The sequence below is a fragment of the Chlorocebus sabaeus genome, chromosome 22, assembly GCF_047675955.1.
Source record: "Chlorocebus sabaeus isolate Y175 chromosome 22, mChlSab1.0.hap1, whole genome shotgun sequence".
In the NCBI taxonomy this organism is placed as follows: domain Eukaryota; kingdom Metazoa; phylum Chordata; class Mammalia; order Primates; family Cercopithecidae; genus Chlorocebus; species Chlorocebus sabaeus.
In genome coordinates this window covers 29,811,264-29,955,442 of record NC_132925.1, presented here as the reverse complement: position 1 = coordinate 29,955,442, position 144,179 = coordinate 29,811,264, and positions in this window count along the sequence as shown.

The window sequence follows — 144,179 nt, the reverse complement described above, 5'->3', positions numbered from 1 at the left end:
TTTGCAGCACTTGCATATTTTTTCATTGTGTTTAGGACAATATCACAAACCTTGAATGACACCACAGGGTGCAAATGAAATGCCACTAGTGATGCTGCCAGTGTTCTCAAAGGGCAAAGTTATGACATGACAAGAAAAAAAAAAGTTGAATTGCTTGATATGTAACACAGATTGAGGTCTGCAGCTGCAGTTGCCCACTTCAAGATAAACGAATCCAGTGTAAGGACTATTGTACAAATAGAAAAGGAAATTTATAAAGTCATCATTGTAGCTACAACAGCAGGCACAAAAAGTGTACTTTTTGCAAAATATCTTTTTATTAAATGCAGCTTTTATATAGGTGCAGAATTGCTCTGATAAAGACATACCAATAGACTCTATAGGTCTCTATTATTTAATAAAAAGTGGTTGTATCATAACTTAAAGCAAAAGAAATGGTGAACGATGTAAAGCTGGATAATTTCATGCCAGCAAAGGATGGTTTGATAATTTTAGAAGTAGGTATGGCTTAAGAATTGCTGAGATAACATAAGAAACAACTTCTGCCAACCAAGAGGATGCCATTAGAAAAATTGTTGACAAATTACATCTGCCTGAACAGATTTTTGAATGCAGACAAATGTGTCCTATTTTGTTAAATAAAAAATAAAACAGGGACATTTATTAGTAAGAAAGAGGAGTACCAGAAATTAAGACAGCATGGGCTACGGTAACACTACCATTTTGTGCAAATGCAGTCAGGTTTATAATTAAGACTACCATTATCTATAAAGCTGCTAACCACTGACTCTTGAAGAAAAAAGATAAAAACTAACTGTCAGTCTTCTGCTTGAATAAGAAGGCCTGGACAATAATAACCTTTCTTCTAGATTGGTCCCATCAATGCTTTGTTCCTGAAGTCAAGAAGTATCTTATCAGTACTGGTCTGCCCTTTAAAATTTGTTTCACACTAGACATACCCCTGGAAACCCAGAACCCCATGAGTTGTACAACGAAGGCATCAAAGTGGTCTACTTGTCCCCAAGCACAATGTCTCTAATTCAGCCTCAAGATTAGGAGAGTATAAGGACCTTTAAGGATCATTATGAACGAAGATATTTCTCTGACCCCTTTGCAGACTCACAAAGTGGGTGACTCATTTACTCACCTGGCAGCTCTCAACTTTTTGCAGGAGGGAATGAGCAAGCAAACAAGGCAGGAACTGGAGTCCACGGCACTGAAACTAGCTGGCCATTTTGGCAGGGGTGAACTCCACTCACTTGGACCCACTGTGCTCCACCCCTCACAGGAGGGAACGTGCACGTGACCAGGTGCAGGAACCACAGCAAGCACTTTTGGGTGCCAGGAGGAGTGAACACTGTGCAAGTCCTACCACACCATCTTGTGGGTGGGTTGCGGGGGGTGCCCACGATGCCTGAAGCTCCAGAGGGACTGTTACAGTGCTCTTTTAGCTCTGTCGTTCACTGACAACATAAGTGTTAACAGTTCAGCGGACCCCACGAACCCTGAAAATTTGAGACGGTTCTCAGTTACCTTAAAAATTTTATTTTGCCAAGGTTGAGGATGCACACGCATGACACAGCCTCAGAAGGGTCTGACAACATGAGTCCAAGGTGGTCAGAGCACAGTCCAGTTTTGTACATTCTAGGGAGACATGAGACATCATCAACACATCAAAGATGAACATCGGTTTGGTCTGAAAAGGTGGGACAACTAGAAGCAAAAGCAGGAAGACTGCAAGCGAGGAGGGAGCTTACAGGTCATAGGTAGATGAGAGACGAATGGTTGCATTCTTTTGAGTTTCTTATTAGCCTTTCCAAAGTAGGCAAATATATATGCATTTATCTCAGTGAGCAGAGTGGTGACTTTGAATAGAATGGGAGGCAGGTTGGCCCTAAGCAGTTACCACTTGACTTTTCCCTTTAGTTTAGTGATTTGGGGGCCCCAAGATTTATTTTCTTTTCACAACCCTCTGCCTTTTTGTGTGAAGCTGCCTTCCACCAGTGGGGGCAAAGGGTCAATGCGACAGCCTTTTGCATCTGCACTCATGGTTCCTGAGTTCTTGTCTGGCATCCAGGAGAAATGAAGTTGCAAAAATAAATTGAAGGATGATAAATGTGGGTGTTTTATTGCTGATGGAGGTTGCTCTTAGCAGGAAGGGGGGCTGAACAAGGGATGGATTGGGAAGGTAATCTATCCCTGCAGTCTGGCCATCTCCAGCCAGATTTTTCTCTGAAGTTACACCATAGCTGTCCTTCTGAAGTCAAGCTGCTTTTCTCTGATGTGCAGCCATAGTCTCTGATGTCCAGCTGCTTCTCCTCTCTCTGCTAGCTGAGTATGGGGTTTTTGTAGGCACAGGATGAGGAAAGGCAAGGCCATGGGTGGCTTTGAAAAAGGCAACATTTGAGTGGGAAAACAGGGATGTAAGTTCTCACTTTGGGTCACTGTCTCAGGTCTTTTGGCTTGAGTTTCTGCCTAGAATTTCTCTGTCTCCTATCACTATCAATTACACACTGTACTCTATGGAAAGGATTGTCAATGCTAAGGAAGAAAACACTGACAGAGAAAACAACATGAAAATGTGAAAATATTACACCATTGACCATGCTATCATTGTTCTGGAAGAAGCCATGGAAGCTATCAAGCCTGAAACAATAAATTCCAACTGGAGAAAACTGTGTCCAGATGTTGTACATGACTTCACAGGATTTACAATACCAATCAACGAAATTATGAAAGAGATTGTAGATACCGCAAAAATTGGGGAGTGAAGGGTTTCATTATATGGATCTCAGATAAATTCAAGATCTAATAGACATTACACCGGAGAAATTAACAGAAGATGACTTGATGGAGATGAGTGCTTCCAAACCAGTGCCAGAGGATGAGGAAGAAGACAGAAGAAGCAGTGCCAGAAAACAAATTGACATTAAACAATCTGGCAGAAGGGTCCCAGTGATTCAAGACTGCTTTTATCTTCTTTTATAACATGGGTCCTTCTATTATATGGACACTGAAATGAAGTAAATGGTGGAAGATTAATTAGTACTATATAGAAATATCTTTAGAGAAATTAAAAAGCAAAAAGTTAATTATTTTCATAAAGTTACATTGAGTGTTCCTGCCCCTCCTACCTCCCCTTTCACCTCCTTCACTTCTGCCTCTGCCAGTCCAAAACAACATTAGTCTCTTTGTATGTCTGTATTAGAGCTACTGAGTTACCAAATTCATTGTCAATGAGCAGTAATATTTTGAGTGGAATTTTATTTTTCTGAACAGTAGGTCCCAGCAGTGGGCTTAAAATATTCAGCAAACCATGCTGTAAACAGATGTACTGTCATCTGGACTTTGTGATTCCATCTATAAAGAGGAGGCAGGATATACATAGCCTAATTCTTAAGGGCCCTAGAAGTTTCAGAATGGCAAATGAGCATTGACCTCAACGCAAAGTCACTAACTGCATTAACTCCTAACAAGAGAGCCTACCCTTTGAAACATTGAAGCCAGGCATTGATTTCTCCTCTCTAGCTATAAAAATCCTAGTGGCATCTTTTTCCAATATAAGCCTGTTTCCAATATAAGCACTGAAAATCTGTTGTTTTGTGTAGCCACCTTCATCATTTATATTAAAAAGATCTTCTGGATAACTTGTTACAACTTCTCCATCACAAGTGCTTCCCCCTTGCACTTTATGTTATGGAGACATCTTCTTTACTTAAACCTCACGAATCAACCTCTGCTAGCTTCAAATTCTTCTTCAGTTTCCTCTCCTCTCTCAGCCTTCACAGAACTGAAGAGAGTGAGGGTCTTGCTCTGGATTAGATTCTGGCTTAAAGGAACACTGTGGCTGGTTTGATCTTCTAACCAGATCAGTAAAAGTTTCTCGATATGGCTGTTTCACTTTCTTGTTATTTTTACAGACTCTCATCACGCCTTTCTCACTAAGCTTAATCATTTTTAGCCTTGATTTAAAGTGAGAGACACATTACTCTTCCTTTCACTTGAACACTTACAGGACACTGTAGGGTTATTTGTTGCTTTAATTTCAGTATTGTTTTCTCTTAGGGAATAGGGAAGTCTGAGCAGAGGGTGAGAGACAGGGAAATGGCTGGCGGGTGGAGCTTTCAGAACACATACCACATTTATCTATTAAGTTTGACATCTTATATGAGCACAATTTATGGCACCCCAAAACAATTACAGTAGTAACATAAAAAAATTACTGATCATAGATCACCATAATAAGTATAATAATAATAAAAAAGTTTGAAATTTTGTGAGAATTACCAAATTCCTATATTAAAAAAACAAAATTCTCAAATCAGTGACTTAATATGCTGCAAAAAATAAAAACAAGAAGAGCAAATTAAAACCCAAAGCCAGCAGAAAGAATTATTAAATAAGAGCAGAAACAGATTATATTTAAATTAGAAAAACAAATAAGTGAAATCAGAAAAGGATCAATGAAATTGATAAACTTCTAGTCATACTGTTCTTTTACAAAAGAAGAAAACACAAATTACCAATATTAAGAATGAAAGAGGTGTTACCAAAAAAGATCCAACAGATACTAAAACCATAAGGGACTATTATAAATAAAAATGCCAATAAATTTGATAACATAGATTAAATAAATAAAACAAATTTCTTGTAAGGACCAACTGATAAAATTCACAAGAGAAGAAATAAATACTCTAGCATTTCCATATCTTTTAAAGAAATTGAGTTCGAAGTTTATAACCATATACAAAGCTTAAAATCCAGTCCCAGATCACATTTATCATGAATTCTACAAAGTATTTAAGGAAGAAAAAATACACTTTGTACACTAATGTTACAAGAAAAGAGAAGAAAGGAAAATATTTTTCAACTAATATTTTGAATCCAGCATTACCTTGAAACAAAAGTCAGCAAGACATTTCAAAAAAGAAGAAGAGGAAGATGAAAAATTATAGACGAGTATTGCTTGCAACCTTACATGCAAAGGCCCTTAATTCAATATTAACAACTACTCCATATTGTACTGGTGGTGCAGGCCCATGAAATGAGTAAAAAAAAAAAAAACTAATCAAAAGCATGAAAATTGGAAAGTAAAAGATAAAAATATTTTTGATAGATAATAGAATAATCTATATAGAAAATCTCAAGGAATCTACTTCATATTTTCAAGATGGGTAAAAAGCTATAGAACCAACTTTTATTAAAATTAATTATAATATAGCAATCAGTTTCACACTCAACTGATATTTGATATATCTTCTGTTACATAAATTTATAATGAAATTAGTTTTCCCATAAATTGGTGGTGAAAATAACCTATATTGGTCAAATCACTTAATTTCCAGATGGTACACAATAGATTACATGAAATACATATTCATTTGCACTTGACAGTCCTCTTATAGGAACGTTCCTCCTCTAGATAACCCGTAAAGCTTTCTGCCTCACTTGCTCAAGTCTCATAGCAAATCTCACCTTTTCAAAGAAGCCTTTTTTCAAAACAATGAGAACCTAAGTCACAGACTGGTAGAAAATATTTGCAAAAACCACATCCAATAAGGGATTGTTATTCAAAGTATGCAAAAACTCTTAAAACTCAAAAATAAGAAAACAAATTTAAAAATGGGCCAAAGACCTTAACAAACTCCTCATGAAAGAAGATTTACAGATGGAAAATAGGATATGAAAAGATGATCTACATCATATGTCATCAGAAAAATGCAAATTAAAACACAATGAGATGAACACTACACACTTATTAGAATGGTCAAAATCCAAAATCCAACAATACCAAATGCTGACAAGGATGTGGAGCAACAAGAACTTTCATTCATTACTGATGGAAATGTAAAATGATATAGCCACTTTGGAAGATAGTTTGTCTTCTGACAAAACTAAATATACTTTTGCCATACAAACCAGGAATCATCCTCCATGGTGTCTACTCAAAGGAGTTGAAAACTATTGTCCACAAAAAAGCCTACACACAGATGTTTACAGCAGCTTTATTTATAATTTCAAAACTTGGAAGCAACCAAGATGTCCTTCAGTAGTTGAATGGATAATAAAATGTAGTGTATCAATGCAATGGAATATTATTTTGTGCTAAAAATAAATGAATTGTCAAGCCACAAAAAAAGGAAGAATCTTAGATGCATAATACTAACTAAAAGAAGCCAATCTGAAAAGATTATATATTGTATGATTCTGACTATATGACATTCTGGAAAAGGTAAAACTGTGGAGACAGTAAAAATATCAGTAGTTCCCAGGGGTTGGGTGGTGGGAATGGTTAACTAGGTGGAACCCAGACAATTTTTAGGGCAGTGAAACTCTTCTGTATGATACTGTAATGTTGCATGCATATTATTATTCATTTGTCCAAACCCATAGAATGTAGAACACTAAGAGTGAACCCTAATGTGAACTATGGGCTTTGGGTGATAATGATGTGTCAATGTAGGATGATCAATTGTAGTAAATGTGCTGCTCTGGTGGAGGATGTTGATTAGGAAGGCTGTGCATGTGTGGTGACAGGGAGAATATGAAAAACATCGTGGTAGCTTCCCCTCAATTTTGCTGTGAATCTAAAACTGCTTTAAAAAATAAAGTCCTTGATGGTTACCAGAGACTGAGAAGGGTATTGGGGAGTGGGAAAAGGAATGATTAATAGGTACAAAATATAATTAGATAGAATTAGTAAGATCTAGTATTTGATAGCACAACAGGATGACTACAGTCAACAATAATTTATTTTCAGTTGAAAAAAATTTTAAAAAGTGTAATTGGATTGTTGGCAACACAAAGAAAGAATACCTGCTTGAGGTGATGGATATTCTATTTACCCTGAGATTATTATGCATTGTAAGCTTATATCAAGATATCTCATGTACCACATAAATACATACTCCTAGCATGTACCCACACAAATAAAAAAGACTTGAATAAAAGAAATAATATAGAAAGGTTAATTTTTTATAAGGAAAGTCTTCCTTATAAAAGCAACCCTTTCTTGCCCTTTTTAGTCTAATACGATCTCCTATTTTAATTTTAAAGTATTCATTATTATCTGAATTGTGCACACACATACAAACACAACTATAATATTTACTGTCTGACTGTTCCAACACATATAACTTTCTTGAGAGCAAAGTTGCACTTCTTTTGTTCACAGATATATACTATTATCTAGAATATAGTGCACATTTGAAGCTCAACAAACCTTTAAGTTAGCCTATTAATAGTTTATCATATCTGGTATTTCTTTGTTCAATTATTCCTTTGTGTACTATTTATTTCCTTTCTAGAATGTAAACTTTTAAGAATAGTTGTCTTACTTACTGCTCTATCCCCAGATTTTACAACAGTTCACAGCACATAGGAGACCTTAATTATTGTTCTAAAATCATAGAAGGTATCTATGAATCCACATTTAAAATTAGGTAATGAATTTAGAATGTTTTTTTTCTGAAACTTCTATCTTAAATAGAAAATTATTTCTTGAGAGCGTTATTTCTCTACTGAGATTCATAATTTTGGAAAGAAGCATTCATGGGTCTGTTAATCAGATTTTATGGACAGGAAAGGAGAAGTGTCACTTAGAACATAGAACTCCTGTCTAGAACTGGTGGAAGATAATGAAGTTCTACTATTGTGATAAGTAGCCCAATCAATATCTTACTACTTTTCAAAGAATAAACGTTTCATTATTAGAAAATGTGCTTTGAGAAGTTTGGTAAAGTTTCTGAAGCCAATTCATGTTGAACATTATCAGCTTCAGTGAAGCATTTTCATAGTAGCTCTGAGTGAGTTTGTGTTTCTTCCTTCCTAATGTTATTCTAGTCTTTTTCAGGCTTTAGAAAAAGTGTTAAATTACTATGAGGATGGTGCATTATGCAATTCTGTTTCCTTAGAAAATATCAACGATAGTCATGTCCACAGGGTGCCTTGAGAAAAACAGATTTTTATGTACTTTCCATTATCACTACAAGCCTGTTTTACTCTATGCCTGAGGTCCACGGCTTTTAAAATTGACAGTTCCTTTAAAAAATGAACTGGTTAAGACAGTCAACCTCTGTTCTTGTATTTACAAAATAAATCTTTCTATGAAAGCCAGGTACATTCATATCTGTCATATTTATCTCCCTGCACCTCCATGAGAAAAGTCTTGTGCTCCTCATGACTCCTTTAGTAGGAATTTTCACTTAATGTCATCTTATTTGCTTACACTTTTCCACCTCATTTTTTTTCTTTTCAGGAAGTTTATTTTTCACACTGTACTACCATAATTTCTAATAACTAAAATACCATTACCATTTTATTTTCTTCTTCCCTGTTGATTAAGGGATAAGGACAAATAAATACAGTTGATCCTCCATCAGCATTTTAAGGATGCAAATTTTAAAATACATTGTCTTGACTCCCTTTTACAAGTTAGAGTACAAAATTGTTAAAAAGATAAGCAATTAAGACTTTGATCATTTCATTGTAACCATGTCATTCTTTATTAGTGTGCTTTGTAGATAATGGCTCAATTAAAAAACCTAGATTATTAAAACCGCTTGCCCCAAAAATACTATATTTAGTCATCTCTTTAAGAAATAATCTACAGATAACCCTTGACTTAAGATGGTTCAGTGTAATGATTAACTTTACAATGATACGAAAGTGATACACATTCAGTAGAAGCCACACTTCAATACAATATTCAATAAATTGCATGAGATATTTGGCATTCTATTATAAAATCAGCTTTGTGTTAGCTGGTTTTACCCAACTGAAGGCTAATATAAGTGTTCTGGGCACATGTGAGGTATAGTAAGCTGTGTTATAGTGTTTGGTGGGTTAGATGTACTAAGCATATTACTGACATATGATAAGTTCAGTTTAGGATGGATTTATGAAGATGTAACCCCATCATAAGTTGAGGAGAATCTGTACAGAGTTTACTCATTAATAATATTTCAACAAACTTTCCTGCAAGTATCTGCTCCTTATTTTTGTAGCTATTTTTCTTCGTTTGCCAATACAACTAAATCAACCCATCATTTGGTGCTAGATAAAACCTTGAATTAGTGGCAATGATTTCTAAAAAGACTATTTCTGCTAAGGCTTTACTCTCACACAGTTTAGAAATAATTGTCCTTTGTGATAAACATCAAGGATAGTCATTGCTTTTGAGGTTAAGGCTATAATAATCCTGAATGGCAACAACTCAAAACTTGGCTTTAAATCTCTGGAAATTCCTTATCTCTTCATGTTGTCCCCCTGTAGACTCTTTAGGGTCAGTGTGCAAAGTTAATCCATGATGTGTATGTGCATGTGTGTGTGTGTGTGCAAGTGTGTGTTTGTGTCAGACATATGGAGCCAAGGTTTCTGTGATTGAGTAAACATCTTCTGGCTTCAAGAAGCTAACTCTATAGCCACTCTGCAGAGTACTAAAAGATAGCATTTTAGCAATTGAAGTTATAATGCTTAAATCAAGGGAGAAATGCTAATAGGATAGGGATATTTACTGATAAGCTATGGAAATAGATTGTCTATAAGATCAATTTTCTAAGATATTAATAAATACTTCATGTGGTTTGCTTTAGACACTTTTTAATTTCTCTTTCCATTTTTCCCTGCCCATTTCAACTAATATATTTGTGAATGCATATGTGTATACTTGCATGACTTTTTTTTTTTGAGGTTAAATATTAGGTCAATTTCCAGTGTTCAAATGTCATCCAATTTTCTGAATCCTTCTGTCACAGGTTCTCTTTTATTAAGGTTGATTATTGATCCAATAGACTTGTCTCTTCTTATAATTACATCCCTATAGTTCCTTAGCTCTTTAATGACTTCCCTTCTTCATAACTGACAAAATAAGATTCCTCCTCTGTTTTCTTTTTTAAGAAGCTAATGTATCATTATTCCTGTAGGCTGAACTGATCAATTTCTCTGCTTGAAGATGTGTTTGGATACTCTCATTTTCCATACTAGTTTCAATCCTTCTTCTATTTATTGCTTGACGCCTGAGGAAAAGAAAGTTCTACATAAAATAACATTTAAGGAAGATAAGTTTCTCATTCAATAATTTTTAGTAGCTAAAATATTTCTTCCAGATTTTAACTTTTTCCTTAGTCTCTGACTCTGCCTTAAGGAGCAAAATGCTGTAACACTTCCACAGCAACTTCAAGAACCGTCAATGAAAATCAGAGGATAGGTGTTTAGAACATTTCCCTCATGCAAAAGTCAATTGATATGTGCCAATTGGAAATATAATAATGGTGCTAATAGCAGGCTGGCTGATGAACGACAAGAGCAGAATTAGGTAGCAATTGGAATCCAAAAGCCCGTGTGACTCCTATGTGAAATTCAGTGATATAATCAACAAATAAGTATTGAGTAGTATTTGAAGAACAGTAGGCTGCTCATTTAAACATAGGAAGTGGGAAAAAATTTGAATTTTTTTAGAAGTTTCACATTTGCAAGAGAATAGGAACTTAAAAGTAAAATTTAGCACTTTCAAATCCTACCTAGTTTGCAAAGCCTTCTGAATTCTGCAGAAGGCTGAACTAAAATTGAAACCAATACCCACTGCTTGCCCCCAACCTCCCAGTTATGCTAAAAAATAAATTATCAGATGAATTTCCTGAATTCTTCTATCAATACTACCCCAAATGCCACCACAACTAAAACAATAAAAATATGGACATTTAAGCTTTTGCAAAGTTCCATGAGTTTGAAAAAGACACCGCTTGGCTAGTGGGTGAATTTCTAAAACAACTTTTTTTTGGTGCATCTTCAGTTTTCTTTTTTCTTCTAGGTTCCATTTGGCTACCTATTTCCTCTGTTTTTCTCACACTTTATACCTTTGCACTTGTTTCTTGGTTGGATCATATTTTTAAGTCTCTAATTGAAGAGGCCACCTGTGGATGGTGCCTACTGCCTGGTAACATTGCCATTGAAAATTCCCTGTTTCTCTTGCATTAGGGTTTTATGCAATTTCCCCAGCCTCAATTTTTAAATTTCACACTGGCAAAATATAGACTTCCATGAGAATGGAAAGTATAGAAATTACTCAGGTTAATAGTGTGCAGCAATATGTTGTTTAAGAAAAAGAAATCATAATCTATTTTGATTGTAGACAGACATTAATCCATCCTTATTTTCAGTGCAGTCATGGCCTGCCTTATTTATTGTGACTTTATGATTGCCACCACATTCAATTAGCCTTCTAAAGGTCAGTCTAAGCCATCTCAGCCAGTGCACTATTTCTTCTTGCTATTTTTTCTTTCTTCTCTTTTTTTTTTTTTTTTTTCCCTTTGCCTCAGGATCCTCCAGAACTCCAACCATCAGTTCTTAAACTTCCCTCACCAATGTTCATGGACAATCTAGGAAGACTCTAATGGCAGAATTTATAAAGAAACTGTGAACAAAGGAAAGGTTACCTCCCTCAGTGCTTCTTTCTTCTACTAACAGAGAGCAGAGATGGTTCCACAATGTTATTACCACCCTCTCCGACCATTCCTCCTTTGTTCTTTACTTCAACATATGAGTCATTTGCATATTTATTTTTTATTCTTTGTAACAACTACATGATAGGCACAATACTATGTTTTAGGGATACACCAGTGAGCAAAAAATATGAGAAATTCCTTGCTTTTTTTAGGCATGCAGGTTGGCATGGGAAGATAGACATCAATAAAAGAATCACATGAATTAATATAAAATCACTCTGCGATAAATGCTGCAAAAAGTAGATGATGCTACAACAGAGTAAACAGGGGAAACAAACCTGGTCATGGAAAACTACTGGGAACTGACAGTTGACCTGAATCTGAAGAAAGACAGAGAGTTAGCTAGGCCAGAAGAGAGAAAGCGACATGCATTGGGTTGAATAGCATCTCCCTAATTTATGTCTACAGGAAACCTTATTATGTGACATTTTTTTAAAACAGCGTCTTTGGAAATGTAATCCATTTAAGATGAGGTCATAGTGTATGAGAATGGGCCCTAATCCAAAAATCAGTGTCCTTATCATAAGAGGGAAATTTGAACACAAATATGCGAAGAGAGAAGATGATGCAAAGACATATAGAGAGAAGGCCACATGAAGACTGAGGCCAAGATTGGATTCTTAGTCTCCAAGCCCAGGCATGCCAAGGACTGCTGGCAACAACCGGAGTCTAAGAGAAAGTCATGAGGTGGTTTCTCCCCCAGAGTCAGAAACTGGCCCAGGTGACAGATCATTATCCTCCAGAACTTTGAGAGAATAAATTTCTGTTGTTTTAAGCACTCAGTACTTAAACTCTGTAACTTTGTTAGGGCAGATCTAAAAAACTGATATTAGGTAGAAAGAGTTGGGGAAAAAAAAAAAACTAGAGGGAATATAAAAAGGCTCTATAGCTGCAGAGACTGTGGTGTCTGGAGTGGCGCATAATAGTGAAGAGCATAATCGACTGATCTCAGCTGCTCCTATATATAGTCTCTCCTTCATTCACTCTGAGATTACAGTTCTTACAGAGCACTCTTAGTCAATGAGAGATCATGACTAAAAATACAAAATTAGCCAGGCATGGTGGCGCAGGCCTGTAATCCCAGCTACTCGGGAGGCTGAGGCAGGAGAATTGCTTGAACCCAGGAGGCGCAGGTTGCAGTGAGCTGAGAGCACACCATTGCACTCCAGCCTGGGCGACGAGAGTGAAACTCCCGCTCAAAAAATAAAATAAAATAAAAAATAAAAAAAGAAGAAAGAAAAGAAAGAAAGTAGTTAGATGTCTGTTTGCTAGAAATTTATTTTAAATGTTGAAAAATTAATTGGTGTAATAGGTGATGATAATGTCACATTAAACTAACAGGATGGTCTGAGTGGGGACTAATTGAATAAGTAGTGGTTTAATTAGTGAATATTTGTATATTATGACTATGTTTGTATGCATTTCAGTTGTAGATTTGTGGAAAGGAGAATCAAGGTTACATAAAGTAAAAAGGAGGTGGTTAAATAGATGTTTTCCAGACTGAAGTTTTACTTAATATTTTTAAAATTACTAATATTTTTCCATTTGTTACAGTTTGAAAATGATTATTTTAAAATGTAAAAACATTTTCTTCCTATTTTGGAGTTGGCCAAAGACTCATAGAAATGACATTCTTTCAGATAACTGGATTTTAAACACCATGATCATAATCACTGTTGAAAAACAATATAGAAATTTTTTTAATGAAATCATATATAGATTTTTGAGGGTCTCAGAGAAATGTTTTAAAGAATATTTTATTATGTAATTTCGGCATTAGGCAGAACTTTGAAGAATTTTTTCCCGTTTCTCCTAGGATATAGACTAAAGTCCTTACTGTATTGTAAAATGACATGCTGGCCTCTCCATTCTCATCTCACGCTTTTCTAGTCTTTGCTTTCTGCTCTTCAGAACAGCAGTCTTTTTAAAATTTTCTCTTGTAGACCATGCTGTTTCTTGCAACAGGTTATTTGCACTGGCTAGTCCCTCCTCCCAGATTACATTTTCTCCACCCTTACCTTTACCTATTAATTTTTATTCATTCTCAAAATCTCAGTTTCAGTTTTATGTTCCTGGGAAGTCTTTTCTGACCATCAGTTTTTCAGTGCTTTCAGAGAACTAGATTTCTTTGCTTCATGGCAATGCTTATTTATTAGTGTAGTTATTTTATGAATGTCTTTTACACTCCACAGATTATAAGCATCATAAAACCAGAAAGCATAAGTTTATTGTTTCTGGCCATAACTCAATGCCTGGCAGGGTTCTGGCCTCATAGTAGGTATTCAATATACGTTATCACATAGATACAGAGAGATATTATGTGCAAAATAAAGTTAGTGGATGGGCTTCATTGAGTCAATGAGCTCATTAAATTTTATGCAGTTTTGTGAGGGTATATCAATAGTTTTTAGTAAATTCATGCTAGTGCCTTTACCCTAGCATTGAGGAAAATTAAAATGTAAGATTCTTCTCAAAGTTATTAAGCCAATAATAAGAAAAGCTAGAGTTTAAATCTGGTCTTTCTGCTTTCAATTCCAGGATTTAATTTACTGCATCATATTACATATTTTAACATTTATTCAAACAGCAACATTTTAAAAACACGTGGTATATACTACATACTATACTAAGTGCTGAAGATTCAGAGAAAAAAAAACAGACAATTTCTAGATGCTCTTCACAGAATGATGTTTACAGTGAAAAATGCATTCATTGCATACAAAATGATACCAAAATTATAAATAATTGAATATTTGCAGCTCAGAATTTAGCAGTCCCAGAAAAAAACATACATACATACACATGTAAAATCATATATTATTTTCACAGAGCATCTTCGAATACTTTTATATTTTTCTACAACAACCCTGTGAGTTGTTTATATAATGTAATTCCCCTCATTTTTAAAGTAAGGAACCTAAGATATTAGTAAGTTATTCAAAATTAAATATCTATTTAGGAGATATAAGAGTTTTAGTCAAGACTAGAAACTAGAACTCTTGGAGCTAAGTGTCCTAAAGTGGGCTTTTCTAAAAAGATTGACGCCATTAAAGAAATAGTCTCTTAGGGTAATAGAAAAATTCAAGCTCCCGGGCTGCTAAATGAAGGATAATTTTCTCATTATAATACAAAATGATGGTAATGATTATGATCTTTTCATGTATTTTGTAATTATTCAGAATGACCTTTTGAATGTCATAATATAGAAAGTCTATTGTTAGTAGTGTATTTTTAATCACAATATTGCTGATCAATTGTGGATATGTTGATGTTTTGTCAACTGCAGTGTATTGAGTGTGAAGAGAAATTTGTACATATGCTGAAGAACTCTTTTTCTTCTTGTAAATACCTAGGTAATATGGGTACTTTATTACTTTTTGAGGTAAAAAAAAATCCAGTCTTAGACTGAGATAAAAGGGACAACTATGACACCTGGTTCAATTCATATTATTTCACAGTCAAGCTTACTTCTGAGGTGCATCAGCAACCGCCCACTTCTTCCTTCATTATTCAAATTCCACTTGCTTTCAACGCATAAACTCATTCTTTTTTGAATGAGTATTCAATGAAGTATGCCAGCTCATACCAATCTGATCTCTTCCGTCTCAAATTTTTTTGGGTTTATGCCAATGACCCTCAGTCTATTTTTACCTAAGAAATAACAGACATTTGCATTCATAATTTACTCTCCAGGCATACCCATATTATGATAATTCAAAAAAAATTTGCAGCAATATAAATATAAAGCAAATGGTTGCACAATATTTTCCAACGTCACATGCATAAGTATTTACAAGATGAATAAATATTAATAGCCTTTCATGTTAAACATGAAAACCTTTAACATACTGTCTAACACTTAGATAGTACTTTCCATATGCCAGGAACTCTAAGTTGTTTACTCCTCACAACATCTTGATAAGGCAGGAATATTACTGTCTCCATTTTACAGATAAGAGGATAAAAATCCAAAGAGGTTAAATGAATTGCTCAAGAAAGCACAACTAGTAAATTGCAAAGCTAAAATTTGAATTCGTGTACCCTAATGCAAAAAACTCTAAACCAATAATTGATGTTTAAGTTGTGTGCACAATTTCTAGATCTTACAAGCTGCAACTGCAATTGTTTTTTTCCAATCAGAAAACATACCAGATTGCAATTGAATGAAATATTGCTTTTTTAAGAAAAAGAGAAAAATATTCAAAACTTTAGAGAATTGAAACTTTTAGGAAAAGCAGATTTTTTAGGTATAGCTTGTAACTGATATATTAATAAATGTAAGTTCAACCAAAGCCACACTTTGTCAATTGATCATAAAGTATTTTACACTTTTCCTTAACAAATAGTTAAGGCCTAACAGGGTTACTTGCTAAATTAGATTGTAGAAATTATTTTTTTATACATCTCAGAATTCAACTGCAACAAATTGGTAAGAAACGTGATGGTACAGCCTAGCATCTATGCTGCTCTTACTTGCCAGTAATACTAAGGCAATTGCTGAGTAGACAGTAGGTGTTTAAGTGGTGAAAATTTTCTGACTTACCTTGTTAACTCTACCTAAGAAGGTAGTTTTTTAAACTTGCCTGCACATTACAATCAACAAGAAGGCTATTTAAAACACAAATATCAAGTGTCACCCTCCCTGAGATTCTGATTTAATTTGCCTTAAGTAGGTGTGTGCTCCGCAGCTGATTCCATTGTGCTGTGAGGGCTAAGAACCATGCAAGTGATTACTTTGAGAGTAACCAACACTGTAGGAGACATTAACTCTGGATGGAAGAAAGGAGTGGCACTAGAAAAGAGTAAGGAGAAGAAGAAAGTTAAAGAAAAAAGTCGTTCATTTATACCTTCATCCTTAAAGAACTCTTAAAATGAATTACGTTTTCTCCCTACAAAGGCTTTTTGCAATCATTTGCACTTGAGATTTTCATGTAGAGTGTATGCAGTTTCCACCTCCAGAATAGTCCTCCCAAACAGTAATTTTATATTTGAGATAATATTGGGAGAGGGTTTTACTTAGAATTAAAATCAAATTATCTTAGACCACATTTTCAGGAAAATTACATTCACTTGTTGGGTGTATGAAAGTATACGTCAATGAATAAAATTTGGTGGAATTATGGTCCTCAGTCTTCAACTTTCTTTCTGTTGAAGCTGGGTTCTGATTACCATCCAACTCAGCCCTTTTAGAACAGGACCATTAGCCTTCAAAGTGATCCATTTGAAAAGATCAGTGTGAATATACACTGATCCAGATCTGAATTTGCTTCTACCAGCCCTATTCTCATATTCTCATATTACTAGAATATGTAACTTATTTGCTGGGGTCAAATTTCTAATTTCAATTCACTCCCTAACTCTACCACTGATAAATAAATTTCCTTATCAATTAACCTACCATGTTTTACCTTTGTTATTTCTTTGTTAGTGCTAAATATTACAAAGACTCTAAAAGTACTTTCACTTCTGGAAGCCACAAGTTATCACAGTTTCTTCTTACTCTGTATTGATGAAAAGGCTTTTTCTTTACCAATGTATGTTGAGTTCATTTAGAGACAAAATCTAATCCATAATCTATTCTGGAAATTTTGATAAATTTACAAAAGAAAACCTATGAGTTATCCAGAAACCTATTTCCTTGTCTGTAACTTAGCAAAGTCTTACTGGTACGATGGCTTTGAGGCATAAAAGAAAGTTAAGTTTGTGCTTAGAGAAAATAAACTGAGCGACAAAATCAGAAAATCTATTCAATATATTTCATTTTCTGTTGAATATTTCTTTATTGGTAAACAATTCATTTTTTGACAGTTTTGATTTCATTTTTGAGCACATATGCTATTTGTTATTGTTACCCATGATTCTTTTTTTCCTGACATGTAAAAAATAAATTAAATTGTATAAACTAGAAAGAATTGATCTATTAAGCTATGAAGCAATCATTTCACTCTCATTGTTTATTTCTCTCTTTTTTAAAAAATAGGTTTGTAATAAAGTGTGAAGATGCTATCCCTTAAAATTACAGTAATATGCAAAACTTCCATCAAAATAATGTTAGGTTGAAAACACCATCTTCGGCGTTCTTATTTATAGATATTAAGTTTTTCCTCTTATGAACTTGATTTTTAATGAAATTTTCTTTAAATCTCAAGACTTGAGTTTTACAATACCATTTTTATCTTTTCCCTATTTAAGTGAAAGGGAATAATCAAAAAGAAGAGGTCCAATTTCAACAATAAAAATCTTGACAAATTCAATTTTGTCTTTTATTATCATAATTTATGTATTTCAAATGTTTTGCGGGAAAAGTGTTATACAATTTTATTTATTTTTGTTGTTTTTGTTCATTGTAACAATCTATGCATAAGTATGTAAGTATGAAAGCTGATTATAAATTGATTTCACTGTCAGCTGCCACAACACTTTGTGATCATTCCCAGCCTGTCTCAAATGTAATACGAGATATTTTTCAAAACAGCAAAACAACGAAGTTCTTGCTTATTATTTCAAAGTTAAGAATTATTGTTGACATAGTCATATTGGTGAGAACAAAATATCATGAAAATATTAAGCAAATTTCTATTTGTGCTGTCATTTAATTAACATCATATGTCAATTATACTCATAAAGGATACCCTTCCATCCTTCTCCAATTTTCTCCAATTTTTGTGCCAAAAAATGAAGAAAAGAAAACAAAACATAAACAATAAGAGGTTAGGAGAGGAAAAGGAATGAATAAGCAGAGCACAAAGGATTTTTAGGGCAATGAAACTACTCTGTATGATACTATAATGTTGGGTACATGTCATGATGCGTTTGTCCAAACCCACAAAATGTACAACACTAAGAGTCAACCCTAATGAAACTATAAACTTTGGATGATAATGACAAGTCAGTGTAGGTTCAGCAATTGTACGAAATGTACCACTCTGGTGGGGGATGTTGATAATGGAGGGAGCTATGTATGTATGTATAGGAGTAAGAAGTATATGGGAAATAATTGTACTTTTTGTTGTGAACCTAAAGCTTCTCTAAAAATGAAGTATATTAAAAGTATCAAACTTCTGGGTTCTCTATTCTGTTCCATCGGCCTATATGTATGTTTTCATACCAGTTCTGTGCTATTTTGATTATGGTTGCTTTATAGTTTGAAGTTTGAAGTCAGGTAATACGATGCCTCTAGCTTTGCCCCTTTTGCTTATAATTTATTTGGCTACTTGGGCTCTCTGGATCCATATGAGTTTCAGAATAGTATTTTCTAATTCTGTGAAAAGTAATGTTGGTAGTTTGATAAGAATAGCATTGAATCTGCACATCTACAACCATCTAATCTTCTATAAATGAGACAAAAATAAAAAATGGGGAAAGGACTCCCTATTCAATAAGTGGTGCTGGGGTAACTGACTGTCCATATGCGGAGGAATGAAACTAAACCCCAACATTTTACCATATACATAAACTAACTCAAGATGGATTAAAGACTTAAATGTAAGACCCCAAACTATAAAAACTAGAAGAAAATGTAGGAAAAACCCTTTCAACATCAGCCTTGGCAAAGAATTTAGGGCTATGTCCTCAAAAGCAATTGCAACAAAACCAAAAGTTGACAAGTGAGAGCCCGTTAAACTGAAGAGCATCTGCACAGCAAAAGAACTTATCAACAGAATAAATAGACAACCTGTAGAATGAGAGAAAATATTTGCAAACTATGCATCTGACAAAGGTCTAATATCTAAAATCTATAAGAAACAAACAAATCAACAACAGAAAAACAACCTCATTAAGAAGATATACAAGCAGCCAACAAACATGTAAGAAAATATTCATCATCACTAATCATCAGAGAAAGGCAAATCAAAACTACAATAAGATACTAATACCAGTCAGAATAGCTGTTATTAAAAAGCCAATAATAACAGATGAGACTGCAGAGAACGGGGAATGCTTAAACACTATTGGCGGGAATGTGAATTAGTTCACCTACTGTGGAAAGCACTCTGGAGATTTCTCAGAGAACTTAAAACAGAATTACTATTCAACCCGGCAATCCCGTTACTGTGTATATACCCAAAGGAAAATAAATTGTCCTACCAAAAAGACACATTCACCCATAAGTTCATCGCAGCACTAGTAACCATAGCAAAGGCATGGAATCAACGCAGGTTCTCATCAATGGTGAACTGGATTTTAAAATGTGGTACATACACACCATGGAAAACTACACACCAAAAAACAGAACGAAATCATGTCCTTCGCAGCAACATGGATGCAGCTGGAGGCCATTATCCTAAGCAAATTAATGCAGAAATAGAAAACCAAACACTGCATATTCTCACTTATAAGTGGGAGCTAAACTTTGGGTACACATGGACATAAAGACGGCAACAATAGACACTAGGTACTAGGAGAAGGAGGAAAGGGGCAAGGATTGAACAACTGCCTATTGAATACTATACTTACTACCTGGGTGACTGGTTCCATCATACCCCAGTCCTCAGCATCACACAATATACCCTTGTAACAAACCTCCACATGTATCCCCTGAATCTAAAATAAAAATGGAAAATAATATATATCCAACTTCATTAAGAGAATGGAATGACACCCCACAGACTGGAAAGAAATCATTGTAAAATACATGTTGGTTAAAGGGCTGGTATCAAATTATAAAAATAACCCAAATTCAACAATAAGAAAACAAAGAACCCAAAACCCAATTTAAAACTAGGAGCAAGATTTAAAAAGATCTCACTTCACCAAGAACATATACAGACATAAAATAAGCATATAAAAAGATGTTCAATGTCATATGTCATTAAAGAGTTACAAATGAAAACAATAGTGAAATACCACTACACATCTTTTACAGTATTCTTGCTACAACAAAGATAGAACCTGAATGTAATCATGCGAAAACATCACATAAACCCGAATTGAGAAATATTCTACAAGATAACCTACCAGGAGGGCGGAGCAAGATGGCCGAATAGGAACAGCTCCAGTCTCCAACTCCCAGCGCGAGCGACACAGAAGACCGGCGATTTCTGCATTTTCAACTGAGCCTCTGCTGCTAATACCCAGGCAAACAGGGTCTGGAGTGGACCTCAAGCAATCTCCTACAGCTACAACCTACAGCTGAGGATCCTGACTGTTAGAAGGAAAGCTATCAAACAGGAAGGACACCTACACCAAAACCCCATCAGTACATCACCATCATCAAAGACCAGAGGCAGATAAAACCACAAAGATGGGGAAAAAGCAGGGCAGAAAAGCTGGAAATTCAAAAAATAAGAGCGCATCTCCCCCGGCAAAGGAGCGCAGCTCATCGCCAGCAACGGATCAAAGCTGGACGGAGAATGACTTCGACAAGATGAGAGAAGAAGGCTTCAGTCCATCAAATTTCTCAGAGCTAAAGGAGGAATTACGTACCCAGCGCAAAGAAACTAAAAATCTTGAAAAAAAAGTGGAAGAATTGATGGCTAGAGTAATTAATGCAGAGAAGCTCACAAACGAAATGAAAGAGACAAAAACCATGGCACGAGAAATACGTGACAAATGCACAAGCTTCAGTAACCGTCTCGATCAACTGGAAGAAAGAATGTCAGCGATGGAGGATCAAATGAATGAAATGAAGCGAGAAGAGAAACCAAAAGAAAAAAGAAGAAAAAGAAATGAACAAAGCCTGCAAGAAGTATGGGATTATGTAAAAAGACCAAATCTATGTCTGATTGGGGTGCCTGAAAGTGAGGGGGTAAATGGAACCAAGTTGGAAAACACTCTTCAGGATATCATCCAGGAGAACTTCCCCAACCTAGTAGGGCAGGCCAACATTCAAATCCAGGAAATACAGAGAACGCCACAAAGATACTCCTCGAGAAGAGCAACTCCAAGACACATAATTGCCAGATTCACCAAAGTTGAAATGAAGGAAAAAATCTTAAGGGCAGCCAGAGAGAAAGGTCGGGTTACCCACAAAGGGAAGCCCATCAGACTAACAGCAGATCTCTTGGCAGAAACTCTTCAAGCCAGAAGAGAGTGGGGGCCAATATTCAACATTCTTAAAGAAAAGAATTTTAAACCCAGAATTTTATATCCAGCCAAACTAAGTTTCATAAGTGAAAGAGAAATAAAATCCTTTACAGATAAGCAAATGCTTAGAGATTTTGTCACCACTAGGCCTGCCTTACAAGAGACCCTGAAGGAAGCACTAAACATGGAAAGGAACAACCGGTACCAGCCATTGCAAAAACATGCCAAAATGTAAAGACCATCAAGGCTAGGAAGAAACTGCATCAACTAACGAGCAAAATAACCAGTTAATATCATAATGGCAGGATAAAGTTCACACATAACAATCTTAACCTTAAATGTAAATGGACTAAATGCTCCAATTAAAAGACACAGACTGGCAAACTGGATAAAGAGTCAAGATCCATCAGTCTGCTGTATTCAGGAGACCCATCTCACACGCAGAGACATACATAGGCTCAAAATAAAGGGATGGAGGAAGATTTACCAAGCAAATGGAGAACAAAAAAAAGCGGGGGTTGCAATACTAGTCTCTGATAAAACAGACTTTAAACCATCAAAGATCAAAAGAGACAAAGAAGGCCATTACATAATGGTAAAGGGATCAATTCAACAGGAAGAGCTAACTATCCTAAATATATATGCACCCAATACAGGAGCACCCAGATTCATAAAGCAAGTCCTTAGAGACTTACAAAGAGACTTAGACTCCCATACAATAATAATGGGAGACTTCAACACTCCACTGTCAACATTAGACAGATCAACGAGACAGAAAGTTAACAAGGATATCCAGGAATTGAACTCATCTCTGCAGCAAGCAGACCTAATAGACATCTATAGAACTCTCCACCCCAAATCAACAGAATATACATTCTTCTCAGCACCACATCGTACTTACTCCAAAATTGACCACGTAATTGGAAGTAAAGCACTCCTCAGCAAATGTACAAGAACAGAAATTATAACAAACTGTCTCTCAGACCACAGTGCAATCAAATTAGAACTCAGGACTAAGAAACTCAATCAAAACCGCTCAACTACATGGAAACTGAACAACCTGCTCCTGAATGACTACTGGGTACATAACGAAATGAAGGCAGAAATAAAGATGTTCTTTGAAACCAATGAGAACAAAGATACAACATACCAGAATCTCTGGGACACATTTAAAGCAGTGTGTAGAGGGAAATTTATAGCACTAAATGCCCACAAGAGAAAGCAGGAAAGATCTAAAATTGACACTCTAACATCGCAATTAAAAGAACTAGAGAAGCAAGAGCAAACACATTTGAAAGCCAGCAGAAGGCAAGAAATAACTAAGATCAGAGCAGAACTGAAGGAGATAGAGACACAAAAAACCCTCCAAACAATCAATGAATCCAGGAGTTGGTTTTTTGAAAAGATCAACAAAATTGACAGACCACTAGCAAGACTAATAAAGAAGAAAAGAGAGAAGAATCAAATCGACGCAATTAAAAATGATAAAGGGGATATCACCACCGACCCCACAGAAATACAAACTACCATCAGAGAATACTATAAACACCTCTACGCAAATAAACTGGAAAATCTAGAAGAAATGGATAATTTCCTGGACACTTACACTCTTCCAAGACTAAACCAGGAAGAAGTTGAATCCCTGAATAGACCAATAGTAGGCTCTGAAATTGAGGCAATAATTAATAGCCTACCAACCAAAAAAAGTCCAGGACCAGATGGATTCACAGCTGAATTCTACCAGAGGTACAAGGAGGAGCTGGTACCATTCCTTCTGAAACTATTCCAATCAATAGAAAAAGAGGGAATCCTCCCTAACTCATTTTATGAGGCCAACATCATCCTGATACCAAAGCCTGGCAGAGACACAACAAAAAAAGAGAATTTTAGACCAATATCCCTGATGAACATCGATGCAAAAATCCTCAATAAAATACTGGCAAACCGGATTCAGCAGCACATCAAAAAGCTTATCCACCATGATCAAGTGGGCTTCATCCCTGGGATGCAAGGCTGGTTCAACATTCGCAAATCAATCAACATAATCCAGCATATAAACAGAACCAAAGACAAGAACCACATCATTATCTCAATAGATGCAGAAAAGGCTTTTGACAAAATTCAACAGCCCTTCATGCTAAAAACGCTCAATAAATTCGGTATTGATGGAACGTACCTCAAAATCATAAGAGCTATTTATGACAAACCCACAGCCAATATCATACTGAATGGGCAAAAACTGGAAAAATTCCCTTTGAAAACGGGCACAAGACAGGGATGCCCTCTCTCACCACTCCTATTCAACATAGTGTTGGAAGTTCTGGCTAGGGCAATCAGGCAAGAGAAAGAAATCAAGGGGATTCAGTTAGGAAAAGAAGAAGTCAAATTGTCCCTGTTTGCAGACGACATGATTGTATATTTAGAAAACCCCATTGTCTCAGCCCAAAATCTCCTTAAGCTGATCAGCAACTTCAGCAAAGTCTCAGGATACAAAATTAATGTGCAAAAATCACAAGCATTCTTATACACCAGTGACAGTCAAACAGAGAGCCAAATCAGGAATGAACTTCCATTCACAATTGCTTCAAAGAGAATAAAATACCTAGGAATCCAACTTACAAGGGATGTAAAGGACCTCTTCAAGGAGAACTACAAACCACTGCTCAGTGAAATCAAAGAGGACACAAACAAATGGAAGAACATACCATGCTCATGGATAGGAAGAATCAATATCGTGAAAATGGCCATACTGCCCAAGGTAATTTATAGATTCAATGCCATCCCCATCAAGCTACCAATGAGCTTCTTCACAGAATTGGAAAAAACTGCTTTAAAGTTCATATGGAACCAAAAAAGAGCCCGCATCTCCAAGACAATCCTAAGTCAAAAGAACAAAGCTGGAGGCATCACGCTACCTGACTTCAAACTATACTACAAGGCTACAGTAACCAAAACAGCATGGTACTGGTACCAAAACAGAGATATAGACCAATGGAACAGAACAGAGTCCTCAGAAATAATACCACACATCTACAGCCATCTGATCTTTGACAAACCTGAGAGAAACAAGAAATGGGGAAAGGATTCCCTATTTAATAAATGGTGCTGGGAAAACTGGCTAGCCATAAGTAGAAAGCTGAAACTGGATCCTTTCCTTACTCCTTATACGAAAATTAATTCAAGATGGATTAGAGACTTAAATGTTAGACCTAATACCATAAAAATCCTAGAGGAAAACCTAGGTAGTACCATTCAGGACATAGGCATGGGCAAAGACTTCATGTCTAAAACACCAAAAGCAACGGCAGCAAAAGCCAAAATTGACAAATGGGATCTCATCAAACTAAAGAGCTTCTGCACAGCAAAAGAAACTATCATCAGAGTGAGCAGGAAACCTACAGAATGGGAGAAAATTTTTGCAATCTACTCATCTGACAAAGGGCTAATATCCAGAACCTACAAAGAACTCAAACAAATTTACAAGAAAAAAACAAACAACCCCATCCAAAAGTGGGCAAAGGATATGAACAGACATTTCTCAAAAGAAGACATTCATACAGCCAACAGTCACATGAAAAAATGCTCATCATCACTGGCCATCAGAGAAATGCAAATCAAAACCACAATGAGATACCATCTCACACCAGTTAGAATGGCGATCATTCAAAAGTCAGGAAACAACAGGTGCTGGAGAGGATGTGGAGAAATAGGAACACTTTTACACTGTTGGTGGGATTGTAAACTAGTTCAACCATTATGGAAAACAGTATGGCGATTCCTCAAGGATCTAGAACTAGATGTACCATATGACCCAGCCATCCCATTACTGGGTATATACCCAAAGGATTATAAATTATGCTGCTATAAGGACACATGCACACGTATGTTTATTGCAGCACTATTCACAATAGCAAAGACTTGGAACCAACCCAAATGTCCATCAGTGACAGATTGGATTAAGAAAATGTGGCACATATACACCATGGAATACTATGCAGCCATAAAAAAGGATGAGTTTGTGTCCTTTGTAGGGACATGGATGCAGCTGGAAACCATCATTCTTAGCAAACTATCACAAGAACAGAAAACCAAACACCGCATGTTCTCACTCGTAGGTGGGAACTGAACAATGAGATCACTTGGACTCGGGAAGGGGAACATCACACACCGGGGCCTATCATGGGGAGGGGGGAGGGGGGAGGGATTGCATTGGGAGTTATACCTGATGTAAATGACGAGTTGATGGGTGCAGCACACCAACATGGCACAAGTATACATATGTAGCAAACCTGCACATTGTGCACATGTACCCTACAACTTGAAGTTTAATAATAATAAATAAATTTAAAAAAATAAAAAAAAAATAAAAAAATAAATTAAAAAAAAAAAAGATAACCTACCAATATTCTTCAAAAATCTCAAGGTTATGAAAGGCAAAGTAAGACAATAGAATTGTTAAGAGATTGGAAGAGGCTGAAAGAACACAAGAAGTAAACGCAATATGGAATTCTAGACCTGATCCTGGTACAGAAAAGGACATCACATTAATAACACAAAATGCTGGTGAAAATGTAGAGCAACAGAAACTGAAGGTGATGTCAACCAGGTTTTATAGTACAAAGTTACTATTGTTTCCTCTACAAGTAATGAGTATCTTGGAAGAGATATTTGGGTATGTAAATATTCTACTTTTCCTCAAACCTTCACCCATTCCTTTTAGCAACCTTCAATATGTCTTGTATGCAACAATCTTTATTGTGTTTTTCTAGTGGTGATTTCATCTGTCACTTGTTTCTTCTACGTTTATTAATTAGAATTCTTTTGTAAGGAAACATTCTCCTTCTTCTCTACTTATTTATTAAATTGTTTATTTACATCATGAATATATACTTTATTCTAGAGGTTATGATCCAATACTATTATTTCTTTTATTGCTCAATTGTTCCATCTTTGCAATTAAGATCTCTTTTTCATTGGTTCCTTTCTCCTTTCTGTGAGCCTCCAGCTTTTTTGAGTACTTACTCAGTTTCCAGCACTATAAGGTGCTCTGGATTCATCTTGCATTTTTCTTGCTCCAGTCTTGAAATAAACCATGTCTACAAGGAGCCCTGGTTCCTTTAATTGGAGAATGATCAATAGAAACTGAGATCAGAGTGGGCGGTGTGTCCATTATTGGGATGTCAATGGTTTTAGGCCCTCTAAAGACAGTACTAGAAGATTACATACACATACACACACGCACACCCACACACTTCACGCACCCACATACATCTACATTGATCTATTTTCCTATCTATCAACTGTCTGTCTGAATATGTATTTTGCAAACTACAATTCACATTGATACTACTGATATAATCTCATACCACAAAGTTTATTCTCGCCTTTATCCTTTCACTATGTGTAACTTCCTTTTCTCATAAAAAGAACTTGGCTTATGCACTTATATATTCTACCTTACTATACAAATAAAGTTGTTTTTGAATGGCCATTCATGACTGAACTTGAGTAGACATAGTGAATTTCTCATAGCAGTATCCTTTTCTATCAATTCCCATTTGTATGTCTTCCTTTTGATAGGGATGTCATTGAATTAATCATGCCCATAGTTTAGTTTCAGTATTCAACTCAAAGTATTCAGAACTTATATTTAAACTAAAATCACCAAAGTGATGGTTCTCCGAGGTTGTGTCAGTAAAAGGAAATCTCTGAGGAGGTACCTCATGTATTCACTTGTATAAGTAGTTGGGGTAATAAAATATGATTTGAAAGAAAGGCCTATGAAATAAGACAAAATATATAATTTTAACTTTGTGTAACTGTTTTGTATTACAGTCAATTACTCTATCACTTTCCTAAATAGTTCCTTTACATCTCCTCTCCTTAAAGATTAAAAACCCACTTCACCATCTGTACTTTTGGTTGATGACCTTGCATGAGATTCTCTGAGAAAATAGATGTAATTTTTTAAAAAAATTACAAGTGTTCAAAACATCTACCCTCTAGCTGTGTACAGATTGTGGCTTCTCTCCTATTATCATTAGATGGATAGATGGATGGATAGATAGATAGATAGATAGATAGATAGATAGATAGATAGATAGATAGATAAATGAGAGAGAGACCAACAAAGCTCAACAACTTCCTCCATGACACTGATCCAGCAATTGTCCTCCTTGCAAACATAGTAACAATTTTCTCTCTTTACTATGTAACCATTATCTCAATACAAACCTGTTAATGCTTTTATGTAACGTTATATATATTTTTTGAAATATTTTATATATTTAAAAAAACTGACCACAGCCTGACAAAACTATGTAGACAATAAAAAGATCAGTTGCTGCCAGGGATTGGGGGAAAGGGAATGATAAATAAGTGGAGCACGGAGGATTTTACAGCAATGAGATTACTCTGAATTGTATTGTAATGTTGGATACATGCCATTATACATTTGTTCAAACCTGTACATTACAACCATAATGTAAACTAAGAACTCTGGAAAATAGCGATGTTCCAATGCAGATTCATCAATTGTAACAAATTACCATTCTTTCTTTTTTTTTTTTTTTTTTTTTTTTTGAGAGGGAGTCTCGTTCTGTCACCCAGGCTGGAGTGCAGCGGCTGGATTTCGGCTCGCTGCAAGCTCCGCCTCCTGGGTTCACGCCATTCTCCTGCCTCAGCCTCCCAAGTAGCTGGGACTCCTGGTGCCCACAACCACGCCCCGGCTATTTTGTATTTTTAGTAGAGACGGGGTTTCACCGTGTAAGCCAGGATGGTCTTGATCTCCTGACCTCATGATCGGCCCGCCTCGGCCTCCCAAAGTGCTAGGATTACAGGCGTGAGCCACTGAGCCCAGCCACAAATTACCATTCTAATAGGGAAAGTTGATAAACAAGGAGGATATGTACATGTGTGAGGGGGTTGAGATGTGTATGAAAAATCTCTGTACTTTCCAGCTCTATTTCCTGTGAACTGAAAACTGCTCTAAATATAGTCTATTAAATAAATTAAAATCTGTCAATGTAAGAGTTCTCTCCAACTCCTTTTCTCCTCATAGTTCCACTGAAACTGTTCTTAACAAGGTCACAATCTCTACCCACACTGTTAAATATGACAAACAATTCTAGTTCTCATCTTATTCTTTTTTTTTTTTTTTTTTTTTTTTTTTATAGCTTTGATGCTGGTTTTTATTACTCCCTTTTCCTAGAAACACTGCCTTCACTTGGCTGTCTGGACAGTAAACTCTTCCTAACTCATTCTCAGTTTCATTTCATGGTTCTTCCTCATTCTCCTAACTTAAATAAACCTTGGAATGCCCGAGGATTCAGTTCTTGGAAAACTTTTTTTTCTTCTCATACTTGCTTTCTTGGTGGCCTCATTTAATCGTGTGCTTTCAATACCATCTGTATGTTTATAGATTGGAAATGTAAATCTACAACCTAAACTTTTCCCTGAATTTCAGACTTATAGCTACAATTGCCTACTTAACATATGACTCGGATGTCTAATGAGCGTATCAAATTTAACATGCCAGACTGAATCAATCTTCTCCAAAACTCCTTGCACTTCTACAGTCTTATCCAGCTCAGCAATTGGCTACCTTATCCTTTAATTGTTTAGTCCAAAAACCTTGAAGATATTCTTGCTTCCTTTTTTTTTCACATCTTCCATCCACTTCTTAAGCAATTACTGCTAGCTTTACTTTGCATCCAGAATTCGATCATTTCCCATCACTTCTACTGTTGTGTCCCTGTACCAAGCTATGATAATCTCTAATTTGAAAGAGGTTTCTATCTTGACACTTTTTTTTCACTGCAGTGTATTCTCAACATAATAGTCAGAGCAAGCCTCTTAAAAGGTAAATCATTCCTCTACTCAAATCCCTCTATTGTTTTCTGATTGTATGCAGAATAAATGCCAATGACATTAGTGACCTACAAGGTACCACACAATCTGACCCCTGCTTCTCTCTTGATCCTCTCTCTGACATTTGTTCCCTCACATAACATGCTCCAGTAACAATAGTATTATTTTCATTTTTCTTTTTTTTTTTCTTTCTTTCTTTTTTTTTTTTTTTTGAGACGGAGTCTTGCTCTGTCGCCCAGGCTGGAGTGCAGTGGCCGGATCTCAGCTCACTGCAAGCTCCGCCTCCCGGGTTTAGGCCATTCTCCTGCCTCAGCCTCCCGAGTAGCTGGGACTACAGGCGCCCGCCACCTCGCCCTGCTAGTTTTTTGTATTTTTTTTAGTAGAGACAGGGTTTCACCGTGTTAGCCAGGATGGTCTCAATCTCCTGACCTCGTGATCCGCCCGTCTCGGCCTCCCAAAGTGCTGGGATTATAGGCTTGAGCCACCGTGCCCGGCCTATTTTCATTTTTTAGACACACTAGGACTGCTCCTGTCTCAGGGCCTTTCACCTACTCTTCCCTTGTCAAGAACTTTAATCCATCCTTGCACTACCATGGTTGGCTCTCTCATCTGCTTTGCATCTTTGTTCAAATGTCACCTTCTAACTGAACCTTTTCTTGACTTTCTCTTGAGGTTTTAAACCCTTGGGATTCCATATCCATATTCTCTAACTTACTTTTCTTTAAAACACACATATATCTTAAATAGCAATATGCATCATTTATTTGAAAATTACCATTTTTTCCTTCATGAAAATGAAGATAATGAAGGTAGGGATATCTGTCACACTATAGGAATTCAATAAATTAATAGGACTTTCATATATATTAAGTAGTGCTAATTTCTCTCTCTGCTTCTGCTGTTACTTTAGTTCAAATCCTCATCTTTTCTGTAGACCTTACCAGTAATTCCCTATGTGATCTTCATGATTTTTACTCAACCAGTTTGGCAGAGTGAATTTTTCTAAATTTGCTACACTCTTCTTAAACCTGCTGTGAGTCTTCACTATTTATTGCAGTGATTTTCAAACTTTGTTCTATTGGGATTTGCAGAAGAAATCTTCCAGTGTAAAGCCACAATATAGTCTATTTTCTGTAAATTAGGTTAGGAGGACATTTGCTTAGTGTAGGGCAAAGAAAGATGTGAGAGTGTGAGATATATGAGAAAATAAATGTTTAAATAACAGCTATGGAGAAAGTATGAGAGAATAGACTACAGAAATTTATAAGTAATATAGATAATTTAAACTTTGTATCAAATTGTTGGATAATACATTAATATTAGCATTAGTTTGAGTAGTTTGTTAATTTTTCTTCAGCCCAATTAAGCTACCTGGGAGAAGACAACTGAAGATGATCAATTGAATAATTCCATAATTGATTTTTTTCTGCCTGGATTTTGCACAGAATGATGGCAGGATAAGTAAGCTGGAAATATTGTCAAAAGAGTAAAACCCAGGATAGACTGGAAATAAATTCAAAAAGAAGAAAGAAAAGAAAAGAAGAAAATCTAGAATAAGAATAATAGATGTGAATAAAATATAAAAGTGAAGAGATAAAAACAATGTGAAACCAAATTGTTTTTCATGGAATTTTTTCAGGAATCATGGATCATGGCACACACTTTTAGTGAAATATAATGGGAAAAAGTGTATTTGATTATAATAAAGTTAGGTATTTTTTAAGGAAAATAATTCATATATACAGTATATATATGTCTGTAGTTATATTTAGGCTTATAATAAAAAATACGATTGATAGTATGGATTATGGTCAAATAAATTTAAAAATACTGGAATAAAGCTCCTTATGAAGTTGTAGACCTGGAAGATAGATGCCACTCAGTGAGAGAAGTGATTCACATCAAATTGTTATTATAGAACACCAAGGTTGGAGTGTGAAAATGTGATAAATAATAGGAATGAAAAGTAGGGTAAACAAAGATATATTAAAAGAAAATCTGGATTAATATTGCCCATCTAAATTAGGAGAATATTATGGATGTCAGGGACTAAGAAAACAAATGAGAAACCACTTCCTTCAGGTTAAAAGCTGTCCCAAACTGATGTGAATAAGTGTGTGTGTGTGTGTGTGTGTCTATTGAGCTAGCAGTAGAGGGGTGGGTTGTGAAGTAGGACATCAGTAGGAATTGTTCCTTGGTCAAAACCCTGCTGATCAAAACAGGATTCCATCCAGAAAGGATAAAGTGAAGAAACCTGCAGGAACCAGCAAATGGCCACCAGGGTAATTCCTGGGTTCCCCTCATTGCTCATTAGCATAAGACACTCCCACCAGAGCCATGACAATTTATAAATGCCATGACAATAACCTGAAAGTAGCCATAGCTTTCCATGGCAATGACCCAGAAGTTATCATCTCTTTCCTACAAAGTTCTAATTAACTCACCCTCAATTTGCATTGACTTGCCCCTCAATTTACACATAACGGTAAGTGGATTTAAGTGAATATAAATACAGTTGCTTATAAGTTAGCCCTGCTCTGCAAGGAGTTCTATTGTTCAATAGAAGATTGCTGTCTAATATCACCAATTTGCCCTTGAATTCTTTCCTGGGTGAAGCCAAGAACCTTCCTGGGCTAAGCCCCAATTTTGGGGCTTGCCTGTCCTACATCAGTTGGAAAAAGCTTTAAAGGTCTCCTAATTTCTCTTGAAAGTTGACTTGGAATTACTATTCCTGGTTTCTATTAGTGAAGATTCTTTGCTTGACTAAACTTTAGTCAGACTACTGAACCTTTTTGTAGTCCCATATATACACTTCTTTGTAAAATCCAGTTTTAGAAAAGAATCCTGCCAAGTCAGTTGAGAAAGAATTCCCCGTCTTATTACCTGATAGCTCTCAATATCTGGTTAAAATTCCTCATAACCCATCCTTGGTATCTTATCCCTTGGCCTGCCTTCAGCAGGAATTTTGTTAGGTTGGTTCAGTCAGAATTCTCCCCAGACATGATGTTTCCCCTTAGTAATTTTCCATACCAACTTCCTTCTCCTTGGCTATAAATCCCACACCTCTCCCTGCGGTATTAGGAATGGTGCCCAGTTCTTTGCTGGGGTCTCATTTCCCCTATTACAATAGCCTTGAATGAAATCTGCATTCACCACTTTAACTTCTGTCTGGCTCTGGTTTTCTTTAACATTATACCACATAAATCCTCAGAAATCAGGATACTAGTATTCAGGGGTAAATTTGGCCTATGCAAAAGCTCTGTTGGCACAAGAAATTGATTAAAGCAACTGTGGGCTGGCTAGCATTGCTCAAAAAAACCTTTCATCCATCGCATCCTTCCAAACACCAAGTCTAGGGACTTCAACCTAGGAAGACTGCTCTGGCCAATGCTGTTTCTCCCTGAAGCAAAATCCAGACCAAAGGAGTTGTCCAGGGAAAAGCCAGCAGAGGACAGTAATTAACATTGTTTTCATAGGCTTCGTCCTCTGCCATCAATATCATCTTCCTCCTTTCAAAATCTTACTGAGGCATGGATTTCAATAAACACTTCTTCCTCAGTATACACTATTATGTCATATAGTTGATGTTTCAGGAGAACATAGGTGGCCAAAAGAAAGTAAACTTAAAACAACTGTAAACTTAAATACCATCTGATGCAAAATTCTGGAACTTCAGAAAACAAGAATATAAGATAAACATTTCAAAATACATTTGAAATATAAAGAAACAGATTGGTAATGAAAACAAAAAAAAACCCTTTAAAATCAAGTGGTTTTATTAGATACAGACATTAATAAAATTAAAGACTGCAATATTTGGAACAAACAGCAGAATAAATGGACAGCTGAAAGAAGAATAGTAAATTGGATATCTGATTGAGGAGCTTATTTGGCATGCAGCAATAAAAGAAAGTGACAAAAAATGTTAAAGCTAAACTGTGGATAATAGAAATAAATGTGTCATCACCTTGAAAACAGGACTGTTCAAAAAGGAAGAGGATAAATGGATAGAAGAAAATATTTGAAGAAATAATAAAGATAGGTTTCAAGAGTTAATGAGGCTGTGCACAATGGCTCATGCCTATAATCCCAGCACTTTAGGAGGCCACAGTGAGAGGGTCGCTTCAGGCCAGGAGTTCAAGAGCAGCCTGGACAATATAAAGAGACTCCCTTTCTACAAAAAAGTTATTTAGAAAAGCTGAGCATCAGCCAGGCGCGGTGGCTCACGCCTGTAATCCCAGTACTTTGGGAGGCCAAGGCGGGTGGATCACAACATCAGGAGATCGAGACCAGCCTGGCTAACAGGGTGAAACCCTGTCTCTACTAAAAATATAAAAAACTAGCCGGGCGTGGTAGCGGGCGCCTGTAGTCCCAGCTATTCTGGAGGCTGAGGCAGGAGAATGGCGTGAATCCGGGAGGTGGAGCTTGCAGTGAGTAGAGATCACGCCACTGCACTCCAGCCTGGGCAACAGAGCGAGACTCCATGTCAAAAAAGAAAAACAAATAAAACAAACAAAAAAAGCTGAGCATCATGGCATGCACCCATAGTCCCAGCTACTTTGGAGGTTAATGCAGGAGGATCACTTGAGTCCAGGAGGTCGAGGCTTTAGTGAGCCATGGTCATGACACCGCACTCCAGCCTGTTTGAAAATAAAGACCTGTTCTAAGGAAGGAGAGAAGTTATATGAATGCAATTTCTTTAAATTAACTAGGGATATCTAGGGAAAACTATGATGAAATTAATAATAATTATATAAGTATAAAGCATAGAGGGGTAAGAACGATAGATTAGACTGTAAATAGCATGTCTTCATCTTCAGTTAATAATGCATAAATAGCCAGTAAACCGTGTTATATACCTATTGCTTATACTTAGTAAAATAATCCACAAAATATATGAAAATAAAAAAGATTAACAACAGTTTTTTTCTGGGTTAAGATACAGGGAGGCTAAAGGAATACGCTGAAGCTGAAAGTTGCTAGCTTTTTATTTTAGCCTTTCTGTAGATTTTGTTTTAGACTTTCTGTCATTTTTATTTTAGCATTTCTATCAATTCTATTTTATTACCATGTGCACATATAAATTTATTACTTTATAATTTGTTCTTTGTTACTCAACAGAGAAATATTCTCAGCTAGCTGTATAAAACCATCCTACTCTAACTTAGCTGATATCTTTTCTACGCATTGTATTGGATTACCCAGGAGTCTTACGAGCTACTCAGCCATGATGGATACCGTAACCACACAGCCAGAGTTGGTGTTCAGAGAAAACAGCCAAAGTAGCAGAGAACTAGTGGTTACTAGAAATCCATGCAGAAAGGAAAAGCCCAGAACCCAAAAAGCAGATGTTCACAACACATGGCTATGAGAGAAAAAAAGTCCCTGACAAGACAAGTCTGAACCTGTGTCCAAAGCTTTTGTCTCAAGTGCTGGTTGTAACCAGAAGAAAGCAGGAATAGCTTGAACCCAGTAATTATTCACACACACACACACACACACACACACACACACACACACGGCTTATTTCTTCAACCTGCCAGTGATCTAGGAACACTGAGAAATATCAGAACTTGCATTTTATTTTGCTCCCATTTTCCCTGCTGATTTTAAAGAAAAAGGGCTATTATTCTCAATGTGATAACAGCAACTTCTTGGATTTATCATGCTGCAATTGACATGAAATTTGAATTATTTTTCCAAGCTGGGCGAGTATCTTGGAGGCATAATAATAATGATGATAGTAGTCATAAAACTATCTTATGCAGTTTCTTTCATATGAAAATTAACATGTACGTTTCACATGACCATCTTATAATTAATGCCATATGTCTTTTTTATTGAAAAGACAGTTTGGTATGATGTACCAGGAGAACATTCTTTCAAGCCTGTTCTAAATTACATTACTTACTAAGAATCTCATTTCCTGCAAGCACTATTAGAACATTACCATTTTTCTTTATAATCTGATTTTATTTCTACACAACATATTTAGTCATTCTTTACATGGAAAAGTATCTATTAGTACAAATAATTCTATCCTTCCTTATCCACTTCTTTTTCCCCTCTTCTTTTTTTTTTTTTTTTTTTTTTGAGATGGAGTCTCACTCTGTCACCCAGGCTGGAGTGCAGTGGCGTGATCTTTGCTCACTGCCGCCTTCACCCACCGGGTTCAAGCAATTCTCCTACCTCAGCCTCCTGAGGTGCTGGGATTACAGGCGTGAGCCACCGCACCTGGCCTTTTTCCCCTCTTGTTTTCATTCTGTATCTGATTTTTCTTTAGTGACTTTTGGTCCTTTGGTAGTCTTTTGAACAATGCTTTTATCGTGTTCTTTTTTTCTAAAATAATGGCTGTTAAGAGGATTCTATAATATTTTAGCTCCATATTCTGATTACTTTTACCATGTGCATTTTGGTCATCATCTTTTCTTAAAGTAACTTTATTGAGGTATGATTTCTATAAATAAAATGCATTTTTTAAAGTATACGATTAAGGAGTTTCAATAAATATATATACCTGTGTAGTTATCATCAAAATTAAGGTAAAAATATTTCTATTACCCCAAAAAATGCCTATTTGCCTCAAATCTTTCCCATCAAAGCCCTTGAAAATTACTAATATACCTTCTGTTACTAAAGATTATTTTGCCATTCTAACATTTTATGGAAATGGATTCATACAGTATAAACTTACTTGCATCTGGCTTTCTATAAGACACTATCCTTTATATTCATCCACGCTATTGCTATAGAAGTAGTTTGTTTACTTTTATTTTTGGCAATACCCTGTTGTACAAATTTATGAAAATTTGTTCGTCAATTCACCTGCTAATAAATATTTAAGTTGTTTTTAGTTCCTGGCTCTTATAAATAAAACTACTATGAATATTCATGTACAAATCTTTTTAATGGACAAATGTTTTCATGTTTCTTGGGTAAATACTTAGAAATGAAATCATTGGTGATACAGTTGGTTTATGTTTACATTTACAGGAAACTGCAAAATAGTTTTCCAAAGCGGCTCTATCCATTTATTTCTCACTTATATTGTCTAAGTATTCAAGTTGCTCTAAATCCTTGTCAGCATTTGTTGTTGTAAATCTTTTCAATCTTAGCCATTCTATTAGATGGGGAATTGTACCTAGTTGTAATTTTAGCTTGGCTCTTCCTGATAACGAATAATGCTGAGCATCTTTCTCATGCTTACTTTCCATTCATATATCCTCTTTTGTGAAATGTCTGTTCAAGTATTTTACCCATTTTCCTATTGATTGATTTGTTTTTCTTGATGGGATTGCATTTATGTTTACATCTATCTATCTCCCTATCTATCTATCTACAAATATGTATATGAGGTACAAATTTACAAATTCTTGTCAGATATACATATTGTGAATATTTTTCTCAGTCTGTGGCTTTTCTTTTTGTCTTAGTCCATTCAGGCTGCTATTACAAAATATCATATGCATGGTAGCTTATGAACAATGGAAATTTGTTTCTCACAATTCTGAAGCCTGGGAAATTCAAGATCATGACACTGGCAGATACAGCATCTGGTAAGGACCTCCTTTCTTCATAGATGGCACTTTCTAGCTGTGTCCTCACATGGTAGAAGAGGCAGGTTAGCTTTTTGGGGTCTTTTTTTTACGTCCCAATCATGATCTAATCACCTGCCAAAGGCCCCACCTCCTAATGTCAACACCTTGGTGGTTAAGAACTCAGTATGTGAATTAACCGGGGACACAAATATTCTGATCTCAGTCATTTTCATTTTCATAATAATTACTTTTGATAAGAAAATGTTTTTCATTTTCCTGGAGTCAAATCTATTATTTTTTTCTATTATAGCAATGTTTTAAGTGTCTCTTGGAAGTTTTTGTCTAGTTATGTTTATATCCAGAAGCTTTACAATCTTAGCTTTTATCTGGCCTACCTTAAATTAATTTTGTAAGATAAGAGTTTGAGGTTCGTATTATTTATGTAAATTTCCATTTGTTCTTGTTCATTGTTCTAATATTAAATTGGTGAAAATATTGTTCTTTTACCCATTGAATTATTTTGACATATTTATCAAAAACTTATTGACCACATATGTGGAGATCTATTTCTAAAATCATCACTGTTTCATTAAACTATATCTTTATCCTTTTGCCAATACCACATTGTCTTGATTACTGTAGCTTTATAGTAAGATTTGAAACCATGGTAGTGCAAGATTTCTAGCTTTGTTCTTATTTTACAAAAATGCTTAATTATTTTAAATTGTTTGCATCTAGATTCAGCTTATCTATTTCTATCAAAATATGTCTGTTGAAATTTTTATTTGGATTTCCTTGAATTATAAATGATTTGGGGGAAATTAACACCTTAAAAACATGGAATCTCCTAATACATAAATTTGTTATATATCACCATTTATTTAGGTCTTCCTTCATTTCTCTCAGCATTATTTTGTAGTTTTCAGTGTACAGGGTTAATACATATTTTGATAAATCGATGTCAGCATTTTGTGTTTTTAATGTATCATTACCTTTTAAATCAACATCTACAATCATTTTATCCCATATATTCAGAAATAATCAAACTTACAGGGCACACTGATATGCAGTTAATTCAAGTATTAGTTATATCTTCTATTGTATTATATTTCCTCATAACTCAGTGACTATTTAGGTGTTCCTTTACCATTTCCAGGGTCAAAAAAACACTGTTATTTTTAAGGCAGACTATTATAGTTTTAATAAGTGGTTCTAAATATTTGGAGTTTTCCTATATTAAAATGAAAACATAGCATTACATTTTACACCTACCTCCTAACCCTGGATATCTTAAAAAAACAAGTCTGGTTGATCTTTACCATAAGAGTCCCTCAAATACGTGAAAACCACTATCAAGTTTGTTAGCTTGCTTTCTGATTGGCCTCTTGTGTAGGGCGAATATCCCTAGTTAGTCCATTAGTTGATTATGCGGCATGATCTGAGGTCTCAGTTTTCCACAGCTCTCATTCATACAAACTGCACCATATGAATATCCTTCTTCAAAGGTGATGTCCAAAACAATATACCATGCTTATGGTGTGGTCTTTATAATACTAAATATATTGGTGATATTATCTCTCACACTCTGACAATTCTGTATTCTCACGATTTATTCCTAAAAGCTCTTAGAATTGGATATTCAACAATTAAATCAATCAGTTTTTTGGTTCCTGGAGCTCTTGATCAATTGCAATTTCTGTCTATTTCTCAAAGTTCTCAGTTTTATGTTGCACTGAATTAGAGTGCTAAAACAATGGCTGTTGCAATAGAGAGCTGTTTGTTGAAAAATCTCTTCTTTACATGCCAGATTTTATGCTAACTACACAAGACATTTATTTCTGTATTTAGACTTTATGTATGCCATATTAGGTAAACATAAAATATGTCTCCAATTGTAATTGGATACAGGCTTAATCAAGAGAAAAGGTCAACAATTAACATAAATGAACAGGAAAACTTTACTCCTGAAGTAAGCCAAATAAAATAAAAATGTTCTGCAATCAAAGAGGAATGTAAATCTATGTATGTAATTAACCCTTTATCCCATTGATAAGTTCAAAGTTGTTAGTTGTACATTTTCAAAGAAGTGAGTAGGTTGCTAAAAAGCCAAAGTGCTTTAAGAAACACCAAATATTTAAAAATTAAGGTTTAAGTCACTTTAATAATATCTAATTTGCAAAAAAATCCATATATCATATAATTAAATGTTTACTTATGCTTAAATGGCTATTAATTTATATTTCTTCATTATAGCTTTGCTTATAATAGGAAACTCTTGAATATATTAACCGGTTATCATTATTAGTGTTTCAGCTTATCAAGTGTTCATCCCGATTAATATATATCAGATTGCTCAAAGAGTATTGATGTGTCCAAAACTCAATGATGACCTTGAACAAATAAATTCTGTTTCCTTAAACATACTATTTTCAAAATCTACTTTTGTAGATATTGAAGACAGGTGAAAGAATACCAAATTAAGAATTATCATTCAGAATTTAAAATGCTTAAATTGGAGGTCAGCTGTAAGAAACCAAATTTGAGCTTGAAGATACTGAAAGTGAATCTGGAATCTACCAAGATCAGTATTACTTGATAGGTAATAGAAAAACATGCAAAAAAAAAAAAAAAAAAAGAGAAAAACTACTACTTGAATGTGTTTTAGTTGATAGAGGGAGGTGGAGTGGTTACTGAAATGAAAGGGTCCCTTGGTATTAAAGATAGTTCCTTTGCTATAATTTTGGAAAACAGTTGCTATGATTACAACACAGCCCAGGCTCCATGTGCAACTCTGAGAGCTATGGATCTTGGAGTTATGGTTTAATCAGTTACTGGATGCCACCTGAGACAATAGAATATGATGTAGAGAAAGAAAGAAAGAAATAACTAAAGTTATTCTGTTTTGGCAAAAAAAAATAATAATAATACAAGCAGTCCTAGGCACTTGGTAAATGTTTTACATATATGATTTTCAAGACTTCAAGAAGGCACAATATTTCCAACTTTATAAATGAGATGGCTTGTGCATAAAGCTGCTAAGTAACTTGTACAAATACTTATAGCCAGCAAGTTTAAAGTTAGGGTTTCAAATAATTAAGTTTCACTTATTTTTAAGACCTTATTTTTAAATTTAACTTATGTATTTACTTGATTGTATCTAGTGTGTAAAACATGTTGTATGAAATATGTATACATTGTGGAATGGCTAAACTAAGCTAATTAACATATGCATTATTTCACATATTTAACATTTTTTTTGTATGGTGAAAACACTTAAAATCTACTCTTAGCAATTTTTAAGAATACAATGCATTATCATTAACTGTAGTAACCATGTTGTACAACAGATTTCTTGAATTTATTCCTCTTATCTTACTGAAATTTTGTAGCCAACATCTCCTCAAACCCGTCTGTCCCAGCCCTTGGTAACAACCATTCTACTCTCTATTTCTACAAGTTTAACCTTTTAATATTCTGTATATAAGTAAGATTGTATGACATTTGTCTTTCTGTGCCTGTCTTATTTCACTTAATAAAATGTCCTCCAGGTTTATTCATGTTGTTGCAAATGACAAGACTCCTTCTTTTTTAAGGGGCAATAGAATTCCATTGTATACATATATATACCACGTTTTCTTCATTCATTCATTCATGGGCACGTAGGTTGTTCCCGTATCTTGGCTATTATAAATAATGCTGCAATGAATACGGGAGTGCAAGTATCTCTTTGATATATAATTCTATATCCTTTGGAAATATATCCAATAGAGGGATTGTTGGATCATATAGGAGTTTTATATTTAATTTTTTGAGGAAACATATAACTTTCTATAATCATTGTAGTCATTTATGTTTTCACCAACAGTGTGCGAGGTATTTTTTTTCCTGTATCCTCTCTAACACATAATCTTTCATCTTTTTGATAATAGTCATTCTAATAAGTGGTACCTAACAGGTGTGAGGTGATATTTCATTGAGGTTTTAATTTGCATTTTTCTGATGATTAGTGATTTTTGAGCAGCTTTTTCAGATACTTGTTGCCCATTTGTATCTCTTCCTTTGAGAAACATCTATTCAGATATGTTGCCTGTGCTTTTTGGTTCCTGTTCAAATAATTATTGCCCAGGAAAATGTTATAGAGCTTTTCCCCTATGTTTTCTTCTAGTAGTTTTACAGTTTCGGGTTTTATGTTTAAGTCTTTAATCCATTTTGTGTTGATTTTTGTAGATGGTATAAGATGAAGATCTAATTTAATTTTTCTGCATGTGGATATCCAGTTGTCCTAAAACCATTTATTGAAGACAGTGTAAGACCTTATGCTTTTTCACTGCAACAAGATACTGTTGTGTACTACCAAATACAGATAGAAGTAAATTGACCACTGTTTCAACCAGGGTTCTCCAGAGCAATAACAATAGGATAAATAGATATATAAGATAACATTTATTATATAATTTAGCTTCTACAACCATGGAGGCTAGCAAGTCCCACAGTATGCCACCTGCAAACTGTAGAACCAGGAAAGTCAGTGGTGTAATTCAGTCTGAGTGTGAAGTCCTGAGGACCAGGGGAAGGATAGTATCAACCCTCAGCCTGAGGCCAAAGATCTGAGAACAGGAAGTGGGGAGAGTCTAAAGCCCCAGGAACCAGAAGGTCTGATGTCCAAAAGTAGGAAAAGATGGATGTCCCAGCTCAAGAAGAAAAGAGAATTTTCTCTTCCTCTGTCTTTTTGTTCTCTTCGGGCCCTAAACAGATTGGATAATACCCACCTACATTGATGAGGGCAGATCTTCTTTACTAAATCTACAGATTTGACTGCTAATGTTTTCTGGAAACCTTCCAGAAACACACCTCAAAATAATGCTTTGCTAGCCATCTGGGCATCCCTTACCCAAGTGAGGTTAAAATTAGATATCACAACCCCTAAAAAAAAATTTGTACATTTTGATGAAATTACCAAATTTCTTAGACATTATTGGTTTGTTTGACAGAAAACCATTGGGAACATTTTATTATTGTGAATGTCATTGTTCTTCTGAAACATACGAGATTCCACTGATAGAATATGAATTACTGTAATATTGTTTATAGTATGCAAAGTCTAACTGTATACACCATGCCATACTGTAACTTTCAAACAAATTTCCAGGAAATATTTGTAAGTTGCCATCATTAAGAAATATTGAACTAAATCTTAAAAACTAAAGTAAAAGATAAATTAGAAAGCAATAAGATACTGTTTTTGTTTAAAATCTATGAAAGTAATTCATAGCCGGGCGCGGTGGCTCAAGCCTGTAATCCCAGCACTTTGGGAGGCCGAGACGGGCGGATCACGAGGTCAGGAGATCGAGACCATCCTGGCGAACACGGCGAAACCCCGTCTCTACTAAAAAATACAAAAAACTAGCCGGGCGAGGTGGCGGGCGCCTGTAGTCCCAGCTACTCGGGAGGCTGAGGCAGGAGAATGGCGTAAACCCGGGAGGCGGAGCTTGCAGTGAGCTGAGATCCGGCCACTGCACTCCAGCCTGGGCGACAGAGCCAGACTCCATCTCAAAAAAAAAAAAAAAAAAAAAAAAGAAAGTAATTCATAAAAACATAAACAAAAATGAAATAATATTAGGAAAAATACACATGATATTAAAAGTAATATAAAATGTGGGTAATTATAAAACTAAAATTCTAAATAGTATAAAATTCTAGCATCATTCTGAGATAATAACAAAATAAGCCATTATAATAGGTTGTATTACAGGCAACATTTAAGATATTCAAAATTTAAATTATACTCCAAGGGTCCTTCTGGATAAGACATTAAAATAACTATATTTCCAACTCAAACACTGTCAATGTGGTTACAAATTATGATTAGCCATTTATACCTTTGATGAACTATTTATTCCACAGTTAGAAGGAACTACTGTGGCATGTAGATGTGCTATAATTATAGAGGTAGGAATAAATAATAATTGGGTAAAATGGTCTGCAGAGCTCATCATTGACCATCAGAATGCTCAGTCTTTGTGGGCATTAATATTCTTAATAGAGCAATTTAAAAAAAATGGTTACATTTATGCCATTTTAGTCTAGGACTAAACAGCAAGAGTAATACATAGACATGTATCATTTTTCTCTCTTATCAGACACTAACATCCTACCCTTTTATGGTTCTCAGTGAACGTTAAAGATGACTCCCTGAGACAAATGCTTGGAAATGTTAGATTGTCTAAGTTGTGTCATCAAATAAAAAATTTTTAAAGTTAAGAAATTATTTATTCATTTATTGTACTATAGTAACTTTGCCTTCATATTAATATTTTTAAGGTTTTTAAAGTTTATTACACAAATATATATTTAATGTTAAAATAGGCCAGACTCTTGACAAGTTACTAGTGAGACGATGGCAAAACATGATATGGATTCTGCTCTGAAGTAGTTTATCTTTATGTAGGAAATACAGATGAGCAGTTTAGATGAAAAGAAATATTAATCGAACCCTAACATAAGTAAGACACTTTTTTCATTTTTAAAAAAATTTACTTTAAAAAAGTAAACTATTTTTCTTAGCAAAATATCTTATGGAGAGATAACCTTCAAATCATGACTAGAATTGGCTCAGATTCAGAGACAATTATAGTAATCTCTATTAAAAAATGAATAATTAGATAACTGAGAGAAGAAGAGAAAGCTACTGGGGTTGAAGGAGGACTTGAGGATATTGGAGGGGATTAGAACTTTTGAAGAGATGAGCAATTTCTCTAGTAGTGTACACAGTGAGGGACTTTAAAATACAAAAATGCCTATTATTAATTCGTAATTTTTGCTGTTTGATGTTAGTTATAATGTAAATCCCCTTAGTTTCTTTGCATTTTCAGTCACACAATCTTGAATTAGTGACATATCAGAAAGATATGGTGGGGAACACAAATATATGTATATATTGTTTTTCCCTCCTGCATTGCATTCCTGGATACCACACAAGTCCTATGCAAGTGGTTATAAATGTGGCCATATATATATATATATACACACACACACACACACACACACTTTATATATATATATTTATATATATACTATATTTATATATATAAAGTGTGTGTGTGTATATAAAGTCTCTTATTTGTCCTATTTCTCCAAATTATAGGAAAAGTACATAGAAATAATGCTATATGTAGAATCAGAAAAAGCTTTCTCAAAGAGTTTATATGTAATCTGAGATTTTGAGGTTTTCAATTGAAAAAACAGTATGTGAAAAGGACAGAAATTTACAGAGAGCACAATTCATGTGGGAGGTAAAAGTTGTTCCATTCATCTGAAATAAACAGGAAAAGTAGTAAAATATGAGGCTAGAAGGGCAGAGTCCTGCAGGCATTCTAAGCCTATTAGGTACTGGAGTGAGAAACTACTAAAGTATTTGTAACAGTTGTGTTACAGGAAGGTGGTAAGATTGGTGTTTATAAATATTTCTCTGGCTGCAGATGAGGGGTGGTATTTAAGAAACTATTAGAATAATCCAAGGAACCATGGTGGTCACTTAGTCTATCACAGGGGTTGTGAAGATGGAGATAAGCAAAAATATCTGAGAGCTGTTAATCAGAATTTTTAAAACTGCCGAGTGATTGGCAATAGGGTGCAATAGGGTAAGGGAACATGATGAAACAGTTACATTTCTCAGGTGTCAGGATTGGACATCTGGGAATATAGGAAGATGAATGGATTGGAGAACTGTAGGGATAAAGGAAGGAAAGGAGAAAGGGATCACGCAAGATTGTATGTGTCAAGTTCTGGATGAATAAGTACCATCCAAGAGAATATGTCTCACGGGCAGTTGGATGTCAGAGCCTGGAGATGAGGAGAGAGATCTAGTTCTAGATCCTAGAGTGATCTAGCAGAATATCTAGGTTGTACATTTTCAAATCAACAGCATATATATGGCAACTGTGTCCATATGAATCGATTAAGTAGCCCAAGAAATGAGAGAGGGTAAGAAGAAAGGGGGACCTAGAAACCATAGGAAATATTAACATTTAAGGGATGAGCAGAAAAAGAACTCGTGAAAAAAATAAGCAATCATTATTGAAGTAGAGCAAAACCAGAAGGGTGTAGTATCTTATTTTCAAGAAAGAAGGCATGGAGGATAGAGGTCACACAGCAAAAGGGACAAATGTCAGTAGATTCAGTAAGTCATACTTGACAAAAATAGTTTCAGTGGAGTGCTGTGGTGCAAAATCTCAACTGTGATGGGTTAATAAGTAATAACGAGTGGCGGGAAAGTGATAAAAGCAAATGTCATTAACTCTTTTAGTGCAGGCTGAGTAAGAGATGTAGTGAAGAAAACTGTGGCATAACGTGCTTTATTTTTTACTATGAGATAAACATAAATATTGATGGAAGAAAATCAGAAAAGAATAGAAGTTTGAAGATGTAAGAAAAATATAGTAAAATATAATAAGCAGTTAAGGGGAAGTACCCTGATGATATTAGAGATCAGAAGTTAGACGAGCAGATCAGAAGAGAATAGAAGTTTGAAGATATAAGAAAAATATAGTAAAATGTAATAAACAGACAAAGGGTAGTACTCTGATTATATTAGAGATCAGAAGTTAGACAAGCAGGGCTTCTGGTATAATTAGAGGTAACATTTTAATAATGGAAGGAGGTACTGTTAATAATTACTCTGGAACAATATGCATAAGCTGAGACCGTCTTGAGCAATCTTTTCTAATGACGGGAAGAAAAAAAAAGGGGGGGCTCAGAAACATGTTGTAGATAAAGTGGCAGAGAGTTGAAGGAATTTATCTGATCATTTCTATAAACTCTGAAAACTAAGATGAAGTCATTTAGTGAGAATAAAAGCGAGGAGACAGGAAGATTAGCACTTAGAGAGTGGGAAAGCATTGAATTCCTGGCAGTGGAAGATGAGGGAGAGCTAACTATGGAAAGAAACATTAATTGGTGGCATTAAGCACTCAGTTCAAATGGAGAACACATATTTATAATAAAAACCAAAATTTGTGGTTCTTAGTCTACCAGGCCCCCACAGCCTGGGTATGGGTACAGAGAAGATGAACAAGTGGTTTGTTTGATTCAGAATTAGGGTTTTTCAGATGGGTTGACTATAAGAGAAACGGGGCACAAAATAAAATGCAATCTCTGACACGGGGTTGATTTATTGTGGTGTTGCAAGAACATTTCAAAATTTGTATTTCTATTTTGTATTGGAGTAACCATTTAATATTTTAATAATTGCTATTTAATATTAATAATATTAACATATTTAATCACTTAATTGTAAATAAATGTTTGTATATAGGGAGAAAGAATAAGAACAACTGTTTAAAATATTTCTCTGATAGCAATATGAAACTCAAGTAAAATATATTTGCAAGAAATATTTATCTTAGCCTATAACATAGTCTAAGTGATGCTGAACTGTGAAAACTGACTTCATGATGGCTTCTACTCCCTTTCCTTACCTTTTTCTCACATTGACTTCCTTATTTACCTGAAACATGTGTAATGAGCATAACTGAGTAAATAATTGAAAGTATAGGAACTTTCATCACTTAGAACTATTTCATCTCAGAGTTCTAAAAGCTAATCTTTCCAACATTTGTTTAAAAATAAAGGGAGCTGCTGTGGGGGTACTAATTCTAGTGTGGTGTAGGCCATGTGCTGGGGAGAAAATAAAAAGGATGTTAAAGAAATTGAGAGATTAGGAGTATGTATAGGTATTTTACGCCAACATTAAATTACCCAGAATTATAACAAAACTGGCTAATAATGAGTACAAGAAGATGACCTAGATGTCCAAGTCTTCAAAAATTGTAATATGGAACCAGGTAATTAAAAAAACATCAGCCACTGTGATGAATCAGGACAGTAAGAGATTATAAAACATGGGATATGGAACCTGGGGTACAGAGGTTTTAAAAAGTTTTGTAAGAAGTGTCACATGAAGACATAAATGAAACAAAGCTAAACATTACTGGATTGACCAGGATTGTGACCCGGATGGTCAGGGCTATTTCTTGTTTGATGGAAAGAGTGTATTAAGAATTGACTACAGCTGGGTGGATTTCAGTTCTGAGAGCTCTGGCAGATGGAGAGCCACTTCCCTTTCTGGAAGAAACTCATTTCTGTCTAAACTGACTATGTGGCTCTAACTTTGAAGCTGTTCATCCACAGGCTCTGAGGTAGTGTTAAGAGACCTGATTTGTGTACATCGAGCTAAGAGGCAAAGGACTCTGATTTTGGAAGCCGTGTTCATTACTGAGAAGTTGCTCCACCTCAGAACTAATGGACTTCAAGGCCCAGAGTTTAGCCAAAGAGTACTGGTACAGGTACAGCGGAGGCAATGGTCCTGGGGAAGACCATGACAATGAGGACATAAAATTAAGAGATTAAGACATCCCACAACCTTTCACAAGATGAATTTCTATATAGGTCACAAGATAATATAGCCAAGACTCATACTTATTAGCAGTTTTGCTTAAGTTATTTAATTTTGGAAGTGAAAATATTCAATCAAAATAAACTTTTGCATGCTAAAGTTCCAGCACTTAACTAGATGCTGGAGAATTATAAAACAGCATTGCCTGCTGCCCTGCATTCCTTCACATTATAGAATTTTCTTTATTTTGAAGAAGGACAAGGAAACGGGGTCAAAGAGTACTGGCTTGCAATGCACGTTCTTCTAAAGGAAAACTGCGTCTTTGAACAATTTAACTTTTCAGATTCTTCACCTAAAAAATTCTTATCATTTAAAATTAAAATATTATTTCAAAAACCATTGAAATACACTTAAAATGCATAGAATGTACTTTTTATTTTGTTCCTTGAAGAAGATATGTCACATTTTAAGTGACTTGTCATATATGACATAATCTTGTATTACATTGTTACTCATAGAGTTGGATTTAGAACCCAGGTCTCTAACTCAGAGCCATACATAATTCTACAAATTTGAATTATAACTGTTAATTGTATTTACCTCTATTTTATAAAATAGAAATTTGCATGTTACAATGAATTAAAAATAAAATTTGACTTAAAAAACAGCTGTTAATAGAGCAAATTCTAGAACAGTAATAATAATTGTTTCATCCCAATATGCAAAAACAAAAAAAAAATGACAGGAATCTTCTAACTCTGTCTTGACAAGGTACCCTTCCCAATAAATTAACTATGACAGTTATTCTACACACAAGGAATAATTCTACATACAAATGGGGAAAGCGTCAATGCAAATGACTATGCAATGACATAGAAGGCTAGAGAGAATGGAGCATTTATAGAGCTGAAAAAAATGGGCATTGTCAAGGTACCATGTGTATCTATGTATGTGTATTTATTCATACAGAGTTGTTTACTGTAGACAAGGGAAAACTAATTTATGGTTGCAAATATTATAATTATAATTGCCTAGGTAGCATTGTGGATTCACTAGAAGGAGGAATGAGGGAACTCTGTGGCATGATAGAAATGTTCAATATCTTTATAGGGATGAAGATTTCCCAGAAGAACACATTGACAAGCTTTCATGAAAATGTATTGTTATATCTGTGTACTCTCCTATAAAAAGTGAACCTAGGCTAGGTATGGTTGCTCTTGCTTGCAATCCTAGCAGTTTTGGAGGCTGAGGCAAGAAGATTGCTTAAAGTCAGGAGTTTGAGACCAGTCTGGGCAACAGAGTGAGACCTAGTCTCTTTTTAAAAAAAAATTTAAAAAGTGAATCTAAACAACAAAAATGTTGCTGTCATTCTAATAGCCTGAGCCTCACTATCTGGTAGGACTATCTGAACATTGTGACAGTCTCAGCAATGGTTGTTGTATTAGGCCATTCTTGGCATTGCTATAAAGAAATACCTGTGACTAGGTAATTTATAAGAAAATAGATTTAGTTGGCTCATTATTTTACAGGTTTTACAGGAAATACAGTGGTATTTACTTCTGGGGCGGCCTCAGGAATCTTCCAATCATGGCAGAAGGCAAAGAGGGAGTAGGTACATCACATGGCAAGAACAGATCAAAAGAGAGACTGGAAGGGAGGATGCCACACACTTATAAATAATCAGATTTCATGAGAACTCAGAGGGAGGGCTCACTTATCTCAAAGGGGATGGGCTAAGTCATTCATGAGAGATACATCCCCATGATCCAAACACCCCCACCAGGCTCCCTTCCAACATTGGAGATTATAATTCAACAACAGATTTGGGTGGAGACATATATTCAAACCATATTGTTCTGCCTCTGTTCCCTCCCAAATCTCATGTCCTTCTTACATGGCAAAATATGATCATACATTCTCAATAGTCCCTGCAAAGTCTTAACTGATTCCAGTATTAACTCAAAAGTTCAAAGTCTCAACTGATGCACGGAAATTTCTGTCTACCTACGACCCTGTAAAATAAAGAACAAGTTAGTTACTTTCAAGATACAATGGGGGTATAGTCTTTGGGTAAACATTCCCATTCCAAAGAGGAAAAATTGGCCAAAAGAAAGGGGCTACAGACCCCATGCAAGTTCAAAATCCAGCAGAGCAGTCACTGAATCTTAAAGCTCCAAAATAATCTTATACCCCATATCTCACATAGAGGCCACACTGCTGCAAGGGGTGGGCTCCCAACAAGCTAGGCAGCTCCATCCCTATGGCTTTGCAGGGTTTAGTCCCTGAGGATACTCTTACAGGCTGAATTTGAGTTCCTGTAGCTTTTCCAGGTGCAGGGTGCAAGCTGCTGGTGGAGCTAACATTCTCAGGTCTGGAGGATGGTGGCCCCTTTTTCACAGCTCCACTAGGCACTGCCCCATCAGGAACCCTGTGTGGATACTCCAACCCCACATTTCCTGTTGTCACTGCCATTTGTGAGGGCTTCACCCCTGCAGCAGGCTTCTACTTGGTCACCCAGGCTTTCACTCATACATCCTCTGAAATCTAGACAGAGGCTGCCAAGTGTTTTTCAGTCTTGTATTCTGTGTCCACAGGCTTAATACCACATGGAAGCTGCCAAGGCGTACAGCTTGCATTCTCCAAAGTGACAGCCCAAGATGTACCTGGCCCTCTTTGAGTTGTGGCTGGAACTGAAACAGCTAGCATGTGAAAAGCAGTGTCGCAAGGCTATGCAGGGCAGCAAGGCCTTGCCCATGAAACCATTCTTCCCTCCTAGGCCTCTGGGCCTGTGATAGGAGGGCTACTTCATAGGTCTCTGAAATGCCTTTGAGGCCTTTCCCCATTGTCTTGGCTATTAGTACTTGGCTCCTTTTTAGTTATGCAAATTTCTCAGGTTGCTCTACGGCCTGCTTTTCATCTCCCCAAAAAACTTGTTTGTTTTTTTTTTCTGCCACGTGACCAGGCTGCAAATATTCTAAATGGTATTGCTCTGCTTCCTGTTTAAACATAAATTCCAAGTTAAGTCATTTCTTTGCTCCTGCATAGAAGCTTAGGTTGTTAGAAACAACCAAGCCACATCTTGAACACTTTACTGCTTAGAAATTTCTTCCTGCAGAAGCTCTAGGCCATCACTCTCAAGTTCAAACTTCCACAAATCTGTACGGCATGGACACAATGCAGCCAAGTTCTTTGCAAAGGCACAACACACATAATATTTGCTCCAGTTCCCAATAACTTCCTCATTTTCACTTGAGACCTCCTGAGCCTAGACTTCCTTGTTCAGATCACTACCAGCATTTTGGTCACAATCATTTAACCAGTATCTAAGAAGTCCCAAACTCCTCTTCATCTCTCTATCTTCTTCTGAGTCCCCTAAACTCTTCCAACCTCTGATCATTACCCAGTTTCAAAGTTGCTTCCGCATTTTCAGTTATCTTTATAACAATGTCCCAATGTCTCATTACCAATTTTCTGTATTAGGCCAGTCTTGTATTGACATAAAGAAATACCTGGGACAAGGTAATTCATAAGAAAATAAATTTAATTGGCTTCTGGTTCTGCAGGCTGTACAAGAAGCAGGGTGGGTGGCATCTGCTTCTGGGGAAGCCTCAGGAACCTTCCAGTCATGACAGAAGGCAAAGAGGGAGAAGCACATCACATGGTGAGAACAGAGCAAGAGAGAGAGGGGGTGGCGGGGGGAGTTGCCACACACTTTTAAATTACCAGATCTTGCTAGAACACAGAGTAAGAGCTCACTTATCCCAAAGGGGACGGGCTAAGCCTTTCATCAGGGATACACCCTGATGATCCAAACACCTCCCCTACCAACCCCAACCTCCAACACTGGGGATTACAATTCAACATGAGATTTGGGTGGAGATATATCTTCACACAATATCAATTGCTTTCTCTCAATCAAGACCATTTGAGACTTGAAATTACTTGTAATAAGTTTTGTTTCTATTGTAGAGTAATGTATTAGTTAAAGGACACAAGCTGCTATAACACACTCTGAATTCTCAGTGACAATAAAATTCTATTTTTTGCTTTAAAAAATTTACCTTCCCCAAAACACAGAGAGGAAGACTACAGATCTCTTTATAAGTTAAAAATCCTGCCAAAATCAATCACTTACTTTTCCTCTTTTTCGCTTCCCCACCCAATTGCAGTCTTTCTTAAATGTTAAGTAAATGAGAAATCCAGGCCGTGGTTGGTTAACCAAATAATAAAAGGTTATCTGGAAATTATTGCCTTTTCTATATGTTTCTTTTTGGTCTGAGTCACATGTACTGGGAAAACTGACATGAATATAAATTGACTAAGAGGACTGTATTTTTAAATACTTAACTGTGATACAGAGGTGAAACAGTTAGATGGTTAGGACATTGAAATTTGGGGTTAAATTTCAATAGGAACAGATTGCAACTGGGTAAAAAGTATACTTCATTTTTTCCTAAATTCAGCTCTTTTTAATATGCCCTCCAGCTGGAGGATATATGAAAGACTTTGACTTTTTCTGTTCTGTAGTCTTTTCAGTTTTCAAAAAGCTTTTCTCTCTACTGTTGCTAAGAGGGAAAAGAAACTGTTGCCAAGTAACAGGAAAATACAGTGTCCAGCACTTATCTGTTCTTCCTCAGCTGCATATCAAATGCAAACCCTCAACTGTTCTCAAGGACATGGTGTGAGTAAGATATCATCCAGAACTTTGAAATACAGGAGTTTCAGGCCTGTCTGACCTCAGTGTTCAGTGTTTCTGTAACACTGATGTTCAGCTTTATATATAGTTTTTCATATTCCACCTTGAAAAACAAGTACATTACTAATGCAATTGCACTTTTCATTTACCTGAAGCTCTTTGCTTAATCGTGAGCAAGTAATTTGAAGGAAGATTATCTTGCTTGTTTCATTTCTTCCTACTGACCAAGAACAGATGTCACATCTGACTTGCTTAACAAACTTCCTCTCTCTTCACAAGTAATAGGTAGGTAAAGAGATCTATTATGATTCACCTTGATGTAATACCAGAGTCTCTTTGTGATTTGAGAAAGTTGCAGATACGTATAGAGGAAACTGACTCATCCAAAAGGCACCAAAATCCACAAAATATTAAATGAAAACTGACTTGAGTAAGCACCAAAAATTACCTATTTCTGGTGTTCCCTTCTCAGAAAATTTTCACCGCTGTTGCTACCCTGTCTATACCAAGTGCCCATACCTAATGGGGCCAGTGATTGACCTAAGGAGAAACCATCTACTACATGAGTTAAGAAAATTAAATGTCTTCTCTTGAAAATATGCCTTAGGGGACACATAGTGAGATCACAGCTTGCACTGGGGCCATATAACCTTAGGGCCATGTTAAGTCATGTGCAGGCAAGACAAACTCAAGTAGATAAAGAGATAGATGTAAAGAAAATAAGAGAATGATAGAGATTGTGCCACACCTGAGACTGGAAGAAGCAAAGGATAAGTAACCCTTGAGAGAAGTAGAAATTGACTTTAATTAGACTAGATTTTATTAACATTAATTAGTTCTACTTTTCAATTACTCCTTTCAAATGTGCTCTATTAGTTCCTTCTTTCCTTTGCTTTAGAAAGGTTCTATAACTTTTTGGTTACTATTGGTTGTTAAAGTTTATTTCAACCTAGTTTAATACTCAAATCTCATACCTGATTCACAGTATTTGCTCCCCACCTTGCCCCTCTCATATTTGCCCTTTCTAATCTCTTACTCCTCTAGTGGCTATGAGATCAAGAGGAAAGACATAAAAATGAAGGTATCTGTCCCTATTTAACTTGGCAAGATTATCTCTGATGGTAAGTATCTCTGGATATTTAGTCCAGTCTGATTCCATGTGATGCTGGATGTACCTGAGAAAATGATAGTTGTGATTTTCTTAGAATGGGCTTCACTTTGATCCTAGATCCCACCACTGTTGTTCATCCCCTCAGACAGAGGTAGTTCTTTTCCTCTGTGATCCTGAAAAAAAAGAAATCCAGTTTCTGTTCCTTTTTTTCATATTTGATATCCCATTGCTTTGCCTGGTAGCTGCCCATGTCTTCTGCCATTATATTAATCCCCTTTCTCTTTCAATCAATTATTCAGTAACTGCTGAGATACTCTCTCTTCAACTGTCGGTAAAAGAGAGCAAAGATGGACAGAGGTAGGCTCCATCATCTTTCTAAATATGCTTCATCATGTTTCCTTTTAGCCCTAATATTATGAGATATTCCACATGATCCTTGACCGTTTGAAATTTGTAGACAACACATGGACAACACTCCAAATTCAGAAGATAGAAGTCAAGGTCTCCTAAAAACTTCCTTGTTATTTACTGCTTTAATTATTATACAATAGTGAACTTTTAATTTCTGCAGCTTGACAAACATCCAGCCAGGGAAAGAGATGTCCAATTCTATTTCTTAGAAGTATGCCCAGTCTCTCCTTGTGATTATCTTTGGCTGTTCCTTAAACTTGACTTTCATAGTGGTAAGAAGACCTCACTTTTTCTATTCCCATTGTTGAGAAGGGGCAAGTGGTCTGGAATGAATATAGCGTAGCCTGTTACCATTTTTGGTACATTCTTCCCAAGTGTACTGCCAAAATCCTCTGGCTCTTCTATCTGCCCACAAGACTATTTTTCATTCACCAAAAAGAAAGTGGTGGAGTGACATTTGGTAAATTCTGCAGAGAGAGAGATCTGGCATCCATTGTGCATTGCTTATTAGCTTACAATTAGCCTTAACTGTGATTCCCAAATATCAGAAAAAGCTCCATTCAACATCATTTACACTGACTACAGTTTAAGCTTCCTTTTTCATGAGACCTGGCTGTATTTCCTGTCCTTGGTTTCTGTGACATCTATTATTAAAGTAAACCAACTACTTACTTTTCTAGTTTCTGTCCTTATGCCCAGACATTAACAAACCGAGACAACAGATGAGTTCCCATTAAAATTTCTAGAGAGCAATGAGAAAAGGGACTTAAGAATCTACTCGAAAGACAATCTTACAGACACAAAATAACAATATGCCATTTATTTCAGAGAATACTAAAGGGATTTTAAGAGACAATAGTCACTCCAGAAGCTATTGGTTTATAGCTGGTAATATGTTATTATCATTCAAAAATCAGTACCTGAAAAATAGAATCACATTTTTATTTAGAAAAAAAGACAGACCCTTTATTTTGAAAGCTTTGAATGTTGTCTCAAGACAAACATCCTCATGCAAATAAAAAACTAATTTATATACCTACAAATCACGGTAGTGCCTAGGGTAAAATTCTTTAAATGATAGAAAGTGAATTCAAAAACCTTTCCATGTCTGTGGGTGTGTTCGGTGTTTCTATGTACATTCTATATATGCATGTATATATTATAAATGTCCAGTTGACACTTGAACATCATGGGGGTTAGAGGTACCAACATCCCATGCAGTTGAAAATCCATGTATAACTTTTAACTCCCCCCAGAACTTAAGTACTAATAGCCTGCTATTGACAAGAAACCTTACTGATAACATAGTCAATTTACATGTATTTCATATGTTATATACTACATTCTTACAATAAAGTAAGCTACAGAAAAGAAAATGTTATTAAGAGAATCATAAGTAAGAGAAAACGTATTTACTGCTCATTAACGGGAAGTGAATTTCCATAAAGTTTTTCATCTCTGTTCTCTTCACATTGAGTGATTTAAGGAGCAGGAGAAACAGGGTCGATCTTGATGTCTTAGGGGTGGGAGAGATGTAAGAGGTAGAGGAAGCAAAAGGAGAGGCAGGAGAAGCAGGCATACTCATGGGAACTTGTGTTGAAAAAGTGAGCCCATCCTGTTCAAACTTGTGTTGCATAAGAGTCAACTATATGTGTATATATGTATATATTTATACATGTAAAGTTTAAACAGAGAGCGGTATAAATAAAATAAAATTGTGTTTATATTTAAGAAATGTATTTGATTGAAGATTTTAAATCTTGAAAAGCTTAATTAATTTTAAAAAAATCTTAGAATACATTTTTACAGTTTTCCTAATGTAAAACAGTGAGGTATGCTTTACTTTCAAACTTACTTTGGAGTTTTGCCTCTGTTACTTACTACCTATAGTATTAAGGAAGTCGGACTTTTTAAATACCCTTTTCCTTCACCATCAGATGTCCCAAGTGTATCATTTGTTGGATAGTGATGTTAATGGACAGCTGCTTCAGCTGGTCCTTCATGAAGCAAATTCCATAGCCATTTTTAGTCCAGTAATGAATGCCTGGTTACATAGACAAAAGAACAGCTATAATAATTAATATACTAGTGAAAGCACAGAATGTTAATAATTCCTAAGAAAAGAGCCCGTTTTTCCAACTACTCTTTGGACTCTTGTCTCACAAACTTGGTCCTTAAGGGAAAAAAAGGGAGAAAGAGAGAGAGTAAAATTTATCAATAAACTGTTATATATCTAAAAAACAAAACTACACTAATTAGGATAAATTGAATTGAATGATTCAAGCATAATTTTCATATCCTTTTTGAGTACAAAGTTACTTGGAATCTCTATTGCTATTCCTTTGTCAGAAAACTTCTTTTAAGTCGGTAGGTTGGTTAAGAAAAATGTTTAGGAAATTATGATTTCTTTTAATAAGCATTATCCAGGGAATAGATTACATATTTTCTGTGTGTGTGTGTGTGTTTTTTTTTTTTTTTTTTTTTGGGAGGACAGCAGTATGAGGATTCATTCTAAAACACATTTAGAAAACATCACTCTAAGTATTTTATGGACAGTTTTTTAAATATTGTGGGCCCATTTTGACCTATAGCCAAATATATTACTTCACTTTGTAATTATGTCACACCTACAAAATGTATCACACTTGGAAATGCCAAGAATCTGAACTCAAGGGCATTAAAAGACTCCTCCAATATTAAAATTTTATAATGTAGGATTTCTGTTAAGATGTCCTATAAAATTTCAGATTTAAATGAATATTTTCTATCCCTCAAATTAGTATTAAGTATAGAGAAATAGAAACTTAGAATCCAATATTTGGTATTCCACTGATTTCTCCATTTGCTGATACTTTATAATCTTCAAATTGAAGCATTCACAAATAATTTTCCTTGCCATTTGCAACAACATAGATGAACCTGAAGTGAAATTAAGAGTGAAATAAGCTAGAAACAGAAAGAAAAAATACGGCATGATCTCACATACAGATGGAATGTTTTTTAAATGTCAAATATATAGAAACAGTATAACAGTGCTTACCAGGGGTTCAGAAAGGGAAAAATGGAGAGATGAATGTCAAAGGGTACAAACTTGTAGTTATGTAGGATAAAAAAAAGTCTAGAATGCACATACTGAATGCACAGCATGAGGAATATAGTTGTAATATTGTATTATATACTAAAAAGTAGCTAACGGGGTAGATTTTAGGTGCTTTTACTACAAAAAAAGGTAACTATGTGCGGTGATGGATATGTTAATTGCTTGACTGTGGTAATCATTTTATTGCATATATGTGTATCAAAACATCATGTTATACACATTAAATATATACAATACAAATAAATGAATTAAATAGATTTTAGTTTTCTTGTTTATTTGTGATAAATTAGAACCTACCTCATAGTTTAAATGTTATATGATATTTTATATATGTGTGTGTACATACACATATATATGGTATTATGTAATGTAGCCTCTATTACATGTGATGTAATATATATTCTATAGAATATGTAATATATAGTAAGCATAATGTGATATATAACATGTAATATATCATAGATAATAAAGTGCCTTTTATATGAAAAGTGCTCAATGGTTCATTGTGCAATTAGTCATTTCATTAAAAATTTTAATGTGATGCATCAAGTCTTTAATACTATTGCTATTAATATTTTATAACTGTGGATTTTATGTCTTTATCTCCAGTTTAAAAACTTTGCAGATTCTTATTCCAACCTCCTGGCTGCATAGCCTGACTGCTCAAGAGGTTTCACTCAGACACTGTCAATAGCAGCAGTATATAAAGAGGTTGATTATTTCATTTTCTCATCTTTTTGTTTCTGCTTTATCACAAAAATATTTGTCTTCCAGACCTCTAGTATCATTTTTAGTGCCCCTAATTGAATCAGCAAGAGAGAATTTACCTAAGCTGGGCCAATCATATTCTCCATCTAGTATTGGAAATATATACGGCTTTAAGTAACTAGACAAGACCCAGTTGATTGTTTTCCTTGAGAAGCCCTGTAGAGATGGGTATGAGGTGTTATAGACATAATAAAGCAGAAAGGACTAATATGGAAAATGAGATGGACACAGATGGAAGGGGAGGAAGACAGAGATAGAGATAGAGAAAGAGAGAGGGAAGAGGAGAAAGAGATAGAAATGAGAGAAGGAAAGAGAGAGAGAAAGACTATGTAGATTAGAGGAAGTAAACTAGGTGGATTTCTGACTCTTCAGACCCCAGTTCCAGTCCTCACGAGGCTCTTCTGTATTTCTTGTTCCAGGTTCTAAGACATAGATAGTCTCATAGGGTACTTTGAGGATGTTAAGAGCAATGAAGAATAACATGAGGCTGGACATGGCTCATCCAAAACACCTTCCCCAATCTTCTTTTATTCTAAGGAAGTGGGATGCTAAAGGACACATCCCACTGATTGAGGGTTTAACATTACGGTTATGGTTCCTCTTGAGGATAAAACTATTATTGCTGTAATTTCCAGGAGTATTTTGGCAATAGTGTCAGCTGAAATAGAAGAGGGATGTATTAAATAGGGTGGAATATGTCTTCTTTAAAGATATTTTAGGTGTTTTGACTTGACACTACCAATACATCAGGTCAAGAAAGTTTAAGTAAAATCCTAAGAGAAACAGTGATTTTCTTACATGGGAATGTAATATGTGGCCTATTACAGCAGAAGTCTTATTAGGGATGGCACCTGGGGAATAGGGGAACTGCTTACCTGATTTCCCTAAGGTAGAGTATTAAACTTTTGGCTATTTCTTTTTTTCTTTTTCAACTTCTTTTTTTAGGTTTAGGGAGTACATGTGCCAGTTTGTTATATGGGTAAAGTGCATGTTGCTGGAGTTTGGTATACTTTAAAAAGTAGGTCCATTTTATCTGGTTTACTCGCAATTCATTACCTTAGTTCTTTTGACCAGATCATTTTATTGCCTTCATGATAACTCACACTCTGTTTATTGCTACCGAAAATATGTAGCAAATGCTGAAGTCTCTATAGTGAAGCAGTTCTGCCATGAGTTTCCAGCTCTTACTCATCAAAGATTTCCCTTAGTTCTAAAGGTTTCTTTTACCATCGTTTTTTCCTATGTCCCATACGTCCTATCCCAGGCTCTCTGCCTTAGGATGAGAGATTGTTTCAGGGTTCTTGTTCAATTTTTCTACTAAGCCACAAGTTCACTTTCAGTGCTGACTTTATCCATTGATTTATTCAGAGGTTTGTTTAATGCAACAGAGCTGTAAAATCGCCGCTATTATTCACTTAGTGTATTTGGATGGCCTGTTGTCAACATCTTTATGTTCTGTTCTATGTTTGGACTATGTGTATTGCGATAATGAGTGGGTATCAATGCTGGAGTTAAAATTGGTTTTTGGCAAGAAAGGATATTTTTATTTTCTGATTAGTGTCTCAGTTGCATATAAATTTCCCCATTGGGTAGAGATGTTTCCTTAAGCAAGATCTGCTTTTCCTGTGGCAGCATAGGGGAACATTTGTGTTTAATTATTTCACAACCATTGTTATGTGGCCTATTTAAGCATTCAGCAGAGAAAGAAACTCTTCTTGTTCAGGCCTATGTTTGTGGATTTTTCTATCTTTAGCCTAAAGCACAATGTTAGACATACAGTAGAAGCCTAATAAATCTTTGTGAATTTTAATTGAATTGTTTAGTTATAAAACACATGCAACCTATGTCAGTTTTACTGAATATGGATAAAATATTGACTGGGGATAAAAATATTCCAAGATTTCACTAAATTTCTGGTGTGTGACTCTTTTATAACAGATGGAGTGCAAAGAGGTAGTATATCATTTTTGTGGAGGGAATGTATCAATGTCCAAGACTAAGGTATTGCAAAATGATGAAAATTTCAAATGCTAGAAAAATCTGAGTAAGGAAGGCTGTACCAACCAAAAATTGGAAACACAATTCTAATGAGTTCTGATATGCATTTTGTCCAAAGCCATGTTTTATTGGCCAATGAAACCCTAAAACTATAGTATTCAGACCAGAAAAGATATTAGAGTATTGAAAGTTACATTCAGGTGCATAACATAGAACAGTCCACAATAATTTTTTTTTTTTTTTAGACAGAGTCTCACTCTGTCACCCAGGCTGGAGTGCATTGGCACGATCTCGAATCACTGCAACCTCCGCCTCCTGGGTTCACTCCATTCTCCTGCCTCAGCCTCCTGAGTAGCTGGGACTACAGGTACCCACCACAATGCCCGACTAATATTTTGTATTTTTAGTAGAGATGGGGTTTCACCATGTTAGCCAGTACGGTCTCGATCTCCTAACCTCATGATCTGTCCTCCTCAGCCTCCCAACATGCTGGGATTACAGGCGTGAGCCACTGTGCCCGGCCTACACAATAATATTATCTGTAGATTTATACTGTGTTTCACTCCAATATCATTACCTAATACAGCATCACAACCTCATAGATTTCATTTTACTGGCCTCTGATTTTTTGTGTGTGTCTTATAATTTCATTTTCTTCTTCATTCCTTTTTGAGAAAATATTCTCCCAGATAGAACACTGATCAGAATTCTAGACATCATTTTAACCAGTATTTAAAAGGTTTATACTACTATAATAATTGAAACAGAGTGATATGTCTTCAAGAGAATATAAAATAATATAATAGAGTGTACATATGTGATATGGCATATAATAAAATCACAAGGCAACAGGAAAATAAAGTGTTAGTCAATAAATCAATTTTAAAGTATGGGTTATCATGGAAAATAGTCTAAGTTCAGGTTCACATCTTATGTCATTTATATAATATATTCCAAGTATCTTAAAAACTAGAATTATGGTAGAATACTATTTTCCAAAATAGAGCAGATACTGTTTAATCTTTGAAACAAAGAAAGAAATCATTCAACAAGTTGATAATTTGATCACATAGAAACATTTAATTTCTACACAAAAATGAATAAAATTGAAAGATAAATAAACTTGAGAAGTTATCTACAAAAACAAAAACACATTATTATAGAAAAAATACTGTTCAGCATTGATATAAAGAGAGAACATGCTAGTTGTGCAGCCTTGGGTAATTTTCTTCACCTCTCTGGGTCTCAGTTTCCTAATAAATAAAATGAAGACAGCAAGAGTGTTTATTAGGAGCACATCAGATAACTCCTGTAAAGCATTCAGATAGTGATGACAAAGAGTAATGTTCCATAGAATGTAAGCTTCTGCTGTTGTCATTGTTGTCAGATGAAAATTCTAAGGAAAAACCCACGATACAGACATACCGTTTATTTAAAAAAAAGAAAAAAGTATAAAAAATGTTTAACAGGCCAGGTGAGGTGGCTCAGCCCTATAACCCCAGCACTTTGGGAGGCTGAGGCGGGCGGATCATTTGAGGTCAGGAGTTCGAGAAGAGCCTGGCCAACATGGTGAAACCCCATCTCTACTGAAAATACAAAAATTAGCTGGGCATAGGGGTGCACACCTGTGATCCCAGCTACTCAGGAGGCTGAGGTAGGAGATTCGCTTGAACCCGGGAGGCAGAGATTGCAGTGAGCTGAGATTGTGCCACTGCACTCCAGCCTGGGCGACAGAGCAAGACTCTTTCTCAAAACAAACAAACAAAAAGAAATCTTTAACAGAAGCACGAAAACTATATTAAGATATCACTTTCTTTATCATTTTAGCAAAGATGAAAAATGATACTATTCAATGAAGGAATGAATATAATAAAAATCACTTCATACATTGCTATTGTAAGTTTACAGGTTGTTATGAAGTGAGTTCCTGTGTCCCTCCAAGGTTCAAGTGTTGAGACCCTAACCCCTAATGTATTGGTATTAGGAGGTCAGGCCTCTGGGAGCTAGGTAGGGTTAGTAGATGAGGTCATGATGGTAGAGCCCCGTGATGGGATTAGTGTTACTAAAAGGAGAGGAAGAGACCAGAGCTCTCTTTCTTTCTGCCATGTGAGACTATTACAAGAAAGCAGCTGTTCGCAAGCTAAGAAGAAGGCATTCACCAAAAACCAAATTGGCCAACATCTTAATCTCAGACTTCCTAGCCTCCAGAAGTGTGAGAAATAAATTTCTATGTTGAAGCCACCTAGTGAATAGTATTTTGTTATAGAAGCTCAAGCTAAGACATATGGCTTTCTAGAAAGGAATTTTACACAATGTATTTAGAATTGTTATATTATTTTCTCTTTTTAACAAGTCTTTTAGGAATATATCCTAAAGTAATAGATATTTGCACAAATATTGATATGTGTGCATATGTGTATATATATGTTTATTAAATGTTATTTTTATGAATTTAATTGAAGTATCCAGTGTTTTTTTATAATAGCTAAAAACTGAAAACAAAGAGTCCAAAAACAGAAGAATAATTACATTGCACTAATAGAATATTAGGCAACCACTGAGAGTGAAATTTTTATAGATTTCATAGTGAAATGGAAAATTCGTATGGTAAATATTTTTAAGCTGAACATCATATTTCTAGATGTATACTTTATATCACAAATAAAAGCTATACATATCAAGTAAAAATACACATAGGGATATAAGAATATTTTAGAATATTAACATTAGTTAACAGCATAATGATTAAAAAATGATTATTTTTTAAAAGAAAGATAAAATTTAAAAATAATCAAATACTTCCAAACTCTTCAGGTAACTGTGACTACTAATTAAAAATAAAAGTTTTAATAGATAAAAAAAAAGTTGAGGCTTTATTACGTAATAGAAGAAAGAAGTGACTTTTGTGCATTTGAGTGTTATTTCTGGCACTGTCACATTCTACATGACCTTGACTACACTACTTAACTTGTAATGCCTCAGTTTTAAGTAAAGAGAGTGATATCATAGAGCCAGTGTAAGGATTACCTCAGCTCATGTATAGAGATTGGCAAATAGAATGCACTCAATTATTATTAATTACAACTAAACTAAACTTATATAATTTTCACAAATATTTTGTAGTCTCCAAAGCAATCTCTAAGGCAATCTATTTCTTTATGATTTATGTATTTTGATGATCCAACGATCTCATTTTGAGCTCTGGTGTGTCAGTACCACCCTGGAGGACATTTCTCAACATTACTGTTTCAAAACTGTGTATAGTCATCACAATTTACTGGGAACTTGGTAAAAATACATAAGGATGACCCCATCCCCAAGCCATGCTGGATATATTCTCATTCAGTTCATCCAGAACTATGACTGAGAATTTATACGTTCACAAAGTGACCCAGGTAATTCCATGAGATAAGAACCATTGGTCTGGATTCACAAAATACTGGGTAGAAGTTGTTAATTTTAGATAAATATACACCTATTCTAAGTATCATGCAGAATGCTGAATTGTCAAACTAAAGAAATATTAGCTGGAAGATTTAAATTCCTAAAACATTTAACCTGATGATTTTCCTTCACAATAGAGGACAGTGGCAAGGAGTTTCGCCCTAGGCATGGTATCATCGGGTAGGACAAATAATTCATGAAAAATGAATATGTTACTGAGGCAGTGTGTTTCTCAAGTTTTTCAGTCTAAAGAGTGTAATTATAGACTCAGTGAGGCAAGGAGGACTGTGAGGGTATTGAGTGACAGGAGTTGCCAAGTGGGTCGTGGGGAGAAAGGGTGATGCTCCTTCCATAGCACCTTCTTCCAGTAGATATTGACAAGGACTCTCTCCCTGACCAAACATCCCTTTTCAACTAGGCCTTGGTTTGGTCCCATTCTTGGCCCGCTGAGCCTAGTTTTATCAAAGAATCTTGCTAAGCCCATTTAGAGAGCCTCCCCCAACCCTTAACACCCAATCAAGTTCCTCTTCCCCTACTCTTGATACCTAACCAAGTTCCTCTTCCCCTATCCCTAATACCTAACCAAGTTCTCCTTAGTAATTTCTCATTCATTCCTTCACTCTGCACATTGACTATAAATCTTCACTTGTCCCTGTTGTATTCTGAGTTGAGTTCAAGCTCTCTTTCCTATTACATTAGTCTTGACCCTGTTGCAGTGGTCTTGAATAATATCTTCCTTGCCTGTTTAACTCTGTCCAGTGCAATTTTTCTCTAATGATATCCAAAGTTCTGCTATCCATCACAGAGCTTTCTCATGTTCTGCCAAATAAGAAGGAAGCTTTCTAGCCAGGCCTTCTTAGTCAAGTGGACTAAAGAGAGTTAAATGGCTTCACCATTCCTGGAAACTCTAAGGGAAGCACCCTTCCTGCTGCCTAAGGAAGTCCTCTTGGCTAGTGGAGAGTGAAGTTATATTTAATTAGTGGCACAGGTAATGCTTGTTGATCAATGCTTGTAGGCTAGGGATTCTGCATGGCTAAGTATTTAGTTCCCAAGTGTAGGTAATGGATGAGATTTCGTAAAGTGGCTGCTAGTGACTAGGAGCATTCTGAATGCTGACTCTTCCGTATACATTTTGTATATCCAAGGTACAATTGTACCTTGTACATTTTCTTTCTCCAAGGTGCAAGTGTACCTGGTACACTTTCTTGTATAGTTTGTACCTTAGTCCTTCCTTTTGGGACCCTCATGTTACTATTTATATTTCCTTTATTTTTCTCCAATCCCTCTAACTCCAGGATATTTCTGTGTTCTAGCATGAGAATCTTTTATCTCTTTTTGTATATTTTTCCACAGTAATTGTCTATGTGCATGAGTGCGCACTGTTTCATTAAGGCTTTAATATTTCACATTCAAAAGCAACAGTGCTTTACTTTTTTTCTGTTTCTGCATTTCTGCTATATCATGCCATTCTTGAGCCCTCATACCTGAGTTAATCAGAGTCCAATTAGCAAAAGAAAATAACAGAAAAAAAATTACCTAAGCTAACGTGCAGGTTTGTTACATATGTATACTTGTGCCATGTTGGTGTGCTGCACCCATCAACTCGTCATTTACATCAGGTATAACTCCCAGTGCAATCCCTCCCCCCTCCCCCCTCCCCATGATAGGCCCCGGTGTGTGATGTTCCCCTTCCCGAGTCCAAGTGATCTCATTGTTCAGTTCCCACCTATGAGTGAGAACATGCGGTGTTTGGTTTTCTGTTCTTGTGATAGTTTGCTAAGAATGATGGTTTCCAGCTGCATCCATGTCCCTACAAAGGACACAAACTCATCCTTTTTTATGGCTGCATAGTATTCCATGGTGTATATGTGCCACATTTTCTTAATCCAATCTGTCACTGATGGACATTTGGGTTGATTCCAAGTCTTTGCTATTGTGAATAGTGCTGCAATAAACATACGTGTGCATGTGTCTTTATAGCAGCATAATTAATAATAAATAAATTTAAAAAAAAAAAGAAGAGGAAGAAACACAAAATAGGGAGGGAATATAGACAGTGGAGGAAAATTATGTCTAAACACCACTATAACTAACTTATTACTTGTTCAGGAATCATTGTTCCAATAAAAATAGAAGGAAAAAAAAAGTACCTAAGCTAAACTTCAAAAATGCCATCCTACAACATAAGTAAAACAAGACACAGAGGTAAATTATTTGCATAAATAAATCAATTTGGAAATCACATACTCTTACATTTAGAATTTATCCTGTGTAGTTGCTCTGAAAACTCCAGTGGCTTCTCATACACTCAAAAATGTTTGACACCTTCAACTATTTCTAACTTGACTCATTTTTAAGTGACAAAAGCCATGTGAATGTAATCCCTGCTTCTCTACACATTGGGAATCGCCAAGAATCTCTTCGTCAGTTTACACATTCCAAGGATACATCAGTATCAGCCAGATTAAGGACAGTTGAATAAAATTTGAATTTAGCTCTAATAGTCCCATGCATTACGATTACCTCTGTTTGAGGATCATGCAACCAAACTTCTCAGTAGAAAATTTTCCCTGTGACAAAAGGTGGTATCATATTAACAAGTCAAAAAATGAAATTCAAGTCTATTGAAACTTGCCATATGAAGCATAAGTTATTTCTGTATTTATTATTTATTTGTATTATTATATTTTATTTATATTTGACACCTAAAAATAAAGAAGAGAATGACGATTACTACACACAGTTACTACCTCTAACTATGTATTAGGTGTTCACATATTACAGTCCAGATTTCCTGTTACAGAAATAGATTTATCTGCTCTAATATGTTGCCTCTGAAAAAAAATTTTGTTTACATATTTTTGTTTAGAAAAAATCCATGTTCAGATTACTCAAAAAATATACTTAGGCAGCCATCACATAGCAAAGCATGTGTATGTCAGCTCTTCTGATATGTCTGAGGACATTTTATGATACAAAAAAGTTTTAGCTGCTAACGTTTTTAGAACAATCGGTAAAGAAACCCATTGTTTGGTAAAAATATTTACAAAAAAATATTTTTAAAAAATAATCATTCAAGAAAATATTTACTGAATGATTTTTTAAATTGTTCTTTCTGTTGCTATTTCATTTGGAGTATGTATTTGCCAAGTAAACATTTACTTTAGTGACTCCTGTGCATGCTAGGCACCATGCTAAATGCTTTATATTAAAGGTGAAGAGGTAGGGCCTTTGTCTCATTCAAGTACATCATAAAGTGTGCTTTGTTGCACTAAACTAACACCTGTGGTCTCTGGTCACTCAGGATGTTTGTGGAGGAGACAGCAAGGCTGAGAATGTTCAAGTGCTGACAGTATTGTGTGATTTTTCAAATGTAAAACATTTCATTGTCAAATAAAGATTGAATATATTCAAGGTATATATTTGATATACTTATGTAATGATTATTATAACAATATGATATACAAATACTTTATGTAATGATTTGATTTGATATACATACACATTATGTAACAATTATTATAACCAAATTAAAATAGCCATTACCATTTATGCTGTATATTAGATCCCTATAACATGTTCATCTTATAGCTAAAAATGTGTATCCTCTGACTGATTTCTCCCAGTCCTTAACCCCTGGCAACCACCATTCTACTATCTGCTTCTGTAAGTTCAACTGCTTTAGATTCCACATATAAGTGAGATCATACAGTATTTGTCTTTTTGTGTCTGGCTTGCTTCACTTAACATAATGTCCTCCAGGTTTATTCATGTTGTAGCAAACGGTAGAATTTCTTTCCTTTTAATGGCTCAATAGTATTCCATTGTAATATGTACCATAATTTCTTTATTCATTCATCTGTCAATGAACACTAAAATTGTTTCTTCATCTCGGGTATGCTGAGTAATGCCTCAATGAATATGGCAGTACATATATCTTTTCCATATACTAATTTTGTTTCTTTTGAATATATGCCCCAAAGTTAGATTGTTGGATTATATGGTAGTATTATTTTTAATTTTTTGAGGAACCTCCATACCATTTCTCATAATGGCTGCACCAATTTTCATTCCCATAAACCATGTACGAGGGTTTCCTTTCCTCTACACCATTGTTATCCACACACTTGTTACCTCTTGTCTTTTTATAAAAGCCATCCTAACAAGTGTGAAATGATATCTCATTGTGGTTTTAATTTGTGTTTCTCTAATGATTAGTGATGTTGAGCACCTTTTCATATACCTGTTGCCCATTTTTTGTCTTCTTTGGGAAAATATCTGCTCAAGCCTTTTGTTCATTTTTAAAAATCAGGTTATTTGGATTTGTGGGGGTTTGGGGGTGGGGTTGCTTTTGCTATTGAGTGGTGTAAACTTCTCGTATATTTTAGGTATTAACCCCTTACCAGATATATGATGTGCAAATATTTTCTCCAATTTCATAGGTTGCTTTTTCATTTTGTTGTTACCTTTGCTGTGCAGAAGTTTTTTAGTTTGATATAGTCACACTTGTTTACTTTTGCTTTGGTTGTCTGTGTTTTTGATGTCCTATCCAAAAATCATTGCCAGGGCCAATATCAAGGAGCTTTTTCCCTATGTTTTTATCTAGGAATTTTATGGTTTCAGATATAACAGTTAAGTCTTTAATGCATTTTTAGTTGATTTTTGTATATGGTGTAATAAAAGGGTACAATTTCGTTCTTTTGCATGTGGATATCCAGTTTTCCCAGCACCATTTATTGACTGTGCTTCTGATATTCTTTCATCCCTAACATTCTAAGATTATCTCATTCTCATTACCTCATTTATTTCAAAGTTTCCTATTTTTAAGGATGTCATTCTTCTTTGAGGGTTGAGGCTTATGACAATGTACCATTTCTCTGGAAGATCCTGCATCGACTCTGTGGGGATTGTGGATGAAGTGGGTAGAATGTATTTTCTGTTTTTTGGAGAGAATTACTTCTAATGTTAAAGTCCAAGTGCTTATTCATTTTTCCACATGCTAAGTCTGTCTGAATTTATTTATTTTCTACTCCTAACATGGTATGTATTTTATCAATGGATAAGAAAAAGCTGTAATTGGAGCAAGAGAAAGAAAATCTAACAAACGTAAACACTCTTTTTAATTACTTAATATATCACATTTGTGTTTTAGTTTAATAGCTCTGGAGTCACATGGACATCTGCTTTACCATCACTCTTCCTTTTCTACATAAATTTATCTGAATTCTCAACTGATATTAGACAAATAGTTACTACTACAATTTATAAATCATAATAGTAACTATGTATTTAATATCAGTTGAACCCTAGGTATTATTTATAACATAACAATCTCAGCAAACCTTTAGGATATTATATCTCCATTTCATAGATAAAGACCGGAGAATCACAGAATATTCTAATTAAATCTCCCATATTGCTTATTTACATACTTACACTTCACTCATATATTAGCATATATTAGCAACTCTTTATACGTTTCCATGCTGGTCAATTGTTAATTTTTTCTTCTTATGAGGCTTAAAATAATCAATCACTCAAACAGAAATTGAGCAAAATACATTGGGCTTACTGTTAAAGGAACAAAGGTATAAAATGCTTTAAACCCATATTGCCAGTTTGGCCTTCATTCTATATCGCTCTTACTTCTCTAAGAAAGTGACTTCCATAATCACTGCTATGGTTTTCACTACTTTATACTCCCTTTTTCTTGGAATAGTTTATTGTTGGTTTGTCATCAGACTATGAGTAAAATTGAAATTTTTATATTTGCAACGTTGGATCAATGTACTCAATGTGCTTATCTATTGAGATTTTATACTGAGGGGGATGTGCACACCCCTTAAGCTATTGATTCAAGACAGCCGGAATGGAAGAGGCTTTCAGAAACTTTTGGCCTTTGTTACACACCTGGGCATCTCAATGGCTAATAATGAGTGAATGAGAAGAAATCCTACTTCATCTCCTTTGCTGATAACAGCCACCCCCTGTTTTATTATTGCATTTAGGCTGTTCTGGTGAGAAGGAATAGGCGCCAAGGTGAGAATAAATAGCCGAGAGAAGTTAACCCAGTTAAAATGTTATGAAAACCTATTTCTTTTATCTGGACTGAGACACATCAGCTGTCAGCATGACACCAGCAGGAATCCTGAAGTTACCAAAATCCTGGACTTCTTTGAGCTGGACGCATCTCTGCCTTCACTGTATTACCAGGTGATACCAGAGAGGCCACCATCAGGCTGAGTATTTGTTGCCTGTGCCTGCTTTCCTGGGGAATTCTACACTTTCACGTTTCTGTAGGATGATTTATTGGGCACATTCCACCTCTACACTCTTAATTTACCACAGCTCAGGATCAAAATAGCTTTAGAAGCTCAGCTTGTTTCATGATCAAGGGGAAGAAAATTCATTTTCACAAATTCTTTATACGGTTTTCTTGAATTCCAGCACAGTATCTGATTGTAGTGGTTTTAAGAGTCTTGACTTGGCCGGGCGCGGTGGCTCAAGCCTGTAATCCCAGCACTGTGGGAGGCCGAGGTGGGTGGATCACGAGGTCAGGAGGATCGAGACCATCCTGGCTAACACGGTGAAAACTCATCTCTACTAAAAAATACAAAAAAATTAGCCGGGCGTGGTGGCGGGCGCCTGTAGTCCCAGCTACTCAGGAGGCTGAGGCAGGAGAATGGCGTGAACCCGGGAGGCGGAGCTTGCAGTGAGCAGAGATGGCGCCACTGCACTCCAGCCTGGGTGACAGAGCGAGACTCCGCCTCAAAAAAAAAAAGAGTCTTGACTTGAAATTATGTTACTGTTTAGTATTTTCCCGTTCAATACGTGTGTGTGTGTGTGTGTGTGTGTGTGTGTGTGTGTGTGTATAGTTCATCATCTTATCAATTACAATTGCCGCTGAAAAAGAAACTTAGTTGGCCAGGTATGGTGGCCCATGCCTGTAATCTTAGCACTTTGGGAAGCCAAAGAGAGAGAATTATCCGAGGCTAGGAGTTCAAGACCAGCCTGGACAACATAATGAGACCTCTCCATCTCCACAAAAATAAAAATTAAATTAAAAATTAGTTGGTTCATGCTACTACACTCTAGCCTGGGTGACAGAGTGAGACTCTGTCTCTATTAAAAAAAAAAAAAAAAAAAACAGTAGCTGATACTGGAGTCAATTTAATATGAACTCTATTTTCAGGGCTTCAGTTTTCAGATTCCCTCAGATAATTCTTTAAGATGCCAGTTAAAGGCTGGCTTTACACAGGTTCACAAAATGACACAGAGCCTTGCCCTTATTTATCTGGTTTTTTTGTGACATTTGTCATGAAATAAGAATAGATGAGTAGCAAAATTTGCCCATCAGTTAACTAACTGCATTAATATATTCACTACAGAAAGTTGTTCCTTTCTGAGTTAGAGTTTTCCCATGGGGTTGGTTGGATTTGCCCTTTTCTTTGCAGAGTTGTTATGTGGGTCTAGTAAATTAGAGAAGGGGGTGCTAGGTAAATGTAAAAGCACTATAAAAATCTAGGATATTACAACTAATGCATCTTGTTTTCCAGATGTTTGGCAATACCTGGTCTGTTCAGTCGATATTTTGTTAATGTCTTAGACATTTGCTATTTCTAGATTCAAATCTGTTTACATTCATGGCATAATTTTAATTTTTTGTATATACTTTAGATTTTAAAAAATCTAAATACTTTTTAAAAGTCTACTTACTCTGAGGAATATTTAAAGAAATACTATAATTTGGGAGAGTAATGTTCCTGCTGAGTCATTTCTGACTGAAAACTACCCTTAATATGACTGACTGATGGTCAGTGTCTCAGGCAGAAGTACTGTTAGAGTATTCTCAGGTTATATATTTGATTTGGAAATGTATTTCAATTTTACCAAATACTTTAATGAAATAATAGAAAGTGTATTCGTCAAATTTGTAATTTGTCCACACCTAATAGATACAAAACTCAAAATTTTGAAAGTTCTTTTTAACCTAAAAATATGGGCTTAGCTTTAAAAAGTGAAACATAACAAAACTATATATAAATTTCTAGATGTGTTTCAAGTAATTAGAATGAGATGAATAAGATTATGCAACATCCAATGATATTTACTGTAAGAGATAATTTTATTGTTACTAATTTTAATCTCAAATACTTAGACTACATTAATAGAAATTAATGTAGAAATTAATGCATCCAGAATATGAAATAAAAATAATACTCTACTATGTGTGTAACAACGTGCATTTTAAACGGTCTGCTCAAAAACTCTTATTTCTAAGGCATTGGTTGAATGAACAATGGTTGAATAAACATAATCCACATGGTGGTATGTTTTTCAATTATAATAAAGAATAAATATTTCTGTTATTAGGCCATACAATATCCCAGATATATTATTAAAATGAAAAAGAGTTGAGGAAAGTACATGGTACACTCTCATTTTTTAAAATAAATCAGAAGACATAAATATATATACATAAAATTTTAAAGATGGCTATTTAAAAAGGTGGCAATACAGGAGGCATGTATAGAACTTCTTTGAAGATATACTGCTTTAGATATTTAATTTTGAAATTTCTAATATTTTTATGAACATAAAACAAAATTGCATTTTAAAAAGAAAGAAATCTCTAAAAACTGAAAACAAAACAAACAAATCTAAATTTGCATATAGTTCGTGATATATCAATATAGAAAGGATCTATTCTAAGTGAATTAAAAGAACATGATAATTTGCATATCTGTACTGAATTATAGCATAAGCAGAAAATAATTTTTTTTCTTTGTTTTTTTGAGACAGCATCTAGCTCTGTCGCCCATGCTGGAGTGCAGTGGCCTGATCTTGGCTCACTCACTAAAACCTCCACCTCCTGGGTTCAAGCGATTCTCCTGCCTCAGCCACCTAAGTAGCTGGAACTACAGGCACATGCCACCATGTCCAGATAATTTTTGAATTTTTTCATGTGGAAACAATAATTTTTGTATTTTTTCATGAAGATACAATAATTTTTGTATTTTTTTAATATTTAGAGATGGGGTTTTGCCATGTTGGTCAGACTGGTCTCAAACTCCTGGCCTCAAGTGATCCACCTGCCTTGGCTTCCCAAAGTGCTGGGATTACAAGAATGAGCCACTGTGCCTGGCCAGGACAAAAGAATTTAAAAACTCTTCTTTGGTAGTTATATTGTAGATGGTAGGATATTGATGGTATTTTTACTTGAAATTTTAATTCTGTAATGTAAAATAAAACAAGCAGATAATTACCTGATATTCTATTTCTATTTTTCCTGGTGAAGATGTTCTCATTGATGCTAATAGCAACAACAATCATGATATATACAACACATCATATATGATTAAAACCATGAGTTTATCAAATATTAAGAAGGTTAATCCTAGGGAAAAAATACATTATTCTGCAAACTACTAAGTGATAAATTCAATCCTGCTTTCCTATATACATTCTGTCACAAGGGAAAAGTTGCTCTTTATAGAAGTAGCTCAGCTATTAAGTTAAGAATTAATGTTAAATTTAGAATATCACTATTTAGCAAATCCCATTTAATGAATGGCTTTAGTCATTAAACATGAACAGCTGCTAATATCATAGAAATAGAGGCAACCAGACACCATATGTCTCCTGTTGAAAGAATATTACATTACCTAAGAAGTATTACTGCAAAAAAAAAAAATTGAACACAAATGAGATCACGGCTGTAGATCCAACTTACAGAAAATAGAGACATCAGAGGTATAAGTTAAATTACACTGTATAAAACTACACAGCACAGATGATTCTGTTTCTTTAAAAAATACCCTTGTAATATGTTTGTTTCATACATATATGTGATAATCAAATATTTGAAGATAAGGTATTATGAATAATTTTAAATGTGATATGAATATTGTGTGTTACCAAAGAAAAATTCCTTTATTTCAGATATATATATAGAAATACTTGTGAGTGAAATTATTTCATATCTGAAACATGTCCAAAATAATGTGGGCAAGAATGAGTAGGATATAGACAAAACAATATTTTCAATATTGGATATAAGTGTATAAAGATTTATATATTACAATTTTCGTGTTTTTGTACATGTAAAATTTTTAATCATCTATAAACATTTCCTGAAATATGGAACATCAAATTCTTTTTAAACTTTCTTTAAAAACATGTGGAAATAAGAATTAGAATTAATGTGCATTAATTAACATGTGGATAATAAACATTCTTCAAGATACAAAATTCAGCTCTCAACAAAGAAAAGGAATCTCTAGGTTACATAAATGTGGAGACAAGTGAAAACCAGAGAAGTCAAAACGGAACACAACTATAGGGCTATTGTGGGTGGAGAAGCAGGAAAGAATTCAACTTTAGTAACCTAAGATTTTGAGTTAAATACTCATACTATGGCAGAAGGTGAGGACCAGGACTTTGTGAGACTGGGATTTGGAAATGATGCCCCTTCATAAACTTTATCCCTGAGATTGGAATTTTGAAATGTTACCCCTTCATAAACTTTATCTATGAAAGACTCACAGAGAAAATTATCTGCATCACAAGGAGTTGACAAAGAAGCCTGTATGTCCTAATCTGGGATCTGGGTAACCAATAAAAACACAAAAGAGCATCTCACAGCCATGAGAAATTAAATAAAGCCTCACTAGATATGTGTTCAAAACATTAAACAAAACATTACAAAACAAGAGAAAAATGCATCATAAAAAGGATCATCTAACAGGAAAATAGCATAATTAAAAATGCCAAAAATTTGGTAAAAGAGATCAACAATCTACAAGAGAACGTAAAATGCACTTGTCTAAACTGATAAGCAAAGAAGTAATTCAAAAGTCCTAAGATAAGATCTACAAAAATATCCTGAAAAAGAAACAAATTAAAATTCTAAAAACTCTATGATTAAAAAAAAAAAAAAAGTCACTGATGCTTAAACCGCCTAGATGGGATAATCAGCAGAGTAGACACAGTAGAAGAAAATGAAAATTATTGATTTGTGGTGAGAACACTTAATTCTTTCTCATCATTTTTCAAGAATACAATATACCATTATTAACTACAATAGTTATCATGTTGTACAATATGTTTTTGAATTTATTCCTTTTATCTGACTGTAATTTTCTGTACTCTGACAATCATCTCCCCCACTCCCCTATCATCCCAACCTCTGGTAACCATCATTCCACTATTCTCTATTTCTATGAGATCAATTCTGTAAAAATTCCAATTCCTTTTTTTTTTTTTTTTTTTTTTTTTTGAGACAGAATCTCTCTCTGTTGCCCAGGCTGGAGTGCAGTGGTACGATCTCGGCTCACTGCAACCTCCACCTCCCAGGTTCAAGCGATTCTCCTGCCTCAGCCTCCTGAGTAGCTGGGACTACAGGCTCTCACCACCACGCCCAGCTAATTTTTGTATTTTCAGTAGAGACAGGGTTTCACCATGTTGGCCAGGATGGTCTCAATCTCCTGACCTCATGATCCACCTGCCTTGGCCTCCCAAAGTGCTGAGATTACAGGCATGAGCCCCCATGTCTGGCCCTCCAATTCCATTTTTTTAAAAGTGAGTGAGATATGCAGTATTTGTATTTCTGTGCCTAGATTATTTCATTTAGCATAATGGTCTCCAGGTTTATCCATGTCACTGCAAATGAGAGGATATGTTCATTGGACCTGAAGAGCGATGAGTAGCAAGTACCCTGGCCTACTCTATTAGTCCGTGTTCACACTACTATCAAGAACTACCCGAGACTGGGTAATTTATAAAGAAATGAGGTTTAATTTATTCACAGTTCTACATTACTGGGAAGGCCTCAGGACACTTACAATCATCATGGAAGATGAAGGGGAAGCAAGGCACATCTTACATGATGGCAGGGGAGAGAAAAAGCAAAGGGGTAAGTGCCACAGTTTTAAACCATCAGATATTCTGATAACTCACTCACTATCATGAAAATAGCATGGGGGAAACTGCTTCCATAATCCAATTATCTCCCACCAAATGCCTCTCCTGACACATAGGGATCACAATTCAAAATGAGATTTGGGTGCGGACACAGAGTCAAACCATATCACCCATAAAGGCACATTGCATGACAGATGGTTGAAGACAAACCCTTCAAATATTCAGGGCCTGACATGTCAGTGAAGTTTTAAAAGTTCGATGATCTAGAGGATATCCTCTCCATGAATAGAATATGTTACTATATCCTGTATCCCATACCACTAAAACAACATAGCTCTTGGTCTACTGCTTTGGATTTCAGAGACAAGACACAACACACTTAAAACTAGTACTCTGACCCTTTTACTGTGTGACTTAAAAGGATTCCAGTTTTAGGTGGGACCCAAAGCAAGCATGGGCTTTGTGCCAGATTTAGGCTATGGTATAAACTGTCTTACTACTCAGGCCATATAATCCAGTAGATCTAGATAAACCAGAGGTACTCATCGTAGACAAAGATGCATTGTGGAGTCTCTGCCAGATCCAAGTAAGAAATTTTCAGACTACACTCTCGAGTTTGGGTGTAATTTCTTTTTCTTTTATAGCTGCTTGAAAAGAAGCTCCTGTTGGTTCCTGGGGCCTATTACAGCCTAGGCGCTGACTCAGACATCAATGACTATGCAACTGGAGCTGTCCATTGTAAATTGATACTGTCAGGTCTTCCAAGTCACATTGTTGGGCAGGAGCAGCACCCATCTTTCATATGTTGGAAATGATACATTTGATATGGCCCCTATGCAGATCTAGAAGCTAAAAGTATATAACATAAATACTTGGCCCAAACCAATCATGTTGTTATCGTTGTTGCATTATAAATTCTTTCAGCTTACACTTAAGGTTTCATAAGGTGATGGGGAAGGGATCTTCAATAAATGGACAGAGAAGAAAAAAACTCTGTCCTGGTTCATAGATGCATCATCTCTATATGTTTGTATGAATAAAAACATACTTCTGTTTCACACAATTTCACCTGTGATAGATAGATATTTTGATGACAGCAATGAGGAAAACTTTTCTCAGGAAGTAGATCAGTGTATTTGTTCATTATGTCTACAAAAAGTAGACTCAAGTAAAATTCTCTTTCTCTCTCTCTTTATAAATATATATGTGTGTGCATGTGTGTATGTAATACTCCTGGGTCATGGTAAGTGTTTTGAGTTGTTGAATTGAGACCTCAAAGTAGCAATATTGGAAGATTAAAGACAAGAAAATCTGAGGCAGTTGGAGAGAATCACTTGACAGTGAATATTAGCAAGACTCTGCCTTCACACCCACCCATGTTCCCTACTTGCTCAATAAGCTCATGAGTACGGCAGCTATGGTGCTAGAAATAGACTATCCATGGGCCTTTCAATGAGACCAGTCAGGTGGAAATATAGCTGAGTACCCTACTTGTTAGTGCAGTTACTAAACCCACAGTATGGTGCTATTCCTTAAGGAGACCAGCCAGCCCCTTGTTGGCAAGTCAGTTATATCAAACCTCCTCCATCCTGGAAGGAACCATTGGCTTGTTCTTATTGAAATAGACTAATATTCCAAATATTAATCTGCTCTTTAGTCCATTATGCCTTTGCTGCCACCACTATCTAAGAGCTCATGCAGTGTCTGAATTACCAACATAGGATTCCATGCAACATAATCATCCACCAGGGAACTCATTTTGTAATAAGGAGTTGTAACAATTGACACAGGATCCATTGTTACAATCGAATGTATATTACATCATCTGGAAAATGATAGATTGATAGAATCTTGTCATGGCCTGGTAAAGGCTTAGGTAAGGTATAGGAAAAGTGTCATTAACTACAGGCTTGAGGTATTCTTAAACAAGATGAAACTTTTGCTTTAAAAGGTAAACTATGCTGTCTGGGCACAGTCGCTCACACTTGTAATCCCAGCACTTTGGGAGGCTGAAGCAGGCAGATATCTTCAGGCCAAGAGTCCTAGACCAGTCTGGCCAACATGGTGAAACCCCATCTCAACTACAAATACAAAAATTAGCCAGGCGTGGTGGTGCGCACCTGTAATCCCAGCTTCTCGGGAGGCTGAGGCAGGAGAATCACTTGAACCCAGGAGGCAGAGGTTGCAGTGAGCCAAGATCACACCACTGTACTCTAGCCTGGGTGACAAAGGGAGACTCCATCTCAGAAAAAAACAAAATAAAAGAAAATATTCTAAGTCTACACAACAAGAAGTGAAAGTTAGATTGGCCCTTTTCCCCATCACTTTCTGGAAGCTACTTTATAATCCAAGCTTCTCTTCCCTACAACTCTAGAATGTTAGATAAGTGGTCTTTCCAGGTATACAAGTTATAGTGTTGTGACATGATACTATCAAGAGTTTCAGTGAATCTAAAGCTTCAACCACTGTCTCATCACTTATTCACACCAGTGGACAGTAGGCAAATAAGTCAGTATTGTTCTTACACAATAGAGGTAAGGAAGAATACTTCTATAAATCAGTAGCATCACTCATGTAATCTTTGGTGTTCTATTATCAGTGATAAAAGCAAATTTGCAATTGTATCAGCATAGTCTGGCAAGATCAAGGCAATCAAAAATCAGGCACACAGCAATAAAAGTATGAATCACCAGTGGCCCCCACTCCCCTCCCCACTCTAAGCAAATAACCTTGATCAGCTGACATTCTGGCTGTGATTAAGTGAAATCTGGGTGGTGAAGAATAATATGATAACTATCAGTTACAGCCTCAAGACTATAGTGTGTCCCATTAACTAAGTAAAAATACTTAATTTAAGTACTTTTTATTAAGTATACTTAAATTAAGTAAATTAACTATACTTAAATTAATAGCAACTTAGTGGTTGCTATTAGTCATGAAGATATAAAGACATCTAATGGATACAAGGCAGAGGTAGTTGTAAATCATTGTGATATACCACTCCCTGTTCACATTATCCACCTGCATTTAAGCATGGTTTTGGGGGGTTTTTTTGCTAGCATTGCACATCAAATGTGTGGTTTGACCTGTCTCCCTCTCTCCGTCTCCCTCTTGCCATTTTACTTTTTTTTCTAGGAATCTAAAGGGCACTTAGGTGGATAAAGTCTCCACTTAGTGGTTCAGAGGAGTTAACACTCATGAGGCAACCCTCAACAATGCTATTGTTTATGTATATTTAAAACATTAAAACTGTCTAGTTCCAAGCAGTGAATTTCTATTATCATCAAAATTTCTTACTTTCCTTTTTTCCCTGAACTTTTCCTATACTTAATGAAGAAATATAATAGTAATTTAAGCCTCTCAAGTGGTAAGATATTATTATTTTCCTATGTTAGAAAAAAACAAATTTTAGAGCACAATATTGGTAATTCTGGTAATAGAAGCAAGGAGGAAATACATTATTAGTCAAAATAACAAGGTTAAAAAAAAGTCTGGCAAAATTATATGGCAAAATCCTCATGATACTTTTTGCTTCAGGATGCAGTTGGCTTTCATAATGTGTTTTTTTCTTTTTCTTTTAGAATATCTAATATGTTTTCTCAGGTATGGTTTGCATATGAGGAGTTATTTATGGTTTTTAGTTTTAGCCAAGCTTCAGAAGCCAAAGATCATTACACAAAGTGAGGCTTCTCTTTTGTCTCAACTACTATGGAAAACAGTATGGAGATTCCTTTAAAAAACTAAAAGTAGAAGTACTATTCAACCTAGCAAATTCCACTACTAGGTATCTACCCAAAGAAAACGAAATCATTACATGAAAAAGACCCATGCACACACATGTTTATAGCAGCACAATTCACAATTGCAAAAACATGAAACCAATGTAAGTGCCCATCAACCAAGTTGTGTGTGTTATACACATAACTACATGGAAACTGAACAACCTGCTCCTGAATGACTCTTGGATAAATAATGTAAATTAGCTAGAAATCAAGAAGTTCTTTGAAACTAATGAGAACAAAAGTAACAATGTACCAGCATCTCTGGGATGCAGCTAAAGCATGTTAAGAGGAAAATTTATAGCACTAAATGACCACATCAGAAAGCTAGAAAGATCTCAACTTAACAACGTAACATCACAAATAAAACAACCAGAGAACCAAGGCAAAACAAACAAACAAAAAACCAAAGCCAGCAGAAGACAAGAAATAACCAAGATCTGAGCTGAACTGAAGGAGATAGAGACATGAAAAACCCATCAGAAAATCAAAAATCCAGGCATTGATTATTTGAAAACCTTAATAAAATTGATAGACTTCTAACTAGACTAATAAAGTACACAGAAATGATTCAAATAAACATAATCAGAAATAAAGGGAATAGTACCACTGGCCCCACAGAAATGCAGACAACCATCAGTGAATACTATAAACATCTCTATGCACATAAACTAGGAAGAAATGGATAATCTAGATGATTATCTAGAATCTAAAATGGAAAATCTGGAAGAAATGAATAAATTTCTGGACACATACACCCTCCCAAGACTGAACTAGGAAGAAATTGAATCCCTGAGTAGACAAATAACAAGTTCGGAAATTGAAGCAGTAATAAATAGCCTACCAACCAAGAAAAGTCCAGCACCAGACAGATTCACAGCCAAATTCTACCAGAGGTACAAAGAAGAGCTGGTACCACTTCTACTGAAACCATTCCAAAAAATAGAAAAGGTAGGACTCCTCCCTAACTCATTCTATGAGGCTAGCATTATCCTGATATAAAAACCTGGCAGAAAGACAACACAAAAAAGAAAATTTCAGGTCAATATCCTTGATGAACATCGATGCAAAAATCTTCAACAAAATACTGGCCAACCAAATACAGCTACACATCAAAGAACTTATCAACAATGATCAAGTAGGCTTCATCCCTGGGATGAAAGGTTAGTTCAAATTATGCAAATCAATAAATGTGATCCATCATTTAAACAGAACTAAAGACAAAAACCAGATAATTATCTCAATGGATGCAGAAAAGGCCTTCAATAAAACCCAACATTCCTTCATGTTAAAAACTCTCAATAAACTAGGTATTGAAGGAACATACCTCAAAATAATAAGTCATTTATGACAAACCCATAGCCGATATCATACTGAATGGGCAAAAGCTGGAAGCACTCCCGATATCATACTGAATGGGCAAAAGCTGGAAGCACTCCCCTTGAAAACTGGCACAAGACAAGGACGCCCTCTCTCACTTCTTCTATTCAACACAGTATTGGAAGTTCTGGCCAGGGCATTCAGGAAGGAGAAAAATAAAGGTATTTGAATACCTTATTCAAATAGGGAGAGAGGAAGTCAAACTATCTTTGTTTGCAGATGACACAATCCTATATTGGAGAACCCCACAATCTCAGCCCAAAAGCTTCTTAAGCTGATAAGCAACTTACACAAAATATCAGGATACAAAATGAGTGTGCAAAAATCACTAGCATTCCTATACATGAACAGCAGGCTAGCTGAGAGCTAAATAACAAATAAAAACCCATTCACAATTGGCACAAAAATAATAAAATACTTAGGAATACAGCTAACAAGGAAAATTAAGGACTTCTTCAAGGAGAACTACAAACCACTGCTCAAATAAATCAGAGATGACACAAACAAATGGAAAAACACTCCATGCTCAAGGATAGGAAGAATAAATATTGTGAAAATGGCCATGGTGCCCAAAGAAATTTATAGATTTAATGCTAGTCTCATTAAACTATCATTAATATTCTTCACAGAATTAGAAAAAAAAATCATTTTAAAATTCATATGAAACCAAAAAAGAGCCTAAATAGCCAAGACAATTCTAGGTAGAAAGCACAAAGCTGGGGCATCACTCTACCAGACTTCAAACTATACTACAATGCTACAGTAACCAAAACAGCATGGTACTGGTACAAGAACAGACATATAGACCAATGGAACAGAATACAGAACCCAGAAATAAGGTTACACATCTACAACCATTTGATCTTTGACAAACCTGACCAAAACAACCAACAGAGAAACAATTCCCTGTTTAATAAATGGTGCAGGGAAAACCAGTCAGCTATATGCAGAAAATTGAAACTAGACCCTTTCCTTACCACCATATAAAAAAAAAAAAAAAACTCAAGATGGATTAAACTCTTAAACATAAAACCCCAAATTCTAAAAACTCCAGAAGAAAATCTAGGCAATCTCATTCAGGAAATAGGCATGGGCAAAGATTCCATGACAAAAATGCCAAAAGCAATTGCAACTAAAGCAAAAATTGACAAATGGAATCTAATTAAACTAAAACATTTCTGCACAGCAAAAGAAACTATCATTAGAGTGAACAGACAACCTACAGAATGGGAGAAAATTCTGCAATCTATCCACCTGAAAAAGGTCTAATATTCAGCATCTACAAAGAACTTAAACAAATGTACAAGAAAACAAACAACCCCATTAGAAAGTGGGCAAAGGACATGAACAGACACTTTTTAAAAGACATACTTACAGCCAGTCAAATATATGAATAAAAGTTCAGCATCACTGGTCATTAAAGAAATGCAAACCAAACCCACACTGAAATACTATCTCACACCAGTCAGAATGATGATTATTAAAAAGTCAAAAACAACAAATACTGACAAGGTTCTGGAGAAAAAGGAAAGCTTTTATACTGGGAATGTAAACTAGTTTAACTATTGTGGAAGACAGTGTGGAGATTCCTCAAATACCTAAAGACAGAAATACCATTTGACCCAGCAATCCAATTGCTGGGTATCTACCCAAAGGAATGTAAATCATTCTATGATAAAGACCCATGCAGACGTATGTTCATTGCAGCACTATTCACAATAGCAATGACATGGAATCAACCTAAATGGCCATCAACAAGAGACTGGATAAATAAAATATGGTACATATACACTATGCAGTCATAAAAAGGAATGCGATCATGTCCTTTGCAGGCACATAGAGGGAGCTAAAGGACATTATCCTCAACAAACTAATGCAGGAATAGAAAAACCAAATACATACGTTCTCATTTACAAGAGAGAGCTGAAAGATGAGAACACATGGACTCATAGTGGGAAAAAACATACATTGAGGTCTGTTGGAGCCTGGGAGTCAAGGAAGAGGGAGAGCATCAGGAAGAATACTAATGGATGCTGGGTTTAATACCTAGGTGATGAGTTAATCTGTGCAGCAAACCACCATGGCACACATTTACCTATGTAACATCCTGCACTATTGAAACTAATGAGAACAAAAGTAACAATGTACCAGCATCTCTGGGATGCAGCTAAAGCATGTTAAGAGGAAAATTTATAGCACTAAATGCCCACATCAGAAAGCTCGAAAGATCTCAACAACGTAACATCACAAATGAAACAACCAGAGAACCAAGGCAAAACAAACAAACAAAAAACAAAACAAACATCCTGCATATGTACCTCTGAACTTCAAAACAAAAAGCTGGAGGCAGTGGCATTAGTTCCTGGGGGTCTTCAGATCTCAGAGCAAGGGACCCATTCTGGACCCTAAACTCTATGAGAAACCACAAAGCAACCTTAAATCCAAAGGAGTTTAACATGGGGAAAAACATTGCTGTGAGGAGTTACATTAAATAATTGTTGTGGTTGTTTTGAATGGGGTTGTAAGTAATTCCTATATTCTTTTTTATAAATATTTGTCCTTTTCAAACTCCCTACTGTGAACTAAACTCTTAATAGGTATGTCAGCTTGAATATTATTCTCTATTGGAATCTCATTTCAAAAAATCTTTTAAATAGAAAGGATACAAGAGTAAAAATTCTTAGAACTTATGAAATGATAAAATGAGACTGCAATCATACAGTTCCTGGCATGTTGTGGTCACTCAATAAACACTGCTTTCCTCACAAAAAGAAAAAAAAAATGTGGTTATATGTATACTACTCAGCCATAAAAAGAAATGAAATAATGTCTTTTCCAGCAACTTGGATGGAGCTGAAAGCCATTATTCTAAGTGAAGTAACTCAGGAATGGAAAATCAAATATCATAGGTTCTCACTTACAAGCGGGAGCTAAGCTATGAGGATGCAAAGGTATGAGAATGATTTAATAAACTTTGGAGACGTGAGGACAGGGAGAAGTTTGGGAAGTGGGTGAGGGATAAAAGACTACACACTGCATACAGTGTACACTGCTCAGGTGATGGGTGCAACAAAACCCCAATCACTACTAAGGAACTTACTCATTCAACCAAAGATTACCTGTACCCTAAAAACTATTGAAGTAAATATACTGAAATAAAAACTGTTGAAATAAGATCACACATTTTCTTGGAGCTTTTCTCTTCCTACTTCTTTACTTTCTAAAGCAAAATTTATCATTTGAATATTTATGAATGAGACAAAATATGTTTTTTTAGTGTCCTTGAGTGGCTGAAATTTATATCAAATAATTGGAAAACAAGATAGACTGTACATTGTAAACTCAAAATAAGCAAAATTAAAAGTTGTGTAGAAATGTTATGTAATATAAATCATGATAATATGGTAATATAAATATGAGCTACAGCACTCATTGGAAGTTCATAACACTCCCTGCCCGACTTATATTTAGGAGAATGTTATTATACAATTTGTGGATTCATGGTAAACTTTCAAAACTTTTCTTTCTTTATAAATGAATTTTTATGTGTTAACAAGATATAAAACTGCCTACAAATTAGAATGGGATTGCCAGCTAAACATTAGCCAATATAAAAGGGAAAAATGACATTGAATAGGGTAAGACTAATCAAGTTACAAAAAAGTCATTTGATACTGTAGTATTATGAACCAACTTATTCACTGTTGCTTACTACACTGAAAGCACTGTACAAAAATGAATACCACTTGCCCAGAATTTTTACTGAGTTATGCTATGTTAATATAGTATAATGATGTTTATTTGTATCTGGATTCAATTTCATGGGTATTTAAATTTTCCCACAATCTAATGTGTTTCTTGCTTTGAAAATGTGTCAAACCTACCAAATCATGCACAATCTACAAGGAAATTTTAATTCAAATACAATGAGTACAGAAATAAAACTCTCAGGTTATTTTTCTCAGTGTATACTGAAGAGCTTATTAAGTATTGAAGGAAATATATTAATGGAGTATATAGTTAATAAAATAAAATCTGTAAAAATGTCTGAAATAATGTTCATAATGAATAATTTTAGAATGTGTATCTAATCGCTGATTTAATTTGAAAGTTGAGAACCTAAGAAATTTTTACAGTTGATATGAGTGTACATTGTCATTCACAATCCAAGTTGAATTATCTAGGGAAGTGTTTAAAAATACTGACACCTAGAATTTATCCCACCAACTAAATGTGAACCTCTAGTTAGGACCTCAGCGTCTATATTTTTTAAAGCTCCCAGGATGACTCTAAAATGCAGCCAAGATTGAAAATGAGTGATGTAGATATTTTAGTTCTTCTAATGTTGCATGCATTTTTACTTTATGTTCACGCAAGGGAATGCAAGGAAGATTCACTACTATGCAAGACACTTCACATATATAGGACTAAAAAATAAATTGTCAGAAAATAAATAAGTTACCAAAATTTGTTAAAGCAATGACTAGAAAAAGAAGCTCTGGAGAAGAGTGCTGATTACTATAAAAGTTGCACACAAAAATGTGACTTAATATTTGTGCAAGAACCTTGGCTGTTAAAATGATACAGTAACTTTTATAGTGGTTCTGATAAATATTTAAGGCCAATCATTAATTAACAAAAACTTCAAAAATGTTTGTAATAAAAAGGAGTCTAGAATTGACAAATTTATTTGCTACCTAAAAGAATGTACTGGCATGAATATTTGGAATAGGACAAGAAAGAAACCATTTGAATTAATTTTATTTTACATATTGTGTCCAACTTTTAACTTTTTGATAACATCTCCCAAAGATAAATACTGAAGTAGTTAAGATTTTAAAAATAAGATTATTTAATATTTTATAATACTGAAATATGCATTAGAAAATTATTTTCTGCAAAGTAATAAAGACACATTACTAACGAAAGTGCTCTCTAACATCTTCCAAAGTGATCGTTTACTATCTAAGCAACTGGAATTATTATAAAATATATTTAATGATGTAATTTTAAAGTATATATATTCTTATTATCCTACAACCTTCCAAATCAGTTTAATTAACTGCTGATATTCTAATATGACGCGCCAATGTTCCAAAATGACAGCATAGAAGCATACTGACTTCATTCCCTACCATAGAAAACCAAAGCCAAATAAACAGCACCAAGATTATTACCGTCAATATTTCAGAATTCACATATGAAAATGAGACAGTTTCTGAGGCCATCAAGAAGTGAAAAAACTCTTAGCAGATAGTTAGAGAAATTGATTTTCACGTCTACTATTCCCCTCCTCCCATTCTGCCTGACACAGAAAGTTTTCTACCAACTCATAGTTTGTACACTGAAAAAAGTGAGACAGCCAGCTTCCCCACCATCCTGTGTCTCCTTGCAGGAGACCTGTCCTTGCCTCAACTCACAGAAAGTATTATAAGTGCTAATGGAAAGACATACCCCTAAGAACAAGCAGAGAAAAAGGAGGAGGCAAGACTACCTTTCCAGCCCTGAAAACTCTACTTTGTAACTCAGTCAAAAGAGACTGTTCAGCTACACCATGATATAGGAGGTTCATTCCACAGGTCCTTGGAAAAGAACCCCAAGCCAGCCTTTTCATACTGTTGGGATTTTTTTTGGCACTTTCTCCATTTGGGAAGGACAGTGCTCTGATTATTTACTACAGCCAAGGTGAACCTGGGCTTGAGACAGTAGAGCTAGAAAGGAGGCAACCACCTAACAGTAAAGAAACTCTAAGAAAATACACCCATGAAGAAAACAAAACAAGCCAGACAGAGAAGACTGGAGTAAATAACTAGTTCTTCAAGCAAAGACATAGAAATACATCAACAAGAAATGACAGCAAGCCAAGAACCATGATCTCTCCAAATGAACAAAGCAAAAAAACATGACAGTGATTTGTGAGTTCTCTGATCAAAAATACAGTACTGCAGTGTGAAGAAAACTCAGTGATCTTCAAGGTAACACAGGAAAGCAATTCAGAAATTTATCATATAAATTTAACAAAGAGATTAAAATAATTCTAAAAATTAAACAGATATATTATAACTGAGAAATACATTTGCTGAACTCAAAAATTCCTTAGAGACTCTCATAGCATAGTAGATCAAGCAAAGAAACAACATCAGTGAGCTCAGCGACAGACTATTTTAAAATACGTAGTCAAAGGAGAAAAAAATAAAAGACTAAAAAGGAGCAAAGGTTACTGAGAAGATTTAGAAACTTATCTCAAAAGAACAGTTCTTTTTTTTTTTTTTTTTTTGAGGCGGAGTGTAGCTCTGTCGCCCAGGCTGGAGTGCAGTGGCCGGATCTCAGCTCACTGCAAGCTCCGCCTCCCGGGTTCACGCCATTCTCCGGCCTCAGCCTCCCGAGTAGCTGGGACTACAGGCGCCCGCCACCTCGCCCGGCTAGTTTTTTGTATTTTTTTTAGTAGAGACGGGGTTTCACTGTGTTAACCAGGATGGTCTCGATCTCTTGACCTCGTGATCCGCCCTTCTCGGCCTCCCAAACAGTTCTAAGAATTATTGGCGATCAAGAAGGAGTTGAGCAAGACCAAGAGGTAGAAATATCATTCAAAGAAACAATAACAAAAAACTTTCCAAAATTTGAGAAAGAGATAAATATCCAGGAACAAGAAGACCAGAGAATTCCAAACAGATTTGACCTAAAGAAGACTACTACAATGCATACAATAATCAAACTCTCAAAGAGGACCTTAAAAGCAATATGAGAAAAGAAGTAAATAACATATAAAGGAGCGCCAATTCTGGCAACAGACTTCTCAGTGAAAACCATACAGGCCAGGAGGGAGTGGCACAAAATTTTCAAAGCACTGAAAGAAAAACAAACAAACACCACCACCCAAGAATGCTGTATCTAGCAAAGTTATCCTTGAAATATGAAGGAAAGATCGTCTTTTCCAGGCAAACAAAAGCTTAGAGAATTAGCCACCACTAGATCCATTTTATGAAATGTTAAAGGGAGTTCTTCAATCTGGTGAAAAGAAACAATAATGTGAAGAAAACGCACAAAACATTGAAGGTGTAAAAACTACTGGTAAATTAAGTACGTAGACAAATCCAGAATACTCTAATACTGTAATTGCGGTGTGCAATCCACTAGTAATACTTGTATCTCTAGTATGAAGCTCAAAAGACAAACCTATCAAAAGTAATAATAGCTACAGCAACCTTTTAAGAGATGGGTGATATAAAAATATATGAATTGAGAAAATTAAAAGTCAAAATGTGGGGGAATAAAATTATAGTGTAAATTATTTTTTCCCTTAGTTTTGTTTTTTATATTCTTTGTGATCCAAGACAAGTTGCCACTTCTTTAAAATAATGTGTTGTATCTTTAGGGTTTTTTTTTTTTTTGTAAGCCTTATGGTAGCCACCATGCAAAAACCTGTAACAGATTCACTAAAAACAAAAAGCAATCACCAGAGAAAAATAAAAACATACTAACAGAGAAATTACTTTACCATAAAATAAGACAAAAAGAAAGGAGTTATAAAACCACAAGAAAACAAACAACAAATGACAGTAGTAAGTCATTACTTATCAATAATAACACTAAATGTAAATGGACTCCATTCTCCAATGAAAAGGCATAGAATGGCTGAATAAATAAAGAAACAAAACTCAACTACTTACTGCCTAAAGAATACTCAACTTCAGTTATAAAAACACAAGTAGATTGATAGTGAAGGGATGAGAAAAGGTATTATATGCAACTAGAAACCAGAAACAAGCAGAAGTAGCTATACTTATTTTAGACAAAAAAGACTACAAATCAAAGACCATAAAAAGAGACCAAGAAGGTCACTTTATAATGATAAAGAGGTCAATTATAAATATCTATGAATCCAACACAGGAGCTCTCAATTATATAAAGCAAACATTAATAGAGCAAAAGAAAGTGTCAGAGTGCAATACAATAATAGTAGAGTACTTTAACTCCCCACTCTTAATAATGAACAGATCACCTAGACAGAAAATTAGCAAAGAAAAATTAAAGTTCAACTATATGCTAAACCTAATAGGCTTAACTGACATTTACAGACCATTTCACTCAACTGCTGCAGAATATACCCTCTTTTCATCAGCACATGGAACATGCTACAAAGTAGATCATATCTTAGGCCATAAAACAAGTCTGAATACATTTTTAAAAGTAGAAATCATATCAAGTAACTTTTTGACTACAATTGAATAACATTGGAAATGAATAACAGGAGGAACCTCGGACTTCATGAACACATGGAAATTAAACAGCATCTCCTGAACAAACAATAAGGAATGAAAAAAAATTAAGACAGTTAAAACATTTCTTAAAACAAATAAAGGCCGGGCGCGGTGGCTCAAGCCTGTAATCCTAGCACTTTGGGAGGCCAAGACGGGTGGATCACGAGGTCAGGAGATCGAGACCATCCTGGCGAACACAGTGAAATCCCGTCTCTACTAAAAAAATACAAAAAACTAGCCGGGCGAGGTGGCGGGCGCCTGTAGTCCCAGCTACTCGGGAGGCTGAGGCAGGAGATTGGCGTGAACCCGGGAGGCAGAGCTTGCAGTGAGATGAGATGCAGCCACAGCACTCCAGCCTGGGCAACAGAGCGAGACTCCATCTCAACAACAACAACAACAACAACAAACAAATAAAAATGGAAATAACGCATACCAAAATCTGTAGGGTACAGCAAAAGCAGTACTAAGAGGGAAGTTTATGGCAATAAACATCTGCATCAAAAAAGTAGAGACTTCAAATACACAACCTAATGATACACCTCAAAGGACTAAAAGATCAAGAACAAACTAAAGACAACATTGAGACATATCTAGTGTTAGGTCAGTAGTAGTATAGGATTATTGTAAACTCTAATCCGTAGTTTACATTTCAAACTAGCTAGAAGGAAATAATTTGAGTATTTCTAGCATTAAGAAAACACAGATATTTAAGGTGATGGATACCCAAGTACACACATTTGATCTTTACAAATTACATGAATGTATTAATTTATTACATATACTTTGAAACTAGGTACGCCTATTATGCATAAGTTTTTCAAAAAGGAAAAGAAAAATTACTAATTGTGAATATTTATGTATGAAATGGAATTTCAGAAATTTCATGCAACCAAAATAAAATATAGAAATAATTAGGTGACAAAACGATATAAGGTTTAAAATCTTTACTGTAAGTGGCAGCATGAGAGGTCTAAACCAGCACTACCCAAACTTACTGATCCGCAGATGACACTTGAATAGCATGGGTCTAAAAAATGCAACAACCTAGATAAGATTAAAAAATCACCTGGTTTCTTTTTTTTAAGTTGGTTTCTGATAGATGTATACAACTTTTTATCCAACAATTACAATGTGCAAAGTTATCTTAAGAAAATAGTGACAAGTCAGTGGAAACGTTTATGAAACAAAACCCAGAATTATAGTTTATATTATGCTAATCTTGTAAGTAACATAGTCCAAGGAAAGGAGAGGAAAGAAACTCTGAGGGATCATTTTCCAGGACAAAGAAACACAGTGGGAAACCTCAATGGATACATTTTTCACATAATTTTGTGTGTCAATTTTCCTGAGCCATGGTTCAGATTTTTCTGTAAGGTTGTTTTTTGGACGAGATGAACATTTGAATCATGGAATTTGAGTAAGAAAGATTGCTCTCTATAATGCAGACAAATATAATTTAATCCAATTTGTTGAAAGGCTGAATGCAACAGAAAACTGATCTCCTTCTAGCAAGAAAAATTCTCCAGCAGATGGCCTTCGGATTTGAAACACATCAGCTATTCCTTGTGTCAGGAAGTGCCAGATCACCCTGCAGATTTTAGGTTCAACAGCCTCTATAATCACATGAGTCAATTCCTTAAATAAATATATCTGTATATAGACATTTATATCCTATATATTTGTTTCTCTGGAGAACCTTGACTGATATATCCGTAATTAAAAATTCTTCTCTATTTACAAGATATGGGTAGATTAAACATAATGTAAAAGTCATTTAAATCATATGTTTTACCTGTTGAGAAGGCATATGGCAAAAACAAAGCTGAGAGTCAGAAAAAGACACACTAATTAGAGGAAAGAAGCAATTCTTGAGGCTAAAATTAAAAATCATACATCCTTCATGTGGGCTATATGCTTATTTCTTTAGGACAATGATAGTGACTCGCTTTTATTTAAGAACATATCTAATAAGTGTTGTATCATGAGGCATAGTACTCTCTCATTATGTTGGGGATCACTGATTCTTGTTATAGACATTGTAATCTACCACGGTATTCATTAATGATGTAAAATAACATTGTCAGTGAAAAATCTAAAATTACAATGTACATGACTAATAAAGGCAGTAAGGCTATTCTGGAACCATTCAGTAACCAGATTAGTCTTTGAAAACTGAAGGCTTGATTCTTCAATAATTTTAATGAGAGGATCTTAAGTTCTAAAGGAGCTTTAAAGGTGACCTGGTACAGCATTTCAACTGGTACTTGAGTCTCCTCTATGACATTTCTCCTAAACTCTGCTTGTCCATGCTTATTAACAATAGCCACCCTATAGGAAATCTGCTAATATATTAAAATTTGTCTCCCTTTCTCCATTTACCCTACTTTTCTTCTTTTGGGACATACAAAGTAAACATTTTCCTTATTTCAGTAGTTCAAATATTTGAAGACAGTCTGAAAAGATCAGAAGTCATAAGGCAGGCAAGTATTTCCACCTTTCCATTGTCTAAAATAACTATCTTAATGTGGCCTTATAGATTGTGGACTTCTTATTCTTAGACTTTATAACAGAGTAGTTCAATGAATATTTTTCTGATAGTGAAATTTATTTTTTTATTTATTGAGTGGGATGATGTATACAAAACTTTTGGTGTTATGTATATGGCATTGTAGTTAATGATGGCAGATACAGGACAATATATGGGAGAAAGGCAGATCCTTCTGAGAAATACAAGCTACCTTATTTAAAACTCAGAAGGACATCGTTGTTAACATTTCATTCCTCCGAAGAAATTTTCTGTTGGTTGACATCTGTTGTTAAATAACATACAGAGTAGTATATTACATGTGCTTTTTACACAGAAGATAATACCTCTAATTGTATTTAACTGTAAATAAATGTGCCAAATGTTCTCTAAATTAACTCAGAGTAAAAGCATGCCCCCCCCCCCGCCGAATGAGCTGAAATAGATAAGGGAAATTGTAAGTTTTTCTTATTGGTTGGTTTCAACTCATAAATTCAAGAATAGAATAGTATTAGACACTTTACCAGACTACATCTTTCATTCCTTTGAACAAAACTGAACCTTATTTTTTAAATTTTTATTTAATATTTCAAGTGTGTTCATATTCTAATATATAAGTGTAGCTAGACAAGTCACAGCTGCAGCAGTCAAAACTCAGGATAACATTTATTAAAAATATTGTGATTGAGTTATTTATATATTTACAAAAAGAAGAGGAGATAAATAACAAGATTACAGGCTACAGACTTGTGGTAATATTACGAAAATCCCCCGGGAACAACTGAACAGACAGTGAAACATCTTCACACCTGTTACTGAGACAGCCACTCAATTTAGTGCATACGTATGTGCAAAATTTATGAAATAAAGTGCACTTAGCCAATATGCAACAGATTGTACCACAAGGAAAATTACCTAAACAAATAAAATGTCTCTTTAAAAGTTAATTAGTTTAAATAAAATTATTTTTTTTCTCTCCAAAGCTGATGTCTCTTAATGTAACTACTACTTTACTAGCTACATTACAGGAATCTCATGAAAAACGAATAGCTGGGTACATTTGAGGGATAAAGAGGAAAATATTTAATATGATCATTTTAAATGTCAAAGCCTTATTAAATTCTAAAGGCAATAGTCACAGGGTACAACAAAAAGGCTTGATAAGGGTCAAGAAACTGGTATTTCTACTTTTATTAAATGAGACATTTTGATTCCATGAATGATATTTTTGTCTTATTTTTCTTCCAGAAGGAATAAACTAAACAAGCTTGACTTTGCCCATTTTATAGATGAAAAAAACTCATACAAATCACATGAAATAAAGCAATCTAGCTAAGATATAGTCATGAGAAGAGCTATCATAGGCTTTGTGAGTTTCTATAGTAAGAATATTACGATTGGATGAAAACAAAAATATTCTTCGCTCTTTCCCTTACCAGTCAACAATCCTGCCTGGTATTGTTTATGTCTTCATGTTTCTTTTTAAAAAATCAATTAATAAACAGGATTCTTCATCCATCCATACTGCATTGTTATGATGTAGTAACAACAACAACAACAACAAAACCCCACAAAAACCCCAAGAGAGTTATAAAGAAAAGAAAAAGCAGGAGCTGCACATGGAGACTGAGCATTTGGAGGGAACAGAAGTGTCATGTGACAGAAGTTTCACACATCTCCAAGACCTCTTCCCAATGTCTTACCTGCATTGATGAGGTTAGATGACAGAAGAGAACAGAAAGACCATATTCCACAAACACTTAAAGTGTAAATATAATTTTGATAGACATTCAGCTGTTTTCATAAACATATTCTCTCTCCTTTAGAAGCATAATTATGCATGTTTATAGCTTAATTGCAGACTTTATTATATTTTTATTAAGTAGTAAATAAAAAAATACAGTGAAATTAAGATTCATGTTGATAAGTATTTTGCAGAGAAGTTAGCTCTGATCTGGACTTTCAATTAGAGAGGGTATTCATGGACATGAGAGTGAAGGGCATTCTGGAAAGAAGGGCCAGCATGATCAAAGGCATATAGACTAAGGATAAAAAAGACTACTTGTAAAAGGAAAAAAAAGTGAGAAGGAAGAGAAATTAGCATTTACTGAATGCCTAGAATGTTCCAAAAATTATCATAGTTGCTTCCACGTGTTATATAACTGAATAATCACAAAAACTTTGTTAACATTTCATTATCCTCCATTACAGTGAAGATAATTGTACACCAGTGAGTTACTTAATATCCACATTTTGAAGATATGAAGTATTGACTATTTAGAGAATAGTCTGTGTCGCAGGAATTTGCAATATACATGTCAATGTAGAAAGAAGCTAAAAATGTTTACTAAATTATAGAAGCCATTGATTGCTGTATTCAATCTCTATGGCTGTGTAATAAATTATCACAAATTTAGTACTTAAGACCACACACATTTATTGTCTCACAATTTCTGTGGGTCAGGAGCCTGGGCACAGCTTGACTGACTTATCTGTCTAGGGTCTCAACAGCCATGATCAAGGTTTCAGTCAGTTGCATTCTTATCTGGAGGCTCAACTGGGGAAGAACTCAGTGTCCTGCTCACATAGTTGTTGGTACTATTCAGTTTCTTAACAGCTCTTAAAACTGAACATCAGTTGCTTTTGCTGACTATTGGTTAGAAGCCATCCTGAGCTCCTAGTGCCCACCCTCAACTTCTAGAGACCCAACACAAGTTCTTGCCACATGGGTGTTCCTACTATGACCATTTACTTCAATGGACACCAGAAAGAATCTCTAGAGTAATTATACTAGCAAAACATTACATAATCATGAAAAAAACTGGTCATGATCTTTGACATCTATCATTGTTTGGGAGCAAGTTACAGATGCTGCTCACATTTAAGAGAAGGGAATAACACATGCATGAGCACCAATTGGTAGAGATAAAGTAAGGGACACCCTAGTGTCTGTCTGCCATGATTACCATCACAGTAAAACTACGATTGACTCTAGTAAAATATAAATGTATCAAAGATTTTTGAGTAAGGGAGTGAAATAATCAGAAATGTGCTGAAAGAAGAACAAAATTAGAGTTTGCTTCTAAATAGAAATAGGAAGATTAAAGAAATAAAACTTAAAAGCACGGTCTTTATTGCCTTTACAATATTAGGCCATAACTCATGGGGTGATCCCAAATCTATTCTCTTCTGGCCATTTGCAATTTGAGGGGCACCATACATTGTCTATGTGATGCCCATTCTAATGTGAAGAATTAACACCATCTCCTTCCAGTGTGTCTCAATGACAATAAATAACAAGAGTAAGAAAGGCAATAAAGAAAAATAGCATGCTCCCTTGAGAGACTCCTCGTTGCTAAGATGCATGATGCCTTGAGAATTCTGCATTGTTTAAATTTTGCACAGTGGTTTAGTTTGCAAACTCATCTGTGGGGTTAAATATGACCCAAAGAAAACAGCAACTTACAGAGAAAGTGACATGAAATTTAACCAGGGGAAAAGCACAAATGAAGTCTATGACTAGGTTTCCCAGGCAAAAGAATAAAGTGTTTAAATTTACCAGAGGAAGACACAGAGTGAAATCAGCTAAGGAACCGATTAACCTAATCATAAACCAAGCATGTGGCAACTATGCTGATAACTGCACTCCAGTGAGTCACTTATAATTCCATTACAGTGCACATTAGTCACCCTGCTGCCCTACTTGCCCAAAATATACTGCACATTGCCAGTTTAACAGCTGTTCTCTGCTTTGTGGAAGTTATAAATGTTGTGGAAACAAAGAAAAATAAAATATATACTTTCTTGCATTTTGCTAGCCTGACTGGTTGTAGCAGCTCAGTATTTTCTCTCATAAATAAATATAGCTCCATGGAGAGCCTCAATTTTTACAGATGTTCAGAATTTTTTTTAAAAAAAATGCTTTCAAACACTAATTTTATTATTTTGGTTGCTATTACCCAGTGTAATCATGCAGTGGCAGGAAGTATAGTGAGACTAATGGGAACAGGTATTTAATGGAAACGATGTTGGACCACTAAAGTCACCTCCAACTTGGGGGATGTTTCTTAGCGAAGTTGCTGACATGAAATAAAACAATTATCTAGAATCCTCAGGAAGATGATATAAAGGCCTACATAATTCTGCAGGTGTGAAATAACTATGAAATGCAATCTCCATCTGAGATGAGAACCAAGTTTTGAACATAAAAGTTCTTTCATTCAACCAATGTTACTTGTGATCCTAACTATTACAATACATGGGAGTTTCAAATTAATAAAACAATTAAACATGGTCTTTGTTCTCAAGAACTTATAATTTAGTGGCAATGATAAACATGCAAATAAATTATAAAAACGTAGTTATATTTCCATGAAGGATGCACATAGTTCAGCAAAGTCAATTCGGCCTGCTATCGATAGGAAAATTTCAGAAAACAGTTGATATTTGAACTGGATTTGAAGGAAAAATATGGGTTTGACAGAATAGGAAAGAAAGAAAAAAGAAAGGTAACATTTCTCATGCTGTTTGGGACACGGAAAAAGATACTCATTTATATAATCTCATTTAATTCTTGTATCAGATTGTCAATGCCTGCCCTAACTCATCCCTTAGGCTTTTCTTGGTTAACTGCCAATTGCCAGTTTCTGCGTATCTATGCCTGAAGCTTTTATTCTATAACCAAGAAAGGCAGTTATTTCTCCTTATTTTAAGGGAGTGAAAGCTAAAAGGAGTAGATCTAAAACTGAAAACACTTGGGAGATAGTATAGAAATATGTCAGCTCCCTGTTCTCCAGGTGGTATAATTGCAAGGGTTACTTTTTTCACAAAATCTATACTAGTTTCTGTTGCTACTTGAACTAAAAAGCATACTAAGTAGCTAAAAGAAAAAAAAAGCACACACTGATTACTGATTATCTTAGAGTTCTGGAATTCAGAAGTCCAAAACAGGTCTTACTGAACTCAGTTCAAGGTGTTAGTAGAGCTACATCTCTTCTGATTGCTTTGAAGGAGAATTATTTCCTTATTTTTTCTTGCTTCTAGAGGCTGCCCACATTCCTTGACTCATGTCCACATCATTTCTACCTCTGCTTCTATCATAAGCACATACATATGCACATAAAATATACACACATATATATGTATGGATATAGATATTAATGAATACATACATGTATGTATACATACAAAGGTACACACACACACACACACACACACACACACACATATATATATAAAACATGTGGGGTGGGAGAGTTAAGTTGCCCAGGGTGGACTCAATTCCCGGATCTCAGGCAATCCTCTTGCCTTCAGAGTAGCTGGGACTACAGGCATGCACCACTATGCCTGGTTCTATCATCATATTATCATATTTACAAACATTTTCCTGCAGGACTAAGCCCACTGTACTGGTATCAAACCACTGGTTTGATATTGCAGGGGATTTTTTTTGTTCATTTCATTTCTTTTCTTTTTGAGATGGAGTCTCACTCTGTCGCCCAGGCTGGAGTGCAGTGGCGCGATCTCGGCTCACTGCAAGCTCCGCCTCCTGGGTTCATGCCATTCTCCTGCCTCAGCCTCCCGAGTAGCTGGGACTACAGGCGCGCATCACCACGCCCTGCTAATTTTTTGTATTTTTAGTAGAGACGGGGTTTCACCGTGTTAGCCAGGATGGTCTCGATCTCCCGACCTCGTGATCCGCCCACGTCGGCCTCCCAAAGTGCTGGGATTATAGGCGTGAGCCACCGCGCCAGGCCAATATTGCAGTTCTTACAAGCAGCCTTCCTTTCCTTGTGTGGTTTTCTTCCTTTTTTTTTCCCTTGTGGTGTTTCTGACACTTTTCCCAAAACATTAGCTATTTGTTCTGAAATAAATATTACAACTAGAAAAATCCGAACTGAGTCAGAACGTATGTTGCAAGCATTGTAGATATTTTTGTAATGATAGGGAAATAAAATGAAGAAAGACTAAATAGCTTCTTCAAATTTTCATAGTTAAAAACTATGACGCTTACTTTAAGGTATTTACTTCATGTAAGTAAGTGAGTTCAGTAAGACCTGTTTTGGACTTCTGAATTCCAGAACTCTAAGATAATCAGTAATCAGTGTGTGCTTTTTTTTTTTTCCTAGCTACTTAGTATGCTTTTTAGTTCAAGCAGCAACAGGAACTAGTATAGATTTTGTGAAAAAAGTAACCCTTGCAATTACACCACCTGGAGAACAGGGAGCTGACATATTTCTGTACTATCTCCCAAGTGTTTTTTATATATATACATATATATATATATGAGAGAGAGAGATATCTCTCATATATATGAGATATATATATAAACTGTGATATATATGCATGTGTGTATATATGTATAAACTGATATATATGTCTCTCTCCTCTCTCTCTCTCTCTCTCTCTCTCTCTCTCTCTCTATATATATATATATATATATATATATATCACAGTTTCTTTATCCAATCATTGATTGATGGGCATTTGGGCTGGTTCCATATTTCTGCAACTGCAAGTTGTGCTGCTATGATTATGTGTGTGCAAGTATCTTCTTCATATAATGACTTCTTTTCCTCTGGGTAGACACCCAATAGTGGGACTGCTGGATCAAATGGTAGTTCTACTTTTAGTTCTTTAAGGAATCTCCACACTGTTTTCCATAGTGGTTGTGTTAGTTTACATTCCCACCAGCAGTGTAGAAGTATTACCTGATCACCACATCCATGCCAACATCTACTGCTTTTTTATTTTTTGATCAAGGTCATTCTTGCAGGAATAAGGTGGTATCACATTGTGGTTTTGATTTGCATTTCCCTGATCACTAGTGATGTTGAGCATTTTTTCACATTTCTGTTGGTGATTTGTATATCTTCTTTTGAGAATTGTCTATTCATGTCCTTAGCCTACTTTTTGATGGGATTGCTTGTTTTTTTTTTTTTTTCTTGCTTATTTATTTGTGTTTGTTGTAGATTCTGGATGTTAGTCCTTTGTTGGATGATAGACAGCAAAGACTTTCCCCACTCTGTGGGTTGTCTGTTTACTCTTTAATTTAATTAAGTCTCAGCTATTTATCTTTGCTTTTATTGCATTTGCTTTTTGGTTCTTGGTCATGAAACCCTTGCCTAAGCCAATGTCAAAAGGGGGTTTCCAATGTTGTCTTCTAAAATTTTTATAGTTTCAGGTCTTAGATTTAAGTTCTTAATCAATCTTGAGTTGATTTTTGTATAAGGTGAGAGATGAGGATCCAGTTCCATTCTCCTACATGTGGATAGCCAATTATCCCAGCACGATTTGTTGAAAAGGGTGTCCTTTCCCCATTTTGATTTTGTTTGCTTTGTTGAAGATCAGTTGGCTGTAAGTATTTGGGTTTATTTCTGTGTTCTCCATTCTGTTCCATTGGTCTATGTACCTATTTTTATACCAGTACCACGCTGTTTTGGTGACTATGGCCTTAGAGTATAGTTTGAAATCAGGTAGTGTTGATACTTGCAGATTTGTTCTTTTTGCTTAGTCTTGCTTTGGCTATATGGGCTCTTTTTTGGTTTTATATGAATTTTAGAATTGTTTTTCCTAATTCTGTGAAGAATGATGATGGTACTTTGATGGGGATTTCATTGAATGTACAGGTTGCTTTTGGCAATATGGTCATTTCCACAATATTGATTCTACCCATTTATGAGCATGGGCTGTGTTTCCATTTGTTTGTGTCATCCAGATTTTTATCAGCAGTGTTCTGTAGTTTTCCATGTAGAGGTTTTTGCCTCATTGGTTAGGTATATTCCTAAGTTTTTTTGTTTGTTTGTTTGTTTGTTTTGCAGCTATTGTAAAAGTGGTTGAGTTCTTGATTTTATACTCTGCTCAGTCACTGTTCATGTATAGAAGAGTTACTGATATATGTACATTAATCTTGTATCCAGAAACACTGCTGAATTCTTTGATCAATTCTGGGAGCTTTCTGGAAGAGGCTTTAGGATTTTTGAGGCAACCGATCATATCGTGAGCAAACAGTGACAGTTTAACTTCCTCCTTACCAATTTGGATGCCCTTTATTTCTTTCTCTTGTCTGGTTGCTCTGGCTAGGACTTCCAGTACTATTTTGAAGAGGAGTCTGAGAGTGGGCATCCTTGTCTTGTTCCAGTTCTGGAGGGAATTATTTCAACATTTCCCCATTCAGTATTCTGTTGGCTGTGGGTTTGTCATAGATGATTTTTATTTCATTGAGGTATGTGCCTTGTATGCCGATTTTGCTAAGAGTTTTAATCATAAAGGGACGCTGGATTTTTTCGAATGCTTTTCCAGCATCTATTGAGATGATCATGTGATTTTTGTTTTTAATTCTGTTTTTGTGGTGTACCACATTTATTGACTTGAGTATGTTAAACCATCCCTGTATCCCTGTTATGAAACCCACGTGATCATGGTGGATTATTTTTTTGATACATTGTTGAATTAGGTTAATTAGTATTTTGTTAAGGATTTTAGCTCTGTGTTCATCAAGGATATCAGTCTGTAGACTGGGAGGCTAGGCCTATGTCTCCTCTTCATGTTTTTCTGCCTGCTTTATATTTGCTGGCAGCTTATTAGATGGTGCCCATAACATTAAGAGGGGATCTGCCTTTCCCAGCCCACTGGCTCAAATGTTAAATGCTTTTGGCAACACCCTCACAGACACACCGAGGATCAATATTGCATCCTTCAATCCAATCAAATTGATACTCATTATTAACCATCACAAGTTCCATAAAAGCTAAAATAGCAAAATGAGAAATTAAATTGTGAAACTCATTTTACTTCAGTTTCTGCATTGCGAAACACATGTATTATGGTATAGTTAAAAAACAAGCAAACAAACAAAAAGATAACTTCGGATTGGGATATTTAAAGATGAGTTTCTTTCCCTAAGTACCGATTCATAATGACTTAAGATCACATTCATGTTATTGACTTTATGATATATTTTTCTCTACATAATATTTTTCTGCAATACATACATGTAGCCATTCCACCTTTCTACCTAGCACTTGAAGCAACCTGTACATCCCTTGAACTCTTTTTTTTTTTTTTTTTTTTTCCTTTGGAGATGGAGTCTCACTCTGTCCCCTAGGCCGGAGTGCAGTGGCGCCATCTCGGCTCACTACAACCTCTGCCTCCCGGGTTCAAGCAATTCTCTGCCTCAGCCTCCCGAGTAGCTGGGATTGTAGGCACCCTCCACTATGCCCATCTAAGTTCTGTATTTTTAGTAGAGATGGGGTTTCACCATGTTGGCCAAGCTGGTCTTGAACTCCTAACCTTGTGATCCACCCACCTCGGCTTCTCAAAGTGCTGGGATTACAGGCGTGAGCCACCATGCCCGGCCTGAACTTCTTTTTTCTTTACTCTAGGCTTTTAAAATGTGTCTCACCAGGTTGTGTGACGAACTCCTTCTTGACTCACAAATCTGTTTCAATGAAATTCTTACCTTTTTTTTTACTTTACAAACATGTCGATGTCTAGAATTTTGTTTCCAAGAATGCATAACTGTATAAAATGTGTAGACTGTGTCAACAAATCTGCCTTAGATACCGTGTATAAGAGACTACAGTTACCTATGTGATACCAAAGCCTTATAAAACCGAAATATCAAGGCACTAGAGAGGGCAATCCAGTGAGTTATTGAAGAGTACAGTTTCAGTTTCTAGCTAGGTCAGAATATAGTTATATTAGTTCATGTTTACAATGTTTTGATCTTTTAGAGGTGTGGTATGATGTGTCAGGCATGAGGGCTGAGAATGTCATAGATTTTGACTTATAATCCCTCTATCTCTAATGCTCCGTAATGCTTCACCTCTATCTAATTCTGAGTCTGAGTATCTGTTCCTCATACTTCTTTTACCCACTTCTCCCATTATCACTGTTTAACTGTCCTGTGCCATATGAGACTGAAGTAAAATTATTTTGAAACTAGGCTCAAGAAAGAGAAAAGTTATCATTGTAAACCAACATACTTACTGTTATTAGACTTGGGGTGGGAGAAATGTGTATATATATGTATATGTGTGTATCATATCTACATATCTATGTGCATACATCTGTATTTATCTAATCTCTTTCTATTTCTCTATTGAGAGAGTGTGTGTGTGTGAAGAAAGAAAAAGAGACAGTGAAAGAGAAGAGACCTACTATTTGATAGCATAATAAGGTAACTATAGTCAATAATAATGTAATTGTATATTTTAAGATAGCTTAAGGGATGTAATTGGATTGTTTTAACTCAAAGAATTAATGCTTGAGAAGACAAATACTCCATTATCCATGATGTGTGCTTATTTCACATTGGATGCCTGTGTCATGTACCTCATAAATATATACATCTATTATGTACCCACAAAACTTGTTTAAAATAATTTTCAAAAAATTTTTAAAAAGATAACTGGAGGCAAATAATCCCCCCCCCAACATATACACACACAAAAGGTGCTTAAACTGTAGCTTCACCTATGATATGTGATTGAGTTATGAGGTAGAGTACAACAAAAGCAATAAAGTTCACTCTGTAACATGTCTCTGAACCCAAAGTTGCCTCCCATTCAACAACTGCAAATATATTCACAAGTTAAAGAGGACAGGTACTCTAAATACTACATACTGGGTTTTTTCTCTTTCAACTTTTAAGTTCTGGGGTACATGAGCAGAATGTTCAGATTTGTTACATAGGTGAATGTCTTCCATAGTGGTTTGCTGCACAGACAGGCCAATCATCTAGGTATTAAGCTGAGCATCCATCAGCTATTTTTCCTGTTGCTCTCCTGCCTCCCACCCCCACCCTCCCCAACAGGCCTCAGTGTGTGTTGTCCCACCATGTGTCTACGTGTTCTTATTATTCATCTTCCACCTGTAAGTGACAGCATCTGGTGTTTGGTTTTCTGTTCTTGTGTTAGTTTGCTGAGGATAACAGTTGATACTATATAGTTTTAATCAGATTTGCAGTCCTCAGGAACAATGCTAACGTCCTTCTGTCTATAGCCATTCAAAGACTTGAGTGGGATGAAGGGTGGGAGTGATTCAGAGCTTATGGTTTTAAACTGCATCTCTTACAGATGTTTGAGGTTTGGGTGGAGAAATCAGGGGAAAAAAGAATGAGAGAAAGACATAGATGGAGCTAAGTTTCATTCAAAATGTGAGGGGAAATGGTCTACTTCAGCAAGATAACAGTAATTTTGTTCATTGTTTATCAAGAAACTTGTGTTATTTGTGGTGCTCCTTAACTGTTGGATTTTGAAATTTTTTTAAAAAAAATAGCAATTTAAAAAATTTTCTTGATATTATCCTTGAAATTTTCTTTCTTGATAATATCTGCAGAACTTTTTTCTGTAAAGGTGTTTCTAAATATAGGGTTAAAATTTTAAGCAAATATATCATTAAACAGCTTTTGTACCATGTTTTGACCACATTTGCACTGAATGAGATTTGGATTTATCTATGACCTCCCTTACTTTCACTGCCCCAGTCTTTTGAGAGATAATTGTAATTGTTATTTAAAATATCATAGTTAATACTATTGAGATTTTTTAGCCATTATAGCAAATTATAATTTACAAAACTATTTATGCATGTTATTGTATTTCATCTTCACTCAAGTTCATTGAGGTGGATAGAGACTATTATTTTACTTTTACAGAAAAAATACCAGAGAATCAGAAAGATTAAATAATTCAGGTAAAATTTTCAGGGTCAGAATGAAGATCTCATAATACAATTAGTGACCCTTAGACAATGAAAATGTGTTTTTGTGAAGAGTCGGAAAAATTTACATTAGGAGCCAGCTTTTGAAAGGTACTGACAGTGTCAGCTTGGCCAAATAATTAAGCCCTGTGAGCTTCAGTTTTATAGACTGCTAAATAGAAATAATAATAACTACCTTGTAGAAATGTTGTGAACGGAAGAATACTATACTTAAAACAAACAGCAGAGGCCTGACACCTATTATGTAACCAGTGAATTGTAGTTTGTTTTCACCACTCCTCTTGTAGAACATATGCTAGTGTGTGTTTTCTTGACATTCAAAATTTTGCATGTTAGGCTGCTCAGTATGGAGCTCCATTTCCTCCCAACAACAAGGTTTGAATGAGATAAGCCTAGGGGAAAAGCTTTCAGCTTTGACAATTTTATAACAGAGGAACAACTTTTCTGAAAACATGCAGCTGAAAAATCTATAACTAGATAGCTGGGTTAAACTCTCAAAAAATGTTTAAGTGTCAAAAAGTACAACAGAGTAAAGAGCTATATACTATGTCTTAGAAATATTACGGTCTCAGAAATCCTGATATTTCTTGATTCTGAAGGTGTTCACACAGATACCCAGAGTGGATCCAGTGAAGGGACTAAGCAGCAAGGTCCTTGGACCCACAATTGATGGAGAAACCATTCCCGTCCTGGGGCAGTGGCTGAGGTGAGAGAAGCGATTATCCCAGCTCGGGGACTGAAAAAAGTAGAAACTCTTCCAACACCTTTGGTGTTTGCGGAAATGTGGAGCATACTCTTCAGTTTCTTTCCCTTTAATAAAAGCTAAAATACTTCATAGGCATTGTGTTTGATATATTTGAAAAGATAGTTATTTTCTTCCTTCTTGACTATCTAAAAGAATTTTCACATATTGCCGAAACAGAATAAGGAAGTACACTGGACACAATAATACAAGCATTTCTCATTTTTAATTAATTAATTAATATTGAAAAGCTAACAAGGGAGGACTGAAGTAAACAGAAGTTGAATATTCAGTGAAAGGGAACCCTCAGTGACTCACACCACATAAACACAGTAAAAATTTTGAGCAGTAGCAGCCCAGATGCTCATGAAAAACAACAGAAGAAAAACCTGAAAGCAGCATCATTTTGACTTTACAAAAAAGTTTATCAGGTAGAATTGGCAGCCTTGGACTAAAAGGCACTGAATTAGTGTTCCCTGATCTTAGCTTGTATTCATTTATCTTAGAAAATAACAGAATTAAGAAAAAAAAAGAAAACTTTTTCTGAAATATTTCCTTATGCATTCTCTTCTCTAGATACCATTTGACATACTACCATCCTATAATTCATTTGTACATTGAGTCTCCTTAATATCTTCACTTGGTATATATCTTGTGCCATTATTTAATTAAAGCATAATTATAAGACACTGACATAATAAAACATTTAAATGAACAGGTCATTCATTTCCAAATGAGAAGCATTTGGACTCAGCTGTGCAAGGGAAAGTAATCTCTTTCAATGAAAACACCACAGGCTTGGGGAATAATAGTTATCTTCAGAAATGACATAAATACATCTGACTTTGAAAGGTTAGGAATATTCAGTCTCTCTCTCTCATTTACAGAAGGACAGAAATTTCTAATTATAAAGATAACGTAAATGTGCTTTGTTGACTTAAATAACAAGATAGTCAATATTTTTATATCTTTTAGAAATGACAAGACAGGCAATACAGAAGCAGGCAATAAAATTATGAAGGTAGAAGTGTTCTGTTGCAAAGATAGGGTTAGCAGTCAGCACATATGTACCAGCAATCGAGGATGCCTATATATCTATATAGATATAGATATATACACACACTAATCTTCTCTGTTTATATACAAATTTTTTGTGTCAGAAGCAGTTTCCAGCACAATGGAATGGATACATGACAAAGTGCATAATAAAATTATACATGTTCCTCAGGTTTTGAGAAAGACTGTTAAGACATATATATTGTGCCTTTGGAAATGAAGAAAGAATTAGAGTTTTAAGACTATGGTTAGCAAGGATATTTCCGGGTTTGAAATTTAATCACATTCTTTGATGTTGGTCCTGGTTGGGTCCTAATCAGTCAAATTTTATGTGAAAGAGATCTATTTAATATAGATAGTTTCTAAGTAGTTTATTTTTTAAATAAAATGTATGCTGCAATTCAATATGATAATGAATGTGGTCATGGTCAGTTACCTTTCCTATAAGGCAATTGTGAATTTCTGTTTTGAGAAGAGAAAGCTACCATTTTTATTTCTTCACCATCAGGAAATGAATGCATCTGAAGAATAGGATAGCATTCTAGAGTCAAGACTCAAGTAAAATAATAATGTTATAACTATCTAAGTGCTAAAGTATCATACAAGTAACAATACAAGTTTTCTGGTCATTTCTAAATAGCCAACTCTAATTTGTACTGCTCCTCATACTAACATGGAATCAGTATTAAAAATCAAGTTTACACATCTATAAACCTCAACTCTGTCTTGAGGGAAGTTAGAAAAGTATGCAGGATTTTACCAAATAGGGAAAGGGTCACAGAAAAACAACTCTGCAATCCATGTCAACTTAGAAACAAATTTTGGCTGTGTAAACTCCATTTGACTATTGCTATATCTAAACCTGTGCTCATTAAACAATCGGGGAATCATTAACACCCCTGAATAGTGTTCTTCATTTTGTAATCTGATAAACGATCATGGGTCCTTGCTCTTCTTCATGGCCATAGTCCCCTCATCTCCAGATTCTCTCTGTTCTATCTACCAAGTACTTTTATCCAAACACAACTTAAGATAATAAGGAGCCAGAGAGAAAGAGAAGATAAACTTTGCACAATGGCAGAAGCAATAATCCTAACATTTACAACTTAATCTTGTGTGATAGGCATAAGATACAAACCATAGTATTGTTTGAAAGAATATATATTACAAAGAATGTAAATGGTTTATTACTCAATACTTCATTTAACAGAAGAGTATACCGAAAGAGGAAAGAGTCAAAGACTTGCCCGAGATCCTGCAACTAGAAGGTTGATGAGCTAAGATCTATTCCTGGAAGTATTACTCAAAAATTTAGACCAAACCACAATACTCATTTGAAAATATCACAGTTAGTTATTAAAAGTACCTGAACAGAGATAGGTGGATTAAATAAATGATTTATCAAAGTCATTTTTGACCCTCTTAATTATGTGATGCACTTTGGAGTCCTAAAAGAAATTCCAGGAGATTCCTTCTGAAGAAAAAAAAAATTAACTTGTAGACTTCTGGTTTCTTGTCTGACATGCAAGAAGTTTAGATGTCACCACTCCCTTCTAACAAGTAAAATGCTTAACAAACTGAAAAATCAACAACTCTTTAGATCTATAATAGAAGTGAGAACACATGGCAAGTTACTGCCCCAAAAATTGAAGAGATGGACAGGTGAATGCAGAAAATAACATGTTATGGAAGTAGAAACCTCTGTGGGAACCCATGCTGGAGTAGGAAAACCCAAATCTACTGAGGTTTCATCAGGACCTAACTAACCTGGGGAGGAAAAATATTCAACTCCAAGTAACTAGCGTTCCATGTGAAAGAAAGAATATACCCAATTTCAGCCCCTTCTAGGCTTCCACATATAACAAGGAAACTACCTAAACCCAGCCCACTCTAGATAGTCTATCCCACTTATGGGTTGAGGAGTCCAGAGGCACAGGCTCATTAAAAGACAGACCTGGCTGGGTGTGGTAGTTCACACCTGTAATCCCAGCTCTTTGGGGGGCCAGGCAGATGGATCACCTGAGGTCAGGAGTTCAAGACCAGCCTGGCTAACATGATGAAGCACCATCTCTACTAAAAATAAAAATAGAAATAGAAAGAGAAATAGAAATAAAATAATTAGCCGGGCATGGTGGCAGGTGCCTGTAATCCAAGCTACTCAGGAGGCTGAAGCAAAAGAATTGTTTGAACCTGGGAGGCAGTGACTGTGGTGAGCCAAGATCTTGTGATTGCACTCCAGCCTGGGTGACAGAGTGAGACTCCGTCTCAAAAAAACAAACAAAAGACTGAGGCCTAATCATAGGAATACAGAACACTTCCCCTCCCCCTACACTTTGCCACCAAATTAGTCCTATTTATTGCAGTTATTTTCATCCAGTACATTATATCTAGCTATTAAAAAAAGAAGAAGAAGGAATATAAAAAGGCAAAACACCAACAACAGCAACAACCACCAACGCCATTTGAAGAGACAGAGCAATCATCAAACCAGACTCAGGTATGGTAGAAATGTGGGAAATATCGGACCGGAAATTTAAAACAACTATAATTGATATGCTATGGGCTCTAATGAATAAAGTAGACAGCAGGCAAGAACAGATGGACAAGAAAGAGAGCAGAAAGATAGAAAATCTAATAAAGAACCAAAAGGAAATGCCAGTAATTAAAAATACTGTAACGGAAATGAAAAATGCCTATGATGAGAATACTAGGAGAAGAAAGATGAAAAGGAACAGAAGAAATATTTGAAACAATAATTAATAAGAATTTTTCCCAAATTAATGTCAGATGACAAACAGATTTAGAAAGCTCAGAAAACACTAAGCGAATAAATACACACACACACACACAAAGTATACCTAGGAGTATCATAGTTAAATTACAGAAAATAAAAGCTGAAGAAAAATTCTTGATAAGAGCCAAAGGAAAAAACACTTTACCTGTAGAGCAAAAACAAGAAATAAATCTGACTTCTCTTCAAAAACTATGAAAGCAAAAGGAGAGTGGATTGAAACATTTAGAGTGTTGAGAAAGAAAAAAAAAATACATAAATCAAAATACTGTACCCTGCAAAAGTGTCCTTTGGAAGTGAAGGAGAAATAAAGACTTTCTCAGATGAAAAAAATTTGAAATAATTTGTTGCCAGTTGCCTGCCTTGCAAGAAATATTAAAAGATGCTCTTGAGAGAAAACAAAAATAATATATGTAAGAAACTTAGATCTACGTAATAAAAGGAAGAGCATTGCAGAAGCAATACATAAAGGCAAAAAAAAAGCTTTTTCTTCTTACTCCTGATTTATCTAATAGACAACAGTTTATTCAAAATAATAGCAACAATGTGTTTTGTTATGTGTGCTTATGAACAAGTGAAATAAATTACAGCAATAATACAAAATACAAGAGAAAAGGATTAGGATACTTTGTTATTATAACATACTGGCATTACTTGTGAAACAAGTATTAAAAGAATGTAGACTTGGATTAATTGTAAGGGTGTACTGCAAACTCATGGCAACCACTAAAACAGAAAAAAGAAAGGAAGAAATATAACTGATATAGTAATAAAGGAGAGAAAATTAAATTATATAAATGTCCAGTTGAAACCACAAAAGGCAAGCAAAGAGTGTAATACAAAAATACGAAAATAAAACAAAGAATAAGGGCAAATTGACTAAAAGTAACAAATATGGTAGATATTATTCCAACCATATCAATTGTCTACATGCAGTGATTAAAAGATAGAGACTCTCATAGTAAATGAAAGACAAGATCCAACAGTTTGTGTCTACAGGAAATATATTTTAAATGTAAAGACACATATAGTTTAAAAGTAAACAGATGAAGAAAGATATACCATGCTAACAGTAATCAAAAGAAAGTTGGATCAGCTCTATTAACTTCAAATTGAGCAGACTTCAGAGAAAGTAAAGTTATCAGGGATTAAAATGGCTATTACATTAGTGATAAAGAAAATATATAAATCCTTAATGGGTACCTAGCAACAGAGCATTTAAATATGTGAGGAAAATAAATAGAGCTTCAAAGACCCACACATGAATTCATTATTATAGTTGGAGACTTTGACACTCCTCCACAAAACATTCACAGATTCAACAGACAGAAAATTAGCAATGGCATAGTTGAACTCAACAACACCATCCATCAACTTAATATAATTAACATCTATAGACAAACTTCATCCAACAACAGCAGAATCCACATTCTTCTAAAGCTCACATGAAACGTTCATCAAAACTGACCTGATGCTGGGCTACAAAATAAACCTCAACAAACCTAAAGAATAGAAACCATACAATGTCTACACTCAGACCACAATAAAATTACACTAGAAATCAACAACAGAAAGATAGCTGAAAAACTCCTATATAATTAGAAATTAAACAATACACTTTTAAATAAAACATGATTCAAGGGAGAAATCTCAAGGGAAATTTAAAAATTTTTTGAACTAAGGAAGGGGTCCAGTTTCAGTTTTCTGCATATGGCTATCCAGTTTTCTCAGCACAATTTATTAGATAGGGAATCCTTTCCCCATTGTAGGTTTCTGTCACATTTGTCGAAAATTAGATGGTTGTAGATGTGTGGTGTTATTTCTGAGGCCTCTGTTCTGTACCATTCATCTATATGTCTGCTTTAATACCAGTACCATGCTATTTTGGTTACTGTAGCCTTATAGTATAGTTTGAAGTCAGGTAGCGTGATGCCTCCAGTTTTGTTCTTTTTGCTTAGGATTGTCTTGGCTATGCGGGATCTTTTTTGGCTCCATAAGAAATTTAAAGTAGGTTTTTCTAGTTCTGTGAAGAAAATAAATGGTAGCTTGATGGGAATAGCATTGAATCTATAAATTACTTTGGGCAGTATGGCCATTTCCATGACATAGATTCTTCCTACCCATGAGCATGGAATGTTTTCCCATTTGTTTGTGTTCTCTCTTATTTCCTTCAGCAGTGGTTTTTAGTTCTCCTTGAAGAGGTCCTTTATGTCCCTTATCAGTTCTCACTCATAACTGGGAGTTGAACAATAAGAACACAAGGACACAGGGAGGGGAACATCACACACTGGGGCCTGTCAGGGGTTGGGGTGCAAGGGGAGGGATAACATTAGGACAAATATTTAATGCATGCAAGGCTTAAAACCTAGACGATGGGCTGATGGGTGCAGCAAACCACCGTGGCGCATGAATACCTGTGTAACAAGTCTGCATGTTCTGCACATGTATCCCGGAACTTAAAAGTATAATAATAATTTTAAAAAGAAAATATTTTGAACTAAATAAAAATGAAAACACAGCTTACCAAAATTTGTGGAATGCAGCAATAGCATTTCTTACAGAGAAACTTGTAGAATTGAATGCATATATTAGAAAAAAAGAAAGATATGGAATCAGTAATAAAAGCATTTATCTTATGAAACTAAGAGAAGATCAAATTTAATTTAAAGTAAGAGGCAGAAAAAAATATAGAGCATAAATTAATGAAATTAAAAACACAAAATCAAGAAAACCAAAATCTGATCCTTTGAAGAGATCAATAAAATCAAAAACTTTCCAGCCAGGCTAACTGAGAATAAGAGAGTGGGTATAAGTTACTAATATTAGAAATAAAAGAGAAATATCACTTTAAGTCTTGTTGTCACTAAAAGGATAATGATGGAATACTATAGCTAACTGTATGTCCACAAACTTGATAACTTTGATAAAATATACCAATTCCTTGAAAGACAAACTCTGCCACAAATATGCATGAAGAAGTACGCAATCTGAATAGGTCTAAGTCTATTAAATAAATTGAGTTAATGATTAGTAACCCTTCAAAGCAGAAAGAACCTAATATATTACTACCTAATACAATAAAAAAGGAAATAAAAGTTACACTGACTGGGAAGGAAAACATGTAAATGTCTGTATTCATAGTTGACACAATTGTCTATGTAGAAAATCCAAAAGAATTAACAGCAACATCAAGAAAACCTCTTGGAACTAATAAATGATTACAGCCGTTGCAGTATACAAGGTTAATATACAAAATTAAATTCCTTCCCTATATATCGGCAATTAACAAGTAAAATTTGAAACTAAAAACACAATACCATTTATATTAGCATCCCCAAAATTGTAGTACTTATGTATGAATCTAACAAAATATATACAAGCTCTATATGAGAAAAATTACAAAACTCTGATTTTAAAAGCCAAGAAATTACTAAATAAATGAAGAGATATTCCATATTCACATATGAGAAAATTCAATATTGTCAAGATGTAATTTCTTCCCAATTTGTTCTATGAAGTCAATACAATACAATTAAAATCACAGCAAGTTATTTTGTAGACCTCAACAAATTGATTTGTAATTTTATACAGAGAGGGAAAGGCCCAGAGTATCCAACATAATGTTGGGGGGAAAAAAGCTCAATTGAAAGACTGACATTATCCAACTTCAAGATTATTATAAAGCTACAATAATAGAAACAGTGTAGTAATGAAAGAACAGAAAAATAGATCAATGGAACAGAATAGAGAGCCCAGAAACAGACCATGTAAATAAGACAACTGATCTTTGACAAAGGAGCAAAAGCTAGTGAAGCAGAACCTCTGGAACAAAAATAGTCTTTTTAACAAATGGTCTTGGAAGAACTGGACATCCACCTGCAACAAAAATGAATCTAGAAACAGATCTTACACAAAAGCTAACTCAAAATAGACATACTGCTAGTGAAACTATAACATTCCTAGAAAATAACATAAGAGAAAATCTAAATGATCTTGGGTTTGGTAATGACTTTTTAGATACAACACCAAAGGCATAGTCTATGAAAGAAAAATTTCATAAACTGAACTTTAATAAAGTTAAAAAAAACTTTTGATCTATGAAAGACACTTACAAGGGAATGAAAGAAAAACTGCAGACTGGGAGAAAATGGTTGCACTGCAAAAGACATATCTGATAAAGAACTCATTCAAAACATAAAAAGAACTCTCAAAATTCAACATAAGAAAATGGACAACAGGATTGAAACATGGTCCAAACACCTTAAGCAACAGTTCAGCAAGGAAGATATACAGATGGAAAATAAGCACACGTAAAGATGATTCATATCTTTTGTAATCAGGGAAATGCAAATTAAAACAACAATAAGATACCACTACATGTCGATCAGAGTAGTCAAAACCCAGAACAAAATCCATAACACCAAATTCTAGCAAACATGTGGAGCAACAAAAATAGCATTAATTGCTTGTGTGAATACAAAATGGTACAGACATTTGGAAGACTCTTCAGCATTTTTTAAGAAAACGAAACAGACTCTTAACATAAGATCCAGCAATAGCACTCCTTGGTACTTCCTCAAATAATTTGAAAATTTATAACCCCATGAAAAACTCCACACAGATGTTCATAGCAGTTTTATTCATGATTTCAAAATATGCAAGCCAAAAAGATGTCTTTCAGTAGATGAATGGATAAACTACAGTACTTCCAGACAATGGGATATTATTCAGCACTAAAAAGAAACGAGCTATCAAGCCATGAAAAGACACGGGATCATCAGCACATGGTCATTATTTAAAGATGTGGGACTGAATAAGTAACTGCAGACTGAGAAATGACAAAGGCCAAGGACTGAGTCCTGGGACATTCTGAAGTTTAAACGTTAGAAATGAGATAAGGGAACAGTAAAGGGTAATATAAAAGAAGAAAAAGTTGGTGATAGGAAACCATGAGAGTGTGAACTATTGGGGAAAAAGAGTGTTACTAAAAATTTAAGTAAGATTATGACTGAGCATTAACTATTGGATTTAGTAACAGGGAGGTGTTTGGTTATGTTATATTCAGTGAAGTGGTGAGAGTATTATCTTTATTATAGTGAATTTAAGGGAGTCTGGTAAGAAAGGAATTGGTGACAGTACTGATTACTTTTGAGGGTTTTACTATAATGCTGAACAATGAAATGAGGGTATAGTTACAATAGACTTGAGAACAAGACAATTGTTTTTAAGACATGATAAATACGGGCATGTTTGAATGGTGATGGACACAATCCAAGAAAAAGGAGAGACTGACATAGGAGAGATTGAGGAAAATTGTTGGAGTGACATCCTTGAACAAGACAGAGAAATCCTTGGTCAACATCCTTCAGTATAAGAGAATATCTAAGTGGAAAATTTATCTAGAATAATATATACATTTGATAACAGAAGGGAAGCCAGAGTGTGTAGGTACAGATGCTGGTAGGAAGGTAGATGTGGCAGTGGGCATACCATATCTTGAATTTTCTCAATAAGGTGGAAAGCAAGGACACACCTGACAGAAAGAGAACTATTTGATCTCAATGTATAAAGCAATGTTTTTGGTTTTACTTTTATCCCCACTCCAGTTCCGTAGTAAATTTATTGCTAGATATGTCGTTTTTTCCTCATCCACTTCAGTTAAAATCCCTTTAAAAATCTTCTTAAATGACTTAAATGCATTTGCTGTTCTGGTAGGAAACACCCTCATAAAGAACTACTACAGCAATGGAGAAACCACAGCAATATTGGAATTCAGCCATAAACATCAGGAAACCCTCTAAAATTTCTGACTCTGCATTCTTTTCAACAGTAGCAACTTTCAACAGTGGGTGAACACTGGGGTGCCTGGCAATAATTGCTCAAGGTGAACAGAACAAAGAAGGCAGGAAAACAACATGGGGGAGGCACTGTTGCTCAACAGGACGTGCCTCTTCAAAAAAGTCCTTCTCTCTCTTTTTGTTTTCCCAGTGTTGGTCAAGTTGGCAGAAGTACCAAAATAACATTATAACCTGAGACAAGCCCTGTGCTGCTTCATTTCTTTACACTATTAGCAGCATAGAATTTAACTCTTCCGACCCCAGAAGTAACTGCAGCCACCAACAGAAAATGATTCTATTTTATCATTGCTCAGGAAGCGAGGCTACAGACAGACACTCAAATACATTTCAGAAACAAATATAGCACTGTTTCCTCTGAAATAAATTAAATGAAAATTAGTTTTTGCCTTGTTTCTGTAAAGCTTCCAGGTTGCTGGGTACTTTGAAGTAACAGTGGAAATATTCATCCTCAAATTAAGGAAAATAAATATGTTTTCTGAGTTTCAAAACAGCCTTTGTGCTAAGAGCACAACTGAAAGATGACTGCTTGTATGTTCTTTCTTTTTCTAATTTCTAATTTTCTTTAAGACTTTTGGAAGGGGAACATCACACACCGGGGCCTATCATGGGGAGGGGGGAGGGGGGAGGGATTGCACTGGGAGTTATACCTGATGTAAATGACGAGTTGATGGGTGCTGAGGAGTTGATGGGTGCAGCACAGCAACATGGCACAAGTATACATATGTAACAAACCTGTACGTTATGCACATGTACCCTAGAACTTAAAGTATAATTAAAAAAAAAAAAGAAAAGAAAATGATCAGAAGGCTGAACCTCAAACTACTTGTTTTAAATGGAAAAGTAACTGAAAAATTACTGGATTGGACTAAAATTGACTGAAAGCAACCATATTGTTTGCCCTAAGGAAACTGGGGGCTCAGAGTCACAAATCAAATTTTATACTAGAAATTTAAAATGTACATTTTTTTGCACAATGCTGTGAATATTTTATTGGTTACAAGGGAATGTTTAGTGTAGTGGAGATAATGAAGAAAAAGAAGACGAGGAAGACTACTAGGTTTCTAGTTCTACAATAGGTTGGGTGACAATTTTCTATATAGTATATATGGGAGGATAGGAGTAGAAGATGAAAAATTCAGTTTAACACCTAATAAATCTGCAAATTCTAACTTCCAAAAAAAAAAAAAAAAAAGAAAGATTATTGTCTCTGGCCAAATACTCACTGCAAAACACTATTGTATTCCATGTTCAGCTAACAATTGGGTCAAAGGAGAGAAATAATATGCACCTAATATGCACCTTCATCACCTAAATCAAGTAAAATTTATCTTTAAATCCCACTCTATTATCATACCTCCATATATTTGCATATTCTTAGATGACTGCTCTAATGGGAAGTATTCTAATTGCATCACTATTCATTTTTAACCAGCTTTTTAGCTTAATCATTGCATATAGATGTGTATGATTGAACATAAAATATAATTAAGTATTCAATGTATAATTATTAATAAAACGGAAAGTAGAATTTGACTTATACTGGCCCATTACTTATCTTTAATTTTACACTACTGGTATTTTTTAAAAGTTCAAATATGTAATATATTTAAAAATTGAGTTTCAGGTAAAGATTAAAAGAAATTTTACACCACATGAGATGAGTCAAAAGGAGAAAAACACATTTACTTATGAATCATCAATGACCTTTCAAAAATGTGTTTTTAAACATCTATACTGACACTTTTCTGGCTAAGCCACAATCGAGGAGGAATAGAGTGTCTGAATTAACCTAATCTGTAATTTGAAGAATTATAAGAATTTCATGTAAATGTTAATGTCTATTTCTACCATTTGGATAAATTTGTCATTATTTCAATGTGCTACATCAATTCATGACTCTAGGATACACCAGGAATTGTGTGTGTAAATGTGTGTCTGTGTGTGCATATTGCCTTTTTTTTTTTTTTTTTTAATACTTTAAGTTCCAGGGTACATGTGCATAACGTGCAAGTTTGTTACATATGTATACTTGTGCCATGTTGGTGTGCTACACCCATCAACTCGTCATCACCCATCAACTCATCATTTACATCAGGTATAACTCCCAATGCAATCCCTCCCCCCTCCCCCCTCCCCCCTCCCCGTGATAGGCCCCGGTGTGTGATGTTCCCCTTCCTGAGTCCAAGTGATCTCATTGTTCAGTTCCCATCTATGAGTGAGAACATGCGGTGTTTGGTTTTCTGTTCTTGTGATAGTTTGCTCAGAATGATGGTTTCCAGCTGCATCCATGTCCCTACAAAGGACACAAACTCATCCTTTTATATGGCTGCATAGTATTCCATGGTGTATATGTGCCACATTTTCTTAATGCAGTCTGTCACTGATGGACATTTGTGTTTATTCCAAGTCTTTGCTATTGTGAATAGTGCCGCAATAAACATACATGTGCATGTGTCTTTATAGCAGCATGATTTAGAATCCTTTGGGTATATACCCAGTAATGGGATGGCTGGGTCATATGGCACATCTAGTTCTAGATCCTTGAGGAATCGCCATACTGTTTTCCATAATGGTTGAACTAGTTTACAATCCCACCAACAGTGGAAAAGTGTTCCTATTTCTCCACATCCTCTCCAGCACCTTTTGTTTCCTGACTTTTTAATGATTGCCATTCTAACTGGTGTGAGATGGTATCTCATTGTGGTTTTGATTTCCATTTCTCTGAAGGCCAGTGATGATGACCACTTTTTCATGTGTCTGTTGACTGTATGAATGTCCTCTTTTGAGAACTGTCTATTCATATCCTTTGCCCACTTTTTGATGGGGTTGTTTGTTTTTTTCTTGTAAATTTGTTTGAGTTCTTTGTAGGTTCTGGATATTAGCCCTTTGTCTGATGAGTAGATTGCAAAAATTTTCTCCCATTCTGTAGGTTGCCTGTTCACTCCGATGGTAGTTTCTTTTGCTGTGCAGAAGCTCTTTAGTTTAATGAGATCCCATTTGTCAATTTTGGCTTTTGCTGCCGTTGCTTTTGGTGTTTTAGACATGAAGTCCTTGCCCATGCCTATGTCCTGCACTATAACATCACAATTAAAAGAACTAGAGAAGCAAGAGCAAACAAATTGAAAAGCTAGCAGAAGGCAAGAAATAACTAAGATCAGAGCAGAACTGAAGGAGATAGAGACACAAAAAAAACCCTCCAAAAAATCAATGAATCCAGGAGTTGTTTTTTTGAAAAGATTAACAAAATTGATAGACCGCTAGCAAGACTAATAAAGAAGAAAAGAGAGAAGAATCAAATAGACGCAATAAAAAATGATAAAGGGGATATCACCACCGACCCCACAGAAATACAAACTACCATCAGAGAATACTATAAACACCTCTATGCAAATAAACTAGAAAATCTAGAAGAAATGGATAATTTCCTGGACACTTACACTCTCCCAAGACTAAACCAGGAAGAAGCTGAATCACTGACTAGACCAATAGGAGGCTCTGAAATTGAGGCAATAATTAATAGCCTACCAACCAAAAAAAGTCCAGGACCAGATGTGTGTGCATATTTCTACGTGGGTTCTAAAATATGGATTAGAACTTGTCACTATAAATCTTGTTGAATACCTAACTTATCATTTCTTGGATTGGCTTCAATTACCATAAATGTTCATTTATTCTTTTACTTTTTTTGATAAACTTCTGATAAATTTCTTTTACAGACAGTGTCTGATGCAGTGTCTAACTTTGGTGAATATCTTATGCATGTTAGAGTAAGGGGGGACTTACTCAAAAAAGAGAAGTAAACATAATTGTCAAATGACTTCATACAACTCCCTTGACAGTATCCTATGCATTGTTTCTAAATGTCCTTAACAAAATAATAAGCAAAATTTTTTTAGTACTTTGCAATTTCTCATAATAATTATTTTATTGCCCTTCTACATTTAGTAATTTTTTCTTAAATTGTTTTTCTCCACAAACAACTAACTTCTCTAACTCCTTTGTCCCCTGAATTTACTTATGGAATTTACTTATAATGTGTGTTCATTTTCATTTCTTCATCATCTCTCTTCCCATTTTTTTTCACGTAAAGCTTGTTCTCTTGTTCATTTTTTAAATTTAAATGATCTTGTCTCTGGTTCTAAGTTATACAGAGAAGAAAGGAAGGAGAGAGGAGAACTGCTTTCTTTTTCACTCAATCAACTGTCAAGGCATTATCTGTTTTTTTTAAAAAATATTCATTGTATAACTTAACTTATATAACAAATATATGGAGTATACAGTATAGTTCCCATTTCATGGATTGAAAAAATTGAATTGTGAAAAGATAATTCATCCAAGTTACATGTACTTGTACATGTATATTCATACATGTACAAGTATAAGTGTATGTAATAAGTGGATAAAATAGAATTGAAACCCAGGTCACATATTTGTCAAAGTTCCTTCATCTCACTTCATCACTCTCCTATCATTATCACTAGAAAGAATTTGGTCATAATCCACTTGACTGGGTATTTCCGTTCCCAACAGGGCCTCCCTTGCCGGTGTTCCTGTTTAGCACTCCTGGGACCTCCTCTTCCAGGCATTACTGCTGCCAGATAACTGAGGCTTGGAACCTCCAGGTGTCAGAGAGTGATGCACTTTTGAAACCCCCCAGGTGATAAAAATCAGGTGTGTTTGGCCTGTGACAAAGAAATGTTCCTCTTCATTACTTTTCCAAATCGATACCCAAACAGTGTCACTCATGCCTTAATATTGCCATCGAAGGTTTCTTTTAGCAAAACTTTTCTTCAAACATTTAAGGATAAAACATAAGCTCATAGATATTTGGGCTTGGCAACTAATCTGAGTGACCATTGCCACACTAAAAACTAAGATTCTATATGGGTCATATTTTTTCTTTTCTCTTACAGTGTATATTCTTTTTTATATTCTTTTTTTATTTTTATTATACTTTAAGTTCTGAGATACTTGTGCAGAACGTGCAGGTTTGTTACATAGGTATACACGTGCCATGGTGGTTTGCTGCACCCATCAACCTGTCATCTACATTAGGTATTTCTCCTAATGCTATCCCTCCCCTAGCCCCCCAGCCCCCAACAAGCCCTGGTGTGTGATGGTCCCTTCCCTGTGTCCCTGTGTTCTCATTGTTCAACTCCCACTTATGAGTGAGAAGATGCGGTGTTTGGTTTTCTGTTCTTGTGTTAGTTTTCTGAGAATAATGGTTTCCAGCATCATCCATATCCCTGCAAAGGACATGACCTCATCCTTCTTTATGGTTGCATAGTATTCCATGGCGTATATGTGCCATACTTTCTTTATCCAGTATATCATTAATGACCATTTGGGTTGGATCCGAGTCTTTGCTATTGTGAACAGTGCCACAATAAACATACGTGTGCAAGTGTCTTTACAGTAGAATGATTTGTAATCCTTTGGGTATATACCCAGTAATGGGATTGCTGGGTCAAATGGTATTTCTAGTTTTAGATCCTTGAGAAATTGCCACACTGTCTTCCACAATGGTTGAACTAATTTACACTCCCATCAACAGTGTAAAAGTGTTCCTACTTCTCCACATCCTCCCTAGCATCTGTTGTTTCCTGACTTTTTAATGATCGCCATTCTAACGGGCATGATATGGTATCTCATTGTGGTTTTGATTTGCATTTCTTTAATGACCAGTGATAATGAGCTTTTTTTCCATATGTTTGTTGGCTGCATAAATTTCTTCTTTTGAGAAGTGTCTGTTCATATCCTTTGCCCACGTTTTGATGAGGTTGTTTGTTTTTTTCTTGTAAATTTGTTTATATTGTTTGTAGATTCTGGATATTAGCCCTTTGTCAGATTGATAGATTGCAAAAATTTTCTCCCATTCTGTAGGTTGTCTGTTCACTCTGATGGTAGTTTCTTTTGCTGTGCAGAAACTCTTTAATTTAATCAGATCCCATTTGTCTATTTTGGCTTTTGTTGCCGTTGCTTTGGCTGTTTTAGTCATGAAGTCTTTGCCCATGCCTATTTCCTGAAACGTATTGCCTAGGTTTTCTTCTAGGGTTTTTATGGTTTTCGGTCTTATGTTTAAGTCTTTAATCCATCTTGAATTCATTTTTGTGTAAAGTGTAAGAAAGGGATCCAGTTTCAGCTTTCTGCATATGGCTAGCCACTTTTCCCAACAAAATTTATTAAATTGGGAATCCTTTCCCCATTGCTTGTTTGTGTCAGGTTTGTCAAAGATCAGATGGTTGTAGATGTATGGCATTATATCTGAGGCCTTTGTTCTGTTCCATTATATATCTGTTTTGGTACCAGTATCATGCTGTGTTTGTTACGGTAGCCTTGTAGTATAGTTTAAAGTTTAAGGTAGAGTGGTGCCTCCAGCTTTGTTCTTTTTGCCTAGGATTGTCTTGGCTATGTGGGATATTTTTTGGTTCCATATGAAATGTAAAGTAGTGTTTTCCAATTCTCTGAAGAAAGTCAACGGTAGCTTGATTGGGATAGCACTGAATCTATAAATAACTTTGGGCAGTATGGCCATTTTCACAATATTGATTTTTCCTATCCATGAGCATGGAATGTTTTTCCAATTGTTTGTGTCCTCTCTTATATCTTTGAGCAGTGGTTTTTAGTTCTCCTGGAAGAGGTCCTTCACGTCCCTTGTAAGCTGTATTCCTAGGTATTTTATTCCCTTTGTATTGATTGTGAATGGGAGTTCACTCATGATTTGGCTCTCTGTCTGTTATTGGTGTATAGGAATGCTTGTGATTTTTGCACATTGATTTTATATCCTGAGACTTTGCTGAAGTTGCTTATCAGCTAAGGAGATTTTGGACTGAGACAATGAGGTTTTCTAAATAAACAGTCATGTCATCTGCAAACAGAGACCATTTTAACTTCCTCTCTTCCTAATTGAATAGACTTTATTTCTTTCCCTTGCCTTTTTGTCCTGGCCAGAATTTCCAATACTATGTTGAATAGGAGTGGTGAGAGAGGGCATCCTTGCCTTGTGCTAGTTTTCAAAGGGAATGCTTCCAGCTTTTGCCCATTCTGGCTGTGCCGTGGGTTTGTCATAAATAGCAATTATTATTTTCAGATATGTTCCATCAAAGCCTAGTTTATTGAGAATTTTTAGCATAAAGGGCTTTTGAATTTTTTTAAAGGCCTTTTCTACATCTATTGAGTTAATCTTGTGGTTTTTGTCATTGGTTCTGTTTATGGGATGGATGATGTTTACTGATTTGCACATGTTGAACCAGCCTTGCATCCCAGAAATGAAGCTGACTTGATTGTGGTGAATTTGATGTGCTGCTGGACTCAGTTCACCAGTATTTTATTGAGGATTTTCACATCAATGTTCATCAGGGATATTGGCCTGAAATTTTCTTTTTTTATTGTGCCTCTGTGAGGTTTTGGTATCAGGATGAGGCTGGCCTCATAAAATGAGTGAGGGAGGATTCCCTCTTTTTCTATTGATTGGAATAGTTTCAGAAGGAATGGTACCAGCTCCTCTTTGTAACCTCTGGTAGAATTCGGCTATGAATCCATCTGGTCCTGGACTTTTTTTGGTTGGTAGGCTATTAATTATTGCCTCAATTTCAGAACTTGTTAATGTTTATTCAGGGATTTGACTTCCTTTTGGTTTAGTCTTGGGAGGGTGTATGTGTCCAGGAATTTATCCATTTCTTCTAGATTTTCTAGTTTATTTGTGTAGAGGTGTTTATAGTATTCTCTGATGGTAGTTTGTGTTTCTGTGGGATTGGTGGTGATATCACCTTTATCATTTTTTATTGCATCTGTTTGATTCTTCTCTCTTTTCTTCCTTATTAGTCTGGCTGGTGGTCTATCTATTTTGTTGATCTTTTCAAAAAACCAGCTCCTGGATTCATTGATTGTTTGAAAAGTTTTTCGTTTCTCTGTCTCCTTCAGTTCTGCTCTTAGTTATTTCTTGTCTTCTGCTAGCTTTTCAATTTGTTTGCTCTTGCTTCTCTAGTTCTTTTAATTGTGATGTTAGGGTGACAATTTTAGATCTTTCCTGCTTTCTCTTGTGGGCATTTAGTGTTATAAATTTCCCTTCGCACACTGTTTTAAATGTGTCCCAGAGATCCTGGTATGCTGTGTATTTGTTCTCATTGGTTTCAAAGAACATATTTATTTCTGCTTTCATTTTGTTATTTACCCAGTGGTCATTCAGGAGCAGGTTGTTCAGTTTCCATGTAGTTGTGTGGTTTTGAGTGAGTTTCTTAATCTTGAGTTCTAATTTGATTGCACTGTGGTCTGAGAGTTTGTTGCTTATGATTTCCGTTCTTTTACATTTGCTGAGGAGTGTTTTATTTCCAATAATGTGGTCAATTTTAGAATAAGTGCGATGTGGTGCTGAGAAGAATGTATATTCTGTTGATTTGGGGTGGAGAGTTCTGTAGATGTTTATTAGGTCTGCTTGGTCTGGAGCTGAATTCAAGTCCTGGTTATCCTTGTTAATTTTCTGTCTCATTGATCTGTCTAATATTGACAGTGGGGTGTTAAAGTCTCCCACTGTTACTGTGTGGGAGTCTAAGTCTCTTTGTAGGTCTCTAGGGATTTGCTTTATGAATCTGGGTGCTCCAGTATTGGGTGCATATATATTTAGGATAGTTAGCTTTTTGTTGCATTGATCCTTTTACCATTATGTAATGGCCTTCTTTGTCTCTTTGGATCTTTGTCGGTTTAAAGTCTGTTTTATCAGAGACTAGGATTGAAACCCCTGCTTTTTTTTACTTTCCATTTGCTTAATGAATATTCCTCCATCCCTTTATTTTGAGCCTATGTGTGTCTTTGTATATGAGATGGGTCTCGTGAATACAGCACACCAGTGGGTCTTGACTCTCCAATTTGCCAGTCTGTGTCTTTAATTGGGGCATTTAGCCCATTTACATTTAACGTTAATATTGTTATATGTAAATTTAATCCTGTCATTATGATGCTAGCTGGTTATTTTGTTCATTAGCTGATGCAGTTTCTTCATAGTGTCGATGATCTTTACAATTTGGTCTGTTTCTGCAGTGGCTGGTACCAGTTGTTCCTTTCCATGTTTAATGCTTCCTTCAGGAGCTCTTGTAGGGCAGGCCTTGTGGTGACAAAATCTCTCAGCATTTCCTTGTCTGTAAAGGATTTTATTTCTCCTTAGCTTATGAAGCTTAGTTTGGCTGGATATAAAGTTCTAGGTTGAAATTATTTTCTTTAAGAATGTTAAATATTGGCCCCCATTCTCTTTTGACTTGTAGGGTTTCTGCCAAGAGATCCGCTGTTAGTCTGATGGGCTTCCCTTTGTGGGTAACTCGACCTTTCACTCTGCTGCCCTTAACATTTTTTCCTTCATCTCAACCTTGGTGAATCTGAGGATTATATGTCTTGGGGTTGCTCTTCTCAGGGAGTATCTTTGTGGTGTTCTCCTTTTACGTGTATTTTCTAACAGTCTAACAATCCTTAGTCCCCATGTAAATATGCTTCAGGTAAGACATGTGTCTCATATCTGTCACTTAGAATAAAAATTATGAACGATAACTTATTAAATAATATTCTTTTTTTTTTTTTTTTTTGAGCTCTGTCACCCAGGCTGGAGTGTAGTGGCCGGATCTCAGCTCATTGCAAGCTCCGCCTCCCGGGTTTACGCCATTCTCCTGCCTCAGCCTCCCGAGTAGCTGGGACTACAGGCGCCCGCCACCTCGCCCGGCTAGTTTTTTGTATTTTTTAGTAGAGACGGGGTTTCACTGTGTTAGCCAGGATGGTTTCGATCTCCTGACCTCGTGATCTGCCTGTCTCGGCCTCCTAAAGTGCTGGGATTACAGGCTTGAGCCACCGCGCCCGGCCTAAATAATATTCTATGATAGTTGTAGTTTTAAATTCTAAAGTTGGGAAATATAATTGTTAGCCATGATGAATCTCTAGTAGATCTAGAAACAGGCTTCTGAAACTTTTTTTTGAAGTTCCATAGACCAAAAGTAACTCAGGAATAAATCACGGCTCATTCTGTGTGGGAAATCCCTAGATAGGCTCCTTCCCTCTGAGGCAGAAATCTGCCAGGATCTTATTATTCCTTCCGGAAATAATAAGCATAAAGCAATCAATCAAATTGTAAAAGACACTTAGGAAGGTCACATATATAGCAGAAACCAAAAGTATCAGGTAGTATATATTGTTTTTGTTTAAATTAAGTCATTGATTCCAATCTCTGAGAATTCCGTGGCTGATTTATCTATGTCCTAATCAAAGAGCAATTAAATCATCCTGTGCAGTAAATTATCATTAGTTAATTATACATCATATGGTTGTCTATATGGGTTCAACTTTAAGAACTGTTAGCATAATTGAGAAAACAATCTTTAATATCAAATATACACAAATAGATGGAACAATAGCTAGGCTAAAAGATCATAGGAATTAAAGATAGCCAAATACACATGTACTTAGAGAAAGGCATTGTGACACTTTTTTTTGGTGTCTCCAAAGTCATAATTCACGTTATCTCGCACTGCTTTTCCACAACACTTCTCCTACAAGTTCTCTGCAAGGAAAGACTAAGCCTTTGTATTCTATTTACAGACCACAGGTCATCAGCACACAGCTTTTCCTTTCATCTGAAACCAATACACTTCAGTATATATGGGGCACTCAGCATGAGAGATGGAAGGGATTAACAGCATTGTACCTCTGTGTGTGCTCATAGAACCAAAAATGTGTTGCTGTTTTGATTTGGGGAGACAGTTCTCATACATTTTAAAGTAACTTTTTCAGGTAGTATCTTGTGAAATAAATGTCCTAAAAAATGTCTCAGCATATCTACCTTCAGGGCTATCAGAACTAGTTGTGACTACTTGGAGAATAAATGCTAGGATATTGGAATTAATAAATGAAGGAAGGGGATAAGGACATTGCTAAGTTCTTGGTGTATGTCTCAGAGGGTAGTGTGGATGTGGGGGTTGAGGTAACTCATCCAGAAGTAGGAAAGAAGAAGCAAGGTGCTTTGGCTTCATCTTGGTAGAGTTTAAGAAAAATAATAATATTGAGTGGGGCTCCGTGATGTGAAGGTATTTTTCATATACCCTAATTCTTAGGTATAGAGAAACTTTCATAAGTTTATTAACATTTTCTTTAATAATTTTATTTATTTATTTATTCATCCATTTTTACTTTGAGCTCACTAAGTTACAAAACAAATCATACAGTTGCTCAAGTTAAAAACCTGTGTGTCATTTCTTATTTCTCCCTTTCTTTCTGTCATCCCATACATTAAGTTTCCTAATTTCTATATCTATAGTACATATAAAATTCTGTTTTTGTCTCCCCATTCCCACTGTCATTATCTTCATCCAAACCCCAGCACTTCTTAACTGTAGTACTATAGTATCCTCTTCACTAGTCTTCTTGCCTCTTTCTAAAATAATCACTCTGATTGCTCTGCAGGAAAAAGATTCTAACAAAAAAAAAAATTAGGTTATATCCCTTTCCCTTTAAACCTTTTGGCCCACATGGTGCTTTAGTAAACATATTCTATGGCCTTTAATATTATGCATGATCTATATCATGGCTATGTTTTAAATCTCATTTGGAAATTTTCACTAGCTAGACTACTCTCATCTTTCAAGTCTGACTTCAAACATCACCATCGTCTCTAGGAAATTTTGATCATCAACCCAGTCTGAAATAGCCTCCCACTCTCAGTTTCTTTCATCATATCTCTTTGTTTATATATTTCCTTCTGATATTTAATCACCATCTTCCAGAAGCTTGTCACTTTTATATGTTTGTTGTTTCCTCTCTGAAAGTAGACACTCTTTTCTTGTTCATATCATTTTCCAAAAGTGACCTAAACACAATTCTAGATATGACAGGTATTTATTATACACATATTGTTGAATGAATGTTTTTGCTGAGTGTTTCAAATTCTTGAATTATTTGAGAGACATTTAAAAGACTAAAATGTTGTAATTCATTTGGGAGACTAATCAAAGGGTGTAAACCTGCTGAGAAGAACACCCTTTGCCTCTACAATATGAGCAATAGTTGGATTAACGTAAAAAAGAGATGAAACCATGTCTAACCCCAGTTAACTATATCTTGTTTATTTTTGATTGGTAAGAGTAGCAAAGACAGTAGCAACTGCATCTTGACATACTACAGTGTGAATATAGAGTGCTACATACGATGGGAGAGGTGAAAGATAATCGCCTACCAGGAGAAATCATGAACAACCAGGACCCCACCAGGGAAAGAGGCCCAAGAGTTCACAATAATACTACTAAATGGAGAATTACAGGAAAAGGCATTTCATCACCTTGTGATCTAAGGAAGTGAGAGTTATACTTCAGCATAATAATTTATTCAAATAATATTTATTTAGAATCCATGTTTTATTCATTATTATATCCCTTATAGTGATAGCATAAAGTAAAGAATGTAATTTTGCCTATGTTACAATTTGTAGAGAAGAGACTATATGACGTGTCAATAGAAAGGTTTATTTCAGATAAAAGTAAATGTCTGATTAATTTTTACTATTTATATACCTTTCAAGATTAATGTAAGATTTGTACACATCTGGTTGGAGCCTAAATTTTTACATAAGTCTTCCTGGTATTTTCTTAAATTATAAGCCTCAGTAGGACAGATGTACGTATACGTATGTCTTATAAATAAATAATTTTCAATTAGAATCAAAGGATAAGCATAATTACCAACTGCAAAGTGAAAAGCAGACATCTTATTTCAACGTAATAAAGTAAGATACTGCTTTTAAAGTTTTAACGTACAATACATCATCTAGGGATCTTATTAAAATGCAGACTCAGTAGGTATGAAGTGGGGCCTGAGATTCTGAATTTCTTACAAGGTCAAATATGCTGCATTCTGCTCTCCAGGACCATGCCAGGGCATGATATTTGGGTTACTGGCTCAGATTTTAAAACTGCGAATTTACAAGGTCATATTTTCCTTTTTGCCGATATGGATTAAGGAACTGGTAAATCTTATTGAAAATGTTTTAAGAAAGAAGAGAATACAAAATAAATGAAGGGGTAGGTCCACTCTAAATGAGAGAGCTCCTTTCCATCATGAGAAAAATGGTCATAAGTTAGTTTGTAACCAGAAAATAAATTCCTTTGAAAAATTCACCTTGTGAATTATTTGAGTGATTTCCCTGTAGATCTCCTACTTGAATTTCCATTTCGATGCAGAAATTTGGGTCAGCGTTCAAGACGCAGAAAGCTCACTAATATATCAAGCAACCTGAGCTATCAGTTCTCACTGAATAGCTGCTTGCTCCTGTAGAACACAAACTTCTTAGGAACAGTCATTTCTCTCACAAGTTCGTGCATGTTGACATTCAGCTTTCCCACTAAAGGGGTTTTGTTAGGAGATCCTTGTTGAATGCCAAATCTCCTGTGACAATTGTGACAATGTAGGACAGGATAAGTATTACTGCAGTGGAGGAAAACAGACTACTGGTGAAGTTGGCTAGCATTTAACTCTAAGGGGACTCAGGGTATACCGTTTTTATGAAGTTACAGGGGGTCAGCTTTCTCTGTTCAGGATGAACAACTGTCATCTGTTGGAAATATACAAAAATGTATATTCCTTGAATTTGGCGATCTGTTTATTTCAGAAATCATAAGTATACTTCGGCTGTTATTCAAGCATTGTCCTCACAGTGGAAAATTAATATGGCTTAAAACACAATTTCACAAGAGATTTCTAAGTTTTGTTTCTGCCTCACTCTGACATGATCAGATTCATCCTTAGAGAGAAAAATGTGACAACACTAGAGATCCTGAGTGAAATCAGTCTCTTAGCTAAAATATATAGAAACATTATATATATATATTTATAAATATATATATATATATATATATATATTTCTATCAAGGATCATGTTTTCTATGTCCTCTAGGACCATTCTTCTGCTCTTGCAACTTTTCCCTTACTGTTTTAATAATGTTATTGGGGAACAAAAGTACACAAAGTTGTTGCCTGTGAACTCTCAAGTGCTATCATAGTTTGAAGGCTTTAAAAATGCTTACAAAGGTTTTTGACTTGTAAGCTTACAAGTTTTTACTTACACAGAATCTTTCAGACCAGTGGCAAGAATTCTGAGCAGAGAATCCGTATACTTGCATCTCATTTATCATGTCATTTTATTATTTGATAAGACGAGATTTATGAGGAAATTCTACCCTCCAATATTCTATCCTGAAGAGTATTTTCAGATTTCCCTCTCACCTGGTAAAGGCTGTTTCTCAAAGCTCAAAAGTAGTGCATATATTATCTTTCTTTTCTTTTTCCAACAAACAAAAAGTCTTCTTTCTACTTAGAACAGTGACTTAAAAAGTACTTATACCTTCCTTCCAATAACTTAAAAAGCTTCTACGTATTAATAATTTATCAAAGACTCATAATATAAAATAATAAAAATGATAAAAGTAATGAACTAATATTATTAATAGAAGGGTTTATCTTTGGCATTAGGGGACAAAGGTAATTAATTGTGCACGATTGCAGAAATGAATCATTGACAGTGCTAAGGCAAAAAAGAAAGCCTTGCTCATAAAAGGTTTCAAAAATATTTATTGCCTAGATTAGTTTTGAACTTACTCGAGCCCAAATTCATGTCTTAATAGACTTTTTGTTGTTGTTAATTCATCTGACTCTTACTTAGGAAGGATTTTATTTCCCGGATGTCATTGGAGCCTCGATGTAGAAGATTCTAAGCCTCAGGCTATGTCTCATAGAGACTTTCCTTTTAAAAAGCCTTTTCTTCCATGTATACTTTCATCTTAATCCACAGATTTATATAGATTTAATGGAACTGGAAATTTTCCCACAATTTCTCCCATCTGGTTAGGATTGCTACGTCATAATGGATTGAATGTGACTTTTTAAAAAATTATATTTTTAATACCAAAGTGCCTTGTTGTCTTGGGAGGATATAGTCAATGGCTCATTTTTATTGAAAACAATTAATGTAAATTTGTATGTGAGTTTTATTGTTAATTAGGTAGATTTGACTTGTAGTATTTCTGAAGTACAATTCAATTGATTGATTAAATTCAATCCATTACTTGTTTTGAGATTCTTTTCTATTTAGGATTAATTTGTATCATTAAAATATTAAGATTAAAGCATTTGTTTAAAAAGGTTGCCAGTATTTCAAAATAATATAAAATTAATACTAGCATATTACTTATTGCTTTGTTTACTAAAACCAGAGAATATACACTTTGATCCAAATGTAATATGCCATAGAGGAATAGAAAAACACACACATCAATTTCAGTAAAAACTTGACCACTAATCAACTTATAAGTTATTAAATTATTTTGTTTTAACTTTTTATTTTAAATTAAGTTTATGCTTACTAAAATGTTGCAAAAATAGTACAGAGAGTTCCTGTATACCCCTCAGTCAACTTTTCCTAATGTAAACATCATATATACAATTATGAAAGCTAGCAAATTAATATTGGTACAATATTATCAACTACACTGCAGACTTTATTCAAATTTTACAGGTTTTTTCACTATTTTTTATTACTGTGCTTTTCCATGTGTTCTTTTCTGTTCAAGAGTTGTATCTTAGATGCCAGATAACATCTAGTTGTTACTTTTTTTTTTGCCCTCCTCCAATGTGTGATTTTGCTCTTTCCTTTTCTTGCATGACTTTGACACTTTTGAAGAGTAATCATCAGTTATTTTCTACAATGTCTCTCGATTCGGGTTTTTCTAATGTTTTCTCATAATTAAAATCAGGCTATGAATATTTTTGGCCAAAAAAATCCCATAGAAATGATATGAGGTCTTTTTTGATGTGTACAGATTATGCTTATTGAAAGGACAGTCTCTGGAGTCACATTGTCTTCACTCAAATATCAGCTCTGACACTTACAAGCTGTGCAAATCTGGAAAATTTACCCTATCTGAGTAAAATCCCTCCTTTAAAAAAAAAATGGCCATCATAACTCTATTTGTTTCAACATGTTTTTGTAAGGATTAAATGGGATAATGTACTTAAAGTTCTTAGCTTTGTCTTATCACACAGTAAGTGTTAAGACAAAAAGTTAAGTATCAATGATAATCCATAGTAATAATTGTGGCAGGTAACATCTACTGATATATGCTAAAATTCCTGGCATAAACTGAGAAGAAACAAAATATTTGTGTTGTCTCAAAGGATCCTCCCCAAAAAATTGTGCTTGTTACGAACAGAAAGATAACCCATTCCGTGAAATAACCTGGCAAATACCAAATTAACCTGGCAATCAATCTGTCTGTAAAATATTTTGAGTACCATTTATTTCATTGTGAAAACAAAGTAAATTGAAATAAAGACTTCTTATATACCTTCTGTTATTTTGTTCTACTTTGCTTTTATTCTTGTATTGTTAAAATAGATCTTCTCTCTAAAAGAAAACGGCATTAAAAGAAAGACATATTTTAACACTTCCTTGGGGTGGAGACAATACCTTATTATTCTACTGCTGTGCTTAACACCATAGGCAGTGTTTTGTGGAAAGAAATATAAATGGATTTTTTTCTAGGAAATAAACTTTAAGAAAACAAAGCCGGGGGGTGGGGTTCCAAGATAGCCAAACAGGAACAGCCCCCAGTCTGCAGCTCCCAGCATGATCGACGCTGAAAAAGGGGGATTTCTGCATTTCCAACTGAGGTACCTGGTTCATCCCATTGGAATTGGTTGGACAGTGGGTGCAGCCCACAGAAGGCAAACTGAAGCACGGTGGGGTGTCCCCTCACCTGGGAAGCACAAGGGGTCTGGGGATTTCCCTTTACAAGCCAAGGGAAGCCATGACAGACTGCCTGGAAAAATGGGGCACTCCCACCCTAATACTGTCCTTTTCCCAAGGTCTTAGCAACTGACAGACAAGGTGATTCTCTCCCGTGCCTGGCTTGGTGAGCCCCATGCCCACAGAGCCTTGATTACTGCTAGTTCAGCACTCTGAGATCTATCTGCTAGTTGGCAGCCTGGCTTGGGGAAGGGTGTCTGCCATTGCTGAGGCTTGAGTAGGTAAACAAAGTGACCAGGAAGCTCGAACTGGGTGGAGCCCACCACAGCTCAACAAGTCCTACTGCCTCTAGCCTCCAACTCTGTGGGCAGGGCATAGCTGAACAAAAGGCAGCAGACAACTTCTGCAGACTTGAATGTCCCTGTCTGACAGCTCTGAAGAGAGCAGTGGTTCTCCCAGTACAGCACTGAGAACGCACAGACTGCCTCCTCAAGTGGGTCCCTGACCCCCATGTAGCCTAACTGGGAGACACCTCCTAGTAGGAGCTGACAGACATCTCATATAGGCAGCTGCCCCTCCAGGATGAAGCTGCCAGAGGAAGGATCAGGCAGCAATATTTACTGTTCTGCAATATTTGCTGTTCTGCAGCCTCCGCTTGTGATACCCAGGCAAACAGGGTCTGGAGTGGACCTCCAGCAAAATCCAACAGACTGGCAGCTGAGGGACCTGACTATGAGAAGGAAAACTAACAAACAGAAAGGAATAGCATCAACATCAACAAAAAAACACACCTGTAGGTCACCAACATCAAAGACTAAAAGTAGATAAAACCACAAAGATGGGGAAAAATCAGAGCAGAAAAGCTTAAAATTCTAAAAATCAGAGAACCTCTTCTCCTCCAAAGGATCACAGCTCCTCATCAGCAATGGAACAAAGCTGGGCAGAGATTGAGTTTGACAAGTTGACAGAAGCAGACTTCAGAAGGTTGGTAATAACAAACTTCTCTGAGCTAAAGGAGGATGTTCGAACCCAGTGTAAGGAAGCTAAAAACCTTGAAAAAAGATTAGGTGAATGGCTAACTAGAATAAACAGTGTAGAGACGACTTTAAATGACCCGATGGAGCTGAAAACCATGGCACGAGAACTTCGTGATGCATGCACAAGCTTCAAAAGCCAATTCAATCAAGTGGAAGAAAGGGTATCAGTGATTGAAGATCAAATTAACAAAATAAAGTTAGAAGACAAAGTTAGAGAAAAAAGAGTAAAAAGAAATGAACAAAGCCTCAAAGAAATATGGAACTATGTGAAAAGACCAAATCTACGTTTGATTGGTGTACCTGAAAGTGATGGGGAGAATGGAACCAAGGTGGAAAACACTCTTCAGGGTATTATCCAGGAGAACTTCCCCAAGCGAGCAAGGCAGGTCAACATTCAAATTTGGGAAATACAGAGAACACCACAAAGATACTCCTTGAGAAGAGCAACCCCAAGACCATAATTGTCAGATTCACCAATGTTGAAATGAAGGAAAAAGTGTTAAGGGCAGCCAGAAAGAAAGGTCGAGTTACCCACAAAGGGAAGCCCATCTGACTAACAGTGGATCACTCGGCAGAAACTCTACAAGCCAGAAGAGAGTGAGAGCCAATATACAACACTCTTAAAGAAAAGAATTTTCAACCCAGAATTTCATATCCAGACAAACTAAGCTTCATTAGTGAAGGAGAAATAAAATCCTTTAAAGACAAGGAAACACTGAGAGATTTTGTTACCACTAGGCCAGCCTTATAAGAACTCCTGAAGGAAGCACTAAACACAGAAAGGAACAACCAGGACCAATCACTGCAAAAGCATGCCAAATAGTAAAGACCATTGATGCTATGAAGAAACTGCATCAATTAACAGGCAAAATAACCAGCGAACATCATAATGACAAGATGAAATTCACACATAACAACAGTAACATTAAATGTAAATGGGCTAAGTGCCCCAATTAAAAGACACAGACTGGCAAATTGGATAAAGAGTCAAAACCCATCTTTGTGCTATATTCAGAGGACCCATCTCACATGCAAAGGTGCACACAGGTTCAAAATAAAGGGATGGAGGAAGATCTATCAAGCAAATGGAAAGCAAAAAAAATCAGGGGTTGCAATCCTAGTCTCTGATAAAACAGACCTTAAACTGACAAAGATCAAAAGAGACAAAGAAGGTCATTACATAATGGTAAAGGGATCAATGCAAGAAGAAGAGCTAACTATCCTAAATATATATGTGCCCAATATAGAAGCACCTAGATTCATAAAGCAAGTCCTTAGGGCTCCCACAAGAGAAAGCAGGAAAGATCTAAAATCAACACCCTAGCATCACAATTAAAAGAACTAGAGAAGCAAGAGCAAACAAATTCAAAAGCTAGCAGAAGGCAAGAAATAACTAAGATCAGAGCAGAACTGAAAGAGACAGAGACACAAAAAACCTTTCAAAAAATCAATGAATTCAGGAGCTGGTTTTTTGAAAAGATCAACAAAATTGGTAGAAGCAAGCAAGACTAATAAAGAAGAAAAGAGAAAAGTATCAAATAGAGGCAATAAAAAATGATAAAGGGGACATCACCACTGATCCTGCAGAAATACAAACTACCATCAGAAAATCCTATAAACACCTCTACACAAATAAACTAGAAAATCTAGAAGAAATGGATAGATTCCTGGACACCTACACCCTCCCAAGACTAAACCAGGAAGAAGTTGAATCTCTGAATAGACCAATAACAGGCTCTGAAATTGAGGAAATAATTAATAGTCTACCAACCAAACAAAGTCCAGGGCCAGATGGATTCACAGCCGAATTCTACCAGAGGTACAAAGAGGAGCTGGTAGCATTCCTTCTGAAACTATTCCAATCAATAGAAAAAGAAAGAATCCTCCCTAAATAATTTTATGAGGCCAGCATCATCCTGATACCAAAGCCTGGCAGAGACACAACGAAAAAAGAGAATTTTAGACCAAAATCCCTGAAGAACATCAATGCAAAAATTCTCAGTAATATACTGGTAAAACTAATCCAGCAGCACATCAAAAAGCGTATCCACCATGATCAAGTCAGCTTCATCCCTGCAATGCAAGGCTGGTTCAACAGACGCAAATCAACTAAAGTAATCCATCACATAAACAGAACCAATGACAAAAACCACATGGTTATTTCAATAGATGCAGAAAAGACCTTCGACAAAATTCAACAGCCCTTCATGCTAAAAACTCTCAATAAACTAGGTATTGATGTTACATATCTCAAAATAATAAGAGCTATTTATGACAAACGCACAATCAATATCATACTGAATGGGCAAAAACTGGAAGCATTCCCTTTGAAAACCAGCACAAGACAGGGATGCCCTCTCTCACCATTCCTATTCAACATAGTGTTGGAAGTTCTGGGAAGGACAATCAGGCAAGAGAAAGAAATAAACGGTATTCAAATATGAAGAGAGGAAGTCAAATTGTCTCTGTTTGGAGATGACATGATTGTATATTTAGAAAACCCTGGCGTCTCAGCCCAAAATCTTCTTAAGCTGATAAGCAACTTCAGCAAAGTCTCAGGATATAAAATCAATGTGCAAAACTCACAAGCATTCCTATACACCATCAATAGACACACAGAGAGCCAAATCATGAGTGAACTCCCATTCACAATAGTTTCAAAGAGAATAAAATACCTAGGAATACAACTTACAAGGGACGTGAAGGACCTCTTCAAGTAGAACTACAAACCACTGCTCAATGAAATAAAAGAGGGCACAAACAAGTGGAAGAACATTCCATGCTTATGGATAGGAAGAATCAATCTTGTGAAAATGGCCATACTATCCTAAGTAATTTATAGATTCAATGCCATCCCTATCAAGCTACCATTGACTTTTTAACAGAATTGGAAAAATCTACTTTAAAATTCATACGGAACCAATAAAGATTCCACATGGCCAAGACAATCATAAGCAAAAAAATAACCAAAACAGCAGGGTACTGGTACCAAAACAGATATGTAGACCAACAGAACAGAACAGAGGCCTCATAAATAACACCACACAGAGGGCGGAGCAAGATGGCCAAATAGGAGCAGCTCCAGACTCCAACTCCCAGCGCGAGCGACACAGAAGACCAGTGATTTCTGCATTTTCAACTGAGCCTCTGCTGCTGATACCCAGGCAAACAGGGTCTGGAGTGGACCTCAAGCAATTTCCAACAGACCTACAACTGAGGGTCCTGACTGGTAGAAGGAAAACTATCAAACAGGAAGGACACCTACACCAAAACCCCATCAGTATGTCACCATCATCAAACACCACAGGCAGTTAAAACCACAAAGACGGGGAAAAAGCAGGGCAGAAAAGCTGGAAATTCAAAAAATAAGAGCACATCTCCCCCTGCAAAGGAACGCAGCTCATCGCCAGCAACGGATCAAAGCTGGACGGAGAATGACTTTGATGAGATGAGAGAAGAAGGCTTCAGTCCATCAAACTTCTCAGAGCTAAAGGAGGAATTATGTACCCAGCGCAAAGAAACTAAAAATCTTGAAAAAAGAGTGGAAGAATTGATAGCTAGAGTAATTAAAGCAGAGAAGGTCACAAACGAAATGACAGAGATGAAAACCATGACATGAGAAATACGCGACAAATGCACAAGCTTCAGTAACCGACTCGATCAACTGGAAGAAAGAATATCAGCGATTGAGGATCAAATGAATGAAATGAAGCGAGAAGAGAAACCAAAAGAAAAAAAGAAGAAAAAGAAATGAACAAAGCCTGCAAGTAGTATGGGATTATGTAAAAAGACCAAATCTACGTCTGATTGGGGTGCCTGAAAGTGAGGGGGAAAACGGAACCAAGTTGGAAAACACTCTTCAGGATATCATCCAGGAGAACTTCCCCAACCTAGTAGGGCAGGCCAACATTCAAATCCAGGAAATACAGAGAACGCCACAAAGATACTCCTCGAAAAGAGCAACTCCAAGACACATAATTGCCAGATTCACCAAAGTTGAAATAAAGGAAAAAATCTTAAGGGCAGCCAGAGAGAAAGGTCGGGTTACCCACAAAGGGAAGCCCATCAGACTAACAGCAGATCTCTCGGCAGAAACTCTACAAGCCAGAAGAGAGTGGGGGCCAATATTCAACATTCTTAAAGAAAAGAATTTTAAACCCAGAATTTCATATCCAGCCAAACTAAGTTTCATAAGTGAAGGAGAAATAAAATCCTTTACAGATAAGCAAATGCTTAGAGATTTTGTCACCACTAGGCCTGCCTTACAAGAGATCCTGAAGGAAGCACTAAACATGGAAAGGAACAACTGGTACCAGCCATTGCAAAAACATGCCAAAATGTAAAGACCATCAAGGCTAGGAAGAAACTGCATCAACTAATGATCAAAATAACCAGTTAATATCATAATGGCAGGATCAAGTTCACACATAACAATATTAACCTTAAATGTAAATGGACTAAATGCTCCAATTAAAAGACACAGACTGGCAAACTGGATAAAGAGTCAAGACCCATCAGTCTGCTGTATTCAGGAGACCCATCTCACACGCAGAGACATACATAGGCTCAAAATAAAGGGATGGAGGAAGATTTACCAAGCAAATGGAGAACAAAAAAAAGCAGGGGTTGCAATACTAGTCTCTGATAAAACAGACTTTAAACCATCAAAGATCAAAAGAGACAAAGAAGGCCATTACATAATGGTAAAGGGATCAATTCAACAGGAAGAGCTAACTATCCTAAATATATATGCACCCAATATAGGAGCACCCAGATTCATAAAGCAAGTCCTTAGAGACTTACAAAGAGACTTAGACTCCCATACAATAATAATGGGAGACTTCAACACTCCACTGTCAACATTAGACAGATCAACGAGACAGAAAGTTAACAAGGATATCCAGGAATTGAACTCATCTCTGCAGCAAGCAGACCTAATAGACATCTATAGAACTCTCCACCCCAAATCAACAGAATATACATTCTTCTCAGCACCACATCGCACTTACTCCAAAATTGACCACATAGTTGGAAGTAAAGCACTCCTCAGCAAATGTACAAGAACAGAAATTATAACAAACTGTCTCTCAGACCACAGTGCTATCAAACTAGAACTCAGGACTAAGAAACTCAATCAAAACCGCTCAACTACATGGAAACTGAACAACCTGCTCCTGAATGACTACTGGGTACATAACGAAATGAAGGCAGAAATAAAGATGTTCTTTGAAACCAATGAGAACAAAGATACAACATACCAGAATCTCTGGGACACATTTAAAGCAGTGTGTAGAGGGAAATTTATAGCACTAAATGCCCACAAGAGAAAGCTGGAAAGATCTAAAATTGACACTCTAACATCGCAGTTAAAAGAACTAGAGAAGCAAGAGCAAACACATTCAAAAGCTAGCAGAAGGCAAGAAATAACTAAGATCAGAGCAGAACTGAAGGAGATAGAGACACAAAAAACCCTCCAAAAAATCAATGAATCCAGGAGTTGGTTTTTTGAAAAGATCAACAAAATTGACAGACCGCTAGCAAGACTAATAAAGAACAAAAGAGAGAAGAATCAAATTGACGCAATAAAAAATGATAAAGGGGATATCACCACCGACCCCACAGAAATACAAACTACCATCAGAGAATACTATAAACACCTCTACGCAAATAAACTGGAAAATCTAGAAGAAATGGATAATTTCCTGGACACTTACACTCTTCCAAGACTAAACCAGGAAGAAGTTGAATCTCTGAATAGACCAATAGGAGGCTCTGAAATTGAGGCAATAATTAATAGCCTACCAACAAAAAAAAGTCCAGGACCAGATGGATTCACAGCCGAATTCTACCAGAGGTACAAGGAGGAGTTGGTACCATTCCTTCTGAAACTATTCCAAACAATAGAAAAAGAGGGAATCCTCCCTAACTCATTTTATGAGGCCAACATCATCCTGATACCAAAGCCTGGCAGAGACACAACAAAAAAAGAGAATTTTAGATCAATATCCCTGATAAACATCGATGCAACAATCCTCAATAAAATACTGGCAAACCGGATTCAGCAACACATCAAAAAGCTTATCCACCATGATCAAGTGGGCTTCATCCCTGGGATGCAAGGCTGGTTCAACATTCGCAAATCAATAAACATAATCCAGCATATAAACAGAACCAAAGGCAAGAACCACATCATTATCTCAATAGATGCAGAAAAGGCTCTTGACAAAATTAAACAGCCCTTCATGCTAAAAACGCTCAATAAATTCGGTACTGATGGAACGTACCTCAAAATAATAAGAGCTATATATGACTAACCCACAGCCAATATCATACTGAATGGGCAAAAACTGGAAAAAATCCCTTTGAAAACTGGCACAAGACAGGGATGCCCTCTCTCACCATTCCTATTCAACATAGTGTTGGAAGTTCTGGCTAGGGCAATCAGGCAAGAGAAAGAAATCAAGGGGATTCAGTTAGGAAAAGAAGAAGTCAAATTGTCCCTGTTTGCAGATGACACGATTGTATAATTAGAAAACCCCATTGTCTCAGCCCAAAATCTCCTTAAGCTGATAAGCAACTTCAGCAAAGTCTCAGGATACAAAATTAATATGCAAAAATCACAAGCATTTTTATACACCAGTAACAGACAAACAGAGAGCCAAATCATGAATGAACTTCCATTCACAATTGCTTCAAAGAGAATAAAATACCTAGGAATCCAACTTACAAGGGATATAAAGGACCTCTTCAAGGAGAACTACAAACCACTGCTCAGTGAAATCAAAAAGAGGACACAAACAAATGGAAGAACATACCATGCTCATGGATAGGAAGAATCAATATTGTGAAAATGGCCATACTGCCCAAGGTAATTTATAGATTCAATGCCATCCCCATCAAGCTACCAATGAGTTTCTTCACAGAATTGGAAAAAACTGCTTTAAAGTTCATATGGAACCAAAAAAGACTCCGCATCTCCAAGACAATCCTAAGTCAAAAGAACAAAGCTGGAGGCATCACGCTACCTGACTTCAAACTATACTACAAGGCTACAGTAACCAAAACAGCATGGTACTGGTACCAAAACAGAGATATAGACCAATGGAACAGAACAGAGTCCTCAGAAATAATACCACACATCTACAGCCATCTGATCTTTGACAAACCTGAGAGAAACAAGAAATGGGGAAAGGATTCCCTATTTAATAAATGGTGCTGGGAAAATTGGCTAGCCATAAGTAGAAAGCTGAAACTGGATCCTTTCCTTACTCCTTATATGAAAATTAATTCAAGATGGATTAGAGACTTAAATGTTAGACCTAATACCATAAAAATCCTAGAGGAAAACCTAGGTAGTACCATTCAGGACATAGGCATGGGCAAAGACTTCATGTCTAAAACACCAAAAGCAACGGCAGCAAAAGCCAAAATTGACAAATGGGATCTCATTAAACTAAAGAGCTTCTGCACAGCAAAAGAAACTACCATCAGAGTGAACAGGCAACCTACAGAATGGGAGAAAATTTTTGCAATCTACTCATCTGACAAAGGGCTAATATCCAGAACCTACAAAGAACTCAAACAAATTTACAAGAAAAAAACAAACAACTCCATCAAAAAGTGGGCAAAGGATATGAACAGACATTTCTCAAAAGAAGACATTCATACAGCCAACAGACACATGAAAAAATGCTCATCATCACTGGCCATCAGAGAAATGCAAATCAAAACCACAATGAGATACCATCTTAAACCAGTTAGAATGGCGATCATTAAAAAGTCAGGAAACAACAGGTGCTGGAGAGGATGTGGAGAAATAGGAACACTTTTACACTGTTGGTGGGATTGTAAACTAGTTCAACCATTATGGAAAACAGTATGGCAATTCCTCAAGGATCTAGAACTAGATGTGCCATATGACCCAGCCATCCCATTACTGGGTATATACCCAAAGGATTATAAATCATGCTGCTATAAAGACACATGCACACGTATGTTCATTGCACCACTATTCACAATAGCAAAGACTTGGAATAAACACAAATGTCCATCAGTGACAGACTGCATTAAGAAAATGTGGCACATATACACCATGGAATACTATGAAACCATAAAAAAGGATGAGTTTGTGTCCTTTGTGGGGACATGGATGCAGCTGGAAACCATCATTCTGAGCAAACTATCACAAGAACAGAAAACCAAACACCGCATGTTCTCAATCATAGGTGGGAACTGAACAATGAGATCACTTGGACTTGGGAATGGGAACATCACACACTGGGGCCTATCATGGGGAGGGGGGAGGAGGGAGGGATTGCACTGGGAGTTATACCTGATGTAAATGACGAGTTGATGGGTGCTGACGAGTTGATGGGTGCAGCACACCAACATGGCACAAGTATACATATGTAACAAACCTGCACGTTATGCACATGTACCCTAGAACTCAAAGTATAATAATAAAAAATAAAAAAATTAAAAAAATAAATAAATAACACCACACATCTACAGCCATCTGATCTTTGACAAACCTGACAAAAACAAGCAATGGGAAAAGGATTCCCTATTTAACAAATGGTGCTGGGAAAACTGGCTAGCTATATGTTGAAAGCTGAAACTGGATCCCTTCTTTACACCTTATACAAAAATTAATTCAAGATAGATTAAAGCCTTAAATGTTAGGCCTAAAACCATAAAAACCCTAGAAGAAAACCTAGGAAATACCATTCAGGAAATAGGCATGGGCAAGGACTTCATGACTAAAACACCAAAAGCAATAGCAACAAAAGCCAAAATAGACAAATGGGATCTAATTAAACTAAAGAGCTTCTGCAGGGCAAAAGAAACTACCATCAAAGTGAACAGGCAACCTACACAATGGAAGAAAATGTTTGCAACCTACCCATCTGACAAAGGGCTAAAACCCAGAATCTACAAAGAACTCAAACAAATTTACAAGAAAAAAACAAACAACCCCATCAAAAAGTGGGCAAAGGATATGAACAGACACTTCTCAAATGAAGACATCTATGCATCCAACAGACACATGAAAAAATTCTCATCATCACTGGTCATCAGAGAAATGCAAATCAAAACCACAATGGGATACCATGTCACGGCAATTAGAATGGCGATCATTAAAAAGTCAGGAAACAACAGGTGCTGGGGAGGATGTGGAGAAATAGGAACACTTTTACACTGTTGGTGGGACTGTAAACTAGTTCAACCATTGTAGAAGACGGTGTGGTTATTCCTCAAGGATCTAGAACCAGAATTACCATTTGACCCAGCAATCTCATTACTAGGTATATACCCAAAGGATTATAAATCATGGTACTATAAAGACACATGCACACATATGTTTATTGTGGTACTATTCACAATAGCAAAGACTTGGAATCAACCCAAATGTCCATGAATGATAGACTGGATTAAGAAAATGTAGCACATATACACCATGGAATACTATGCAGCCATAACAAAGGATGAATTCATGTCCTTTGTAGAGACATGGATGAAGCTGGAAACCATCCTTCTGAGCAAACTATCACAAGGACAGAAAACCAAACACTGCATGTTCTCACTCATAGGTGGGAATTGAGATCACTTGGACACAGGACGGGGAACATCGTACGCCGGGGTTTGTCAGGGGGTGGGGACCTGGGGGAGGCATAACATTAGGAGAAATACCTAATGTAAATGATGAGTTGATGGGCAAACCAACATGGCACATGTATTCCTATGTATCAAACTTGCACATTGTGCACATGTACCCTAGAACTTAAAATATCATTTAAAAAAGAAAAGAAAACAAATCCAGAGATTTTAGGAGTCATGCCATAAAATAAAGTTAGCTAATTTCATCTAAACCATAGCTTGATTATGTATCTTTCCTCTATCACCAGACTACTATAATGACAGGCGTCTTCGGAAAATTTGCTGTGTACAACTATTTTCATTTTTATATGGATTTCTTGGCTACTGTCAATTTGGTTTTAAATTACTTAATTCAGCATGTTTGAAATGATTATTTACTATTTGTCTCATCAAATAACTAAAAATCAAAACAATTGAACTCATAGACAGAGAGAGTAGAAGAATAGTTAGCAGAGGCTGGAAGGGTAATAAGGGGATGAGGCGGAGGCAGGGATGGTTAATGGCTATAAAAAAAAAAGAATGAATAAGACCTACTATTTGATAGCACAGTAGGGTGACTATAGTCAATAATAACTTAATTATACATTTTTTAAAAACTAAGAGTGTAATTGGATTATTAGTAACTCAAAGGATAAATGCTTGAGGGAATGGAGGCCATTCTCCATGATGTGCTTATTTCACATTCCATGCCTGTATTAAAACACCTCACATAACCCATAAATGTATACACCTACTAAGTACCCACAAAAATTTTTTTAAAAATAAAAATTAAAAGTCTTTTAGAGGCAGATATCGATATTCTTAGTGTTTCATTAGTCAAGAGTTGTCAATATCTAACAATAATTGAACACATAATAGTTTTTAAAAGTTACTAATAATACCTATAATTATTTTTGGAATATCTGAAAGTCCTAGTAGAAATCCAAGAATTTCCAAACATCTGTGTTTTAATTTAAGAGGATAAATATTGTATTTTGAGTGAAAAGAGGGTTCCAAACACCTGCAAAAGATTTTGGGAAACTGTGAGCTATTTCTGAAGCTATTTCTGAGCCATGTGTTCTTGCCATTCTCATAGCATTCTTTCCTTTCTCTCTTCTTTCTAGTTGTATTTAAAGCAATATTACAAAATAATTACAGTGCAAAAAGTTCAATTGTAGAGCTAAGGAGAAAACACCATAAGAACATTTTTAAAATGAACTATTATATATGAAACCTTGAACTGACCAGCACTGCTGGAATATTAAGGGGGCAGAAGCTATAATAGGGATTAAAGAATCTCTTTAATGGAATTCTTTGTTGAAACTAACAGAATAGTGCTAACTCTTTTAGGTGTGGCAAATTTCATCATCCATATACAAGACTAACTACAGCAAAAAATCTTATAGCCAGACTTTACCTATGCTGCATGTGTGTTATTGAGAGGTTGCAAGGTAATCTGATTATGCAACCAGATTAAAAACTACATTTATCTTGGCTTTATTACAAAAGTGAATTGTGGCCAGGTGCGATGGCTCACGCCTGTAACCCCAACACTGGGAGGCTGAGGAGGGCGGATCACTTGAGGCCAGGAGATCAAGACCAGCTGGCCAACATGGTGAAACCCCATCTCTACTAAAATTACAAAAAATTAGCTGGGCATGGTGCCAGGTGCCTGTAATCCCAGCTACCGAGGAGGCTGAAGCAGGAGAATCACTTGAACCTGGCTGGAGGGTGGTTGCAGTGAGCCAAGATTGTGTCACTGCACTCCAGCCTGGGTGAGAGAACAAGACTCTGTCTCAAAAAAGAAAAAAAAAAAAAGAATGTGAATTGCCTGTTTATTAATAGTATTGATAGTTTTCTATTTTAACGCTTACTATGTGACATGACAAAACTAGGCCGGGCGCGGTGACTCACACCTGTAATCCCAGCACTTTGGGAGGCTGAGATGGGCAGATCACGAGGTCAGGAGATCGAGACCATCCTGGCTAACATGGTGAAACCCCGTCTCTACTAAAAATACAAAAAATTAGCTGGGCGTGGTGGCACACACCTGTAGTCCCAGCTACTTGGGAGGCTGAGGCAGGAGAATCACTTGAATCTGGGAGGCAGAGGTTGCAGTGAGTTGAGATCTTACACCTGCACTCCAGCCTGGGTGACAAAGCAAGACTCCATCTAAAAAAATAATAATTAAAAAAAAAACGGATATACTTAAGTATATTATTTCACAAAATTCTCACAACACACATTGAATTGAATATCATTATTGTACTCATATTTTTAAATGAAGTATTTTACCTAGAGAGGCAGAGTGAATTTCCCCGAGTTGCACAACTCACATGAGAAATTTACACTGCCTCTGGAAACTGTAACTGGGAAATTGTAACTGTGAGTGTCAGAGGTGGTACTTGAGTGGAGACCATGGGACTCCAAAGACTGTCCTTTTACCAATCATAACCTATAGGTACTTTTTATTCACCAAGAAGACAAGTGTACTTATGATAAGCCCAATCATTATTACCCAATCTCATGAGTTTCTGAGTAAACCAGATTCACATGTTTTATTTTGGGACACAAAATCAAGCATTTTTGTAGGGTTCTTCAGGCAAAAATGATAAGAAGCAATGTGATAAATGCAGAAAATAATTTGTAAGAAATAAAGTGGAGAAATAAATTTGCATTAGGGAATTCAAGAGTCAAAACCTGTCTAGTGTTTTTGACCAACTTTCTATTATTTAAACTGTCAAAAAAACAGGCTGGTGAGGATTTGGTCTCTGCAATCTTAGGAAGAGATCAGAGAAGATCATTAACTTTCATGATAATAAATGGAGGAACATTCAATTTTGGCATTTGTATATGATTTGCATCTAAAAGCATGAATTTATACTGTATTACTTAGTCATATACTTAAGTATTATCTTGACATTTTCTCTTGTCCAGAACTCAAGGATATAAATTAACACATGCTCAGTATTAATTTGCTACCATTGCCTGGCTCAAAGTTGAGTACAGGTCTTCTTATTTCTTCTCATTTGGAGATGTGTTTCGATTATTTGCATACATCACCTGTATTAGTGGGAAAGATATAGCTTTGACTTTTCCAAAGTAGATGAACAGCTGCTTTGAAAAGATAACTTAGGATTCACGACACATTTAAACCCCAGGCTTTTTACTTGGTCCTGAAAGTTGAAAGGGCTTTACATTTGCAAAAACTATTTTTCTAGGAATCCATTGAAATTTTCCAATATTCTGTGCCCTTAGATCAAACATAGAGGCAGCAGTATTAAAACTTTCTTTTAAAAAACTTGGTCGGGAGCTGTGGCTCACACCTATAATGCCAGCACTTTGGGAGGCCAAGCGGGGCAGATCACTTGAGGCCAGGAGTTCAAGACTAGCGTGGGCAATGTGGCAAAACCCTGTCTCCCCTAGAAATGCAAAAATTAGCCAGGAATGGTGACACAGGCCTGTAATCCCAGATACTTGGGAGGCTGAGACATGAAAATCACTTGAACTCAGGAGGCGGAGGTTGCAGTGAGCTGAGATCACACCACTGCACTCCAGACTGGGCAACAGAGAGAGACTTTCTCTCAAAAATAATAATAACAAAACTTTCCTTTAAAAAAGTTAAGAGAGCCAGGGCAGTGGCTCACACACGTAATTCCAGCACTTAAAACAAAAATACATAAATTAGCTACTCATGGTGGTGCTCGCCTGTAGTCTCAGCTACTCAGGAGGTTGAGGTGGGAGGCATTCTTGAGCCCAGGAGCATGAGAATGCAGTGAGCCATGATCACACCACTGCACTCCAGCCTGAGTGACAGAGCGAGACCCAGTCTCAAAAAAGAAAGAA